Consider the following 128,098-nt stretch of genomic DNA (forward strand, 5'->3'; position numbering starts at 1 on the left):
CTGCCAGAGACGGGCCTAGTGTGAACCAAAAACGATTGATTCTTTCTCTAAAGCCGGCTGGTTCCTTGGTCACCTGTCACAGTTTAGGAATGAAACAAGAACTTGGAGAGGATTATGATACATTTACAGAGGTGATGGAAGTGAAGAGTACTGACAACTCTGTGTGGGCAACAATGCTTGTATCACAATGGCAGCTGCCTCTAGGGATATATGGCAGAAATGTATTCCCCTGTGTAGAAAGGCCTCTGCCATCCTTCCACAGGTCCGCTGCCTGTTAACATTCAAGTCAAGCTGGCTCCACTCCACTATCTCAGTTGGTAGAGCATGGCGCTTGTAACGCCAGGGTAGTGGGTTCGATCCCCGGGACCACCCATACGTAGAATGTATGCACACATGACTGTAAGTCGCTTTGGATAAAAGCGTCTGCTAAATGGCATATATTATTATTATTATTATTTCCTTATAGGAATACAGAGCTCTAAGGTAGTAGTCTAAATGGAGCCCAAGCTTGAAATACTGAATGAATCATTCACCTGTTCTGGTACACATTTTCTTGTTGTGTCAGTGAGAAATAGCTCACAAACTCAATGTGTCAACCATCTGTCTATTTTAGGATATCATGAATTTTTATATGATAAGAGCCCTGCTTGGTTTTTTAAAAGGGCGCAAGTGACACCCAGTGGACAAAGTGGTACTCGCATCTACTGATTACCACATGAAGGAAACTACAAAGAGCAAAAAAGCCCATGCGCCATGGAGCTTTATGATTTAGGTTTACAAGCCTTCAACAAAGTGACATGAAATCAGTAAGAAGACTAAACATGTACTTACTGTATGTAGAACATATAGTCATAATACGTCATATGTATAAAAGCTCTACAAAAACCTTGATTCTTAATCATTTTTGAGAAACCATTGAGAGACAACAAAGTGGGAATCATAACTACATATTTTATTATACTTTGACGGGCACCTTAGATGTGCAGTTTGACCGTCTCAGACTTTGGCAAGTCTGTTTAAGTACTCTTCCAGGGTGCCTTCCACCTCCTCCTCATTGTAGCATCGCACCCGGAACAGGGACCGGTCATCGGCCCCTCTGATCACACCGCTGGACATGAGGATAAAATACATATCATACAAGGTCAAATCAACATAAAGTTGTGACTGTTTCAAATGTGTGATTGTTTAACTGATTTACAGCTTGCCGTGATATTTATTATGTAATTAAATTACACATAATGATGCTCATTTTAAATCAATGATGCACCAAATACTAATCGTCACTGGTTACCAGGTATTTTTTCTCAATGTCAAACTTAATCTTACATTTTCCAGAAGGAGGGTCGGGCAAAGACAGAGGATCTTGTTGTGCATGTCCAGTGCCCTTCCCAGCTCGTACCAAACTCCAAGAGAGGGCTGTGTCACTCACATCAGAGAAGAGTGAACTTTAGCTTGCTTTGAACCATTTACTTGCAACAATGATAGAGCCAAACTTCGCCATTCTGAAAATCTCTTGAAATTATTACTGACAGAGTAGATCACTAATGCATGCACACTCAATAAAAAAAAGACGAAAATATTTCAATGTCTATTTTCGGCAAACTTATCCTCACCACCAGACATCACAAGCAATTACATATCTTGTTGTGGATCAACTTCTCTCTGTCCTACACAGCATCCTCAGTTAGGACAATCTGGGCGCAAGGTCAAACAAATGTTCACAAGATCATAACCACCACAGTTCACAGTTTAGTCATAATGCAATAAATTAGTCAAAAAATACTAAACTGTCCAGAAAACAACAAGCAAGTTGAGCTCAAGCTGGTAGCAAACTACACAAATTCTTACAGGAAAATAAAGAACACATTTCTGTCAGACATCTGTGACATAGATAATTAAGATGTCTTATCTACATAATATGCTTATATGATTGAACTATTGAACTCTTGTTGTTAGAATGTATCCCTTCGGATTCTGCCGTTGGCAGTTGCCCTTCATCCCTCATATGGGCCTAGGTCACCTGGGGCCCAGAGACGGGAGAAGTCAGGCTTGTCTTTCACATGTCCCTGGTGATATGCAGAATATCAGAAAGAGAAGAGGACAGGAGGGAACATTTTCTTCATATGTGAATGTGTCTTTACCTATTTTAAACCATGTGATTCATGGGGAACCAATTACTTGTCTCCACAATGTCTGTGCGCCATTCACTCCCTCCTTTGGACTTGGGGGAGATGTGGTGGTTGATTTCTTTACTATCAAAATAGGAGAGAGAAACTTATCACACAAGACAGAGTTAGCCCGAGACAAAAGTACAAAGGAATTTTATAGCCAAGATACACCCCTTTCAACCTACATGATGAACAACAGATGTATAGAATGGGTCACAAGGTTAAGATTTGTATGAAAGATACTTATAATTCACAGCAGACAGTATCTGCTGTGTCAACAGTTTTCTTTCATTGTTCAGACCAGGGTATGGCCCTGGGGTCATCTCTCCATGGTACCATAGAGAACAGAAACATTAACTCATGCTCTGGAATGCAGTCTCTTTAGGTTTTATCACCCACAAGACATTGTAAATCTTTTGTCAGTGTTATCTCCCAGAGGCCCATCCTCAGTAAAACACACACACAGATGAGCATTATAACAAACCCTTATTCTGTATCATAAAGCAACCATTTGATGCAATAAAAGTATTATAACATAATCTTGCAATTTTCCACCATAGAGATAAATTCTGAGACAAGATGTGTGGGGGAGTGTCTGGAACCATTGTACGTCATCTCAGATGTTGCACCTATCCTGGGATAGTGTATTTTTATCTCACCCATATATTTATATATTCTTATTCTATTCCTTTACTTAGATTAGTGTGTATTAGGGTTCTGTTGTGGAGTTGTTAGATTACTTGTTAGATACTGCTGCACTGTCGGAACTAGAAGCATTCTTCTTGCCAATGTCCAGTCTCTCAACAACAAGGTTGACGAAATCCGAGCAAGGGTGGCATTCCAGAGGGACATCAGAGACTGCAACGTTCTCTGCTTCACGGAAACATGGCTTACTGGGAAGACGCTATCCAGGGCGGTGCAGCCAACGGGTTTCACCACGCATCGCGCCGACAGAAACATACATCTCGCTGGTAAGAATAGTGGCGGGGGAGTATGCCTCATGACTAACGGGACATGGTGTGATGAAGGAAACATACAGGAACTCAAATCCTTCTGTTCACCTGATTTAGAATTCCTCACAATCAAATGTAGACCACATTATCTTCCAAGAGAATTCTCTTCGATTATAATCACAGCCGTATATATCCCCCCCAAGCAGACACATCGATGGCTCTGAACGAACTTTATTTAACTCTTTGCAAACTGGAAACCATTTATCCGGAGGCTGCATTCATTGTAGCTGGGGATTTTAACAAAACTAATCTGAAAACAAGACTCCCTAAATTTTATCAGCATATCGATTGCGCAACCAGGGGTGGTAAAACCTTGGATCATTGTTACTCTAACTTCCGCGACGCATATAAGGCCCTGCCCCGCCCCCCTTTCGGGAAAGCTGACCACGACTCCATTTTGCTGATCCCTGCCTACAGGCAGAAGCTAAAACAAGAGGCTCCCACGCTGAGGTCTGTCCAACGCTGGTCAGACCAAGCTGACTCTACACTCCAAGACTGCTTCCATCACGTGGACTGGGACATGTTTCGTATTGCGTCAGATGGAAATATTGACGAATACGCTGATTCGGTGTGCGAGTTCATTAGAACGTGCGTTGAAGATGTCGTTCCCATAGCAACGATAAAAACATTCCCAAACCAGAAACCGTGGATTGATGGCAGCATTCGCGTGAAACTGAAAGCGCGAACCACTGCTTTTAATCAGGGCAAGGTGTCTGGTAACATGTCCGAATATAAACAATGAAGCTATTCCCTCCGCAAGGCTATTAAACAAGCTAAGCGTCAGTACAGAGACAAAGTGGAATCTCAATTCAATGGCTCAGACACAAGAGGCATGTGGCAGGGTCTACAGTCAATCACGGACTACAAGAAGAAACCCAGCCCAGTCACGGACCAGGATGTCTTGCTCCCAGGCAGACTAAATAACTTTTTTGCCCGCTTTGAGGACAATACAGTGCCACTGACACGGCCTGCAACGAAAACATGCGGTCTCTGCTTGACTGCAGCCGAGGTGAATAAGACATTTAAACGTGTTAACCCTCGCAAGGCTGCAGGCCCAGACGGCATCCCCAGCCGCGCCCTCAGAGCATGCGCAGAGCAGCTGGCCGGTGTGTTTACGGACATATTCAATCAATCCCTATACCAGTCTGCTGTTCCCACATGCTTCAAGAGGGCCACCATTGTTCCTGTTCCCAAGAAAGCTAAGGTAACTGAGCTAAACGACTACCGCCCCGTAGCACTCACTTCCATCATCATGAAGTGCTTTGAGAGACTAGTCAAGGACCATATCACCTCCACCCTACCTGACACCCTAGACCCACTCCAATTTGCTTACCGCCCAAATAGGTCCACAGACGATGCAATCTCAACCACACTGCCCTAACCCACCTGGACAAGAGGAATACCTATGTGAGAATGCTGTTCATCGACTACAGCTCGGCATTCAAAACCATAGTACCCTCCAAGCTCGTCATCAAGCTCGAGACCCTGGGTCTCGACCCCGCCCTGTGCAACTGGGTACTGGACTTCCTGACGGGCCGCCCCCAGGTGGTGAGGGTAGGCAACAACATCTCCTCCCCGCTGATCCTCAACACGGGGGGCCCCACAAGGGTGCGTTCTGAGCCCTCTCCTGTACTCCCTGTTCACCCACGACTGCGTGGCCACGCACGCCTCCAACTCAATCATCAAGTTTGCGGACGACACAACAGTGGTAGGCTTGATTACCAACAACGACGAGACGGCCTACAGGGAGGAGGTGAGGGCCCTCGGAGTGTGGTGTCAGGAAAATAACATCACACTCAACGTCAACAAAACTAAGGAGATGATTGTGGACTTCAGGAAACAGCAGAGGGAACACCCCCCCTATCCACATCGATGGAACAGTAGTGGAGAGGATAGCTAGTTAAGTTCCTCGGCATACACATCACAGACAAACTGAATTGGTCCACTCACACTGACAGCGTCGTGAAGAAGGCGCAGCAGCGCCTCTTCAACCTCAGGAGGCTGAAGAAATTTGGCTTGTCACCAAAAGCACTCACAAACTTCTACAGATGCACAATCGAGAGCATCCTGGCGGGCTGTATCACCGCCTGGTACGGCAACTGCTCCGCCCTCAACCGTAAGGCTCTCCAGAGGGTAGTGAGGACTGCACAACGCATCACCGGGGGCAAACTACCTGCCCTCCAGGACACCTACACCACCCGATGTTACAGGAAGGCCATAAAGATCATCAAGGACATCAACCACCCGAACCACTGCCTGTTCACCTCGCTATCATCCAGAAGGCGAGGTCAGTACAGGTGCATCAAAGCTGGGACCGAGAGACTGAAAAACAACTTCTATCTCAAGGCCATCAGACTGTTAAACAGCCACCACTAACATTGAGTGGCTGCTGCCAACACACTGTCATTAACACTGACCCAACTCCAGCCACTTTAATAATGGGAATTGATGGGAAATGATGTAAATATATCACTAGCCACTTTAAACAATGCTACCTTATATAATGTTACTTACCCTACATTATTCATCTCATATGCATATGTATATACAGTACTCTACATCATCGACTGCATCCTTATGTAATACATGTATCACTAGCCACTTTAACTATGCCACTTTGTTTACTTTGTCTACACACTCATCTCATATGTATATACTGTACTCGATACCATCTACTGTATGCTGCTCTGTACCATCACTCATTCATATATCCTTATGTACATATTCCTTATCCCCTTACACTGTGTATAAGACAGTAGTTTTGGAATTGTTAGTTAGATTACTTGTTGGTTATCACTGCATTGTCGGAACTAGAAGCACAAGCATTTTGCTACACTCGCATTAACATCTGCTAACCATGTGTATGTGACAAATAAAATTTGATTTGATTTGATTTGAAGCATAATCATTTCGCTACACTCGCAATAACATCTGCTAACCATGTGTATGTGACCAATACAATTTCACGACTGCCTTGGTGTTTGGACCATGATAGTTTGTTGGTGATGTGGACAACAAGGAACTAGAAACTCTCAACCCGCTCCACTACAGCCCCGTCTATGTTAAATGGGGGCCTGTTCGGCCAGCCTTTTCCTGTAGTCCACGATCAGCTCCTTTGTCTTGCTCACATTGAGGGAGAGGTTGTTGTCCTTGCACCACTTGCCATGTCTCTGACCTACTCCCTATAGGCTGTCTCAATCTTTGTCGGTGATCAGGCCTACAACTGTTGTGTCGTCCGCAAACTTAATGATGGTGTTGGAGTCGTTTTTGGCCACGCTGTCGTGGGTGAACAGCGAGTACAGGAGGGGACTAAACACACACCCGAGGGGCCCCAGTGTTGCGGATCAGCGTGGCACACCCGTGTTGTTGCCTACTCTTACCACCTGGGGGGCAGCCCGTCAGGAAGTCCAGGATCCAGTTGCAGAGGGAGGTGTTTACTCCCAGGGTCCTTTGCTTAGGGATGAGCTTTGTGGGCATTATGGTGTTGAACGCTGAGCTGTAGTCAATGAACAGCATTCTCACATAGGTGTTCCTTTTGTCCAGGTGGGAAAGGGCAGTGTGGAGTACGATTGAGATTGCGTCATCTGTGGATCTGTTGGGGCGGTATGTGAATTGGAGTGGGTCTCGGGCATCCAGGATTATGCTGTTGATGTGAGCCATACCCAGCTTTTCAAAGCATTTCATGGCTACCGACGTGAGTGCTACGGGGTAATCATTTAGGCAGGTTATCTTCACCTCCTTGGGCACAGGGACTATGGTGGTCTGCTTGAAACATTACAGACTCAGTCAGGGAGAGGTTAAACATGACAGTGAAGACACTTGGTCTGCGCATGCTTTGAGTACACTTCCTGATAAACCCTTCTGGCACCACGGCTTTGTGAATGTTGACCTATTTAAAGGTCTAGATGACGTCGACTACCAAGAGCGTTATCACACAGTCGTCCGGAACAGTCGGTGGTCTCATGCTTGCTTCAGTGTTGCTTGCCTCGAAGCGAGCATGAAAGGTATTCAGCTCATCTGGTAGGCTCGCGTCCCTGGGCAGCTCGCAGCTGGGTTTCCCTTTGTAGTCTAATGGTTTGCAAGCCCTGCCACATCTGATGAGCATTAGAGCCGATGTAGTACGATTCAATCTTAGTCCTGTATTGACGCTTTGCCTGTTTGATTGTCCGTCGGAGGGCATAGCGGGATTTCTTATAATCTTCCGGGTTAGAGTCCCGCTCCTTGAAAGCGGCAGCTCTACCCTTTAGCTCAGTGCGTATGTTGCCTGTAATCCATGGGTTCTGATATGTACGTACGGTCACTGTGGGGATGACGTCCTCGATGCACTTATTGATGAAGCCAGTGACTGATGTGGTGTACTCCTCCATCAGAAGAATCCCGGAACATACTCCAGTCTGTGCTAGCAAAACAGTCCTGTTCTTAACATCTGCTTCACCTGACTACTTTCTTACTGACCGAGCCACTGGTGCTTCCTGCTTTAGTTGTTTGTTTGTAAGCATGAATCAGGAGGATAGAATTATGGTCAGATTTGCCGAATAGAGGGCGAGTGAGAGTAGTCTTGTGTGGAGTAGTTTTGTGTGGAGTAAAGATGGTCTAGAGTTGTTTTCCCTCTGGTTGCACAATTAACATGCTGGTAGAAATGAAGTAAAACAGATGAGTTTTCCTGCATTAAAGTTCCCATGCAATAGGAGCGCCACCTCTGGGTGAGCATTTTCCTGTTTACTTATGGCCATATACTGCTCATTGAGTGTGGTCTTAGTGCCAGCATCAGTTTGTGGTGACATGTAGACAGCTCAGAAAAATACAGATGAAAACTCTCATGATAAGCTGTAGACCACACTATTTACCATGAGATACTCTACCTCAGGCGAGCAAAACCTCGAGACTTCCTTAGATTTTGTGCACCAGCTGTTGTTTACAAATATACATAGACCGCCACCCCTAGTCTTAATAGAGGCCGCTGTTCTGTCCTGCCGAAAAAGCATAAAATCCGCTAGCCGTATGTATTTCTTGTTAACTTTATGCAAAGACTTGGTGACACATAAGATACCGTTTTTTAATGTCCTGTTGGTAGTATATACACACGTGATCATAGTTTGTCTATTTTATTATGGATTGATTGTACATTGGCTAATAGGACGGATGGTAAAGGTAGATTACCATCTCAGCGGCGGATACTAACAAGGCACCTGGGTCTTCGTCCACGATACTTCAGTCTCTTTCTCCTGCGAATTACGGGGATGAGGCCCTTGTGGGGTGTCTGAAGTAAATAGTTCCCTTCAGACTTGTTGAAGAAAAAGTATTCCTCCAGTATGGGGTGAGTAATCACTGTTTTGATATCTAGAAGCCCTTTTTGGTCATAACTGAAACACTATGTACAAAATAACCTTAAAAAGAATGTGAAAAAACATACACAACCACACAATTGGTTACGGGATCGTAAAACGGCAGCCATCTCCTTCGGCGTCATTTTTTGTCACAACTCTTGTGAATATTTACACTCTCTTTGGATAATTCATTCCAATCATTTAAAAGTTAACAGCAGGTATTTTGCATGTGAGTTTAAGTACCAATTTAGAACTGGACCGTAGAGGCCAACCCATCACTCCAGTCTGCCCAGGACATCATGGTCAACAGTGTCGAATGCGGCACTTAAATCCAAGAGTACAAAGACAGAGATTTGTTTGGCATCTGTGTTGGCTCTAAGATCATTTACCACTTTAACTAAGGCTGTCTCTGTGCTGGAGTGGGCCCGAAAATCATATTGGAATTTTTCAACAACAAAAAATTCAAATACAGTTGGCACTAAAATAATTTTGCTGTTCGTAAACAAATTTCTCCAGAATTTTGCTTAAGAATGTAAGGATGGAGATTGGCTGAAAATTGACAAGAGCTGAAGAATCTAGATTTCTTTTCTTCAGAAGGGGTATCACCATAGCAGTTTTTAGGAAGTGATTAACAAGGAAGTGATTAACAATAGCTTGCACTTCTTCAGGTATGCAATTAAAAACCGTTTTGGAGAAGGTGGTGGGGATAGGATTGAGAAGGCAGGTCAAAAGCTCAAGTTGTGATATCACTTTCCTGAGCATGTTCGTGTCAACCAGTGGTCGGCTAGGGCACATATCAAATTTCACATCAGGTCTTGCTTGACTGTTAACCCGCCTAATGTTGGTTATTTTATCTCTGAAATATGCCGCAAACTTAAAAGTTCACATAGGTTTGCGGGGGTAGGATTTATCAGGTCATTTACCAGGCTTTTTGGACCGTGAAGACCTCGATCAAGTCTGTTGTCCCCTGTAAAAATTGGACAGTTTGATGAGCTGAGCTGGTGATCCCTCTTCTCTGCATCTGGGGGCATAGTGTCCATAAACAGGGCACATATCATCAGCCTGAGTGAGGAAGGAGGAGAACTGGGAGTTACTGGGCGAAAAGGGGTTTCCCTAGCCAATTGTGTTAAAATATATTGGATGGGAATTATGACCAGACTACGCCATTGTAAGTCAAACACTTGTGCAACTAGAGAGATAGAACACATGCATACATTCACTATGTTTACCTTCTGAGGTGCCTTGTGGAGAGGGTTGACGGCTCACTTGTCTGTGGCATTCACACATTCGTTGAACTTGATCACGAGGCCATGTGCTGTCGAAGAGACAGAGAAGAGAGGACAGAAGAGACAGGATAGGAGTGACAGGGAGAAGAGGAGCGAGAGAGAGAGAGAGGACATGACAATCACGCCAATGAGAAAGTATGGTAAAAATCATCCCTTTTTGCAGTGCTTCCTCCTGGGCGGCATCCTACCATTGTCTCTGTTTCCTCCATTCTTATTGCAGATAAGATATCAACCAATTAAAGGCAACCAGGTGCGTAGGGATGACATGCTGCATCCGAGTAAGGTCACCTGCATATAACGAACTACATCAAAACACAGCACACCCAGTGGCACACAATAACATTAACAATGGAGCAGTATTCATAGTTCAATTCACACCGAATGTCCAATTACTACTCGTGTTGAATAGTTATGTTGCAGCTGCGACAGTCACACCATACAGTAAGTAGTCCAGCAGAAGGGAGAGGGAAAGGGCACACACACACACACACAGTTGGTTATCTGAGCATTTTAAAGAAATGATAAATGAATGGTCTGTCTTGGTTTGAAGCCCACTCACCACGTCAAGGTAAAGGCCATGAGTGGGTCGTTAGTAGACTAAATCAAAATGTTAGTTAAGAACCACAAGAGGTTGGTGAGGGGAGGACAGCTCAAAATAATGGCTGGAATGGAGTAATGGAATGGTATCGAACACATGGAAACCATGTGTGTGATGTGTTTGATTCCATTCATTTAACTCCAGCCATTACTAGGAGCCCATCCTCCCAATTAAAGGTGCCACCGACCTCTTGTGTTAAGAACATTGATGCGTTAAAGCGATTCATCAAATCAAATTTTTCCAGTTGGTCTCCGACTGACCTCAAGTTACACTTGAGTGTTCTGGGTGATTCCATCACAGTGTAGTTGTGTCCAGGAACATAAGGGGTGTCCTGAACGGCATAACCATGATCGATAGTCTGACACCACACTTTACTCACGTGTCCACCTTCACAGCTATATCATTGTGATGTAGGCCTACATCTGTATTTAATAGGCTAGAAAAGGAAGCAATCCTTTTTCTTATTGGTGGCATAGCCGTTTCAATTTATACTAAACATTTCACAAAGAAAGGCCAACCTCCCTGGTGACAAATTAAACAAACAGTGAACTGGTTACCAGTAGAAGTACCGTGTCTTCAGAAAGTATTCATAGCCCTTGATTTATTCCTCATTTTGTTGTGTTACAGCCTGAATTCAAAATTGATTCCATAGATTTTGTCTCACCCATTTACACACAATACCTCATAGTTAAAAGGTGAAGGTATGTTTTTAGAAATGTTTGCAAAAAAAACACGTCATTTACATAAGTATTCACACAAAATCAAATCAAATTGTATTGGTCACACACATTCAGCAGATGTTTTTGCAGGTGTAGCGAAATGCTTGTGTTCATAGCTCCAACAGTGAAGCAGTATCTAACAATTCACACAAATCTAAAAGTAAAAGAATAGAATTAAGAAATATATATTTCTCAATGTCAGAATGGCAGTAGAATACAGTAGAATTTAATACAGTATATACATATGAGATGACTAAAGCAGTATGTAAACATTATTCAAGTGACTAGTGTTCCATTATTAAAGTGGGCAGTGATTCTAATTATATGTATATAGGGCAGCAGCCTCTAATGTGCTAGTGATGGCTATTTAACAGTCTGATGGCCTTGAGATACAAGCTGTTTTTCAGTCTCTCGATCCCAGCTTTGATGCACCTGTACTGACCTCGCTGTCTGGATGATAGCGGGGTGAACAGGCCGTGGCTCAGGTGGTTGATGTCATTAATGATCCTTTTGGCCTTCCTGTGACATCAGATGCTGTAGGTGTCCTGGAGGGCAGGTAGTTTACCCCCTGTGATGCGTTTGGCAGACTGCACTACCCTCTGGTGAGCCCTGCGGTTGCGGGTGATGCAGTTGTTGTATCAGGCGGTGATACAGCCCCACAGAATGCTCTCAATTGTGCATTTGTAAAAGTTTGTGAGGGTTTTAGGGGCCACAAATTTCTTTAGCCTCCTAAGGTTGAAGAGGCGCTGTTGCACCTTCTTCACCTCACTGTCTGTGTGTGTGGACCCTTTTGGATCGTCAGTGATGTGTACACAGAGGAACTTAAGCTTTCCACCTTCTCCACTGCGGTCCCGTCGATGTGGATAGGGGCGTGCTCCCTCTGCTGTTTCCTGAAGTCCACGATCAGCTCCTTTTGCTTTGTTGACATTGGGTGAGAAGTTATTTTCCTTGCACCATACTCCCAGGGCCCTCAACTTCTCCCTGTAGTCCGTCTCGTCATTGTTGGTCATCAGGCCTACTACTGTTGTGTCGTCTGCACACTTGATGATTGAGTTGGAGGTGTGCTTGTCCACGCAGTCATGGGTGAACAGGGAGTCCTGGAGGGGGCTGAGCATGCACCCTTGTGGGGCTCCAGTGTTGAGGGTCAGCGAAGTGGAGATATTATTTCCTACTTTTACCACCAGCCCATCAGGAAGTCCAGGACCCAGTTGCACGGGGTGGGGTTCAGACCCAGGGCCCCAAGCTTAATGATGAGCTTGAAGGGTACTATGGTGTTGAATGCTGAGCTATAGTCAATGTACAACATTCTTACATAGGTATTCCTCTTGGATGGGATAGGGCAGTGTGCAGTGCGATGGCGATTGCATCGTCTGTGGATCTATTGGGGCGGAAAACAAATTGAACTGGGTCTAGGGTGACAGGTAAGCTAGAGGTGATATGATCCTTAACCAGCCTCTCAAAGCACTTCATAATGACAAAAGTGAGTGCTACAGGGCGATAGTCATTTAGTTCAGTTACCTTTGCTTTCATGGGGACAGGAACAATGATGGCCGTCTTGAAGCAAGTGGAGACAGCTGAGTGGGATAGGGAGAGATTGATTATGTAGGTAAACACTCCAGCCAGCTGGTCTGCACATGCTCTGAGGAAGCAACTAGGGATGCCGTCTGGGCCAGCAGCCTTGCGAGGGTTAACACGCTTAAACGTCTTACTTACATCAGCCACAGAGAAGGAGAGCCCACAGTTCTTGGTAGCAGGCCACGTTGGTGGCACTGTGTTATCCTCAAAGAAGGTGTTTAGCTTGTCCCGAAGCAAGACATCCGTGTCAGCGACGTGGCTGGTTTTCCCTTTGTATTCCGTGGTTGTCTGTAGACCCTGCCACATACGTCTCGTGTCTGACCTGTTGAATTGCGACTCTACTTTGTCTCTGTACTGATGCTTTGCCTTTTTGGTTGCCTTATGGGGGGGGAATAACTACACCGTTTGTATTCGGCCATATTCCCTGTCACCTTGTCCTGGTTAAATGCGGTGGTTCGCGCTTTCAGTTTTGCGCAAATGCTGCCATCTATCCACGGTTTCTGGTTTGAGTCAATACAATACGCCAGAGTCAATACATGTTAGCGATTTACAGCTGTGAGTCTGAGTAAGTCTCCAAGGGCTTTGTACACCTGGATTGTACAATATTTGCACATTCTTTTAAATATTCTTCCAGCTGATAGTTGATCATTGCTATACAACCATTTAAGCAGTCAAAACAGTAACTAGGCCAATCAGAAACATTCAATGTCTTGGAAAGCAACTCCAGTTTTAGGTTATTGTCCTGCTGAATTTGTCTCCCAGTCTCTTTTGGAAAGCAGACAGAACCAGGTTTTCCTCTAGGATTCTGTTCGTGCTTAGCTCTTTTTCATTTATTTTTATCCACCCCAAAAAATCTGTTGTTCTTGCCGTTGACAAGCATACCCATAACATGATGCAGCCATAACCATGCTTGAAAATACGAAGAGGGGTATTCAGTGATGTGTTGGATTTTCCCCAAACATAACGCTTTGTATTCAGGACATAAAATACTTTAGACATTTTTTTTTGCAGTTTTACTTTAGTGCCTTATTGCAAACAGGATGCATGTTTTAGAATAATTTTATTCTGTACAAGCTTCCTTCTTTCTCTGTCAATTAGGTTAGTAATTACAATGTTAATTTATCCCCAGTTTTTAAAGTCACCATTGGCCTCATGGTGAAATCCCTAAGCAGTATCCTTCTTCTCCGCAACAGATTTAGGAAGGACACCTGTATATTTTTACACCATCCAAAGTGTAATAATTTCACAATGCTCAAAGGGTTATTCAATGTCTGTTTTATTTACTTGTTTCCCCCGATCTACCAATAGTTGCCATTCTTTGCGAGGCATTGAAAAATCTACCTGGTCTTTGTGGTTGAATCTGTGTTTGAAATTCACTGCTCGACCTTATAAATAATTGTATGTCTGGGACACAGAGATGAAAATCATTTTTAACTCAATTATTGCACAGAGTGAGTCCATGCAACGTATTGTGACTTGTTAAGCAAATTATTACTCCTGAACTAATTTAGGCTTGCCATAACAAAGGGGTTGAATACTTATTCAAGCAAGACAATTCTAAAACAATTTCACTTTGAAATTAGGGGGTATTGTGTGTATGCCAGTAACAAAAAATCTTAATTTAAATCTATTTAAAATTCAGTCTAACTAGGGCTGAGCGATATATCGAATTAATTATAATTTATGTTTTTGTCCTATATTCCAAATGCCTGTATCGCAAGAGTCAAGGTTTTGTTATTTTTTGTTTATGCCAGGTTGCTTCTGTTGGGGCAGCAGGTATCCTAGTGGTTAGAGCGTTGGACTAGTAACCGAAAGGTTGCAAGATCAAATCCTCGAGCTGACAAGGTAAAAATCTGTCATTCTGCCCCTGAACAAGGCAGTTAACCCACTGTTCCTAGGCCATCATTGAAAATAAGAATTTGTTCTTAACTGACTTGCCTAGTTAAATAAAGGTTAAAAACACATATCTCCCTGGGATATTACATCATTTATGCAGCAGTATAAAATACATATTTTTACTCCCCGTTGTTGTGCTGTGCAAACTTTGTTATTAACCTGGCATTCTCTGGATTGATAGTGCTTTCAAGACAACTGGGAACTTGCTGGGCAAACTGTGATTAACCTGGCATTCTCTGGATTGATGGTGCTTTCAAGACAACTGGGAACTTGTGAAAAACAAGATTGAATCATACCATCAGTGATCTTCATGTCAGCGCTCTAGAAAAGAGGCCAGAGTTCCCGACCTGGAATTCAGAGATGGATGACCGTTCAGTACAAGCTTGTTTTTTTCCATGTTCCCAGTTGTCTTGAACTCACTAAAGTCTGAGATTTCCCAGTTCCCAGTTGTTTTGAACACAGCAGAAGTCATGCTGGATTGACAGCATGGCCAATGTATAAAATATTTTCTGGCCCAGGGTGTTGTGTGTAAATGTTTATACTTTTAAGCTTGGAAAAGAGACCCCTTTTAATAACTGTTTTAATAACTGAGACCTTAATTGCCTACAGTCTGTAAGCTGTTAGTGTCTTACCAACGGTTCAACAGGTGCATGTTCATTAATTGTTTGAACACGCATGTTCATTGATCATTGAACACGCATGGGAAACAGTGTTTGAACCATTTACAATAAAGATCTGTGAAGTTATTTGGATTTTTACGAATTATCTTTGAAAGACAGGGTCCTGAAAAAGGGACGTTTCATTCTTTGCTGAGTTTAAATATAATTTTCTGAAAAACAGGCCCTGAATGACAAAATGCTGATTTCTCTTAAATTGTGTGCACAAATTTGTTTACATCCCTGTTCAAGAACATTTCTCCTACGCCAAAATAATCCATCCACCCGACAGGTGTGGCATATCAGGAAGCTGATAAAACAGCATAATCATTACAGAGGTGCACCTTGTGCTGGGGACAATAAAAGGCCACTCTAAAATGTGTAGTTTTGTCACACACACACAATGCCACAGATGTCTCAAATTGAGGGAGTGTGCAAATGGCATGCTGACTGCAGGAATGTCCACCAGAGCTGTTGCCAGATTATTGAATGTTCATTTCTCTACCATAAGCCACCTTAAACATCATTTTAGAGAATTGGGCAGTATGTCAGACCATGTGTGTGACGTTGTGTCAGCGAGCGGTTTGCTGATGTCAATGCTGTGAACAAAGTGCCCCATGTTGGCGGTGGGGTTATGATATGGGCAGGCATAAGCTACAGACAATGAACACAATTGCATTTTATCCTTAGCAATTTGAATGCACAGAAATACCTTGAGTTCCTGATGCCGATGTATTTTAAGGTATCTGTGACCAACAGATGCATATCTGTATTCCCAGTCACATGAAATCCATAGATTAGGGCCTAATGAATTTATTTCAATTGACAGATATTCCTCATATGAACTGTAACTCAGTAGAGTCTTTGAAATTGTTGCATTTTGTGTTTATATATTTTTTCAGTATAGTTACATTTTGTAACAAAAAAGGGCATTTTCATAGACAGACTTGAAGTGATTATTGCAACAAAACAAAAAAGCAGGTTAAACTACATTGATACATTTAACATTTACATTTAAGTCATTTAGCAGACGCTCTTATCCAGAGCGACTTACATGTTAAAATAATTAGTGGGTCTTATGGTTGTGGGAGGCTTATATTTAGACTAGGTATAACTTCACAAGCCCTGAATTCATTAGATTATTGCTGACCGTTTTGAAATGCAGTGTATTTGACCTTTCATTATACAACACTTATTTTGAGAAAACATAACTGTATGATAGGCCTTATCGCCCAACAAAATGTGGAAAAAGTCAAGGGTTGTGAATACATTCTGAAGGCAGTGTCCAAACATAAAATAATGAAACAAGAGTGTGCATTGTTCAAGTGTAAGAGGTCCTTAATTGACACCAAAAAGCCTATACTAAAAGGCCTATTCTACACCCATTTGAAGAGGAAAAAAAGCCCCCCCACTACATAATTTGTGACCAAGTTTTCATCTGACTTGTCTCAAATAACTTTCCTGTCAAGCAATGTAGACACAATGATCAATGTAGCTAACGACACTCAGCCCAAGTGTCATTAATATTAACGAGCTAGCTACATAGGAAGATATTAATGGTGTTTGCATCGCAAGCTTGTGAAGGCTAACGATATTTAGATAATGCAAATTTGAAGTAGGCTACCAGCTAACGTTTTCTAGCTAGCCAGCTATCCTCAATGACATTGAATGTGGACTAACCCTCAGCCCCCCGAGTTATAGCAAATCACAAGGCAAACTGACAAGATGGCTATAACCAACTTCATATTCAAGATGAAGTAGCTAGATAATTAGTTATGTATTACTAAACTCATAACTACAAATCAATTACCAACTTACTTGAACTGTTAATGTAATGATATAATTGGAATCCATTCATTTCAGTCCGTCTTTGTCTGCATCCCAAACACTAAAAAGACAAAAAACAGATATACAAACAAGAGTACAAAAACCTAACAGACAGGGGAATTACATATCCAGATTCATTTTCAATTTGTTAAATACTTTTATGGTGCGTATTGCTTTTTTGTTTTTACATTTACTGATCATTTCAAAATAATATTTAAATATGTGAAAAGACACACCCTACACCCTCAGCCCTCAAATTCAGTACACTTCTGATGACGTTTCCATGACGTCTGACGCGTATACACTTGTAGCGAAAGGGAGGAATAATTTTTAAATCGACTGCCCTTGCCCCGAATTATAATTGCGTGTCTACTTATATTAACTATATAATTATTAATATACGCCGACTGTATGACAGCTAGCAAATTAATTAGTTAACTAACGTTAGCCTGCCGAACTCGAACTTCTGAAGAATGAATGTTTTATTTCTACAATTTCTAAAAGCTAAGCAAACAAAAACATAATTACTTTTACGACACGTGTTTGTGCATTAGAGGCACAATTTCTAACCGTTTTACTTACACTTGTATGTTGATTTATCCATACTGAGGTTGGGGTTCTAAGTGTCGGCATAATTTTCTTACCGGATGTAGAATTATTGCGAATTGAATTATGGGGCGTATCAGGCCCGAATTGGACATAATTATATACTCGCAAACTCGATCAAAAATGAAGGCTGAGGGGCTTACGTTGCAGACTTCCTTTGTTTGTCTAATCGTTTGGACAGACATCCAAGATGGTGACGGGGATACCCCCAAGGGCATAAGGCGAGGCTAAACTCAGTGGACAATGGACCTGATCGGACAGCTCAGAGTCTCTGCTCTTTTCTGTCCATAAAACGAGGGTGTCTTATGAGTTTGAAACGCAGCCAAGGTCACAGGATGACTAGACAATGTTAACTTCGGCTGTGAGTGCCTGGGTGGGGGAAATAAACATCTAAGACAGCTCATGGAAACATTCTATTGATATTTTTGGTATAATGGTGATAACGAAAGTGTCGTTTTGAGAAGAACATTTTAAAAATTCTCAAATGGGGACGTCAATTGGAATTGTCTTTCTGGGCCCGGCGTCAGTTAAACTGCAGTACCGCCAGTTTCCTATGGGTACATGGGATGGCGTACTTCCCAAACGGAACCCTGGCATCAAAACGCGATGACTTCAAATCCGCCTCGATTTCCGTTTCATTAACATACGGGAACAGGAACCACAACAGTAGCTGGCTGGTGGCCCAAAACATTGAGAACAATCTAACTTTCAAAGGTTAGTGAAATGGGGGTTTATAATAATCTCACCTGCATGTGGTGTCCCTCATCTGGCAGTCTGTCTGTCATCCTATATGAGCTAGCTAGCCGGTTAGCTTATGACGTCTAATAAAAGCTATCGTCTTTAGCTTGCAGTCGAGCTAAATCAATTTTACTTAGCTATTCGATAACAGCAGGTAGATGGAGATGAATTGACAGATAACTTAGATTAGTATCTGTATCCATGCTCGTGCATGATTCCCTTCGAGTCAATAGCCTCCGGTCCGGATTGAGTACTGTATATCACTGCTGTGCAGTGTCACAATGACGCTCTCTACCCCACCACATCCAGGGCTTGTGCCTGAGTCCGGCCTACGTGGATGGAAGTGGAGATTGCGTTCGAGATGGGTCCTGAGAGAATCTTACCGAACTCTGAGGAGGAGCTAGTCCAGGAGCGGCCGTCGGACGCTGGGGTGCCTGAGGTGGGTGGGGAGTGGAGTGGAGAGGAGGAGGATGATAATGGAGGTTACTATTACCAGCCACTAAACCAGGACCCTGATGGACTAAATGCTGCACCAGGGGACCATCCTGAGGATATGCCCCCAGTAGCAGAGCAACTGCAAGAAGTCCAGGAGAGAATAGAGGTATCGAACTCTATATTCTGAATATGATCAGTTTAGTTTTTCGATCAGTGTCATGTGTTTATCATCTCTATAAAGACAAGTCAGTGAAATGTTAGCTGTCATGTTGCTTGTTAAGACATTTATCAAACTTGATTGACTTCCCCACAGTTGATGGGCTTGCATCTTCCCCAGCCCCCTCCCCCAGATAGTGATGAAGACTCAGAAGGAGCACACAGCAGTGCAGCCTCCATCCCCATGGATGAAGGTGAGGACGCAGCCTTGCTTAGTTCATCCATAGTACCCCTACATACAGGGGTCAGGGGGATACTCATAATGCCTTAGGATTGACCATAGCTCTTAGAATCATGAAGTTTCAATCAAATGCTCTCTGAATGTAGTGCCTTGTACTGATGTCCATCCCTTCCTTCAGACCACGTGGAGCTGGTGAAGAGGACCATGGCAGCAGTGGCCCTGCCCTCTCTGGCCATCCCGGCCTGGGCTCAGGAGATCTCGGACGACCAGTGGAAGGACATGGTCCAACAGACGCTCCAGACTCGCCAAAGCTCAGAAGGCCTGAGGCTAGAGCACAAATAAGACTGAATTGCCTCCTTCCCTCAGTCTGTCTTTAACTCTGTCCTGCATTTCACCAACACACTTACCCCAGGGAAGTCTGCACTGAGGTCCTCTCTGAGCAGGTGTTAGGTGTCTCAATTCTCAAGAGATTGAACTCCTCTACGTCCAATTCTAATTAGATGATATTTCTGATGAATATTTGTTTTTCAAAGGAGGCTCTTGGTACCTACTACACCTAACCTGCTGCTTAAGGTCATTTGTAGGGTTTGTGAAGGAGTTCGAATGAGTATAGTATATTTTGTCTCTCAGATCAGGCAAACTCTTACCGTTTCTGCTTACCGTTCCCCCCCATATGCTTCCTGAGACATTCCAACCACCCTTTCCAACATCCGATCACCTTTGTTTGTTTTTAATGTGATACTTTCTATTGGTTGTGATTACCATATTATAATACTATTAAATCCGTTTTTGTTGAATGTAATATATAAGCTGTCCGCTTTATTAGGTACACCACCCATTCACAAAAATGGATAGTTTTTACAGACAGTGAGTCATGTGGCTTGCTATATAAAGCAGGCATTCGATTAAATGTTAGAATGGGCAAAACGAGTGACCTAAGTGACTTAGAGCGTGGTATGATCGTCAGTTCCAGTATCTCAAACTGCAGCCTTCATGGGCTTTTCACGCATAAGTGTTTAGGGCTTCCTGAGAATGGAGCGACAAACAAAAACATCCAGTCAGCGAAAACATCTCGGAACACACAAGGATCAACGAGTTGTCACGGATGGGCTATTGCAGCAGACGACCGCACCGGATTCCACTCATATCAGCTAAAAACAAGAGGTGGCTCCAGTTGGCATGTGATCACCATTACTGGACAATTGGTGACTGGTAGAATATTGCCTGCTCTGACAAAACCTGGTTCCCCATGCTAATAGCAGTCAGGATTTGGCGTAAGCATGAGACCATGGACCTATCCTGCCTGGTGTCAATGGTAAAGGCCGGTGGCGGTGGTGTGCCGCCGTCCAATCTGTAGCAATGGCATGTTGCTATAGTGTTAGCATGGACCAACATCCCTGTGGTACTTTTCCAACTCATAGAATCCACCCCCAGAATAATTTAGGCTGTTCTGGAGAGAAACGGGACACCGACCGGTACGAGATGTGTGTACCTAATAAACTGGCCAGTGAGTATATGGGCATAAATTAACAATGGAAATTTCAGTCTTTCTTGTACCATGAATTCTGCATAGGGTCATTAGCAAGTTCAATCAATGATGGATATTGTTTGTGAGGATAACAGATTCCCAAACTCAATGGATGTCCACAATTTTTTTACTTTATTTTGTTCTGTACATACATGAACATCTGTACAAAATATGACTTTCATACTATGTAATGCTCTACCTAATTAAAGTACAACATATGTACATATGACCTGGAAAGCAGCTTAAGATTAGTGTCAGACCTGGTGGGGGTGGGGTGGAGAGAGACCCTTTGTTTAAAAAGAATGTCCTCTTCAGTTTGTGTGTGGCTGCTGGACAAACTGAGCCATTTCATGTCATCAGTCACCACCCACCCAGCTATGGCATTGTAGTGCCCTGGTACAATGCCACCTATCTCTTGTAGTCTGGAATGTCTCAACAGCTACTTTCTGGAAGCATGGCCAATAGGAATGCATTTGCCTTGCTCAGTCAGGTGAGAACAGTAATACATTATTTTCTATTAAGAATTCATATTTAAAACTATATTGCGACTTATTGATATACTGTTTATAAATACAAATGTCTCATGCACAGGTAACATTTTCAAACCTCACCAGAAGACAATTTAGAGCATAGGTCTTCGGTGCAGACAAGACTTGGCAAATCCAATCTGAGCTGATGAGATTTTTGTTCCACCGAGGGAGAATGTAGAGGTTATCGCTACTGTGATTACAAAAAAAGTGTATTTTTATGTGTCAGGATAAACATGTTAGGAATCCAACGCAGATGATATAAAAAGCAGCTTGGATTTAGACTGCTCTAACGTTATGACTGTAAGGTCATGTTGAGGGAGGGAACTCTTTGGCAGCCAGCCTCTAAGTATGTGTGTGATGATGACTCACTTTGCCCAGCAGCCTTAGGAGTCAGTAAATCCCCACTGTTGCGTGTGATTGACAGACAACTCAATAGACGAGACCATACGACAAAGAAATGACCTCACGCAGCAAGTGGAAGAAAACAAACCAGAAACAAAAGGAGGGAGGAGTAGTAAGGGGGGTGAGTGGGATTAACCTACAGGACAAGGGGGTGGTAGGGGTGCACCCCTAAGCAATATACATTACAATATACAGTACACATTTGCAACAGTAACCACAGCCTTTCCTTTTTCCCATATGGGCTAGTAAAGCAATTCTATATTTTTTTATCTGTAGATAGTCCTATGAGGAGGATTGTTTTGCGCACTTCCATACACCATTCAAGTGCATGAGTTTGTTTCAACTAAAAATATTGCTTAGGTTAGGAAAGAGACCTATTGAATCAAGCCGGTTTAGAGGAGAAAGGGGAATATGATATTTTGTAGAGATTCCCTACACTTAAACCGAAAAAAATGTTTTCCTTTCCGCAACGAGGCTACCTCAACAGAGGTGCATTTTCATAAATCCACAAAGGCATAAGATAGAAAGGCCAGAAGATGGCTCCAGAGGAATAACTAAAGAGGCTGAGGAGATGTTACCCATTGGGCCAGAAACATTAATAAACACAAATATAATTATGAAGGAAGGAATGGATGTATAACAATCATGACAGTCAGAGTCTGGACAGAGCAGAGTGAGAAGGTTATCTTTAAGAAAACTGAGAAAAGGATGGACGGACACTGCAGCAGCTTATGGTTGCCTTTCCTAAAGAGCAACAACTTGAGGACAATATTACCCTGACATCCTATCTTATTCTTATTGTGTTAATTTAGATTTTAGCCTACTTGGTAAATATGGTCTTCTTGAACTGCACTGTTTGTTAAAAGCTTGTAAGTTAGCATTTCATGGTAAAGTCTACACTTGTTGTATTCAGCATTTCACGGTAAAGTCTACACTTGTTGTATTCAGCATTTCACGGTAAAGTCTACACTTGTTGTATTCAGCATTTCACGGTAAAGTCTACAGTTGTTGTATTCAGCATTTCACGGTAAAGTCTACAGTTGTTGTATTCAGCATTTCACGGTAAAGTCTACAGTTGTTGTATTCAGCATTTCACGGTAAAGTCTACAGTTGTTGTATTCAGCATTTCACGGTAAAGTCTACAGTTGTTGTATTCAGCATTGCACGGTAAAGTCTACACTTGTTGTATTCGGGGCATGTGGCAAATACAGTTTGATTTGATTGAAGTGAATTGGTTTCTGAGGTTTCTTTTTGACACAGCGACATGATTTTGTTTTTGAGCTACACCTCTAGTTATAAAAATACAACAAACATTTTTTCAACAGGAGCTCTATTACAAGTTCAGACATTTGTTAAAAACTTATTCTGTATCTTCAAGTGCTTTATAGTGGACTGGCCGGCTAGGAATTAACATATGAAAAGCCTCATCAGTTCTGTGAACAAGTCTCAAAAACCGACCAAAACAAAAACCACTTCTTAGAGCAAGCAGATGATTGTGATTGCTTTCTCACACCTTTTGGGGGAACTAGGCGAGATATTGGTAGGGGGTGGGTGGCAAAAATATTTTATAAGTCATTTCACTCTTTTTGCCGTGGGGCAGAGAGAAATGTGCAGTTTTACAGCTAAATTCCTGCAATTCTACACATGTTGCCATGACTTATGCCATGTTAATATGATATCTATAGTTAAATAAATATCTGAGTTAAGTGACTACCTGGAGATCAGGGCCCCTGGGCAAGTGCCCTTCATGCCTGGTCCGTAATTTGGCCATGATAACTACAAGTTTAGATAGCTGGGTAGACTAACTTACCAATCTAAAAAATGTTAGCGGACATGGGCTAATTGAGTGACTGTCAGTGACTGACAAGCGGGAAACTCTGACATTTTAATTTCAAACTACATTTTCAGACAAGATAGAACTGCCAAAGGGGGCGGTGTTGCAATCTACTGCAAAGATAGCCTGCAGAGTTCTGTCCTACTATCCAGGTCTGTACCCAAACAATTTGAACTTCTACTTTTAAAAATCCACCTCTCTAAAAACAAGTCTCTCACCGTTGCCGCCTGCTATAGACCACCCTCTGGCCCCAGCTGTGCTCTGGACATCATATGTGAACTGATTGCCCCCCATCTATCTTCAGAGCTCGTGCTGCTAGGCAACCTAAACTGGAACATGCTTAACACCCCAGCCATCCTACAATCTAAACTTGATGCCCTCAATCTCACACAAATTATCAATGAACCTACCAGGTACCTCCCCAAAGCCTTAAACTCGGGCACCCTCATAGATATCATCCTAACCAACTTCCCCTCTAAATACACCTCTGCTGTCTTCAACCAAGATCTCAGCGATCACTGCCTCATTGCCTGCATCCGTAATGGGTCAGCGGTCAAACGACCTCCACTCATCACTGTAAAACGCTCCCTGAAACACTTCAGCGAGCAGGCCTTTCTAATCGACCTGGCCGGGGTATCCTGGAAGGATATTGATCTCATCCCGTCAGTAGAGGATGCCTGGATATTTTTTTTAAATGCCTTCCTAACCATTTTAAATAAACATGCCCCATTCAAGATATTTAGAACCAGGAACAGATATAGCCCTTGGTTCTCCCTAGACCTGACTGCCCTTAACCAACACAAAAACATCCTATGGCATTCTGCATTAGCATCGAACAGCCCCCGTGATATGCAGCTGTTCAGGGAAGCTAGAAACCATTATACACAGGCAGTTAGAAAAGCCAAGACTAGCTTTTTCAAGCAGAAATTTGCTTCCTGCAACACTAACTCAAAAAAGTTCTGGGACACTGTAAAGTCCATGGAGAATAAGAACACCTCCTCCCAGCTGCCCACTGCACTGAAGATAGGAAACACTGTCACCACTGATAAATCCACCATAATTGAGAATTTCAATAAGCATTTTTCTACGGCTGGCCATGCTTTCCACCTGGCTACTCCTACCCCGGTCAACAGCACTGCACCCCCAACAGCAACTCGCCCAAGCCTTCCCCATTTCTCCTTCTCCCAAATCCGTTCAGCTGATGTTCTGAAAGAGCTGCAAAATCTGGACCCCTACAAATCACCCGGGCTAGACAATCTGGACCCTTTCTTTCTAAAATGATCTGCCGAAATTGTTGCCACCCCTATTTACTAGCCTGTTCAACCTCTCTTTCGTGTAGTCTGAGATTCCCAAAGATTGGAAAGCAGCTGCGGTCATCCCCCTCTTCAAAGGGGGGACACTCTTGACCCAAACTGCTACAGACCTATATCTATCCTACCATGCCTTTCTAAGGTCTTCGAAAGCCAAGTCAACAAACAGATTACCGACCATTTTGAATCTCACCATACCTTCTCTGCTATGCAATCTGGTTTCAGAGCTGGTCATGGGTGCACCTCAGCCACGCTCAAGGTCCTAAACGATATCTTAACCGCCATCGATAAGAAACATTACTGTGCAGCCGTATTCATTGATCTGGCCAAGGCTTTCGACTCTGTCAATCACCACATCCTCATCGGCAGACTCGACAGCCTTGGTTTCTCAAATGATTGCCTCGCCTGGTTCACCAACTACTTCTCTGATAGTGTTCAGTGTGTCAAATCGGAGGGTCTGCTGTCCGGACTTCTGGCAGTCTCTATGGGGGTGCCACAGGGTTCAATTCTTGGACCGACTCTCTTCTCTGTATACATCAATGAGGTCGCTCTTGCTGCTGGTGAGTCTCTGATCCACCTCTACGCAGACAACACCATTCTGTATACTGTTGGCCCTTATTTGGACACTGTGTTAACAACCCTCCAGGCAAGCTTAAATTCCATACAACTCTCCTTCCGTGGCCTCCAATTGCTCTTAAATACAAGTAAAACTAAATGCATGCTCTTCAACCGATCGCTACCTGCACCTACCCGCCTGTCCAACATCACTACTCTGGACGGCTCTGACTTAGAATACGTGGACAACTACAAATACTTAGGTGTCTGGTTAGACTGTAAACTCTCCTTCCAGACCCATATCAAACATTTCCAATCCAAAGTTAAATCTAGAATTGGCTTCCTATTTCGCAACAAAGCATCCTTCACTCATGCTACCAAACATACCCTTGTAAAACTGACCATCCTACCAATCCTCAACTTTGGCGATGTCATTTACAAAATAGCCTCCAATACCCTACTCAACAAATTGGATGCAGTCTACAAATTGGATGCAGTCTATCACAGTGCAATCCGTTTTGTCACCAAAGCCCCATATACTACCCACCATTGCGACCTGTACGCTCTCGTTGGCTGGCCCTCGCTTCATACTCGTCGCCAAACCCACTGGCTCCATGTCATCTACAAGACCCTGCTAGGTAAAGTCCCCCCTTATCTCAGCTCGCTGGTCACCATAGCATCTCCCACCTGTAGCACACGCTCCAGCAGGTATATCTCTCTAGTCACCCCGCCTCTCCTTCCAGGTCTCTGCTGCCAATGACTGGAACGAACTACAAAAATCTCTGAAACTGGAAACACTCATCTCCCTCACTAGCTTTAAGCACCAACTGTCAGAGCAGCTCACAGATTACTGCACCTGTACATAGCCCACCTATAATTTAGCCCAAACAACTAACTCTTTCCCAACTGTATTTAATTAATTTTGCTCCTTTGCACCCCATTATTTTTATTTCTACTTTGCACATTCTTCCATTGCAAAACTACCATTCCAGTGTTTTACTTGCTATATTGTATTTACTTTGCCACCATGGCCTTTTTTGCCTTTACCTCCCTTATCTCACCTCATTTGCTCACATCGTATATAGACTTGTTTATACTGTATTATTGACTGTATGTTTGTTTTACTCCATGTGTAACTCTGTGTCGTTGTATCTGTCGAACTGCCTTGCTTTATCTTGGCCAGGTCGCAATTGTAAATGAGAACTTGTTCTCAACTTGCCTACCTGGTTAAATAAAGGTGAAAAAAAAACGAAGAAAAAAAACTGCTGATGCACAACCAAATATCTCAATTCCACCTTGTGTATTCTACTATTCTAACACTCAACAGTAAATTGAGACCCGGACTGACGGCCCTGCATACACCAATTATCTAGGCTTACAATCATGCTATTAGCTTACGACTAATAAACAGGGAGAATGTAATTCAACAGATGCTGTAAGGCCATGATTTAAGGATGCAAAGAGGTGACTTCATGAAGCTACAACTAAAGAGTGAGAAAAACTGGTTTCATGGAAGAGACTGACATACATGAATTCAATTAAAGGCAGCCATCTTGATTCCTAGTCCTCTCATATCATTGCTTTGCCTTGTAAGCTTTGTGTCCCAGACTTGGCTTCCCCAAAATGTACTATGCTGCCTGGACATGAACTGACAGAAAGCTTCTTTTTTTTTTAAACAGAGCAGAATCACTACTTCCACTGGACATCCAGCTAGACTAGAGCATGGCCCTATTTTCCACCAAACCAATCAGATAACCCACACCCCCCTCACTCCAGACAAGCTAGCGGGACCGCCACTCACTCGACTGCCCTCTATAGGTAATGCTTTGGTCGTTCCCTTTCAGCACAGCAGATCACAGTAGGAGGGAGGAACATGAGGACAACCAAAACCAATCCGAAAGGAAACAGAAACAACAAAGAAACATGCTTCACGGATGCTTACACTTAATACTCCTGTTGTATAATGGTTGTCCTCGTGCAACCTAACAATCAGCCCACTGTAGTCAAGTATATGTGAGTATTTGGAAGTTGGAACAATTTGTACGTCTGTGTGTATGTTCTTATGTGTGCGTATAGGAGTGTGTGGTCTTGTCTAACTCTGATGGCCTTGGTTTTCTGCAGATGGGGATCTCCGGCAGAGATGGAGGGGTGGAGGGGGAGGAGAAGCGGAGGCGAAGAGGGGGCTATCAGGTGTACAGTAGGCGACTGTTTGGATGAGGGGAGTTAGGCATGGAGGGTGCCACTGCTCCCTGGTCAGAGGGCCTCCTCGTTGGCCGTCAGATACTCCTCTGCTCGCTTGTGTTGCTCCAGGGCTTTTATAGTGTACACGTCCTGCGGCAGCTCCGACTTCCGCCGCATCAACACCTTGTCTTTCTTGATGTCCTTCATCCCCTATGGAAGAATATACGTAGAGCAAAGTGAGACTGTTAGTTCAGGGCCATATCCAACACAGCAATGAAACTTTTCAAATGGACAGACGGGGACTGGTGAATTCTGAAACTGACATGAGTTGAAGAATTAGTTTACAACTTTAAAAAACGTAGAAAGACAAAAAGAAATGAACATGTGAAAGAAAAGTGTTGATTTTTCTTGATTCATTGATTGGCTGGTAGGTGTATTAATACTAGGCTGGGACAACAGCCTGCAGGGTGTACTGTATGTGGCTACGGGGGGGTGCGAGTACATACCTGTGATTCAACGAATTAAGGCCTTGACGATCAATTGATTAGTAAGTTACTAGGCTGGGGAAAAGGCCTGCAGGTGGGCGTATGTAGAGAGTGGTGTACCTCGACGTGTGCTGGTAGTTGTACCTGTGTGGCCTCTGTCTCGACAGTCTTCTTCAGCAGCTGAATGTCCTCAGCAGTGGGCGTCTCCGTCTCCATGGAGTACAAGGGCACCCCTCCCGGACTCTCATTGTACATCATGTACTGGAAAATTACAGATAGAAACAAATGAGTTGGATTTGGTCTGGATACCGACTGTGAAACACACCCACGAATGTACCAAGATCAACATCAGACAGCCCATTGAATTCAGTAAGAAAAGAAGCAGACCTCTTCTTGTGGGTGGAGACCAGGTCGGAGTTTGCTAACCTGCAGATAAAGCATAGGTTAAAAGACAGATATTTGCTCTCTCTCAGTCAGACACTAGGCAAGTTTCCATTTACCCAGGTTTAATTTGACAAACGCAGTGTTGCAACAACAAAGAAACGTGTTAGACGACGTGTAATGCAAACAGCTGCTATCGGAGAAATGTTCTATCCGTTTTTTTCTTTTGTCAAACTTTCTTGCGTAAAATTGATGGAAAGAGATTTATTTTTTTAAATGATGATTGCTGAATCATTTTTGAAGGGACGCAGGGCACGTCAGCACGTGACTATAAAACCCCACTCCACATTTATTTTCTAAACGCCTACTGCTTTCTAAATCTACATTTCAACTCTAAAAATGATGTTTCTATGCAGGACAACGATTGTCCTGACTTTCAAGAATGCCCAAATTGCTTTGCCTTGCTTTTCTGGTTGGCAGGATGCACGTTTCACCATTTAATTTTATCAGATGTACAGTAGTGCAAGTCTCACCATGCCACGGACCGATGCCATACGCTGGCACATTAGAACCATTACAATATGGAAAATATGAGTCAATTCTTGCTTTATATCCATGCTGGCTTTTGTGGACGACGTGACATGAACCAGAGAGGTGGGAGGGCAGACAGGCTGTTGACAATTTATTCATTGCCTAAATGGATAATAGAAACACTTCAACAATCATTTGATATTTGACAATCTGGGTTTTTGCAGATGTTGTTGTTGTTGTTGTTGTGACATCATTACATCCAGCTGTTTTTAATAAACACAAGACAGTTAAATGGAAACACACCGTTGCCGGCCATTGTGGCATCTATTTTCTATGTGAACTTTCTCAAATGTTAATGGAAACATAGCTACCGACACACACACACACACACATATCTAGGCTACATTCACTAAAGCATAATTCCTCTTAATTAAATCTTTAGCTCTTTGTTCCTGAGCTCATGGAGCTGGGAATCAGTCACGAGAGACGATCAATGGTGATAATTAGATGTGTCTGGAACAAAAGGACTTTATAAAGTCAAATTAATTCAAGCATAACCCTGTTTAAAACCCCCTCAAAAATCCCCTCTACCTCTTACTGTACGTACAATTTCACACACAACCATAGCAACATAATTACTGAGGACTGGAGTTTTTTCTCCCTTTCGGTTGCTCCTGGCGACAGTGATATTATGCAATGCATTTGGAAAATAATGAGACAGGAAGCGTGTTACTAGGGACCATTAATTTGATACTACATACAACACACTTAAAAAAAAAAAAAAAAAACTATTACGCAGTGTCCATCTACAAATGTCTAATGTGGAAATAAATAGCACAGTCTCGTTTCCTGAGCCTACTCCCTGGAACAGTGTGATGTGAATGTTCCATAATGCACGGGGATGGGGTTGTGGTGTTTTTTGGCATCCTGCAGTAGGGCTCACCTGAGGGTTATGCTTGGCCAGCTCCTCGATCTTGTGCCAGACCTCCTCACGCTCCTTCAGCTTGTACTTCTCTCTGAAAACACATCAGCAACAAAAACAACTTTGAGTTGGAGCCAACCAGGAAATTAGCTGGCTTGGCATTTTACTGTGCTTTGAGGGAGAGGATCAATAGTTCTACATGAGAAAGAGAAAAAAAAAAAAAAAAAGAGAAGTGGCTGATTTAATAGAGGACCATGCAGATCTCGGAGCCCAGTGGACTCACTTCTGTTTCTCAGCCTTGTACTGCTGGGTGCAGTCATCAAACAGCTTCTGGTTCATCTCCATGAAGAGCTTCAGGGCGTTGTAGATCAGCCCATGGATTGTCCTAGACCATAGGAAGGGCATTTAACACACTGCAATATGTGCAGGTTAACATACAATGAATCATTGAAATGCCTTTTTCAGCCAGTGCTGGACATCAATTGTTTTCTGGATTATATTCAAGAGGATCCAGTATCCCATTTTTTTTTTAGGGGAGAAAAATATTTCTCCACAAAGCGCATTATCTGTTCTTCCCTTACAACAATGAATTGATTTCTTCTCTCAAAATGCGAACCCAGCTATGACAAATAGTTGCCAGGCTTGTTTTGGAGGCACATCAGTTTAGCAGGAGCATTGATCTTTTAAATGGACTTGGATGCAGGGGTCATACTTGTTCCAGTGGCTCTTGGAGTTCTTGTAGAGAGCAGGGAACATGATGGGGAGGATCTTGGCAGCGTTGTCACTGATCAGACTCATGATGTACTCGTTGTTCCAGTAGTACAGCGCCCTCTCTGCCACCTTGAGCACCCAAAAAAGGAGGCCATCAGACCATACGCCCCTTGTAATCTACCAAGGCAGTCTTCGTCCATTGTGGATACGGTATAGTTCCTGTGCTTGTTCACTCTGTCCACGACAGAATGTCGCACATGATTCTAAGACAAATTACTTTCAATTGGCATGATGTTATTTTTTACTTATATTTTGTTATGTTTGGGCCAATGAAGCTGAATGAGTAAACACAGCAGTGTGAGTGAGCTTGAGGCAGGCGTAGTGTACCTGGAAGTGTGGACTGGAAACACACTTGGCCAGCTGTCTGAACAGCGGCTCCATGACCTTGACAAACTCAGAGGGCTCGATGACGTCCAGGATCTCCTCCAGCTCGTTGAGGAACATCACCTCTTTGGGGCTGTGGGTCTTAGGCCAGAACTTCAGCAAGCCCATGATCACCTGGGGGGGTCAAATCATTTACACAACATTAACTCTGTATAAAACCATATATTACCCAGCTAAGAACCTTTGGCTGACAATCTCCAGTTGAAGACATGCCAAACTCACTGGTTCAGTTAGACTACTGTCCTTCTCCAAGAACTGCACGACGCAATACGCCAGCTGTGGAGAGAGATGAACAAGTTGTGCGAGTGAGAGCATTTCAGCAGGAGCTGATATAGGAGAGTCATGTCTGACCCTCACACTGTGTAAGGGAGGGGGCCTTTCAGACCACTATGGTACCTGTGGGTGGTAGACGCTGAGTGACTTCACTTTGTGAAGCGGCAGCAGCACTCGAATCAAGAACATCTTGTGCTCCTCTTTCAATGGCAGGGCAAAGCCGTTGATTATGCTGGGGACGAGGGACAAGGGGAGACTTGTTTTAAATTCATCTTCTTTTTTTTAATTGTAAAAGAGATGATGTGTCGACGGGATAGCACACCGTGCACTCACCTTCCTAAGATCTCTAAGAGCTCGGCGATTCCATTGTGATGCTCGGTTTCATATATAAACCTGCAATATGAGAGCAGGCCAAGGTCAACTAAAAGGGCACAGACAACAGATATACTGACACACTTTCTACATGCAACCTCAACATTCGACAACCTTGCAGGTCTTCTGTGTTGCAGTTACATTATCTAGTCTCCACAAGAACTGACAGACTCTCTCGAACTCTGAATACATTTCAATGGCGAGACAGACACATAGAAATAGAGTATCTAAAAACAGGCATCCCCCCCCCCCCAAACAAGTCAACGTCCTGTGTCAGGTGGACCGCCAGCCACATGGAGTGCGCCTGTAATTCCATTTCTATAGACCGACTTACCTGGTGTGGAAGGGGGTATAAAAACCCATCTCTCTCACCTGTAGAATATGTTGTTGATCTGTCTGCGGATGTAGGCCCGAAGACCCAGGAACTTGCCGTAGATCCTGTGGAGGATGGTCTTCAGGAAGTCCCGCTCCCTGGGGTCTTCACTGTCAAACAGCTCCAGTAGCTGTGGGGAGGAATGGGGGGGGAGGGTTTGGCATGATCAGATATCTACTGTGTCAAACATCAATGCATATTCGAGAAACTAGCACCGCATTCAATACAAAAGATACAAATGGGATGCTTGCAATTGTAGGAGTAAAAAGACTTGGAAAATCAGGCAAAGTTCAAAAATACTCATCATCAGACAAAACACACACGACTTTCATTGACCAACACGCTGAAGTGTTCAAGACAACGTGGCACACAGTATCAGGTGGTGCGGTGAAAACAAAACTCAAATTTCTATGAGATGTCATAGCGGCTGGGTTTCCCCATAACATAATGCAAAGCAATGCGTGTCTGGAGCCCAGGCCAGCACTCACAGTGATTAGGCTGACTAAAGTCATTATTAATATTCATTCCCAGCAGCGGTGGATGGGAAGCATCATGTGGTCAGATGGAGAAGAGTGACCCCTGCTAATTCCCTCTCAGCTCTCATGTCTCGCTACAGTGTGGGAGGGAGACGGAAGCCGGCCAGGGTATGAGTAAACACGCATACACACACATCACTAGATGGCTACCACCCGGTTCCTCAACCCTGCACCTTTGAGGCTGCTGCCCTATATACATAGAATCACTGGTAACTGTAATAAATGGAACACTAGTCACTATAATAAATAATATAATACTACTTTACTCATTTCATGTGTATGCTGTATTATATTGTTCTGTATTTTAGTCAATGCCACTCCGACATTGCTCGTCCTAATATTTATACATTTCTTGTATCGTTGTGAATTATAAATACTACTGCACTGTTGGAGCGAGCCTTTCGCTACAAGCCTTTCACTACAAGCCTTTCGCCACACCCGCAATAACATCTGCTAAATATGTGTGACCACTAAAATGTGATTTGATTTCATACACACACGTAAACAGCATCATTGCTGACTGCCTGGGCGCTAGGATTGTACGCATATTGCCAAGTAGTGGCAGATTGAGGCTGTACAGTAACATGCTGGAAATGACGTCAGAGCTCAGGCTCTGCGCGTCACAGCGCGGTGTGTGCTTTGACTGACAGCCGTTCTGAACTGGAGCGCAGCGCGCGACAAGTAGTTCCCTCCCGTGAAATTGGACAACTTTTCCAAATCTTTCATTGTCGGAGTGAGGGAAATGCTGTACATTATGAGGAGACAGTGAAGATTACAAGAACTAGCGCTTTGATGTCATACAAGCAAGCCAAATGCAATTCACATTTCCATACCATAAAACTCATGTCGTAACGTTTTTGATCACCATGCTTTTGACGTACAGTTTACAAGATGACATGGCGTCATACCCTGAGTACTTCTGAACAGAATGAGCCCGTTTGTCTCTGGTGAGGAAAATTTGCCGCAGAACACACACCTGAATGCACTCATGACTTTTGCTTCTATTCGCACCAAAATTGCAATCTGTTTCTCTGAATCGTCTTTTGAAAGCCTGACACTGTAAGATCTAGTCATGTTGGCAACAGACCCAGATTGCCGTGTTTTGGATTACGTAAACAACAACAGTAATTGTGTGACGGCAGGGATGCAAGGTTGTGTTCCAAACAAAACAATGTAAGCGTACTTGCTTTAGTTCCTCAACGGCATCGCTAGGAGAGCCCCCCAAAAAAAACACCTTATAGTTGAAGACTCTTCTTTAAGTCATAACAGTGCATTGAAATTGCTTAGGAACTGTGCAGTTTGGAGAGGTGTGTGTGGCCACTTGGAGACACCAGTTAGTCCTCTCACTCAAAGCCTTGTCATTATTTTGTCTTATGTTGCACCTACCCAACATTTCCTAGGAATAGTCTTATATTACTGAATGTATCCAGAGTATTTTCAGTAAGTGCAGTAAATGTAAAATGCACATAAAATCAACAGTGTAATGTTTGGATTCCCTGTTGTGTTCTCAACTTTGGTCTAATAATTTCCCCATCATCTCCAAACTGTTCCCTTTCAATTGTTACCATGCATATGCATTTCATATTTATTTTGTAAAAAACATTTCAATTTATCCCTACCCATATAGGTCAAGTCTCAAGAGTGTAAAGGGCTAGATATTTCAACAGCTCAGCAGTTACAGGGAGCACAGTTTGTGTTGTAACCAGAGGGATACTTACAGACAGTACAAACTTTTGGTCAATGTATTTTTTGGCGACATTAGGCTGGAAATCGGGGGACTCCAGGAATCGTAAGAAGAATTCATACACCAGCTGGAGAGAAGAAGCAAAAGAGGACAAACGTTGGTGTGATTTAAGGCGGACAATACTGCATGGAAATAGCTTTTTTCTAGTCTTAAAATTCAATATTAAAGAAGATAAATAAAAAAACGTCACCTGTAGGTGTGGCCAAGCAGCCTCCAGTGTGGGCTCGTCCTCTTCTGGGTCAAACTCAGCCCCCGTGGGGTTGGAGGATGGTGGCAGGGTCCTGAACAGGTTGATTGAAAACTGAACAAGGCAGAGGAGAGTTGTCAGTCAACATGGCAACAAATCAACAACGCTAAAGCTATCCTCCGATTTGCACATTTAGGAAAACACAGCACAATCCATCCGATAGTCTTGTACCATACAAAAGGAAGGACATTCACTAAATTAGAGCACAAATCATTTGACAAACGGGTGGTGTCGAGAGAGGACCCAAGTGGGCCCTGGTAAAAGCCGTTTAGGTTAGCCCTGCTACAACGGCCACTGGGAGAGCTGCAGCTGACATAAAGCAACGCTTCCCCAGCACCTAGTTCCTGTCTGGGCCTGAGGCTGCCATCGCACAGAGCCCCTCTGGCACTGAGGAAAGAGAGATGCTGGAAATAGCCTGCATGGCTACACAGCTCCAGAGACGCACCTCAGCATCGTTACAGAACGCTCACAACGGGAGAGAGAGAGGGAGAGACGACAGCAGCAAGATGAAAGGGAGAAGGTGGTGGATAATTGATCACCCCCCCAGCGCACACTTATTACTCGTTGAGCACAGCGCAAAAATGTGTCACAAGTGGAGAGGGAGAGAGGGCCTCAGAGGTAGACAGGGCTCGAACTCCTCTAGCTCCACAATGAGATAGGGTGCAGGCCAGGCAGCAGGCCTCAGAGGTAGACAGGGCTCGAACTCCTCTAGCTCCACAATGAGATTGAGGCCTGCTGCCTGGCCTGCACCCTGAGGTAGACAGGGCTCTAACTCCTCTAGCTCCACAAAGAGATAGGGTGCAGGCCAGGCAGCAGGCTGTGACCCAAGTTTGCCCTCCCTGGAAGCCTGTGTTTCAGACATAAGGAAGTGGGTGGCGGCAAATGTTTTACTTTTAAACTGGGAGAAAACAGAGAGGCTAGTTCTAGGTCCCAAGAAAAAAAGCGATATCGTGTTGGATCTGACAATTCATCTTGATGGTTGTACAGTCGTCTCAAACGAAACCGTGAAGGACCTCGGCCTAACTCTGGACCCTGATCTCTCTTTTGACGAACATATCAAGATTGATTCAAGGACAGCATTTTTCCATCTACGTAACATTGCAAAAATCTGAAACTTTGTCCAAATAATTATGCAGGAAAATTCATCCATGCTTTTGTCACTTCTAGATTAGACTACTGCAATGCTCTACTATCCAGGCTAACTGGATAAAGCACTAAATAAACTTCAGTTTGTGCTAAACACAGCTGCTTGATTCTTGACTAGAACCAAAAATGGATCATATTACTCCAGTGCTAGCCTCTGGCTTCCTGTTAAGGCTACGGATGATTTCAATGTTTTATTGCTAAGCTACAAAGCATTACATGGGCTTGCTCCTACCCATCTTCCCAATTTGGTCCTGCCGTACATACCTACACATACGCTACGGTCACAAGACCCAGGCCTCAATGTCCCTAGAATTTCTAAGCAAACAGCTGGAGGCAGGGCTTTCTCCTATAGAGCTCCATTTCTATGGAATGGTCTGCCTATCCATGTGAGAGGTGCAGACTCTGTCTCGACCTTTAAGTCTTTATTGAAGACTCATCTCTTCAGTAGGTCCTATGATTGAGTGTCGTCTGGCCCAGGGTTGTGAAGGTGAACGGAAAGGCACTGGAGCGACGAACTGCCCTTGCTGTCTCTGCCTGGCCGGTTCCCCTCTCTCCACTGGGATTCTCTGCCTCTAACCCTATTACAGAGGCTGAGTCACTGGCTTACTGGTGCTCTTCCATGCCGTCCCTAGGAGGGGTGCGTCACTTGAGTGGGTTGAGTCACTGACGTGATCATCCTGTCCGGGTTGGCGCCCCCTCTCAGGTTCGTGCCATGGGGGAGATAGTTGTGGGCTATACTCGGTCTTGTTTCCTGATAGTAAGTGTGATTATTATTATTTGACCCTGCTGATCATCTATGAATGTTGAACATCTTGACCATGTATTGTTATAATCTCCACCCGGCACAGCCAGAAGAGGACTGGCCACCACTCATAGCCTGGTTCCTCTCTAGGTTGCTTCCTAGCTTCCGGCCGTACTAGGGAGTTTTTCCTAGCCACCGTGCTTCTACATCTGCATTGCTTGCTGTTAGGGGTTTTAGGCTGGGTTTCTGTATGGCACTTTGTGACATCTGCAGATGCAAAAATGGCTTTATAAATGCATTTGATTGACTGATTGAGGGGAGGAGAGAACTACAAGGGAAAGGAGGGATGTAGAAAATACCTAAGTAGGGAGGAGAGAGGGATAATACCCCAGGGGGCAGGAGAGAGGGAGAATAGCCCAGGAGGCAGGAGAGAGGGAGAATAGTCCAGGAGGCAGGAGAGAAGGAGAATACCCCAGGAGGGCAGGAGAGAGGGAGAATACCCCAGGAGGCAGGAGGGAGAATACCCCAGGAGGCAGGAGAATACCCCAGGAGGGCAGGAGAGAGGGAGAATACCCCAGGAGGCAGGAGAGAAGGAGAATACCCCAGGAGGGCAGGAGAGAGGGATAATACCCCAGGAGGCAGGAGAATACCCCAGGAGGGCAGGAGAGAGGGATAATACCCCAGGAGACAGGAGAGAGGGATAATACCCCAGGAGGGCAGGAGAGAGGGAGAATAGCCCAGGAGGCAGGAGAGAGGGAGAATACCCCAGGGGGCATGAGAGAGGGAGAATAGCCCAGGGGGCAGGAGAGAAGGAGAATACCCCAGGAGGGCAGGAGAGAGGGAGAATACCCCAGGAGGCAGGAGAGAGGGAGAATACCCCAAAGGCAGGAGAGAGGGAGAATACCCCAGGAGGCAGGAGAGAGGGAGAATAGCCCAGGAGGCAGGAGAGAGGGAGAATAACCCAGGAGGCAGGAGAGAGGGAGAATAACCCAGGAGGCAGGAGAGAAGGAGAATACCGCAGGAGGCAGGAGAGAGGGAGAAAACCCCAGGGGGCAGGAGAGAGGGAGAATAGCCCAGGAGGCAGGAGAGAGGGAGAATAGCCCAGGTGGCAGGAGAGAAGGAGAATACCCCAGGAGGGCAGGAGAGAGGGATAATAGCCCAGGAGGCAGGAGAGAAGGAGAATAGCCCAGGAGGCAGGAGAGAGGGAGAATAGCCCAGGAGGCAGGAGAGAGGGAGAATACCCCAGGGGGCAGGAGAGAGGGAGAATACCCCAGGGGGCAGGAGAGAGGGAGAATACCCCAGGAGGCAGGAGAGAGGGATAATAACCCAGGGGGCAGGAGAGAGGGAGAATAGCCCAGGAGGCAGGAGAGAAGGAGAATACCCCAGGAGGGCAGGAGAGAGGGAGAATACCCCAGGAGGCAGGAGAGAGGGAGAATACCCCAGGGGGCAGGAGAGAGGGAGAATACCCCAGGAGGCAGGAGAGAGGGATAATACCCCAGGAGGCAGGAGAGAGGGATAATACCACAGGAGGCAGGAGAGAGGGATAATACCCCAGGAGGCAGGAGAGAGGGATAATACCCCAGGAGGCAGGAGAGAGGGATAATACCCCAGGAGGCAGGAGAGAGGGAGAATACCCCAGGACGTAGGAGAGAGGGAGAATACCCCAGGACGTAGGAGAGAGGGAGAATACCCCAGGACGTAGGAGAGAGGGAGAATACCCCAGGAGGCAGGAGAGAGGGAGAATACCCCAGGAGGCAGGAGAGAGGGAGAATACCCCAGGAGGCAGGAAAGAAGGAGAATACCCCAGGAGGCAGGAGAGAGGGAGAATACCCCAGGAGGTAGGATTAAATACCCCAGCAGGGAGGAGGTAGGAAAGAATACCCCAGGAGGCAGGAGAGGGGGAGAATAACCCAGGAGAGGGGGATAAATACTTCCCAGGAGGCAGGAGAGAGGGAGAATACCCCAGGAGGTAGGATAAAATACCCCAGCAGGGAGGAGGTAGGAAAGAATACCCCAGGAGGCAGGAGAGGGGGAGAATACCCTAGGAGGCAGGAGAGGGGGAGAATACCCCAGGAGGCAGGAGAGGGGGAGAATACCCCAGGAGGCAGGAGAGAGGAAGAATACCCCAGGATGTAGGAGAGAGAGGGAATACCCCAGGAGGCAGGAGAGAAGGAGAATACCCCAGGAGGCAGGAGAGAAGGAGAATACCCCAGGAGGCAGGAGAGAGGGAGAATACCCCAGGAGGCAGGAGAGAGGGAGAATATCCCAGGAGACAGGAGAGAGGTAAAATACCCCAGGAGGCAATAGAGAGGAGAATACTCCAGGAGGCAGGAGAGAGGAGAATAGTCCAGGAGGCAGAAGAGAGGAGAATACTCCAGGAGGCAAGAGAGAGGGAGAATACCCCAGGAGGCAGGAGAGAGGAGAATACTCCAGGAGGCAAGAGAGATGGAGAATACACCAGGAGGCAGGAGAGAGGAGAATACTCCAGGAGGCAAGAGAGAGGGAGAATACCCCAGGAGGCAGGAGGGAGAATACCCCAGGAGGCAGGAGAGAGGGAGAATATCCCAGGAGGCAGGAGAGATATCCCAGGAGGCAGGAGAGAGGGAGAATACCCCAGGAGGCAGGAGGGAGAATACCCCAGGAGGCAGGAGAGAGAGAGAATATCCCAGGAGGTAGGATACAATATCCCAGCAGGGAGGAGGTAGGAAAGAATACTTCAGGAGGCAGGAGAGAGGGAGAATACCCCAGGAGGTAGGATACAATACTCCAAGATGCAGGAGAGATAGGGAGAATACCCCAGGAGGCTGGAGAGAGGGAGAATACCCCAGGAAGCAGGAGACAGGGAGAATACCCCCAGGAGGCAGAAAAATACACCCAGGAGGCAGGAGAGAGGGAGAATACCCCCAGGAGGCAGGAGAGAGGGAGAATACCCCCAGGAGGCAGGAGAGAGGGAGAATACCCCCAGGAGGCAGGAGAGAGGGAGAATACCCCCAGGAGGCAGGAGAGGGGGAGAATACCCCAGGAGGCAAGAGAGAGGAGAATACTCCAGGAGGCAGGAGAGAGGAGAATACTCCAGGAGGCAAGAGAGAGGGAGAATACCCCAGGAGACAGGAGAGAGGGAAAATACCCCAGGAGGCAAGAGAGAGGGAGAATACCCCAGGAGGCAATAGAGAGGAGAATACTCCAGGAGGCAGGAGAGAGGAGAATACTCCAGGAGGCAAGAGATAGGGAGAATACCCCAGGAGGCAGGAGAGAGGAGAATACTCCAGGAGGCAAGAGAGAGGGAGAATACACCAGGAGGCAGGAGAGAGGAGAATACTCCAGGAGGCAAGAGAGAGGGAGAATACCCCAGGAGGCAGGAGGGAGAATACCCCAGGAGGCAGGAGAGATATCCCAGGAGGCAGGAGAGAGGGAGAATACCCCAGGAGGTAGGATACAATATCCCAGCAGGGAGGAGGTAGGAAAGAATACTTCAGGAGGCAGGAGAGAGGGAGAATACCCCAGGAGGTAGGATACAATACTCCAAGATGCAGGAGAGAGGGAGAATACCCCAGGAGGCAGGAGAGAGGAAGAATACCCCCAGGAGGCAGGAAAATACCCCCAGGAGGCAGGAGAGAGGGAGAATACTCCATGAGGCAAGAGAGAGGGAGAATACCCCAGGAGGCAGGAGAGAGGGAGAATACCCCCAGGAGGCAGGAGAGAGGGAGAATACCCCAGGAGGCAAGAGAGAGGAGAATACTCCAGGAGGCAAGAGAGAGGGAGAATACCCCAGGAGACAGGAGAGAGGGAAAATACCCCAGGAGGCAAGAGAGAGGGAGAATACCCCAGGAGGCAATAGAGAGGAGAATACTCCAGGAGGCAGGAGAGAGGAGAATACTCCAGGAGGCAAGAGATAGGGAGAATACCCCAGGAGGCAGGAGAGAGGAGAATACTCCAGGAGGCAAGAGAGAGGGAGAATACACCAGGAGGCAGGAGAGAGGAGAATACTCCAGGAGGCAGGAGAGAGGAGAATACCCCAGGAGGCAGGAGATAGGGTAGGTGTAACTCAGAGGGGAGGAGAGAGGGAGAGATGCCGGGTTTAAAGGCTTCCGGAGGGATTTGGCTCGATCTGACTCATCACCAAAATAAATAATGGACTCTGGAAGCTCCTCAAGGGTTTGATGTTGATTCTCTCCCCCCACTGTGCTGGGTGGAATCCTGAGCTTGGCCAGGCAGAAGTCATTAGAGTCAGGATGTAGCATGGTGAAGTGACATGTTTACACCCACATGTAATTCAAATGTTGGCCCTTCCACATTGTGTCAAGAGATTACAGTGTATTTGGAAAGTATTCAAACCCCTTCCCCACATTTTGTTACGGTACAGCCTTATTTATAATGGATTAAATACATGTTTTCCCCTCATCAATTTACACACAATACCCCATAATGACAAAGCGAAAACAGGTTTTTAGACATTTTTGCTAATTAATACAAAATGTAAAAAACAGAAATATCACATGTACATAAGTATTAAGACTCTTTACTCAGCACTTCGTTGAAGCACCGTTACAGCCTAGAGTCTTTTTTATTTTATTTTATTATTTTACCTTTATTCAACTAGGCAAGTCAGTTAAGAACAAATTCTTATTTTCAATGACGGCCTAGGAACAGTGGGTTAACTGCCTGTTCAGGGGCAGAACGACAGATTTGTACCTTGTCAGCTCGGGGTTTTGAACTTGCAACCTTCCGGTTACTAGTCCAACGCTCTAAGCACTAGGCTACCCTGCCGTCTTCTCGGGTGTGACGCTACAAGCTTGGCACACCTGTATTTGGGAAGTTCTCATATTCTTCTCTGCAGATCAGGTTCCCCTTCCAACAGGACAACAACCCGAAGCACACAGCCAAGACAGCGTAGGAGTGGCTTCAGTACAAGTCTCTGAATGTCCTTGAGTGGCCCAGACAGAGCCCGGACTTGAACCCGATCAAACATCTCTGGACAGACCTGAAAATAGTTGTGCAGCGACCCTCCCCATCCAACCTGACATAGCTTGAGTGTTTGGGCTTTGTCATTATCCGGTATTGCATGTAGTCAATAAAAAAAAAAATCTGTTTTAGAATAAGGCTGTAACATAACAAAATGTGAAAGAAGCCAAGGGGTCCGAATGCTCTTGTGACTGTGGTGCGACTGCATGCATGTTCACTAGAGTTTGTGTGTGTGTTCTCCTCTTACCATGATGACACCCTCGGGATAGATGGACTCGGTGACCACTTCGCGGTTGTGCGTGATGTACTCCACCATCTCATTCAGACCGGCACGCTTCACCTCCTTGTACTTCAGGTCGCTTAGGGGGTCCGTGACAAAGTCAAAGAGTACGCAGCACTGGCGCAGCTTCTGCACAAACAGCTCTTCCCGGTCGATAAGAGGTGCATCTGAGGATGAGAGAGAAAGAGAGAAAGAGAAAGAGCAGGGGGTTAGATCAATGCTGCATGTCTGGGGGTTAGGCTCGATCAGGGCTCTCCAACCCTGTTCCTCGAGAGCTACCGTCGTGTAGGTTTTCGCTCCAACCCTAATTTAACACACCTGATTCTAATAATTAGCTGGTTGATAAGCTAATTCACGTTAGTCACAACTGGGGTTGGACCGAAAACCTACAGGAGGGTAGCGCTCCAGGAATGGGGTTGGGGAGCCCTGGGCTAGCTAGTGATTCTTAACCTTCAGAAAACATTATCCACTTGGTCTGTCATTTTGTGATCCCATCCTTTTGTTCATGTTCATTGAGGATAAAGTGTCAAGAGTCATACACCCCCCCCCCCCCCTAAATGAAGTTCGAGCTCAGGCTCTTGCGCTTCAAGGGTTTTGACTGACAGACGTTCTGAACTTGAGAACCGCACGCGACAGGAAGTTGCCCTTCACATTTCCATATCATGAAACTCATGTCATATACTGTGTCAACAGTAATGATCACTACGTTTGATGTACAGTTACAAGATGACATGGTATAATACCCTGGGTTGTTTTGAACAGAATGAGCCCGTTTAGCTATTGTGAAAAAAGTTTGCCGCGGAACACGCACACGAACACACTCAGGACTCCGACACACACCAAAATTATGATCAGTTTCTCTGAATTGCCTTGTGAAAGCCTAACACCGTAAGATCGTATTTTATAACTTAGCTAAGTCATGTTGGCAATAGAGCAAGCTTTCAAATGATGCCCACCTGACCCAAGTAGAAGGGTGCTTGCTCTGATTCCAAAAAAAGCACAACTAGGAGAGCTCAACAAAGCATTTTACAGTTAAATACTCTTCCCTGAGTCATAAAAGTGCACTGAAATTACTTATGAACTGTACACCAGTTGAATCCTCTCACACAAACCTGTGTCATTTCTTGTGTTGCACCTATCCCCCATTTTCCAGGAATAGTCTTATGTTACTGAATGTAATCCAGGGTATTTTCAGATTTCGTGATCAAGAAATGAGAGTACAGTAAATATAAAATGCACATAAAATCAACAGTGTAATGTTTAGATTCAGTCTTGTGTCAGGGGAACTGTTGTGTCTTCAACTTTGGTCTAATCATTTTCCCATAATCTCACTTGTAATTGCTACCATGCTTATGCGTTTCATACCGTATTTCTTCTGTAAGAAACATTTCAATTCAGCCCTAGCCATCTAGGCCAGCGTTTCCCAAACTAGGGGTTGTGGCCCCATGTGTGGTCACCTGCAGGGCCAGACAAAACATGTCTTCCCCATAATTACATTAAAAAAACAGATTACCATGCTTTGTAATGTTTCTAAAACAAGAAATGTATTAGTTAGAAGTAATGTGGCATATTTCTCAATTTCATCTAAATTTGTGACCGGAGTCTTTTAATCAAAATATCAGAGACAAAATGTTCAGCTGCCCATTTAAGGGTGGGAGGTTACCTTGGTAAAGGTGGTCCTGTCACCTGCGTCTGTGTGTGGGTGTGATATTTGGGATCTGACCATAGAGTTTCTAAACACAGAGATGCAACATCGTGACACTTCCGGGAACGCTTGAGAAGCAGACTAAGTAGGCCAGGCCGGGGTTTAGGGTTTGAGAAGTCAGTTGTTCATTTTCAAAATCTAAAGGCACAATCTAGATTTGAGCCAATGTCTGAAGTAGTTCAACATGTTAATACTCCTACCTCGTGAAAGACACATTTTAATTTACATCAAAAAAAGCTTTATGTCGAAGGCAGTAGTGGTGTGTTGGTAACAATAAATAAATAAATAAATCACTGGGGAACCCAAGTCCTGTTCTCGCCATGCCATTAATGACCCCTTAAGGAGACGCCCCAGAACCCTATTTATTTCCTATGCCTGATTACATGTCTGATGAAGACCATGATAATACAGAACGCCGAGGTGAAAACATTTAAATAAATGGTGCAGCATGTCCATAGGCCATACCCACGATGCAGGTTCTGTAAAATGGTGCTCCAAAGGTTGAGTTAAGGGCCATTGCCATCATGGTGACCCTTATCACTATGTGAAGGTTTGACACTCAATGACAACGGGTAATGTACTAAGTGTAAGACAATCTAACCCTTTTCCCTCATGTTAATGCTCGTTTGATGAAAATGCTTGGAAGTCATTTTCCTTTAGGTTGAAACGGGGAGGAGATGTGGTGGAAAATGACAAATTAGACAAGCTGTTTTTTACTCAGAGAACTGTCTCTTGTTATATGCTTATGTTTTTTTCTAACCAGATACAAACTTGTCTTTGTGTGACTTTAATCATAAGACTGGGCGCACAGCTAAGAGCCGTTTGGGTGCGACCGTACCATGTGACACATCCCCTGTTTTACTATCTGCTAACTGCCACGTATAGAAAGAGGTTGTACTTTTTCTATAAAAGCCGAGACCCAACTCTGTTCGTTGGGCTCTTAACTCTGCACCATTGAGTGATTGTTAACCGCTCCATTTTTGCAAATTGTATAATAAAGTTGTTGTTTGAAGAATATACAGTCTCTCTTCCACAACAATCCGCTCGTAAGACGCTACAGAGGGTAGTGCGTACGCCCAGTACATCACATGGGCCAAGCTTCCTGCCATCCAGGACCTATATACTAGGTGGTGTCAGAGGAAGGCCCCAAAACATTGTCAAAGACTCCAGTTACCCAAGTCATAGATTGTTCTCTCTGCTACAGCACCCCAAGTGGTACCGGAGCGCCAAGTCTAGGTCCAAAAGGATCTTTAATAGCTTCTTCCCCCAAGCTATAAGACTGCTTAACAAATTAATTTCACAAATTAATCAAATGGCCATCCAGACAAAATACGTTGACCCCCCCTTTTATTTTTACAGTCTTGCTACTCGCTGTTAATTATCTATGCATAGTCACTTTACCCCTACCTACATGTATAAATTACCTTGACTAACCTGTACCCCCGCACATTAACTCCCCGATACCCCCTGAATATAGCCTCGTTATTGTTAGTGTTACATTCTATTACATGTTTTACTTTAGTTTATTTAGTAAATATTTTCTTAACTATTTCTTGAACTGCATTGTTGGTTAAGGGCTATTAAGTAAGTAAGCATTTCACGGTAAGGTCTACACCTGTTGTATTCAGCACATGTGAAAAAATAAAATGTTATTTGATTTTAAGTAGAAAAACATGTTGATTCCCCCTACTTGTAGAGAAACGTCAACGCCATCCTCCTCTCTTTAATGTTGATGAAACGGTCTATCACTGTCATACCATACACACTTAAAGAATGTTGCTGTCCGATGTCTACCTGGCTAAAATGCTTGCTCGCTAGCCTAACTTCCATTCATGGGCAATGTTAGCAAGTTAACATTAGCCTTCTACATCAAGCTACATATGGAACTTCCATCCAGGCCAGGGGCACAACAATGTATGAATTCATGGTTGGATCTGGTTGGATCAGAATTGCCGTTATAATCATTGGCCAGTAAGGAGAATTAAGTAAAAACAAATCCCAAAAGGGCCAAATCCCTAAGGGCCCATTTTGGCTACCTGGTTAACTAGCCACCGGAGGACAACACAGCAAGATGCAACAACTCAAGTTTCTGTCAAATGACGAACGCTGTCAATGGGATTTGAAAGGAGTGACGCCAAATCTAAGCTGACTTCCTTTGACACTTTCTTCAGTTGAGCTCACTCAGTTTAGCTCAAAGCCGATACAAATAATTGCCTATACATGTTTTGACAAAGGACGCCAGATGTTCGCTGGCTTCACTTGCCTTAATAAATGCTACAGGCTGCAACAAATGTCAAACTCGTTTAGACTAGGCAGCATCAGATAGATGGCCTAAACGTAGAGAGACAGAGGGGCGCCGTTTTGCTCACTCTTGATTCTTTCTCCTGGGAGATACCGTGCATTCGGAATGTTTTTTAAATTGATTTCGCCTTTATTTAACCAGGTAGGCCAGTTGAGAACAAGTTCTCATATTCAACTGCAACCTGACCAAGATAAAGCAAAGCAGTTGCGACAAAAAACAACACCACAGAGTTACACATGGGATAAACAAAAGTACAGTCAACAACACAATAGAAAAATCTATATACAGTGTGTGCAAATGGAGTAAGGAGGTAAGGCCATAGTAGCGAAGTAATTACAATTTAGCAAATTAATTCAGACCCATTTACTTTTTCTACATTTTGTTACATTATAGCCTTCTTCTAAAAGTGATGAAAACACATTTTTACCTCATCAATCTACACAAATCCCCATAATGACAAAGGGAAAACAGCTTTTTAGAAATGCTCTCAATTGTATAAAAAAACAAAAACAGAAATGCCTTATTTACATAAGTATTCAGACACTTTGCTATGAGACTCACTTTACTATGAGCTCAGGTGCATCCTGTTTCCATTGTTCATCCTTGAGATGTTTCGACAACTTGATTGGAGGCCACCTGTGGTAAATTCAATTGGTTGGACATGATTTGGAAAGACATACGCCTGTCTATATAAGGTCCCTAAGTTGACAGTGCATGTCAGAACAAAAACCAAACCATGAGGTCGAAGGAATTGTCGGTAGAGCTCAGAGACAAGATTGTGTCGAGGCACAGATCTAGGGAAGGGTACCAAAACATTTCAGCAGCATTGAAGGTCCCCAAGAACACAGTGGCCTCCATCATTCTTAAATGAAAGAAGTTTGGAAACACCAAGACACTTCCTAGAGCCAAACTGAGCAATCAGTGGAGGACGGCCTTGGTCAGGGAGAAACTGATGGTCACTCTGACAGAGTTACAGAGTTCCTCTGTGGCAATGGGAGAACCTTCCAGAAGGACAACCATCTCTGCAGCACTCCAACAATCAGGCCTTTATGGTAGAGTGGCCCGACGGAAGCCAATCCCCTCAGAAAAAAGGTACATGACAGCCTGCATAGAATTTGCCAAAAGGAACCTAAAGGACTCTCAGACAATGAGAAACAAGATTCTCTGGTCTGATGAAACCAAGATTGATCTCTTTGGCCCGAATGCCAAGCATCACATCTGGAGGAAACCTGGCACCATCCCTATGGTGAAGCATGGTGGTGGCAGCATCATGCTGTGGGGATGTTTTTCAGCGGCAGGGACTGGGAAACCAGTCAGGATGGAAAGATGAACAGAGCAAAGTACAGAGAGAGATCCTTGATGAAAACCTGCTCCAAAGCGTTCAGGACCTCAGACTGGGGTGAAGGTTCACCTTCCAACAGGACAACAACCCTAAGCACACAGCCAAGACAGAGTCTCTGAATGTCCTTGAGTGGCCCATCCACAGCCTGGACTTGAACCCAAACGAACATCTCTGGAGAGACCTGAAAATAGCTGTGCAGCAACGCTCATCCAGCCAACCTGACAGAGCTTGAGAGGATCTGCAGAGAAGAATGGGAGAACAAATACAGGTCTGCCAAGCTTGTAGCGTCATATCCAAGAAGACTCGAGGCTGTAATCGCTGCCAAATATGCTTCAACAAAGTACTGAGTACAGGGTCTGAATACTTATGTGAACGTGATATTTAATTATTTTTTTTTTTAAACATTTGCAAACATTTCTAAAAACTTGTTTTTTCTTTGTCATTATGGGTTAGTGTGTATAGATTGATGAGGGGAATAAACAATTTAATCAATTTTAGAATACGGCTGTAACGTAACAAAATTATGTGGTCGACTCCAAAGTGGGGTCTTTTCCTGGCAGCCGGATGATGCAATCGAAGGAGGATGCAGTGAGTGAGTTGACTGTATAGGTACTGGCCTTGAATTTAGCCAAGCTTGCTTTGTATGGGATTGACGCTTCTAATTGCACATTTTAAATAAAACAATTATTCTGTAGATTATACGGTAAAATATAGTCTATGGCGGATTGAAATGTACTTTTTTTCAAAGCATTCATTTGATAGGCCTAACTTGAATGATTGTCCCTCTTTCTTCAAATTAATCTATGATAGGCCTATTTATATTTGTAGGAATATTTTGCTCTAGCCTATAGGCCAAGGATGATCAACTAGATTCAGCCGCAGGATGATTTTATCTTGAGAGGATGGTCATGGTGCCAGAAAATAATTATGAATAATTTGTAGACTGCAAATTGACAACAAGAAGCCCAAACAGAAATAACAGACCAAAACGTAATAATTTACATCCTTGCTTACATTTGTATACAATAACACGTCTCTTGATTATGCGTAGGAATACTTGAACAGATTTCTTTCATTAAAATCACTTGGAGCTGATTTCCTGGTGGTTTGTTTTACCGTTTTTGTTTTTGAAATAAATAGATTTATGGGGCTCAGGAACGCTTGTGGGGCCAAACATGGAAACCTTGCTATAGGCTATAGGATACAGTCAGGTAATGAACACATTATTACATACACATTTCATTTGATTGCAATTATTTGTCAATAATTATTGAATTAGAAAATCAAATATTCTACTTTATTGCCCTATATACACACACATCACATAAATTAAGTTTCACCCTGTAGATGATAGGGATTGGCTTGCACTTTTTCCAGTGCTGCATTCACTTGACAGACCTAACTTGAATGATTACATACAGTAGCCTATCAAGTGTGGTCTGTGATAGGCCTTTTCATGTTAGCTAATATTTTGTTAAAGCTTAGTTAAGGCAATACATTTCAGTAATTAACTGATTATACATTTTGTACTTGTTTTGTTAATAATGCTGTTATGTTTGTTTATCGGTAAAATGTTCAGAAAAAAAAACATGACAACATAGTACCCATGATTATAATAATTAACATTATCCACATTCTTTTTCAAAATTACACAGGAAGGATTTCCTAGCGTAGGTTTTCATTTGGATTAATATAACTCTTGAGGCACACATGAGGCCCAGAGCTTTGCACAGGTGCTTATTTATTCCTTCTTCACTATTTATGAAAAACCATCTCACTTGGTATCAATTTGGAGTCGATTCCGTTTGGGGGGGGTATTTGTCCATTTCTTTGATCACCTCACTTTTCTAGAAAATAAATAAATCAGTGAAACAGTAAATAAACTTTGTTCCGGCTTTAGCAATCTAGCTTAATGTTTTGAGTTCCCATTTCCTCAGGTGGTGAAAAATATAGCCAAAAGCCCAACATACACAAAGAGGTCGGCAAATTCTCCGAAGAGCCAAAAATAAATATGATAATTCTGGATCCTATTTTGACAGGTTGCACATCAAAATATAAAATCATGCATTCCCTGGATATGTTAGATGAAATCACATACTATTTTTGCATTGTATTTATTGTCCATATAGCAAAAAATTCTCAATTTATCACAATATGGATTTTTCCCATATCGCCCAGCTCTAACACAAAATACATACGCATGCACGGGCTCTGGGGAGGAATGTAGCATAACACACCAATGTGACCTCTGACCTATATGGGCTGAGATCTCAGGTGCTCTGAGAGATCAGCAGTATGGATCAGTTATTGTATCATAAGTAATCCTAGTTCACTCCCTATTCTTTCACAGAATTATCTCAAATGCATAATGCACTCCAAGTGGCTAGCTAAAACAACCAATAGGACCTATCATTTATTCTCTGCATCCATTTGCGTCCAAGCTTCAAATCCTCTGTGATCTTTGAAATACAACTGCAGACTTTAACATGCATGCCATGGGAAGCTGCGATCTACTCTTCCCTTAAACATATAATTAAAACATACAATTACAATCCGTCTTATCCTATAGCAGCACTTCAACACTTGGCAGCACACAGTTCATCCAATAGGGTTAATCCCACTTCACAGAATATTCAAATTTGAACATTCCCAGAAAAACCCGAGCTGCTGCCGAGGGTCGACGGGTCACATACCAGAGACATTCAACAGAATGTGCTGATCACGAGCCGAGGGGAATAGAGAGAGGGAGAGTCTATAGGGACGTGTGTAACACAGCCTCAGGCACTAGACAGACACACACAGTAGCACAGAGCCACTGGACAAAAATCACTGTCTGTTGGGGAAAAATAGTCCTAATGCAAAACCCATGGCTGAAATCGCCCTGGTGAGGAACAGCAAACAAACACGGACCTTTTCTCTGTGAGATTACTGTCACAACCCTGCAGTGGAAAGCAGATGTTTGGGATCAATAAAGAAAACCAATAGTGCTTATGAAGGGCTAAAGCAACACATAACGCTACAGAAATAAAGTCTCTACTGTTACATGCATTATCCCCATTTCTTTGACTCCAGCTATAAGTGAATTCATCACCAAGCCCGAGGCCGATGTTGACTGCACAGTGTGTATGGAACAGGGAAATGTCTGCAGTCACATCCAAATAACAAATCTTAGACTGAGAAACAAGCATCTACTACAGGGTTAAAACATAATAATACAAAAATAACAATGCATTTTTTTTCTCAGTTTAACTGTTGCGAGGTAGAATAGTAGAATACACAAGGTGCAATTTCAAAATGTGGTTTTGTAGTCACTGATAGCAGACAGGCTAATGGAGTGACTAACATTTTTTATATTGGTAAATTAGTCTAGCAGCCAGCTAATTTACCAATCTAAACTTGTAGTAATCAAGGTCAAATTACAGGAAATGAAGCCCCTCATGAGGAGTACAGATTTTTTGTGGCCCCAACCCCCACCAAAGTTTCCCATCCCTGATCTACTACAAACCACACTTACACATTTTAGTATTTGTTTTTGTTTTCTAAAAAGAGACACCATGGGCTTTTACTATAGCCTATGCACGTATTCTATTGGCTGGTTAAGAAATCATTTTCATATCAAATTCAATTGCGGTGGAATTTATCTTGAACTAAAATCACAATTCACCAAAATATGTAAATATTCAGGTATTTGTCAAAAAAGACTAAGTTGTAGAGTGAGAAGCGGCTCTGCCTAGTCTGCCAGCATTAGGGTTGAATGGCAGGAAACTCAGAGATTTACTGCCCAAAACCACTCCCTTTTCCCGGGATAAATAACTGCAAAAAAACAGTCAATTATTTATATGAACAGCATGGCGTGAAATGGAACTGTTAAATGATATAAAATGTTCAAATCTGCCTTCTCTACGGCCTTTGCATGACGATTCAAAGCTCAGCGTCAAGACAGACTCCCCATCTCAGTATGGAGCACAGTTCACCTATCATCTCATCATGGGAACTTCTTTCGTGACAGACAGACCTACATTTGCTGCAACATAGCCTATACTACAGTAACAAAGACCAAATGCTGGTCTAATTTACCCATCTCCAACCGGCCTTTGGGGGGGACACATTTTTTAAATTGCAGCTGCAGAGCACTCTCTCGCAGTTTCTCTCGCAGTTTCTCTCGCTCCCCATCAACTCCATTCAAATCGTATCCAAAACAGATAATCCTGTTCTAGATTTGATATATAGCCCTTATATATACAGTACCAGTCAAAAGTTTGGACATACCTACTCGTTCAAGGGTTTCTCTTTATTTTTACTATTTTAAACATTGTAGAATAATAGCGAAGATGCACTATAAAAATAACACATGGAATCATGTAGTAATCAAAAAAGTGTTAAACATCTGAAAATATATTTGATATGTTTTTAGATTCTTCTAAGTAACCACCCTTGGCCTTAACAGTATTGAACACTCTTGGCATTCTCTCAACCAGCTTCACCTGGTATGCTTTTCCAACATTCTTGAAGGAGTTCCCACATATGCAGAGTACTTGTTGGCTGCTTTTCCATCACTCTGCGATCCAACTCATCCCAAACCATCTCAATTGGGTTGAGGCCAGGTGATTGTGGAGGCCAGGTGATTGTGGAGGCCAGGTCATCTGAAGGTCATCTGAGTAGGTGTGTCCAAACGTTTTACTGGTACTGTGTGTCCTAACCTACCTTTCAGGTAATAGATTCAATGCAGTATTAGCCTTATATTTAGCTAATTAATGATGGGTTATGCATAATAAGCTTCTAACTTATAGCCTCTCTCTCTTGAGCAATATGCAAGCACCTGTGCTCCGCTGGCCTCTCCTTAAGAAAACGCCCCTAAGCTCTTGGAGTCTCATGCAGGAAATATCTTGCTAGACATAATTTTTTATAGAATTTCTTACACCAATAGACTATTCAAAGAGGGACGCAAGCTCTTTATTGCTGAATGTTAAATACAGCAGCCAATAGAACTCGGGTAGTCTGAAAGAAGAGCGAACGCACGATGTAGGTAGGCTATAGCAGTTATTTATTCAGACCCATAACCAATCAATCTTCGTGAAGAGAAGTGAAAGCTTTCTGCATCTAATTCTAGTCCAACATTATTCAAGGATGTCATTAGAATGATGAAGATAAGGACAACTACAAATATTCCATCTAACTGTGGAAAGCAAGGAAGGAAAGAAGCAACAAAGAAATAGAGGAGGTAGGCAAATAACATTAGGGGAACTATTATGAAAGGTATATATATGCATCAGCCTACTAAATTATACAAAGATGCACTATTATATTTAAAAATGTTAATCTAATTCACTTGCCTATACTTGTAACTTAGTAGGAGGAATGTGCTGCACTAGAATTGAATGTTCTTCTTCTGCTTTATCACAGTTTGAATGATGTGCATAATTCCAGGCCATAATATCAAATTTTATTTGTCAAATGCGCAAAATACAACAACCTTACAGCGAAATGCTTACTTTACAAGCCCTTAACCGACAATGCAGTTGAGAAAAAAAACACAAAAAATAAAGAGCAGCAGTAAAATAACAATAGAGAGGATATTAAAGAGCAGCAGTAAAATAACAAGAGAGAGGGTATTAAAGAGCAGCAGAAAAATAACAAGAGAGAGGGTATTAAAGAGCAGCAGTAAAATAACAAGAGAGAGGATATTAAAGAGCAGCAGTAAAATAACAAGAGAGGATATTAAAGAGCAGCAGTTAAATAACAATAGATTATATTAAAGAGCAGCAGTAAAATAACAATAGAAAGGATATTAAAGAGCAGCAGTAAAATAACAAGAGAGAGGGTATTAAAGAGCAGCAGAAAAATAACAAGAGAGAGGGTATTAAAGAGCAGCAGTAAAATAACAAGAGAGAGGATATTAAAGAGCAGCAGTAAAATAACAAGAGAGGATATTAAAGAGCAGCAGTTAAATAACAATAGATTATATTAAAGAGCAGCAGTAAAATAACAATAGAAAGGATATTAAAGAGCAGCAGTAAAATAACAAGAGAAACGATATTAAAGAGCAGCAGTAAAATAACAAGAGTGAGGATATTAAAGAGCAGCAGTAAAATAACAAGAGAGGGTATTAAAGAGCAGCAGTAAAATAACAATAGAGAGGATATACACATGGGATACCGGTACAGAGTCAATGTGCAGGTACACCGAGGTAATTGAGGTAATATGTACATGTAGGTAGAGCTATTAAAATGACCTTACATAGATACAAATAAATAGAGAGTAGCAGCAGCGTAAAAGGGGGGGGCAATTCAAATAGTCTGGGTAGCCATTTGATTAGATGTTCAGGGGTCTTATGGCTTGGGGGTAGAAGCTGTTTAGAAGCCTCTTGGACCTAGACTTGATGCTCCAGTACCGCTTGCCGTGTGGTAGCAGAGAGAACAGTCTATGGTTTTGGTGGCTGGAGTCTTTGACCATTTTTAGGGCCTTCCTGTGACATCACCTGGTATAGAGGTCCTGGATGACAGGAAGCTTGGCCCCAGGGATGTACTGGGCTGTACGCACTACCCTCTGTAGTGCCTTGTGGTTGGATTGGCCGAGCAGTTGCCATACCAGGCAGTGATGGTTCAGCTGTTGAACCTTTTGAGGATCTGAGGACCCACGCCAAATCTTTTCAGTCTTCTGCGGGGGAATAGGTTTTTTCGTGTCCTCTTCACAGCTGTCTTTGTGTGCTTGGACCATGTTAGTTTGTTAGTGATGTGGACACCAAGGAACTTGAAGCTCTCAACCTGTTCCACTACAGCACCATCGATGAGAATGGGGGCGTGCTCAGTCCTCCTTTTCCTGTAGTCCACAATCATCTCCTTTGTCTTGATCACATTGAGGGAGAGGTTGTTGTTCTGGCACTACAGAGCAAGATCTCTGACCTCCTCCCTATAGGCTGTCTCGTTGTCAACGGCTAACTTAATGATGGTGTTGGAGTCATGCCTGGCCATGCAGTCATGAGTAAACAGGGAGTACAGGAGGGGACTGAGCACGCACCGGAGGGGTCCCTGTGTTGGGGATCAGCGTAGCACATGTGTTGTTACCTACCCTTACCACCTGGGGGCGGGCCCATCAGGAAGTCCAGGATCCAGTCGCTTAGTGATAAGCTTTGAGGGCACTATGGTGTTGAACACTAAGCTGTAGTCAATGAATAGCATTCTCACATAGGTGTTCCTTTTGTCCAGATGTGAAAGGGCAGTGTGGAGTGCAATAGAGATTGCATCATCTGTGGATCTGTTGGGGCGGTATGGAAATTGGAGTGGGTCTAGGGTTTCTGGGATAATGGTGTTGATGTGAGCTATGACCAGCCTTTCAAAGCACTTAATGGCTACAGATGTTTAGGCTATGGGTAGGTAGTCATTTAGGCAGGTTATACCGTAGTGTTCTTGGACACAGGGACTATGGTGGTCTGCTTGAAACATGTTGGTACTACAAACTCTGACAGGGAGAGGGTGAAAATGTCAGTGAAGACACTTGCCAGTTGGTCAGCGCATGCTCGGAGTACACATCCTGGTAATCCGTCTGGCCCTGCGGCCTTGTGAACGTTAACCTGTTTAAAGGTCTTACTCACAAGGGGCTCCCAATTGGCGCAGTGGTGTAAGGCGCTGCATTGTAGTGCTAGCTATGGCACTAGAGATTCTGGGTTCATTCCAGGTTCTGTCACAGCCGGTCGCGACCGGGAGACCCATTGGGCGGCGAACAATTGGCTCAGAGTCGCCTGGGATAGGGGAGGGTTTGCCCGGCAGGGATGTCCTTGTCCCATCGCGCACAAGCGACTCCTGTGGCGGGCTGGGTGCAGTGCACGGTGCTTCCTCCGACCCATTGGTGCGGCTGGCGTCCGGGTTATGTGGGCATTGTGTCAAAAAACAGTGAGGCTTGGTTTGGGTTTCTGAGGACGCATGAGGCGGGGGAATAAAATAAGATAAAAATATATAAAATCATACACAATAAAAAGGTCTTACTCACATTGGCTACAGAGAGCATGATCAAACAGTCATCCGGAACAGCTGATGCTCTCGTGCATGTTTCAGTGTTACTTGCCTCGAAGTGAGCATAGAAGTCATTTAACTCGTCTGGTAGGTTTGTGTCACTGGGGAGCTCACGGTTGTGCTTCCGATTTGTATTATGTGGTTCGTCGGAGGGCATAGCAGGATCTCTTATAAGCTTCCGGGTTAGTCCCGCTCCTTGAAAGCGGCAGCTCTACCCTTCTACCCATCCATTTTTAGCTTTTAGCTCAGTGTGGATGTTGCCTGATAATGGGCTCTTATATACTAAGTGGAATGTTCCATTGTGGACTAAAATGGATGGGATGTTTTCTTCATGGCTTTTGGTTGGGGTTTGTACGTACAGTCACTGTGGGGACGTCACTGGCTTATTGATGAAGCCAGTGACTGATGTGGTGTACTCCTCAATGCCATCGGAAGAATCCCGGGAACATATTCCAGTCTGTGCTAGCAAAACAGTCCTGCAGCTTACCATCTGCTTCATCTGACCACTTTTTTATTGACCAAGTGGCTGGTGCTTCCTGCTTAAATTTTTTGCTTGTACGCAAGAATCAGGAGGATGGAATTGTGGTCCGATTTGTCAAATGGAGGGCGAGGGAGAGCTTTGTACACATCTCTGTGTGTGGAGTAAAGGTGGTCTAGAGTTATTTTCCCTCTGGTTTCACATTTAACATGCTTGTAGAAATTAGATTTTAAAAAATGTACATTTCCCAGCATTAAAGTCCCTGTCCACTAGGAGCGCTGCCTCTGGATGAGCGTTTTCCTGTTAGATTATGGCCGTATACAGGTCATTGAAAGCGGTCTTAGTGCCAGCATCGGTTTGTGGTGATAAATAGACAGCTACGAAACTCTTTTGGTAGATATGATGAGCTGTAGACTACACTGAAATACTCTACCTCAGGCAAGCAAAACCTTAGATATCGTGCACCAGCTGTTGTTTAAAAATATACATAGACTGCCATGTACTGTACAATACAATAATACAGTTCACACTCAAAAAGTTTAGCCTCTGGAGCTAGTTTCATTTATTTACACAAGAGAGCATAGGCTATAGCTAGCTACATCGATGGGCTTTTATGTCTTTCTGCCGTGCGTAATGTGCAGTAGCCTATATCATACTGTATATGCATTGGATAATGGCACAATCATTTGGGCTTTTTGGGTTCATTAAATGTGATTAATGTAGAGCTCATAAAATATATTTATATATATGGCTAATCAGGCTCAGGTAGCATCAAGTTAGAATGTTAATTACGCATAATTAGTTCAATAAAGTCCACATGTGTGCAATTTAAGTGTCACATGATCTCAGGATTATACACCTGTTCTGAAAGGACCCAGAGCCTGCAACACCACTAAGCAAGGGGCACCACCAAGCAAGCAGCACCATAAAGACCAAGGAGCTCTCCAAAAAGGTCAGGGACAAAGTTGTGGAGAAGAACAGATCAGGGTTGGGTTATAAAAAAATATCAGAAACTGAACATCCCACAGAGCACCATTAAATCCATTATTAAAATTGGAAAGAATATGGAACCACAACAAAGCTGCCAAGAGAGGGCTGCCCACTAAAACTCACAGACCAGGCAAGGAGGGCATTAATCAGAGAGGCAACAAAGAGACCAAAGTAAACCCTGAAGGAGCTGCAAAAATCCACTCCGGAGATTGGACTATCTGTCCATAGGACCACTTTAAGCCGTACACTCCAGAGCTGGTCTTTATGGAAGAGTGGCCAGAAAAAAAGCTATTGCTTTAAAACAAAATAAGCAAACCCATTTGGTGTTCGCTAAAAGGCATGTGGGAGACTCTCCAAACATATGGAAGAAGGTACTCTGGTTAGATTAAACTTTTTGGCCATCAAGGAAAACACTATGTCTGGCGTGAACTCAATACCTCTCATCACCCCAAGAACACCATCCCCACAGAGAAGCAATGGTGGTGGCAGGATCATGCTGTGGGTATGTTTTTCATTGGCAGGGAAAGTGGTCAGAATTGAAGGATGACACTAAATTCAGGGAAAATTTTGAGGGAAACCAGTTTCAGTCTTCCAGAGATTTGAGACAGGGACGGACGTTCACCTGCCAGCAGGAAAATGACCCTAAGCATACTGCTAAATCAACACTCGAGTGGTTTAAGGGGAAACATGTAAATGTCTTGGAATGGCCTAGTCAAGTCCCAGACCTCAATCCAATTGAGAATCTGTGGTATGACTTAAAGATTGCTGTACACCAGCGGAACCCATCAAACTTGAAGGAGCTGGAGCAGTTTCGCCTTGAAGAATGGGCAACAATCACAGTGGCTAGATGTGCCAAGCTTTTTGAGACATACCCCAAGAGACTTGCAGCTATAATTTCTGCAAAAGGTGGCTCTACAAAGTATTGACTTTGAGGGGGTGAATAGTTATGCACGCTCAAGTTTCCAGTTTTTTTGTATTGTTTATTTTTTGTTTCACCCCCCAAAATATTTAGCATCTTCAAAGTGGTAGGCATGTTGTTTAAATCAAATGATACAACCCCCCAAAAATCCATTTTAATTCCAGGTTGTAAGGCAAAAAAAATAGGAAAAATGCCAAAGGGGGGTGAATACTTTCGCAAGCCACTGTATATGCTTTATAATGCGAGAAACACCGGCTTACCCGGGAGAAAAGTGATTTATTCTCAAGATGGAACATTTGGAAATACCGGGAAAATATTAAATATAATATTAAATATTTGTAGTGACTTGGTGCATTGACACACCACCCAAAGTGTAATTAATAACTTCACCATGCTCAAATTCAATGTCTGCTTTTTTATTTTATTTAACCCATTTACCAATATGTACCCTTTGATAGGCATTGGATAACCTCCCTGGTCTTTGTGGTTGTATCTGCTCGACTGAGAAACCTTACAGATAATTGTATGTGTGGGGTATTATTTTACTCCTTAACTTATTTATACTTGCCATAGGAAAGGGGTTGAATACTTATTGACTCAAGACATTTCAGCTTTACATTTTTTATTCATTTGTTTTTTTTTAAATCTCAAAACATATTTACATTATGGGGCATTGTGTGTAGGACAGTGACCAAAATACCTCAATTTAATCCATTTTAAATTCAGTCTGTAACAACAAAATGTGGCCAAAGTTAAGGGATGTGAATACTTTGAGGCACTATCCGTGTGATTAATTCGAGGGAAGACATACAGTACTGGTATGAAAGGGCCTACATCCATGTACATCATCATACTCCATGACTGATGCAAGTGGTCAAGGATCTGACGAAAATATGCAGATAAAAGGTATTGCCAGTAAGTATTCATAGAGATGCTAAACGATCAACTTTGCTTATGTGTACCTCCCTGATCATCAAAGCCACCACAGGTGGAACAATAAGTTCTGGATGGAGTGAGGGGAGAGGATGTAGGATGTGTGGGTGTCTATGAATAGGACACAGTGATTGTGTCCCCAAGTTTGCACTTGTACACTTCCCATCATGAATTTAAAAATGGTGGAAACCTCCTCCAGCCAATGTTTAGACCAAGCCGACGCTTTTAAATCTGTAAAGTGAACAGCACAATTGAGGAGAAAGGTGGAGAATCAGGATGCAGCTAGAGAAGCTGACGGGTTAGTTGGTGATACCTTTGAGGGCAGGAAGTTTCTGCAGCTCGCGGTTCTTGGCGAGGTTGAATCGTGATGAACTCTGGCGACGCTCCTTCTTGACGATCTGGGGCCCGCTAGAGTACTTGATCTTGTTGAGCTGAGTGGGTGGAGGGGTGCTATTGCTGGGACGCTTGCTGGCAGTCTGCTGCTGCGCCGCCTGTGGACAAGAGACAGAAAAATCATAATGAGCTCGTTGAAGTATGTTGAGGCTTGGAAAAGTTTAAACCACTGAAAATGAAATGAAAGATGGAGGTTTATGCCAACTAAATACATAATATTGTCCTCCTGAAACGGAGTAAACATCACCGCAGTTTCTTTGGAGTGACATTTACTATCAAAGTAGCTCAAACTAGTAGATTATTTTTTTTAAATACATTCAATCTGGTATAGTGGTTCTCACTAGATGCTTGCCCATATTACAGTCACCATGCAGAGAACAGTAAATGACTCCACAGAGACTCATTGGCTTGGTCTAATGATGCCATTATCCTGGAGTTCTAAAGCGAGCACACAGAGAGACGACTCGAACATGTGACTAGTCATGCTGTTGAGAATGAGAGAGTGATGAACTAGTGTCAAATAAGACTCATGTAGTATAGTAGTTTCTCTACAGCTGTCTTCTAGGACATTATTGATTAGAAGGAATACAGTAGTACAGTCAATGATGTCCAGATTTAATTCAATCAAATTTGAAATGCTTTCTTTATGTCCATGATTCCATGAATAGAAGTTTGTCACAAACCTCAAGGGCACTGCAGAAACTCCCCTGACATAACTGCAGTCTTCCTCAAGGTTGAATTGAATTGACAAAAATCTTAATTTGACCAGTATTATCACAAAAAAAGAATCCTGCAGCAACAGAACATTTAATCCAGACTTTTCCAACATTGAAATTATGCTTTATATGTGGTTAGGCTATTAGCTGGCCAAAATTAGGCTTCATAAAAAGTACAATACTGCATCTTAGTGCAGGGTTCAGCGAATTTATGTAATTCCTGTAATTCCCAGGTCATAAAATGTACTTTTTGGTCCACCAGCCACTGTGGCATGTAGATAAAAAACCAGCCACTCAGATTTATTCCCCTGGTAAAATTTCACAAACAAATCACACAAGAAAACAATAAATGTATTACTAGTAGAAGTAATGTGGTATATTGTTTAACCCTTGTGTGGTGTTCAGGTCTGTGGGAGCCATTTTCAATATTTACTAAAAGAAAAATAATACAATATAAAAATAAACCTGAGACTCATTAGCCTTGGCTCATTTTCTGTGAAGAACATGTAAAATAACACATTTCATTAGGTTCTCTCTGTGCACCCCCTACACATTTATATTACATACAGTAGGGCAAAAAAGTATTTAGTCAGCCACCAATTGTGCAAGTTCTCCCACTTAAAAAGATGAGGCCTGTAATTTTTATCATAGGTACACTTCAACTATGACAGACAAAATGAGGGAGAGAAAAATCTTGAAAATCACATTGTAGGATTTTTAAATACATTTATTTGCAAATTATGGTGGAAAATAAACTTTTGTTATTGACCAAATACTTATTTTCCACCATAATTTGCAAATAAATTCATTAAAAATCCTACAATGTGATTTTCTGGATTTTTTTTCTCATTTTGTCTGTCATAGTTGAAGTGTACCTATGGTGAAAATTATAGGCCTCTCATCTTTTTAAGTGGGAGAACTTGCACAATTGGTGGCTGACTAAATACTTTTTTGCCCCACTATGTGTGGGGTTCGGTTCCACTGGACGCGAGAGTAATAAAAGTTTGGAAAAGTGTGTGTGTAGGTGAAAACAAGTAAAAAAATGTAACAAAAAGGTTTGCTTTGTGCCTTCACTATGACTTCCTCCTCCCTGGGCCTGCTGTATATATATATATAAGTATTTTCCCACACTCTACCCCAGCCAAGTGCAAATTGGGGGAGGGACACAAATAAATAGCTTTGCATGTGTGGCTCTTTACCACAATCAATCAGTATGGCAAAATAATCTCTGCTCAGAGGGCCTTATAAATATTTTTTGCAGAGAGAGAAGCTAGTGTGGAAGGAGTTTTCCAAACATGAGGATCATGTCTCTGTCAATTCAGAGTCTGACAGTGAGTTGGAAGAAGAGAATGAGATTAACCCTCAGCCAGCCCCAGGACCAGCCAGTCAGCAACCAGCTCATCAGCAGCCTAGAGGAGGAGAAATATGGATGCCCAAAACAATGTGAATTTGAAATGGTCTTCTTGCCCAAGAAATGAGCCACCCCGCATGGCTGCCAATGTGATAAGGATGCAACCAGAGCTGACGCGGGTGGTGGTTACTCATGTGCAGGACATAGTCTTCATTTGAACTGTTTATTCCAAGCACCATCCAGAAAATCATTCTGGACTGCACTAATTTGGATGCAAGGCATGTTTTTGGAGAGAGATGGACCAAACTCATTTACATGCATACTTTGGGGTTCTTATCCTTGCTGGTGTTTTCAGGTCCTTGCTGGGAATCCACAGAATACCTGTGGGATGCAGAAACTGTCAGAGACCTTTCTGTGCAACAATGTTTCTGGAAAACTTCCACTATATTTCCAGGATTATCCTCTTCGATAACAGAGACACCAGACCAACTTGGCGGCAGCGAGACAACCTAGCTGCTATCAGGTCAGTGTGGGACCAGTGGGTGGACCACCTTCTCCTGTTTTACAACCTTGGGTCCAACGTTACTGTTGATGAACAGCTTATGCTATTTAGGGGCTGCTGCCCCTTCAGGCAGTAGATACCGTCTAAACCCACAAAATATGGGATCAAGATCTGGGCTGCCTGTGATGCTGCTTCATCATATGCGTGGAACTTGCAAGTCTATACAGGGAAGCCAGATGGAGGAGCCCCTGAGAAGAACCAAGGGATGCGTGTTGTCTTGGACGTGACACAGGGACTCTGTGGCCATAACATCACATGCAATTTAAAAAAAAAACATTTTTTACTTTGCGCAAGCTGGGAGAGGAGCTCCTCAAAAGGAAGCTGATGATGGAAGAAACAGAACTAAAAAACAAGCCAGAGCTGTTGAATACACGGAACAGGCTTATTAATTACTCTAAGTTTCTGTTCACGGCCGAACACGTCCCTAGTGTCCTACGTGCCAAAGAAAGGCAAAAATGTGGTACTCATGAGTACGCTATATATAGATGGGAGAATCTGTAGCCAGGAACATCAAAAACCAGATATCATAATGGATTACAATGCCACAAAAGGAAGGGTGGACAATTTAGACAAGCTGGTGACTGGCTACAGCTACAAAAGAAGAACCGTACTCTGGCCACTTGTTATATTCTTCAACATCTCGGTGTACAATGTGTTTGTCATCTGGATGGCGTTGAAACCAGATTGGGACAGAGGGAAGCTCCGGAGGAGACGGCTCTTTCTCGAGAAGCTGGGCAAGGCTTCGGTAAGACCTCACATACAAAGGAGGTAACATATCCCAAGGACCTCAGCTTCTGCAGCCATTGTGAGGAGGATTCAGGAGGATGCTGGTGTCCCATCTGCCTGACCCACAGAACCAACAACTCCAATTTAGGAAGTGATGTTGTTACATGTGTGTCTGAGTCTCCTACCTTGGCCTGCTGTAACTATGCATGTGAGTGAGTAGGATATGAGTAAAATCCCTGAACAAAATGTTTTCATCGTTCTAGATTGAGCCGCTAGCAGCAGGAAGAAGCGCTGGGATGTGTGTGGACCCAAGGACAGGAAGACACAGTACACACGCATCAAGTGCATGAAATACATTTGCAACACACCCACAGTAAAAAAAAATAGTTTAAAAAAATGTGTGTAGAACAGCCTTAATGTGTGTTTAATGGGGCTCATTGACCATTTCCATAAAATACTGTATGTAAAATGTGTTATTCCAATGTTCAGTTCAAAGCAATAAACATCAATAGTGATGAAAACCTTGTATCATTTATATTTTTTCAAGATAAACATGATTTATTCCACCCATGTCTTGATTTTAATTGATTTGTTTACAAAAATCACAGAGCTTTTATTGATAAATGTGATCTAGCAGAGGTAAACACAAATATTAACCATGTATGCTGTCTGTATTGCTTGTAATTGATATGTCAACATGAAGTATTTTAGGGGAAATTGTATTGGCTGTAGTTTTAAAAACTCAATAATGTTGTGGGTCCATCACATGGGGTGACCCTGAGTCGTTTAACCTAAACGTCACAGACGAGACAAAAACATTAACCTGTCCCTTTAAAGGGCGGGAGGTAACCATGGTAGCGCGAATGGAGTCATGTGTGTGCCTGCACTATTGAGTCTGACATTGACATCTGCATTGTCTTCTCTTCCCTATCAGTTGAAACTCAAACATAGAAAACCAACCTAGCTTGTGAACAAAACAATGCCAAGAAACACAAGGACAAAGTCACATTTCAGTAGACTTTCGTTTTAAGTAAATTAAACAATTTTTTATGCCTGTGGAGTGGGCAGCGCTACTAAAAATGAATATTTCACTCTCAGCCTCCCCAGGCAGGCAGTGTTGCAGCGCGAAGTGGAATAGGCTATATAGGATTCGTAGTTTTGACTTTGTGCGATTAATTTACCAGCTATGAAGGGAAGTGGCAAAATACTTTGAAAACAGCAACTGCCGCATTTATTTTACTATGACATGTATTCATACTTGATTTTTTTTAAATTAACAAATGCAAGTGAAATGCTCACGCTGTGGATCCCTGACCACCCGCCAACGTGGCTGGTAAAAATAGACATCTTACCCACAAATATACCCGCATTTGGCTGGTAACAGGTGTTACTTTTAACCCTGATTTTAACACAATCTTGGGATTTTAGGCCCTGATAATGAGTCTTAAAAATTGTATTTCTATGCTAACCTAAAATTCTCTATTCGCATATCATTCCTAGACAAGCTTGCCTTTGGATATGCAGGTGCTCTTGTAAAGGGCTCCATTCAGGAGTAACATCAGTAGCTCATTTGTAATATTAAAACAGGTATGTGGAGTAGAGGTCAATGGCCGATTAATTAGGGCCGATTTCAAGTTTTCATAACAATCGGAAATCGGTATTTTTGGACACCGATTTGGCAGATACATTTTTTAAATATGAGTATAATTTATTTATTTTACACCTTTATTTAATCTTTATAACTAGGCAAGTCAGTTAAGAACACATTCTTATTTTCAATGACGGCCTAGGAAAAGTGGGTTAACTGCCTCGTCCAGGGGCAGAACGACAGATTTTTACCTTGTCAGCTCAGGGGACTCACTCTTGAAACCTTACAGTTAACTAGTCCAACGCTCTAACCACCTGATTACATTACACTCCACGAGGAGACTGCCTGTTACGCGAATGCAGTAAGCAAAGGTAAGTAGCTAGCTAGCATTAAACGTATCTTATAAAAAACAATCATAATCACTAGTTAACTACACATGGTTGATGATATTACTAGTTTATCTAGCGTGTCCTGCGTTACATATAATCGTTGTGGTGTGTATCGTTGCTCCAATGTGTACCTAACCATAAATATCAATGCCTTTCTTAAAATCAATACACAGAAGTACATATTTTTAAACCTGCATATTTAGCTAAAAGAAATCCAGGTTAACAGGCAATATTAACCAGTTGAAATTGTGTCACTTCTCTTGCGTTCATTGCACGCAGAGTCAGTGTATATGCAACAGTTTGGGCACCCTAATTTGCCAGAATTGTACGTAATTATGACATAACATTGAAGGTTGTGCAATGTAAAAGGAATATTTAGAATTATGGATGCCACCCGTTAGATAAAATTGTAATGGTTCCGTATTTCACTGACAGAATAAACGTCTCGTTTTCGAGATAGGCTTGAAGTCATAAACAGCGCATTAATGACCTATCAACTTCCGAGATTAGGCTGGTTTAACCGATGTGAAAAGGCTAGCTAGTTAGCGGGATGTGCGCTAATAGAGTTTCAAACGTCACTCGCTCTGAGACTTGGAGTGGTAGTTCCCCTTGCTCTGCATGGGTAATGCTGCTTCGAGGGTGGATGTTGTCGATGTGTTTCTGGTTCGATCTCAGGTAGGAGCGAGGAGAGGGACAGAAGCTATACTGTTACACTGGCAATACTAAAGTGCCTACAAGAACATCTAATAGTCAAAGGTTCATGAAATACAAATGGTATAGAGAGAAATAGTACTATAATTCCTATAATAACTACAACCTAAAACTTCTTACCTGGGAATATTGAAGATTCATGTTAAAAGGAACCACCAGCTTTTATATGTTCTGAACAAGGAATTTAAACGTGAGCTTTCTTACATGGCACATATTGCACTTTTACTTTCTTCTCCAACACTTGGTTTTTGCATGATTTAAACCAAATTGAACATGTTTCATTATTTATTTGAGGCTAAATTGATTTTATTGATATATTATATTAAGTTAAAATAAGTGTTCATTCAGTATTGTTGTAATTGTCATGATTACAAATAAATAAAATATATATATTAAAAAAAAAATTTAATCGGCATGAGCTTTTTTTTTAGTCCTCCAATAAATCGGTATCGGCGTTGAAAAATCATTAAATCGGTCGACCTCTAATGTGGAGGTTAAACTGTAAGTCTCTTGGCTTTACAAACCACTTGCAAGGCCCCTGTTCTCATAAAGGCCAGTTCTCCATCCCTTACATCCTTGCTAAGCCTGCCCAGTGGTCGTGCCATGAGCGTTAAACACTCTCCCTCTGCCTTCAGGCTCAGACTAACAGGGGCATTTCCTGTCTAGTTGAGACCAGGAGGGACTCCTGAGGAAGTTACCTCTACGCTTAAAAAGGTCATTCCATTGAATAAATTCACTGTAGTATCCTGTTGAAATAGAAAGACATTCAGTTTCAAAAAGGTCCCATGTTGAAGGTAAAAGCGGTCTCAATAGTGGAGTCAAATGACACTCCATTCGATAGGTCTGGGTAAAAAAAAAAAAAAAAGTTAATGTACTATAAAAAGGTGCAGGTAACATTACTCAAGCAACTGCAGTACTCTCATTGAAGTACAGTAAAGGGATCTGTACTATTGAGTAGCTTCTGAAACGGCTTCCCCCTTCTTACGAGACCAAGGGAACGGATCAATCCAGAAGTGAATAATAACAACCATCAAAGGGGAGTTTTTCCATACTCAAGACAGTGTAAAATACCTATCCAACTGAGCAACACGTTATATATTGGCCTGCCAACATCAAGTATGGTAATTGAGCTGGATTTATACATTTTAAATTACAACTGTGCATGGTTTCATTTAGGCCTACATCTATTGATTTATCTCTATCATGACCAGACAGACATGTAGACAAATTCTAAACAGCAAATACAACAATAATGGTATCTGGGTCTGTCTTCCAATACTCCAACATGGCATCCTGGGTAGTGATTGTTGTATGTTATGGACCATTCCCATCAGACACAGGTTGGCGCTTGCCCAAGGCATGCCATAGATGGCCTGAATAGGCGGGTTTGCATGACTGAGCCGATCTCAAAATAGACCCAATCAATAGCCTTTCACCCCACGCAAAGTCAAGCCCTAAGCGCCCTGAGTTTCCTGTCATCAATACCGTTCTCTGGACTGTGGGATGTTTTGAAAGCACAAACACTATCGTTTGTTAAGGTACACACGCTTATACGAGAGGTTAACAAACCACAGCAACTAATGGAGTGTATCCAGTGTCTAGCCAATGTTAATGAGGTGTAAAGTTCCAGGACATGGTGATACAATACTTGTTTATAGTATACAGCCGTGTTTTTCAACCCTTTTCCTGCGGACCCAAGTTAGTGCTCGTTTAGAAGAAAAATGTGAGCTCAAACACATGATTCAACTTATCAACTAATTACAAAGCCCTGGATTTGTTGAATGAGGAAATTGAATAGTTCAATTGGGTGTGGGTCATCCTATATGATTGCAATCACTTTCTGACTGCACCCCTTTTGATTTGAACGAAAGCTTTCATACATGTTTTCCCATTGTGGAAGTGGTCAGAAGGTGACTTTTTGGAATTGAATGACAAAACATTCAGGAGATAAGTGATCAATGTTTACCCATATTGTATACCGCATCCTACCATGAGACGCCCATGTCTTAAAATCACTGAAAAAGATAAATGGTTGTTTGATATAATTTGAAATCTTACAAAACAGGTTTGTCAAACTATTCTATGATTTCTTGAGAATGTTTATTTTAATGTCATTTTTAAAGCTTTAACATCAACTATCTAAACATCTCAATTGGGTTGAGGTAGGGTGATTGTGGAGGCCAGGTCATCTGATGCAGCACTCCATCACTCTCCTTCTTGGTAACACAGCCTGGAGGTGTGTTTTAGGTCATTGTCCTATTGAAAAACAAATGATAGTCCCACTAAGCCCAAACCAGATGGAATGGCGTATCGCTGCAGAATGCTGTGGTAGCCATGCTAGTAAGGGTGCTCAAATTTGGACTCATCAGACCAAAGGACAAGTTTCCTCCGGTCTAATGTCCATTGCTCGTGTTTCTTGGCCCAAGTAAGTTTCTTCTTCTTATTGGTGTCCTTTAGTAGTGGTTTCTTTGCCGCAATCCAACCGTGAAGGCCTGATTCACAGTCTCCTCTGAACAGTTGAGGTTGAGATGTGTCTGTTTCTTGAACTCTGTGAAGCACTTATTTGGGCTGCAATCTGAGGCTGGTATCTCTAATTAACTTATCCTCTGCAGCAGAGGTAACTCTGGGTCTTCCTTTCCTGTAGCGGTCCTCATGAGAGCCAGTTTCATCATAGCGGTTCATGGTTTTTGCGACTGCAATTGAAGAAACGTTAAAAGTGGACTGATCTTCATGTCTTAAAGTATTGATGGACTATCGTTTCTCTTTGCTTATTTGAGCTGTTCATGCCATAATATGGACTTGGGTCTTTTACCAAATAGGGCTATCTTCTGCATACCACCCATACCTTGTTACAACACAACTGACTGGCTCAAATGCATTTGTTAATTGAAATGCATTCCAGGTGACTACCTCATGAAGCTTGTTCAGAGAATGCCAAGAGTGTGCAAAGCGGTCATCAAGGCAAAGGGTGGCTACTTTGAAGAATCTCAAATATAGTTTGATTAGTTTAACACTTTTGGTTACTACATAACTGTGTGTTATTTGATAGTTTTGATGTCTTCACTATTATTCTACAATGCAGAAATGTTTTTTTTTTTTATAAAGTAAACCCTGGAATAAGTAGGTGTCCAAACTTTTGACTGATACTGTATGTGACCTGTTTAATTTGAATGTTTTTCTTTTTTTAAATCAAAATGTGCTTTTAGCAGAAATGCCTTCTGGAAAATGTTGACTTTCATGTGCCTTAATAACAAACTTGTATGCCATCTGAAAATACAAATACAAATTGTTAAATTACGGGTCCAGTAGGTTTAGCCACAGAAAAATACACGGAGGGGTTGGACATGCTGACAGATTAATTTCAGACTGCCTTGTAACATGCTTCTGTGTATAACATGAGCTGCTCAGTATTCAGTGGGGCAAAAAAGTATTTAGTCAGCCACCAATTGTGCAAGTTCTCCCCCTTAAAAAGATGAGAGGCCTGTAATTGTCATCATAGGTACACTTCAACTATGACAGACAAAATGACAAAAAAATCCAGAAAATCACATTGTAGGATTTTTTATGAATTTATTTGCAAATTATGGTGGAAATAATAATAATATTTGGCCAATAACAAAAGTTTCTCTCAATACTTTGTTATATACCCTTTGTTGGCAATGACAGGGGTCAAACGTTTTCTGTAAGTCTTCACAAGGTTTTCACACACTGTTGCTGGTATTTTGGCCCATTCCTCCATGCAGATCTCCTCTAGAGCAGTGATGTTTTGGGGCTGTTGCTGGGCAACACCGACTTTCAACTCCCTCCAAATATTTTCTATGGGGTTGAGATCTGGAGACTGGCTAGGACACTCCAGGACCTTGAAATGCTTCTTACGAAGCCACTCCTTCGTTTCCCGGGCGGTGTGTTTGGGATCATTGTCATGCTGAAAGACCAAGCCATGTTTCATCTTCAATGCCCTTGCTGATGGAAGGAGGTTTTCACTCAAAATCTCACGATACATGGCCCCATTCATTCTTTCCTTTACACGGATCATTTGTCCTGGTCCCTTTGCAGAAAAACAGCCCCAAAGCATGATGTTTCCACCCCCATGCTTCACAGTAGGTATGGTGTTCTTTGGATGCAACTCGGCATTCTTTGTCCTCCAAACACGACGAGTTGAGTTTTTACCAAAAAGTTATATTTTGGTTTCATCTGACCATATGACATTCTACCAATCTTCTTCTAGATCATCCAAATGCTCTCCAGAAAACTTCAGACGGGCCTGGACACATCTGGCACTGCAGGATTTGAGTCCCTGGCGGCGTAGTGGGTTACTGATGGTAGGCTTTGTTACTTTGGTCCCAGCTCTTTGCAGGTCATTCACTAGATCCCCCCCGTGTGGTTCTGGGATTTTTGCTCACCGTTCTTGTGATCATTTTGACCCCACGGGGTGAGATCTTGTGTGGAGCCCCAGATCGAGGGAGATTATCAGTGGTCTTGTATGTCTTCCATTTCCTAATAATTGCTCCCACAGTTGATTTCTTCAGACCAAGCTGCTTACCTATTGCAGATTCAGTCTTCCCAGCCTGGTGCAGGTCTACAATTTTGTTTCTGGTGTCCTTTGACAGCTCTTTGGTCTTGGCCATAGTGGAGTTTGGAGTGTGACTGTTTGAGGTTGTGGACAGGTGTCTTTTATACTAATAACAAGTTCAAACAGGTGCCATTAATACAGGTAACGAGTGGAGGACAGAGTAGCCTCTTAAAGAAGAAGTTACAGGTCTGAGAGCCAGAAATCTTGCTTGTTTGTAGGTGACCAAATACTTATTTTCCACCATAATTTGCAAATAAATTCATTAAAGATCCTACAATGTGATTTTCTGGATTTTTTCCCCTCATTTTGTCTGTCATAGTTGAAGTGTACCTATGATGAAAATTACAGGCCTCATCTTTTTAAGTGGGAGAACTTGCACAATTGGTGGCCCACGAAATACTTTTTTTGCCCCACTGTATGTGCATAATCCTGTCTACCGCAGATTTTCTATTTATTTAAGATATCATGATGACCTGAAAAAAGTTTTGCTACTGCTCTCAACATTGCTGCCTTAATAGCACTTCGACAAAGCTCATTCGGAAAAAGTTGTGATGGACTACTTTCTGGAGGATGATTGTGCCATGCTGACTTTGAAAATGAAATCAGGCAATTAAAAAAATCCTTGATTTAGGGAAATACTTTTTAATTGAACCAGACATTGTAGAGTCTTCTGATGACAATGGTGGGGAAGAAATGGTGTCGTTGTCACGGAAGAAGTTGACCGAGGTTTGAAAATCAGTGGAATCCTGGTGGAAGCAGAGAGATGACTGCCAAATGCAGAGTCCAAAAAGAGAACACATAAATAAGGATGTTGTAATCCAGAGACAGGTGTTTCATACATCTTCAAACTAAGGGAAACCATGGCATCCAGGTCAGAGGGAGAGAAACATTCATCCACGGGTAAGAGTCTCGCTACATTTGCAGATATAGATTTCTAATTTAGTCAATCACTTTCATTGAAAACAAAAGTGCACTATTATTGAGCTCGCTAACTTTACGTGTATGATCTGTGTAGTAATATTATTTGCATCTCAGAAAGCCCTTTTCATTACTAGTTATAGCCTAATGTTAGCTTGCAAGCTAACATTGAAACTAGTTGGTTAGCTTTAGCTACCTGCAGATTTATGCATGGTAGTTTTGCCGCGTTCAAAACCACTGGGAACTCTGAAATATACGAGGTCAAATCATGAAGTCAGAATTCTTCAGGTCGGAAAGTCGGAGCTCTAGAAAGAGGTCCGAGATCCCAAAGTTGGAATTCCGAGTTGGATGACCGTTCAAAGCGATTTTCCCCAGTTGGAGCTAGTTTTTTTTCTAATTCCCAGTTGTTTTGACTCAGCATTAGAGTTGGGATTATGGCTCATTATCAGCTAGCTAGCTACAGTTGAAGTCGGAAGTTTACATACACCTTAGCCAAATACATTTGAACTCAGTTTTTCACAATTGCTGGCATTTAATCTGAGTAAAAATTCAGTTTTAGGTCAGTTAGGATCACCATTTTATTTTAAGAATGTGAAATGTCAGAATAATAGTAGAGAGAATGATTTATTTAAGCTTGTATTTCTTTCATCACATTCCCAGTGGGTCAGAAGTTTTGCATACACTCAATTTGTATTTGGTAGAATTGGCTTTAAACGCACCAACGTACGTTCATCTCTAAGAGATGGAATGAGTCTCCTTCCTGAACAGTATGACGGCTGCGTGGTCCCATGGTGTTTATACTTGCGTACTATTATTTGTACAGATGAACGTGGTACTTTGAGGCATTTGAAAATTGCTCTCAAGGATGAACAAGACTTGTGGAGGTCTACAATTTTTTTTCTGAAGTCTTGGCTGATTTCTTTTGATTTCCCCATGTTGTCAAGGAAAGAGGCACAAAGTTTGAAGGTAGGCCTTGAAATACATCCACAAATACACCTCCAATTGACTCAAATGATGGCTTTAGAAGCTTCTGATAAGCTAATTGACATGACATAATTTTCTGGAATTTTCCAAGCTGTTTAAAGTCCCAGTCAATTTAGTAGATGTAAACTTCTGACCCACTGGAATTTTGATACAGTGAATTAGAAATTAAATAATCTGTAAACAAGTCTGTAAACAATTGTTGGGAAAATTACCTGTGTCATGCACAAAGTAGATGTCCAAACCGACTTGCCAAAACTATAGATTGTTAACAAGAAATTTGTGGAGTGGATGAAAAACGAGATTTAATGACTCCAACCTGAGTGTATGTAAATTCCGACTTCAACTGTACATATCCTAACAAAAGACTCCACTATGCAAGTAACCATTTCACTGTACCGTTTACACCTTCTGTATCCTGCACATGTGACAAATAAACCTAGATTTTATTTGATGTTGCATGTGTTTACGAGAGACGGTAATGTGAAGAACAAAATTACCTGCACCAAAGTCAGATTAGGATAACGGCCAAGGACTAGACAAAGTGTATTTTTACTACAACTTTCAGTCTTGAAATCTTTGGTTGTTTACTACACTGTGAATCCACAAAGTGATGGGTGGGGCTAAGGCTTAAGCGGGTGTGAACGATGCTGAATGGGTAGAGCATGAACCTGCAGGAGCGGGTCACTGCTTTGACGTTTGCAGAGAATGTCAGGGTGTTGTCCAAGGTCACGCAAAGATTATTTGCGCTCTGGGAGGGAGACACTGTGGAGTTGTCAACCGTGCTGGAGAGGCCTTTGAGCGGGCAGGCCTTCCCCAGGAGGAAGAGCAGTTCAGTCTTGTCGAGGTTGAGCTTGGGGTGGTGGGCCGACATCCACGTTGCGATATCTGCCAGGCGCGCAGAGATGCGTATTTCCACCTGGGTGTCAGAAGGGGGGGAAGGAGAAAAGTAGTTGAGTGTCATCCGCATAGCATGATAATAGAGACCATGTGAGGATAAGACGGAGCCGAGAGACCTGGTGTATAGAGAGAAGATGAGAGGGCCTAGAACCGAGCCCTGGGGGACACCTGTAGTGAGTATGTTGTGCAGACACAGATCCTCTCCACGTCACCTGGTAGGAGCGGCCTGCCAGGTAGGATGCAATCCAAGAGTGTGCAGAGCCTGAGACGCCCAGCCCTGAGAGGGTGGAGAGGAAGATCTGACGGGTCACGGTGTCGAAGGCAGCAGATAGATCTAGGAGGATGAGAACAGAGGAGAGACAGTCAGCTTTGGCAGCGCTGAGAGCCTCCGTGACACAGAAAAGAGCAGTCTCGGTTGAGTGACCCGTCTTGAAGCCTGACTGGTTAGGGTCATGAAGTTTGTTTTGAGGGAGACGATAAGAAAGTGAAGAGACAGCAATCTCATGTGTTTTGGAAAGAAAAGAAAGAAGGGATACACATCTATCGTTTTTGATGTCAGATGAATCGAGTGCTGGTTTCTTGAAGAGGGAAGCAACTCAGGCCATCTTGAAGTCAGAAGGGAAGCAGACAGTGGCCAGGGAGGAGTTGATGGAAGTGAGGAATGGGACAAGGTCTCCCGAGATGGTCCGGAGAAGGCAGGAGGAGATGGGTTCAAGTGGGCAGCTTTTCGGGCGGCCGAACTTCACTAGTCGTAAGATGTCATCTGGAGAGAGAGGGGAGAAAGAGGTCAAGGCGTAGGGGAGTTCTGTGTGAGTGAGACCAGTACTCAGTAGGCTGAGTGAATGAGTAGCACATAGCCTATAGAAATGTTGTGCAACATAAGCTCCTGGGCTCTCATGAAGTGTATGATTAGATTTTTGAATACATTTACATTGATGTCAGGGTGATTAGAGGGACAATAGAGTGCTGAGTGCTGAGTACCAGGCAGTTAGCAAGCCCACACTTCTGTAGCTCAGTTTGTAGAGCATGGCGCTTGTAACGCCAGGGTAGTGGGTTCGATCCCCGGGACCACCCATACGTAGAATGTATGCACACATGACTGTAAGTCGCTTTGGATAAAAGCGTCTGCTAAATGGCATATATATATATATTTGGTAGGCTACTAATGACCAGCAGCAGCAGCAGAGCTTGGAGAAGCCGACTTACCATGACTAAACGGTCACAGGGAATTTGACTGCCGTCATGACTTGTGACCACCTGTGTGGCGGTAATATGGTCCCCATAACAGTCCTAGCTGGAACTGTCAGTGAAAAGTAGAGCGGCCCAGTCAGGCATATCGCAATATTTCTAATTTAAGTTGCTGGAAGAGAATAGTTTGGAAAGCAAATGGCTATTGTAAAGGGAAGACAACGAAAATACGAAGCCGTCTTTTAGTTGTCAAAATTCTCAACTTAAAAATTGGGCTTATAGCCCCATCTTACTGGTACCAGCGGAAAGCATTGGCCATATCCCCGGTGAGTGCGCACATTCACTCTTTATCTTTGAGTCAGTGCCACATAAAAGTTTGTTTTGGGACAATAATTTCTTCCTCCAGTTGTCATTCTATTTTGGGGTCCCCTTCTAGTAGACCTATTATATGGACAGCATTGTTTTTATAGCTCTCTTTGTCAGTGTCAACAGAGTAGGCTAACTTGTAATTTGTCGTACTCAAAAGTATTATGCCTCCAGTCACATAGTGTAGTAGAATTGCACAAAATATGTTTTTCCAGGCAAAGAAAGAAACGTATCGGATATAGCCTACAGCCCAGGACACTACACCCGCTCAGCAATGAAGACCTTTTTACGATTAGTCTAATCGTATAACTCAAATTATGACCATCCAATCTACTCATCACATTACGAGTAGTAGGCTATCTTACATAAGTCTGCAAATCCAATGAGGCATGGAAAGTTTTATTATAAAGGTGCATTTTCATGGTGAAAATGTGCTTCTCCTAACTTGAAACTCACGCGCCACCTATGCGTAGGTTAGGAATTGTGCTGCTCGTTACTCATCTTGTTGGCTGAGGAAAATTTATCGTGGACAATTATTCTAACAACTTCAAAGTGCATGGTAAGGACACACTTCATTGCATTCTCGACTTGCATGTTCTGTTAAGATTAATTACCATAATCTAAATGTGATATCTGTCATTCTGAGCACTGTGGGGGACACCCTAATCAGGTTACACACCCAACACATATGGGTCCGGTACATTTTTTAAATGTCTGGTAAATTATAATGCTGCCAGTGAAATGTCCAGTGCCATATTTTCATAATGGAAACCCTGGTCTCATGGTAGGGTGGGGTATGCAAAATGGGTCAACTTTGAGCACCTCTATGTCCTGAATGTTGTCATTCAGGTCACTTTTTGACCACTTCTACCATGGGCAAACATGTATGGAAGGTTTCATTCTAATCAAAAGGGGTGCCTTTAGTGATTTAAATTATATGGTGTGTTAGGACTGCACTGAGAAAGAATTATATAATAAAAAACACTGCAAGATCAAAGTAATACACAGTGCCTTCGGAAAGTATTCAGACCCCTTAACTTTTCCATATTTTGTTACGTTAAATTCATGAAATTATTTTTTTTAAATCCTAAACACAATGACAAAGCAAAAAGTTGTATTTTATTTGAGCAAATACCTTATTTACATAAGTTTAAAAATTGAGCTCAGGTGCATCCTGTTTCCATTGATCATCCTTGAGATGTTTCTACAACTTCATTGGAGTCCACCTGCGGTAAATGCAATTGATTGGACATGATTTGGAAAGGCACACACCTGTCTATAAGGTCCCACAGTTGACAGTGCATGACTGAGCAAAAACCAAGCCATGAGGTCAAAGGAATTGTCAGTAGAGCTCCGAGACAGGATTGTGTTGAGGCACAGATCTAGGGAAGGATTCCAAAAATGTTCTGCGGCAATGAAGGTCCCCAAGAACACAGTGGCCTCCATCATTCTTAAAATGGAAGAAGTTTGGAACCAATAAAGACTTTTCCCAGAGATGGCCGCCCGGCCCAACTGAGCAATTCGTGGAGTAGGGCCTTGGTCAGAGAGGTGACCAAGACAGCGCTCTAGAGTTCCTCTGTGGATGGGAGAAACTTCCAGAAGGACAACCATCTCTGCAACACTCCACCAATCAGGCCTTTATGGTAGTGGCCAGACGGAGTGGCCACTCCACAGTAAAAGGCACGACAGCCCGCTTAGAGTTTGCCAAAAGGCACCTAAAGACTCTCAGACCATGAGAAACAAGATTCTCTGGTCTGATAAAAGCAAGATGAAACTATTTGGCCTGAATGACAAGCGTCACGTCTGGAAGAAATCTGGCACCATCCCCATGGTGAAGCAAAGTGGTGGCAGATGTGCCAAGCTTGTAGCATCATACCCAAGAAGACGCTGTAGTCGCTGCTAAAGATGAGTTAAGGGTCTGAATATTTATGTAAATGTCATTTCTGTTTATGTAATAAAAGTGCAACATTTTCTATAAACCTGTTTTTGCTTAGTCATTATGGGGTATTGAATGTAAATTGAGGGGGGAAACTATTTAAATACATTTTAGAATAAGGCTGTAATGTAACAAAATGTAGAAAAAGTCAAGGTGTCCGAATACTTTCCGAAGGCACTGTATCTGGCTGAAACTAAAAGCTACATTTGTTTCTGTAGGGACCCAGGTGGCCATAAAGCATGTGCCTACATTGTTATCTAGGAGTTATCTGTGGGCACTATATCCTAGAAACCTTCTGTCACAACAGTGATCGTTTGCACACTGAGTGCAAGGCCTTTTGAAACACTTAGAGGCAAACAGGTCAGTGTTTGTCTACAAAGATGAATGATCTTATTTATCTGGCTATACCAAATCAGATATAAACAGTCAGATCAATTATATTCTGAGGTAGCCTCTCCTGTACAGTTTTTCCATCTCAGAACATGTTGGCTAACCACAACAACACAAGAGTTAATATTAGAGGTTGGCCGATTAATCGGAATGGCTGATTAATTAGGGACGATTTCAAGTTCTCACAATCGGTAATCGGCATTTTTGGACGCCGATTATATAGCAATCCACGAGGAGACTGCTTGGCAAGCTAACCACCTGTTACACGAATGCCGGCAGCAAGGAGCCATGGTAAGTTACTAGCTAGCATCCGTATTACATTTACATTTACATACATTTAAGTCATTTAGCAGACGCTCTTATCCAGAGCGACTTACAAATTGGTGCATTCACCTTATGACATCCAGTGGAACAGCCACTTTACAATAGTGCATCTAAATATTTTAAGGGGGGCGGGGGGGTGAGAAGGATTACTTTATCCTATCCTAGGTATTCCTTAAAGAGGTGGGGTTTCAGGTGTCTCCGGAAGGTGGTGATTGACTCCGCTGTCCTGGCGTCGTGAGGGAGTTTGTTCCACCATTGGGGAGCCAGAGCAGCGAACAGTTTTGACTGGGCTGAGCGGGAACTGTACTTCCTCAGTGGTAGGGAGGCGAGCAGGCCAGAGGTGGATGAACGCAGTGCCCTTATTTGGGTGTAGGGCCTGATCAGAGCCTGGAGGTACTGAGGTGCCGTTCCCCTCACAGCTCCGTAGGCAAGCACCATGGTCTTGTAGCGGATGCGAGCTTCAACTGGAAGCCAGTGGAGAGAGTGGAGGAGCGGGGTGACGTGAGAGAACTTGGGAAGGTTGAACACTAGACGGGCTGCGGCGTTCTGGATGAGTTGTAGGGGTTTAATGGCACAGGCAGGGAGCCCAGCCAACAGCGAGTTGCAGTAATCCAGACGGGAGATGACAAGTGCCTGGATTAGGACCTGCGCCGCTTCCTGTGTGAGGCAGGGTCGTACTCTGCAGATGTTGTAGAGCATGAACCTACAGGAACGGGCCACTGCCTTGATGTTAGTTGAGAACGACAGGGTGTTGTCCAGGATCACGCCAAGGTTCTTAGCGCTCTGGGAGGAGGACACAATGGAGTTGTCAACCGTGATGGCGAGATCATGAAACGGGCAGTCCTTCCCCGGGAGGAAGAGCAGCTCCGTCTTGCCGAAGTTCAGCTTGAGGTGGTGATCCGTCATCCACACTGATATGTCTGCCAGACATGCAGAGATGAGATTCGCCACCTGGTCATCAGAAGGGGGAAAGGAGAAGATTAATTGTGTGTCGTCTGCATAGCAATGATAGGAGAGACCATGTGAGGTTATGACAGAGCCAAGTGACTTGGTGTATAGCGAGAATAGGAGAGGGCCTAGAACAGAGCCCTGGGGGACACCAGTGGTGAGAGCGCGTGGTGAGGAGACAGATTCTCGCCACGCCACCTGGTAGGAGCGACCTGTCAGGTAGGACGCAATCCAAGCGTGGGCCGCGCCGGAGATGCCCAACTCGGAGAGGGTGGAGAGGAGGATCTGATGGTTCACAGTATCGAAGGCAGCCGATAGGTCTAGAAGGATGAGAGCAGAGGAGAGAGAGTTAGCTTTAGCGGTGCGGAGCGCCTCCGTGATACAGAGAAGAGCAGTCTCAGTTGAATGACTAGTCTTGAAACCTGACTGATTTGGATCAAGAAGGTCATTCTGAGAGAGATAGCGGGAGAGCTGAACAAGGACGGCACGTTCAAGAGTTTTGGAGAGAAAAGAAAGAAGGGATACTGGTCTGTAGTTATTGACATCGGAGGGATCGAGTGTAGGTTTTTTCAGAAGGGGTGCAACTCTCGCTCTCTTGAAGACGGAAGGGACGTAGCCAGCGGTCAGGGATAAGTTGATGAGCGAGGTGAGGTAAGGGAGAAGGTCTCCGGAAATGGTCTGGAGAAGAGAGGAGGGGATAGGGTCGAGCGGGCAGGTTGTTGGGCGGCCAGCCGTCACAAGACGCGAGATTTCATCTGGAGAGAGAGGGGAGAAAGAGGTCAGAGAGAGGGTGAGGTCAAAAGAGGAGAGGAGTGGAAAGAAGGAGGCAGAGAGGAATGAGTCAAAGGTAGACGTGGGGAGGTTAAAGTCACCCAGAACTGTGAGAGGTGAGCCGTCCTCAGGAAAGGAGCTTATCAAGACATCAAGCTCATTGATGAACTCTCAGAGGGGACCTGGAGGGCGATAAATGATAAGGATGTTAAGCTTGAAAGGGCTGGTAACTGTGACAGCATGAAATTCAAAGGAGGCGATAGACAGATGGGTAAGGGGAGAAAGAGAGAATGACCACTTGGGAGAGATAAGGATCCCGATGCCACCACCCCGCTGACCAGAAGCTCTTGGGGTGTGCGAGAACACGTGGGCGGACGAAGAGAGAGCAGTAGGAGTAGCAGTGTTATCTGTGGTGATCCATGTTTCTGTCAGTGCCAAGAAGTCAAGGGACTGGAGGGAGGCATAGGCTGAGATGAACTCTGCCTTGTTGGCTGCAGATCGCCAGTTCCAGAGGCTATCGGAGATCTCCACGTGGGTCGTGCGCGCTGGGACCACCAGATTAGGGTGGCAGCGGCCACACGGTGTGGAGCGTTTGTATGGTCTGTGCAGAGAGGAGAGAACAGGGATAGACAGACACATAGTTGACAGGCTACAGAAGAGGCTACGCTAATGCAAGGAGATTAGAATGACAAGTGGACTACACGTCTCGAATGTTCAGAAAGTTAAGCTTACGTAGCAAGAATCTTATTGACTAAAATGATTCAAATGATACAGTACTGCTGAAGTAGGCTAGCTGGCAGTGGCTGCGTTGTTGACTTTGTAGGCTAGCTGGCAGTGGCTGCGTTGTTGACACTACACTAATCAAGTCGTTCCGTTGAGTGTAATAGTTTCTACAGTGCTGCTATTCGGGGGCTAGCTAGCAGTGTTGATTACGTTACGTTGCGTTAAAAGAACGACAATACCTGGCTAGCTAACCTAGAAAATCGCTCTAGACTACACAATTATCTTTGATACACAGACGGCTATGTAGCTAGCTATGTAGCTAGCTACGATCAAACAAATCAAACCGTTGTGCTGTAATGAAATGAAAAATCTGATACTACCTGTGGAGCGAATTATTACACTGAAAGAATAAACGTTTTGTTTTCGAAAGGATAGGATTTGAACATGTTAATGACCTAAGACTCGTATTTCCGTGTGTTTATTATAATTAAGTCTATGATTTGATATTTGATAGAGCAGTCATTCAAACCAAACTTTTCTCCGTTTGCCAGCAGCTCTTCGCAATACTTGAAGCACAGTGCTGTTTATGACATCAAGCCTATCAACTCCAGGGATTAGGCTGGCAATACTATAGTGCCTATAAGAACATCCAATCGTCAAAGGTATATGCAATACAAATGGTAGAGAGAGAAATATTCCTATAATAACTACAACCTAAAACTTCTTAACTGGGAATATTGAAGACTCATGTTAAAAAGGAACCACTAGCTTTCCTAGGTTCTCATGTTCTGAGCAAGGAACTTAAACGTTAGCCTTTTTACATGGCACATATTGCACTTTTACCTTCTTCTCCAACACTGAGTTTTTGCATTATTTAAACCAAATTGAACACGTTTCATTATTAATTTGAGACTAAATTGATTTTATTTGTATTATATTAAGTTAAAATAAGTGTTCATTGTTCATTCAGTATTGTTGTAGTCGCCATTATTACAAATACATATATGAATACATATTATTATTTATAAAATCGGCCAATTAATTGATATCAGCTTTTTTTTGTGGTGCTCCAATAATCGGTATCGGCATTGAAAAACCATAATCGGTCAACCTTTAGTTGAGATTCAAGGATGTTTATTTAGATTTATCAAACAAAATGTAAAATAGGAAGGTCTAATTTATACTTTGATAGGACACTTTATTGGGCCGTAAACAATGGACAAGTCACAGCCTCTATGGCGTTCTATGCAAAGAGCTCAGCTGCATACACAGAGGACAGTCGCTCCCTTCCTGATAAAACAGCTGGATTCTGGATCCAACACAAGTGCCATAATAAATAGCCCCCCTTAACAATGTTCCAAAGGAACTCAACTGTGAGCTCAACCAGCAGGCCTATATGGCTGAACAGACATCGGCCACGTGCCATTATGCAAAGGCCTAACATTATGTTTAGCTCCTCTATGGTATGTTGGCCAAACCAAGATGAAGGAAAAATATGGAAACTGATGCAATATTATCTATGTAGCATTGACGAAAATAAACACGACTAAGAAACAGGCAATAGCGTGTCAAATAAAATTACGTTGGGAGCATGCATAGGCCCCTGATCCAAATAGACAGTTTATAATACCTCAAAATAAACCCTAATTATAAGTTGATAGAAATGAATAAATCTGAAAAATCCATCTTCACAAATAAACTGCAGGCTACAAATGAAAAAAATAAATACTGTCAAACAACCATTTGGATCTGTCATGTTAATCAAAGATATCTTACCTCATCTGCATTTTCAGTTCCTGTGTCTTTCCCACTGGTGGCATTACTGTTTTTCGTGCTGCTTTTGGCAGATTTGGTTGGTTCCTGTGAATGACAACAAGCCATAGTCATCTTACCATATTCACAACAAACACAATTGTCGTAGGACCATACTCAACTCACATCCTCTGTTCAATGGGAGTTATTGTACACTACACATACATGTAATTTCCGTGGTTAAACAGGTCCCGTTGGTACGATGCCTACAATTACCGTAATTGCGCTACCTTAAACTGTTGGAATGCATTCTTGCGGCCTTGACTGCCGCATTTGTAAGACACACTGTATGGAACGAGACTTAAATGCCCCCTTAGTGGAAAAAGACAGAAATTACAGTCTGGTCAGGCAACGATTAAGCACAAGCGAGAGACGACCTTAAAACATTGCAGCAAGCTATTTGACAAGAGTGTAGTAGTATCTTATGAAGAACGAGGCTAAATTTAACTTGTAACTACCAACTTGATAATCGTACGTTTATTAATTAACGAATGTAGTTAACTCACTATCAGTGAGAACCGCCTAGGCTCACGCTCGTGCATGTTTGCAGTTCATATTTTCACAACACATTCATTATTTTAAACAATACGCCATTTCTAAAAATCAACATTATTTTACGACATCAACAGATTTGAGAATATAAATAATGTAAAAGTTCAAAAGCATTGTTGCTGTATAAGGCTAGTCTATCGGTAGCTCTCAAGAACCCAAGTAGGGTATACCCAGTTTACAGGCGGCCCTCATTGTGTTCTCAGCCGATGGTAGGCTTCTTCTGATCACAGCTGGCTCCCTCATGAATAGCTACATATTGTATGCCACATATGTGATAACCATTTTTGCATTACTGGTCGTTACAGGTTAGCTTATACAAAAAGCTGCCATGGATGTTTCAATTTACCTGCTCTTGGCGAGTTTTCGTACTCGATTCGGGAAAAAAAATGTATCTTAGAAAATGTCCGCGTCAAGTTGCAGGTGGTTCTACAAAAACCAGACAAAACTCAACGGTAGGACACCCCTTTGATCACACTGTGTGATGCACTGTCATCTACAAGTGGCCGCGTCGCATATAAATATTAGTTCCTGCAAAGATGGAAAATCCTAAATGTGCGGTAGCTAAAATGGCAAGAAACATTGAGTTTTGTCTGTTTTTTTGTAGAACCACCTGCAACTGGACACATTTCAGATACATTTCCACCGAATCGAGAACCAAGACAGTATCGCCATGAGCAGGTTAGTTGAAACATCTATTGCGCCGTTTTCTATAAACTAACCTGTAACGGAAACAGTTATCACATTTGTTTTACAATCACAACCCTGTTTAATCCCGACACTTTGTCTGAATTTAAATTAAATTACACCTCACATCCGATACGGGTTGGGAAATCTTTGGAATTTAACATTCATAAGTGAGAAAGAAGCTTTAAAATACTAAAAAGATACACATATTGTGTGCAGTTTAGCAAAGTTGCACCTGACTTTTTTCTCCACTTACCACCTCGGCTATGACATCCCCTTACCTTGCGCTCTCAATTCCATTGCGACCATTCCACATGCCCTGTGTCACTCAACATACATCTGGGTGCAACTTTCCTAAACTGTGTATACAGTAAGTGGATCTTTTGTATTTGAACTGTGTCGGGTATTTGAGTTTAGACAGAGCATGTGGGCAGCGTCGAAACATCCGCGAAATCCCCTCAGGCGGCAAACAGCTTTGTCAATAGACGGTATAAACGTTAAGATTTACAGTCTATGTTAATGGGTTTGTCTATCGTTATTAAATCAATTTAAGAATTTAATATACAGGGTAATGTAAACAATGATACGATCACATATGTTATGTTGTTGGCTGCTGATGTCTTTGCATAGTCTGAAAATGCATCTGCTCTGCTAGGCCTTACGATAATAGTACATCTAGTTGGCGTATTAGAATACAATTACGAGATACGGTCTACTTCCTCTGAATATTTGCATTGTTGCGATCAGTACGTTACCTTTTCCTTTTTAGTTTTATTCGGCATGTTGTGGCTGTTGATCTTTTTCACGGTGACTCCGTGACAGATTTCCCCGGGACTCGATCGCTGCCACTCGGTTAGCTTCAGCTCCCTGCACCCTTCTAGGCCAAGAAAAAGATAATTGGCCAGCCACACGTTATACTGCCTAGTGACGGGCCACTGTAATTATTTCATTGGGTGGTTATAGGATGGGCGGATTGCACTCCTCGTTTAGGCTGGAGGCGTTGAATGATGCACTTTCGCCCTAGCAACAATTCATGAATGAAGCTCTTCTTCTTCTTCAGTATCATGGTGGTCCGCAAACAAATGTTATAGGTTAATGCCGCCACCTACTGTACAATCCATTATACTTGGTGATACAAAAAAGGGAAAATTGATTGCCTAGTACCACACGTTATGTAGCACTATATTGGATCATTGAATCAAACATTTCTGCAGCATTTAAGGTCCCCAAGAACACAGTGGCCTCCATCATTCTTAAATGGAAGCATTTTGGAACCACCAAGACTCTTCCTAGAGCTGACCGCCCAGCCAAACTGAGCAATCAGGGGAGAAGGGGCTTTGTCAGGGAGGTGACCAAGAACCTGATGGTCACTCTGACCGAGCTACAGAGTTCCTCTGTGGAGATGCTTGTCCTTCTGGAAGGCAGACTCCATCAATCAGGCCTTTATGGTAGAGTGGCCAGACGGAAGCCACTCCTCAGTAAAAGGCACACGACAGCCCGCTTGGAGTTTGTCAAAAGGCACCTAAAGGACTCTTAGATCATGAGAAACAATATTATCTGGTCTGATGAAACCAAGATTGAAGTCTTTGGCCTGAATGCCAAGCGCCATGTCTGGAGGAAACCTGACTACGGTGAAGCATGGAGGTGGCAGCATAATTCTGTGTAGATGTTTTTCAGCAGCAGGGACTAGTCAGGATCAAGGCAAAGATGAACAGAGCAAAGTACATACATACAGATCCTTGATGAAAACCTGCTCTAGAGCGCTCAGGACCTCAGACTGGGGCAAAGGTTCACCTTCCAACAGGACAATGACCCTATGCACACAGCCAAGAAAACACAGAAATAGCTTCGGGACAAGTCTCTGAATTTCCTTGAATGGCCCAGCCAGAGCCCGGACCCAATCGAACATCTCTGGCGAGACCTGAAAATAGCTGTGCAGCAACACTCCCCATCCAACCTGGCAGAGCTTGAGAGGATCTGCAGAGAAGAATGGGAGAAACTCCCCAAATACAGGTGTGCCAAGCTTGTAGTGTCATACACAAGAAGACTCAAGACTGTAATTGCTGCCAAAGGTGGTTCAAGGAAGTACTGATTAAAGGGTCTGAATACTTATGTAAATGTGACATTTCATTTTCTCTCTCTCTCTTTCTCTCTCTCTCTCTCTGTATATATAATGAAACAGGCAGGAGCAGGTCTCGAGCCCCGGGTCCGGAGCACTATCGACTGTGCTGCAAAAGCATGCTCGTGCGGCATAGTTACACTACTCCCTCCTTTCAAAGACTGTGCTTGGCTCACCGGCCAAGCACACTCACTCTCGTGGATGCAAGGTCCAATCACTTCTGATCTTTGTGTAGATCAGGATTTTTAAAATCAATTTTACAAGAAGGCTCTAACGTAACAAAATGTTGAAAAACTGAAGGGGTCTGAATACTTTCCGGATGCACTGTAAGTATATCATATTGTGTGGCAATTTCCAGACCTAGCAGTTAAGGTTATGTAACCTTATTTAATCCTACCTGCTATGGTGGGTATTCACTTTTGTTTTTCGGTAGAATTACTGTCATGGGCATCCTGAGTGGCGCAGCGAACTAAGGAACTGTATCGCAGGGGCTCGATCCCAGGCTTTGATCGGGAGTACCATAGGGCAGTGCACAATTGGCCCAGCATCGTCTGGGTAAGGGGAGGGTTTGGCCGGGGGGGGGGACCTTACTTGGCTCATCGCACTCTAGCGACTCCTTGTGGCGGGCCAGGCGCCTGCAGGCTGACTTCGCCTCTCCCGAGCCCGTTGGGGAGTTGCAGCAATGAGACAAGATCGTAATCACGAAAAAGGGGGTAAAAATTGCAACAAAATAAATCATTACTGTTATTGATGCCAAATTGCAAACCTTATTTGCACCGTCTGTATTCCAAAACCAATGGGTGTGCCTGAGTCTTATCACCTCTCAACTTGGTAAATTATTTCAACCTCGAACACTATTCTTTGGTCTGGTTCAGTCATTGCAGGAAGTCCTGAAGAGCCGGAGTTTGAAGGCTTTTGTCTCAGCCCAGCTCTAACACTTGATCAACATAGTCCATTGACCATAATGTCAGTGGGATGAGGGCCATTCATTTTGATGGTATTGATATATTTACATTTACATTTACATTTAAGTCATTTAGCAGACGCTCTTATCCAGAGCGACTTACAAATTGGTGCATTCACCTTATGACATCAAGTGGAACAGCCACTTTACAATAGTGCATCTAAATATTTTAAGGGGGGGGGGTGAGAAGGATTACTTTATCCTATCCTAGGTATTCCTTAAAGAGGTGGGGTTTCAGGTGTCTCCGGAAGGTGGTGATTGACTCCGCTGTCCTGGCGTCGTGAGGGAGTTTGTTCCACCATTGGGGAGCCAGAGCAGCGAACAGTTTTGACTGGGCTGAGCGGGAACTGTACTTCCTCAGTGGTAGGGAGGCGAGCAGGCCAGAGGTGGATGAACGCAGTGCCCTTATTTGGGTGTAGGGCCTGATCAGAGCCTGGAGGTACTGAGGTGCCGTTCCCCTCACAGCTCCGTAGGCAAGCACCATGGTCTTGTAGCGGATGCGAGCTTCAACTGGAAGCCATTGGAGAGAGTGGAGGAGCGGGGTGACGTGAGAGAACTTGGGAAGGTTGAACACTAGACGGGCTGCGGCGTTCTGGATGAGTTGTAGGGGTTTAATGGCACAGGCAGGGAGCCCAGCCAACAGCGAGTTGCAGTAATCCAGACGGGAGATGACAAGTGCCTGGATTAGGACCTGCGCCGCTTCCTGTGTGAGGCAGGGTCGTACTCTGCGGATGTTGTAGAGCATGAACCTACAGGAACGGGCCACCGCCTTGATGTTAGTTGAGAACGACAGGGTGTTGTCCAGGATCACGCCAAGGTTCTTAGCGCTCTGGGATGAGGACACAATGGAGTTGTCAACCGTGATGGCGAGATCATGGAACGGGCAGTCCTTCCCCGGGAGGAAGAGCAGCTCCGTCTTGCCGAAGTTCAGCTTGAGGTGGTGATCCGTCATCCACACTGATATGTCTGCCAGACATGCAGAGATGCGATTCGCCACCTGGTCATCAGAAGGGGGAAAGGAGAAGATTAATTGCGTGTCGTCTGCATAGCAATGATAGGAGAGACCATGTGAGGTTATGACAGAGCCAAGTGACTTGGTGTATAGCGAGAATAGGAGAGGGCCTAGAACAGAGCCCTGGGGGACACCAGTGGTGAGAGCGCGTGGTGAGGAGACAGATTCTCGCCACGCCACCTGGTAGGAGCGACCTGTCAGGTAGGACACAATCCAAGCGTGGGCCGCGCAGGAGATGCCCAACTCGGAGAGGGTGGAGAGGAGGATCTGATGGTTCACAGTATCGAAGGCAGCCGATAGGTCTAGAAGGATGAGAGCAGAGGAGAGAGAGTTAGCTTTAGCGGTGCGGAGCGCCTCCGTGATACAGAGAAGAGCAGTCTCAGTTGAATGACTAGTCTTGAAACCTGACTGATTTGGATCAAGAAGGTCATTCTGAGAGAGATAGCGGGAGAGCTGACCAAGGACGGCACGTTCAAGAGTTTTGGAGAGAAAAGAAAGAAGGGATACTGGTCTGTAGTTGTTGACATCGGAGGGATCGAGTGTAGGTTTTTTCAGAAGGGGTGCAACTCTCGCTCTCTTGAAGACTGAAGGGACGTAGCCAGCGGTCAGGGATAATGGTTCACACCTGCCTTGTCTGTCGGGTGAGTAGTATTGGTTGGTACTGTATGTGCCTTTTCCTCTCCATGTGTAGGGTATTGTTCCGGCCTGTGTGGTACAGTTTTTCATATGTGTAGTAGTTTGTTGCATCGTATTATTTAGTTTATTATTTGTGTCAACTTTGAATTCAATTCTAAGCCACAGATTTCCTCCATTTTGTACTTAACCTTTATAGATGCAGACCCGAAGACATTCAAGCAGCACTTTGAGAGCAAGCATCCCATGTCTCCAATGGTCCCAGTACCGGTTGATGTGCAGACATAAGTGACCTCACACACTCAAATGGACCTATAGCTGGGGTAGATTCTTCCATCATTCACACAGAGTAGATATTGTGTAAAGCACCATGTTGTCAACAAAAAGCAGTGCTTAAGTTGTATTGTCTATGGCTTAACTTGTGGAAATGCTGTGATCACTCATCGCCTTTAATGTTGTGATTCACAGACACACGGTGACCACGATTTGAATGCTTACAGCTGAAATGGAATGACGTGACCCCGAGAATGACTGGACATGGGCTGGATATTTGTGACAACAACCTAAAAGGGGTGCAGACGCACACTAGCACCCCATTTTATGTTTATTCCATAGCCAATCATATCTCAAGCTAACCCCTTATTCCACACTATGCCTTTTATGCCCTGTGGTCCCTCAACTGCTGACACTTTGTAACTCTCCATCTTATAAACCCACACTACCTTGACCCATTTTCCCTTTGCTGCTTATTAACATATTATTCTCCTGATTTGATAACATTTAGACTCAATAACATGTTTCAAGGTGCTTACACATGAGCGGTGGTAAGCGGCAATTGAACCACGAGAAAATCCGCCTACCATGTGTAGAGACCAGTGATCCAGGTTGTTGTCAGCTTGAAAGTTGTCATTAAAACATTGTTTGATTGGTTGACAAGATGAACTCTGCTCATTGGTCAGCCATGCGCGGCAGCAGCTCAGGACTTCAGCTAATGACATCTTTTGGTGCCTCGGGCTCCGAGTCAGCTTCACCTCTCATGGGAGCGAGCACCACGAACAGGGCCGCTTGCAAAACTGCTTGCATTTTGTCGCCAGCCGCTCTACTCCAATTGAAGTCTGTAAACGCTTACCACGGCCTGTTACCTTTTTGTGGTGTACTGTTTTTGCTACCTTCAGACTGAATGCTGTGGTAAATGTGTTGCTCACAATTGACAGCCGCAACATGGACCTGTTAAATTGACAAGGGTGTTGATATAGTTGAGTTTAGGCATGGCTTTCTTGTTTTGAGTCTGTTAAGTTTGTTTCTCATTGAAATGTATTTATTTATAAAGCCCTTCTTACATCAGCTGATATCTCAAAGTGCTGTACAGAAATCCAGCCTAAAACCCCAAACAGCAAGTGTAACAGTATAATTTTAAACCGTCCCCTCGCCCATACCCGGGCGCGAACCAGGGACCTTCTGCACACAACGACAACAGTCACCCTCGAAGCATCGTTACCCATCGCTCCACAAAAGCCGCGGCCCTTGCAGAGCAAGGGGAAACACTACTTCAAGGTCTCAGAGCAAGTGACGTAATCGATTGAAACGCTATTTAGCGCACACCGCTAACTAAGCTAGCCGTTTCACATCCGTTACACAAGCAATGCAGGTGTAGAAGCACGGTGGCTAGGAAAAACTCCCTAGAAAGGCCAAAACCTAGGAAGAAACCTAGAGAGGAACCAGGCTATGTGGGGTGGCCAGTCCTCTTCTGGCTGTGCCGGGTGGAGATTATAACAGAACATGGCCAAGATGTGGTCCTTCTGTAGCTCAGTTGGTAGAGCATGGCGCTTGTAACGCCAGGGTAGTGGGTTTGATTCCCGGGACCACCCATACGTAGAATGTATGCACACATGACTGTAAGTCGCTTTGGATAAAAGCGTCTGCTAAATGGCATATTATTTTATTATTATTTATGTTCAAATGTTCATAAATGACCATCATGGTCAAATAATAGTAAGGCAGAACAGTTGAAACTGGAGCAGCAGCATGGCCAGGTGGACTGGGGACAGCAAGGAATCATCATGTCAGGTAGTCCTGGGGCATGGTCCTAGGGCTCAGGTCCTCCGAGAGAGAGAAAGAAAGAAGGAGAGAATTAGAGAACGCACACTTAGATTCACACAGGACACCGAATAGGACAGGAGAAGTACTCCAGATATAACAAACTGACCCTAGCCCCCCGACACAAACTACTGCAGCATAAATACTGGAGGCTGAGACAGGAGGGGTCAGGAGACACTGTGGCCCCATCCGAGGACACCCCCGGACAGGGCCAAACAGGAAGGATATAACCCCACCCACTTTGCCAAAGCACAGCCCCCACACCACTAGAGGGATATCTTCAACCACCAACTTACCATCCTGAGACAAGGCTGAGTATAGCCCACAAAGATCTCCGCCACGGCACAACCCAAGGGGGGCGCGAACCCAGACAGGATTTTTTTATTTTTTATTTTTTTATTTTACCTTTATTTAACCAGGCAAGTCAGTTAAGAACACATTCTTATTTTCAATGACGGCCTGGGAACAGTGGGTTAACTGCCTGTTCAGGGGCAGAACGACAGATTTGTACCTTGTCAGCTCGGGGGTTTGAACTCGCAACCTTCCGGTTACTAGTCCAACGCTCTAACCACTAGGCTACGCTGCCGCCCCAGTGAGCGCACCACAACAGTGAATCAACCCACTCAGGTGACGCACCCCCTGCAGGGACGGCATAAGAGAGCCCCAGTAAGCCAGTGACTCAGCCCCTGTAATAGGGTTAGAGGCAGAGAATCCCAGTGGCACTTCCGGGTTGGAGCGAGCGGTCGCATCGTCACTTCGCTCCGCAGGTAGTATAACTTTTTCATTACATTTCATTATAGCACAACGGTTTGTTTTGTCTAATCTTAGCAATTTCTTCTTAGCTAGCTACATAGCCGTCTTTGTATCAAAGATAATTGCGTAATTATCGTATTTCGCCGTCCTAACGTAGTCTTCACTAGCCAGCTAGCTAACGTCCACCGATTAGCTGCACTGTAGAACTATTACACTCAACTGAATGACTTGATTAGTGTAGTGTTAGCTAGCTACATAGCTGTCTTTGCTGTCTTCGTATCCAAGATAATTGTGTAGTTTAGAGTGTGTGGTCTTAGAGTGATTATCTTAATTTACCGAGGTTAGCTAGCCAGCTATTTGTCGTCCTTAACGTAGGAGACTCTGCTAGCTAGCCAACAGCTAGCCAACAGCTAGCCAACAGCTAGCCGACAGCTAGCCAACAGCTAGCCAACGTCTACCGAATAGACTCACAACCGGTTCGCATTCACAGATAGTATCACATTTTCATCTCATTTCATTACAGTACAACGGTTTGATTTGTTTGATCGTAGCTAGCTACAGAGCTAGCTACATAGCCGTCTTTGTATCAAAGATAATTGTGTAGTCTAGAGCGATTTTCTAGGTTAGCTAGCCAGCTATTGTCGTTCTTTTAACGCAACGTAACGTAAACAACACTGCTAGCTAGCCAGCTAGCCCCCGAATAGCAGCACTGTCGAAACTATTACACTCAACGGAACAACTTGATTAGTGTAGTGTCAACAACGCACCCACTGCCAGCTAGCCTACTTCAGCAGTACTGTATCATTTTAATCATTTTAGTCAATAAGATTCTTGTTACGTAAGCTTAACTTTCTGAACATTCGAGACGTGTAGTCCACTTGTCATTCCAATCTCCTTTGCATTAGCGTAGCCTCTTCTGTAGCCTGTCAACTATGTGTCTGTCTATCCCTGTTCTCTCCTCTCTGCACAGACCATACAAACGCTCCACACCGCGTGGCCGCGGCCACCCTAATCTGGTGGTCCCAGCGCGCACGACCCACGTGGAGTTCCAGGTCTCCGGTAGCCTCTGGAACTGCCGATCTGCGGCCAACAAGACAGAGTTCATCTCAGCCTATGCCTCCCTCCAGTCCCTCGACTTCTTGGCACTGACGGAAACATGGATCACCACAGACAACACTGCTACTCCTACTGCTCTCTCTTCGTCCGCCCATGTGTTCTCGCACACCCCGAGAGCTTCTGGTCAGCGGGGTGGTGGCACCGGGATCCTCATCTCTCCCAAGTGGTCATTCTCTCTTTCTCCCCTTACCCATCTGTCTATCACCTCCTTTGAATTCCATGCTGTCACAGTTACCAGCCCTTTCAAGCTTAACATCCTTATCATTTATCGCCCTCCAGGTTCCCTCGGAGAGTTCATCAATGAGCTTGATGCCTTGATAAGCTCCTTTCCTGAGGACGGCTCACCTCTCACAGTTCTGGGCGACTTTAACCTCCCCACGTCTACCTTTGACTCATTCCTCTCTGCCTCCTTCTTTCCACTCCTCTCCTCTTTTGACCTCACCCTCTCACCTTCCCCCTACTCACAAGGCAGGCAATACGCTCGACCTCATCTTTACTAGATGCTGTTCTTCCACTAACCTCATTGCAACTCCCCTCCAAGTCTCCGACCACTACCTTGTATCCTTTTCCCTCTCGCTCTCATCCAACACCTCCCACACTGCCCCTACTCGGATGGTATCGCGCCGTCCCAACCTTCGCTCTCTCTCCCCCGCTACTCTCTCCTCTTCCATCCTATCATCTCTTCCCTCTGCTCAAACCTTCTCCAACCTATCTCCTGATTCTGCCTCCTCAACCCTCCTCTCCTCCCTCTCTGCATCCTTTGACTCTCTATGTCCCCTATCCTCCAGGCCGGCTCGGTCCTCCCCTCCCGCTCCGTGGCTCGATGACTCATTGCGAGCTCACAGAACAGGGCTCCGGGCAGCCGAGCGGAAATGGAGGAAAACTCGCCTCCCTGCGGACCTGGCATCCTTTCACTCCCTCCTCTCTACATTTTCCTCCTCTGTCTCTGCTGCTAAAGCCACTTTCTACCACTCTAAATTCCAAGCATCTGCCTCTAACCCTAGGAAGCTCTTTGCCACCTTCTCCTCCCTCCTGAATCCTCCTCCCCCTCCCCCTCCTCCCTCTCTGCAGATGACTTCGTCAACCATTTTGAAAAGAAGGTCGACGACATCCGATCCTTGTTTGCTAAGTCAAACGACACCGCTGGTTCTGCTCACACTGCCCTACCCTGTGCTCTGACCTCTTTCTCCCCTCTCTCTCCAGATGAAATCTCGCGTCTTGTGACGGCCGGCCGCCCAACAACCTGCCCGCTTGACCCTATCCCCTCCTCTCTTCTCCAGACCATTTCCGGAGACCTTCTCCCTTACCTCACCTCGCTCATCAACTCATCCCTGACCGCTGGCTACGTCCCTTCCGTCTTCAAGAGAGCGAGAGTTGCACCCCTTCTGAAAAAACCTACACTCGATCCCTCCGATGTCAACAATTACAGACCAGTATCTCTTCTTTCTTTTCTCTCCAAAACTCTTGAACGTGCCGTCCTTGGCCAGCTCTCCCGCTATCTCTCTCTGAATGACCTTCTTGATCCAAATCAGTCAGGTTTCAAGACTAGTCATTCAACTGAGACTGCTCTCCTCTGTATCACGGAGGCGCTCCGCACTGCTAAAGCTAACTCTCTCTCCTCTGCTCTCATCCTTCTAGATCTATCGGCTGCCTTCGATACTGTGAACCATCAGATCCTCCTCTCTACCCTCTCCGAGTTGGGCATCTCCGGCGCGGCCCACGCTTGGATTGCGTCCTACCTGACAGGTCGCTCCTACCAGGTGGCGTGGCGAGAATCTGTCTCCTCACCACGCGCTCTCACCACTGGTGTCCCCCAGGGCTCTGTTCTAGGCCCTCTCCTATTCTCGCTATACACCAAGTCACTTGGCTCTGTCATAACCTCACATGGTCTCTCCTATCATTGCTATGCAGACGACACACAATTAATCTTCTCCTTTCCCCCTTCTGATGACCAGGTGGCGAATCGCATCTCTGCATGTCTGGCAGACATATCAGTGTGGATGACGGATCACCACCTCAAGCTGAACCTCGGCAAGACGGAGCTGCTCTTCCGCCCGGGGAAGGACTGCCCGTTCCATGATCTCGCCATCACGGTTGACAACTCCATTGTGTCCTCCTCCCAGAGCGCTAAGAACCTTGGCGTGATCCTGGACAACACCCTGTCGTTCTCAACTAACATCAAGGCGGTGGCCCGTTCCTGTAGGTTCATGCTCTACAACATCCGCAGAGTACGACCCTGCCTCACACAGGAAGCGGCGCAGGTCCTAATCCAGGCACTTGTCATCTCCCGTCTGGATTACTGCAACTCGCTGTTGGCTGGGCTCCCTGCCTGTGCCATTAAACCCCTTCAACTCATCCAGAACGCCGCAGCCCGTCTGGTGTTCAACCTTCCCAAGTTCTCTCACGTCACCCCGCTCCTCCGTTCTCTCCACTGGCTTCCAGTTGAAGCTCGCATCCGCTACAAGACCATGGTGCTTGCCTACGGAGCTGTGAGGGGAACGGCACCTCAGTACCTCCATGCTCTGATCAGGCCCTACACCCAAACAAGGGCACTGCGTTCATCCACCTCTGGCCTGCTCGCCTCCCTACCACTGAGGAAGTACAGCTCCCGCTCAGCCCAGTCAAAACTGTTCGCTGCTCTGGCCCCCCCAATGGTGGAACAAACTCCCTCACGACGCCAGGACAGCGGAGTCAATCACCACCTTCCGGAGACACCTGAAACCCCACCTCTTTAAGGAATACCTAGGATAGGATAAGTATTCCCCCCCCCCCCCCTTTAAGATTTAGATGCACTATTGTAAAGTGACTGTTCCACTGGATGTCATAAGGTGAATGCACCAATTTGTAAGTCGCTCTGGATAAGAGCGTCTGCTAAATGACTTAAATGTAATGTAAATGTAAGCGGGGAACTGGCCAGGCAGAGACAGCAAGGGCGGTTCGTTGCTCCAGAGCCTTTCCGTTCACCTTCCCACTCCTGGGCCAGACTACACTCAATCATATGACCCACTGAAGAGATGAGTCTTCAGTAAAGACTTAAAGGTTGAGACCGAGTTTGCGTCTCTGACATGGGTAGGCAGACCGTTCCATAAAAATGGAGCTCTATAGGAGAAAGCCCTGCCTCCAGCTGTTTGCTTAGAAATTCTAGGGACAATTAGGAGGCCTGCGTCTTGTGACCGTAGCGTACGTGTAGGTATGTACGGCAGGACCAAATCAGAGAGATAGGTAGGAGCAAGCCCATGTAATGCTTTGTAGGTTAGCAGTAAAACCTTGAAATCAGCCCTTGCTTTGACAGGAAGCCAGTGTAGAGAGGCTAGCACTGGAGTAATATGATCACATTTTTTGTTTCTAGTCAGGATTCTAGCAGCCGTATTTAGCACTAACTGAAGTTTATTTAGTGCTTTATCCGGGTAGCCGGAAAGTAGAGCATTGCAGTAGTCTAACCTAGAAGTGACAAAAGCATGGATGAATTTTTCTGCATAATTTTTGGACAGAAGTTTCTGATTTTTGCAATATTACGTAGATGGGAAAAAGCTGTCCTCGAAATGGTCTTGATATGTTCTTCAAAAGAGAGATCAGGGTCCAGAGTAATGCCGAGGTCCTTCACAGTTTTATTTGAGACGACTGTACAACCATTAAGATTAATTGTCAGATTCAACAGAAGATCTCTTTGTTTCTTGGGACCTAGAACAAGCATCTCTGTTTTGTCTGAGTTTAATAGTAGAAAGTTTGCAGCCATCCACTTCCTTATGTCTGAAACACATGCTTCTAGCGAGGGCAATTTTGGGGCTTCACCATGTTTCATTGAAATGTACAGCTGTGTGTCATCCGCATAGCAGTGAAAGTTAACATTATGTTTTCGAATAACATCCCAAAGAGGTAAAATGTATAGTGAAAACAATAGTGGTCCTAAAACAGAACCTTGAGGAACACCGAAATTTACAGTTGATTTGTCAGAGGACAAACCATTCACAGAGACAAACTGATATCTTTCCGACAGATAAGATCTAAACCAGGCCAGAACATGTCCGTGTAGACCAATTTGGGTTTCCAATCTCTCCAAAAGAATGTGGTGATCGATGGTATCAAAAGCAGCACTAAGGTCTAGGAGCACGAGGACAGATGCAGAGCCTCGGTCCGACGCCATTAAAATGTCATTTACCACCTTCACAAGTGCCGTCTCAGTGCTATGATGGGGTCTAAAACCAGACTGAAGCATTTCATATACATTGTTTGTCTTCAGGAAGGCAGTGAGCTGCTGCACAACAGCCTTTTCTAAATTTTTTGAGAGGAATGGAAGATTCGATATAGGCCGATAGTTTTTTATATTTTCTGGGTCAAGGTTTGGCTTTTTCAAGAGAGGCTTTATTACTGCCACTTTTAGTGAGTTTGGTACACATCCAGTGGATAGAGAGCCGTTTATTATGTTCAACATAGGAGGGCCAAGCACAGGAAGCAGCTCTTTCGGTAGTTTAGTTGAAATAGGGTCCAGTATGCAGCTTGAAGGTTTAGAGGCCATGATTATTTTCATCATTGTGTCAAGAGATATAGTACTAAAACACTTGAGCGTCTCTCTTGATCCTAGGTCCTGGCAGAGTTGTGCAGACTCAGGACAACTGAGGTTTGGAGGAATACGCAGGTTTAAAGAGGAGTCCGTAATTTGCTTTCTAATAATCATAATCTTTTCCTCAAAGAAGTTCATGAATTTATCACTGCTAAAGTGAAAGTCATCCTCTCTTGGGGAATGCTGCTTTTTAGTTAGCTTTGCGACAGTATCAAAAAGGAATTTCGGATTGTTCTTATTTTCCTCAATTACGTTACAAAAATAGGATGATCGAGCAGCAGTAAGGGCTCTTCGGTACTGCACGGTACTGTCTTTCCAAGCTAGTCGGAAGACTTCCAGTTTGGTGTGGCGCCATTTCCGTTCCAATTTTCTGGAAGCCTGCTTCAGAGCTCGGGTATTTTCTGTGTACCAGGGAGCTAGTTTCTTATGAGAAATGTTTTTAGTTTTTAGGGGTGCAACTGCATCTAGGGTATTGCGCAAGGTTAAATCGAGATCCTCAGTTAGGTGGTTAACTGATTTTTGTCCTCTGGCGTCCTTGGGTAGGCAGAGGGAGTCTGGAAGGGCATCAAGGAATCTTTGTGTTGTCTGTGAATTTATAGCACGACTTTTGATGGTCCTTGGTTGGGGTCTGAGAAGATTATTTGTTGCAATTGCAAACGTAATAAAATGGTGGTCCGATAGTCCAGGATTATGAGGAAAAACATTAAGATCGACAACATTTATTCCATGGGACAAAACTAGGTCCAGCGTATGACTGTGACAGTGAGTGGGTCCAGAGACATGTTGGACAAAACCCACTGAGTCGATGATGGCTCCGAAAGCCTTTTGGAGTGGGTCTGTGGACATTTCCATGTGAATATTAAAGTCACCAAAGATTAGAATATTATCTTCTATGACTACAAGGTCCGATAGGAATTCAGGGAACTCAGTGAGAAACGCTGTATATGGCCCAGGAGGCCTGTAAACAGTAGCTATAAAAAGTGATTGAGTCGGCTGCATAGATTTCATGACTAGAAGCTCAAAAAACGAAAACGTCATTTTTTTTTTTGTAAATTGAAATTTGCTATCGTAAATGTTAGCAACACCTCCGCCTTTGCGGGATGCACGGGGGATATGGTCACTAGTGTAGCCAGGAGGCGAGGCCTCATTTAAAACAGTAAATTCATCAGGCTTAAGCCATGTTTCAGTCAGGCCAATCACATCAAGATTATGATCAGTGATTAGTTAATTGACTATAATTGCCTTTGAAGTAAGGGATCTAACATTAAGTAGCCCTATTTTGAGATGTGAGGTATCATGATCTCTTTCAGTAATGACTGGAATGGAGGTGGTCTTTATCCTAGTGAGATTGCTAAGGCGAACACCGCCATGTTTAGTTTTGCCCAACCTAGGTCGAGGCACAGACACGGACTCAATGGTGATAGCTGAGCTGACTACACTGACTGTGCTAGTGGCAGACTCCACTATGCTAGCAGGCTGGCTAACAGCCTGCTGCCTGGCCTGCACCCTATTTCATTGTGGAGCTAGAGGAGTTAGAGCCCTGTCTATGTTGGTAGATAAGATGAGAGCACCCCTCCAGCTAGGATGGAGTCCGTCACTCCTCAGCAGGTCAGGCTTGGTCCTGTTTGTGGGGGCGAGTCCCAGAAAGAGGGCCAGTTATCTACAAATTCTATCTTTTGGGAGGGGCAGAAAACAGTTTTCAACCAGCGATTGAGTTGTGAGAGTCTGCTTTAGAGCTCATCACTCCCCCTAACTGGGAGTAATAATAGGTAATATGGTGCCCTTCGATGTCCCAGGTTTGTGGCATTGATGAATAAATAATTTAATATTTACCGATGTTTACAGTTGTGACCTGTCATTCAGGGCAGGTGGGTTTTGAGACCCATCTGTTTAGCTAAAAAAAATACATAAAAATCATTGAGTTAATAAAGCCGCATACGAACATGATCTTTTTTGCTTTCTTTAGTAAGGCAGCACCAAAATGGAGGTGTTTCAGGCTAGCTCAGTGCTTTCTGTGGTGGTGGGGCAAATACGTGGAAAATACGGAGTGTAGAGGTTGGTAATGTTCTCTAGTTGCGCTGTGATTGGCTCAGTGTTCTGTCACTCATGGGGACACTACGTCACCACAAAGCCTACAGGGAGAGCTTGAAAATTGAAGACCGCTGGGTGCTGCCATAGAGTTACATTATAAGTGCCCATCCGATGAGACACGTGATGCCGCGGAGCTGAGCAGACGTTGACAAACCGAGCTCTTCAAAGTTATTCTATTTTTACCTAAATAACAACGTTGAAACAATATTCTAACATCGGCTGATAAATTGTCAAGTACTTACCTTCCCAAAGAGCCATGGACCTCCGACCGAGAGGCAAGAAGGACGACCAAAACATTGTTGATTCCCAAGATAACGATAACGCTACAGCTATCAAGATTAGCATTCGCCCTCATAACTCAGACGACAGTTCGACTGTTGCTCTTGCGCGCCTGCTGACATGCTGGCTACTCTCCTCCGGGAAATTCAGGATGGTAACAGAGGTCTTTCTCTGAAAATCGATAAGAAATCGGCTGAACTCCATTCTTCCATTGACGACCTGAAATCCTCCATGAATGATCTCCTTTTGAGAACGACTGAGGCAGAGCTGCGCATTAGCACAGTTGAAGATACCATCGCTAGACATGAGCAGGTCTTGACACAACTGCAAAAGGACAATGCCTACCTCAAAAACAAAGTAGATCAGATGGAGAACCAGAGTAGACGTATTAATATCCGTGTGGTGGGATTGAAAGAGGACAGCGAGGGCCGTGACCCGGTCCGTTTCTTCACTCAATGGATCCCGGAGGTCCTAGGCATAACCAACTTCACCAAGCCGCTGGAAATCGAACGCGCCCACAGAACATCAGCGCCGAAACCCCAGCCAGATGAGCCCCCACGAGCCGTCCTGATCAGGTTCCTCCATTTCCAAGACAGAGAGAAGATACTGCAACTCGCAAGAGCCAAAGGGGACATCGCCATCGATGGGAAGAGGGTCAGCCTTTTCCCAGATATGAGCGCGGACCTCACCAGACACCGCAAGCAGTTCAGACCTGCCGCCAAAGCACTGAAGGAGAAGAACATCACCGGCTACCTCATCCACCCTGCGCGGATGAAAGTTCAGTACAAAGGCCGACGCCATCTCTTCAACACACCGGGAGAAGTGCACACTTTTCTCAAAGAACTGAGCAACGTCTGGGTCTGAGCCAGGACGGTCTCTCTGGGGGATAAAATGCAGTTTGTTTTTCTCTTATCCTGATTGAACTGCTGGTATCTCCCGGTCACTTTAATTGATTTGTACATTTTCAACTAACCGTATCTTCCCGGGATGAGTTATATTACATTTACAGGAGAGTATATTTTGGTTTAGTCCATATCTACTGGGCGAAGGAATAAGTGGGTTTAGGTCCACTGCTTTCCCCCTCATTTATGTTAATATTTTGTAAAGAGACTCAGCCCTTACCGTGGGCAGTAAATATTCAGCCATAAATATCTATTCACAACGTTTGTTTTCAATTTAGAGAGCTCGCAGGTTTTAGTTTACGCCAAGGTTTAGCTAGTAAGAGCAAGATGGAAAGCGAGCAGCAACATATCTCTACAAGTGTATTCATGTTTGATTGTTGGGACTGTTGTTCTAGTCTGACAATCGGGGTGGGTGGGATTTTAATGATTTTTTTCTCCCTTTTTTTCTATGTTTATTGTTTCCTTCCTAAAGAGACACACAGGTCACTTTTGTGCTCAAACCAAAGTTGAAACATTTCCTAATTATCTGCATATGATAGATTTCTATTCAGTTACATATTTGAAACCCAACCTATTCTTAATCCACTAAAATATGTCACATTCAACGTAAAAGGTCTTAACAGCCCGATTAAAAGGAAAAGAGTCTATACATACCTTAAGCAATTAAAGGCTGACATTGTGTTTTTACAAGAAACACATCTTACAGCCAGTGAACACAAGAAATTGAAGAGGGAATGGGTAGGACAAGTTTTTGCATCCTCTTTTAACTCCAAAGCAAGAGGAACTGCAATTTTGATAAGTAGACACATCCCCTTCTGCGTCAACAACACCATCTCTGATCCCTCTGGCAGGTTTGTTTTGGTGCAGGAGCATATGTTTTCAGAGTCTTGGACCCTATTGAATATTTATGCTCCTAACTTCGATGACCATATGTTTATTCAGAATGTCTTCCTTCAGGTTGCTCAAGCACCACCAGGATGGCTACTGGTTGGAGGAGATTTTAATTTTTGCTTAGATACAGTTCTTGATAGGTCTTCTGATAAACCCTCACTTCTTACCAAAGCCGGCAAGCTCACCATGTCATTCATGAAAGATCTCAATTTACTAGACATCTGGAGACAGTTGCACCCACAGGATAGGGACTACTCTTTTTATTCACACCCACACAAGACACACGCATAGATAACTTTTTACTTTCGACACAACTGTTTCATAGAGTTAGATGCCGAGTATCTCCCCAGATTGCTTAGTGACCATTCTCCTCTGGTATTATCAATCTCCATACCTACCAAGGTAAATGGAGCATATAGATGGAGACTAAATTCTACACTTCTAAAGCAATCTGAATTCTGTGCATTCATCAAAGAGCAGATCAATATTTTTACTTTAACAAACAAACCCTCTGCTCCTGACAGCTTCATTCTTTGGGACACATTGAAGGCCTACCTGAGGGGACAGATTATTTCCTATACTAAAGGGCTGAAGAAAAAACACGGTGTGGAACTGAGTGCTCTTGAATCTGAAATCTCAGAGCTAGAGAACCTACCAAAGAGGCCCGACTAAAGATCTATACAGGCTTTTGGTAAATAAAAAACTTAAATATAATATTCTGAACACATATCAAGCTGAGAGGGCCATCACTAAATCAAAACAGCGTTATTATGAGCTTGGAGAGAAAGCTCACAAAGTATTGGCATGGCAACTGAAAGCAGAGGAAAGTAAGAGGACAATTAATGCCATAGAAACTCTCACTAAAGAGATATCTTTCGACCCTACTGAAATTAATAATACTTTTAAGAAATACTATGAAGACCTCTACACTTCCCAATCAAGCGATGATCTATCAGAGATAGACTCCTTTCTCTCCTCTCTCAACCTACCATGCCTGTCAGGGGAAGACAGCGAGCGCCCGAGTGAACACTTCTCAGTCCCTGAATTGTTGGAGGCCATTAAATCCTTACCTTCTAATAAATCTCCTGGGGAGGATGGCTTCCCTCCAGAGTTCTATAAAGAATTTAGGGAGCTGTTGGTCCCCTACCTTATGGAGGTACTTAAAAAAGCCAGAGAAGACAACTGCTTTCCAGAGTCCTTCTCTCAAGCAGTGATTACTGTAATCCACAAGAAAGGGGAAAACCCGCTAAAGTGCGCCTCCTATAGACCAATCTCTCTCCTTAACACAGATTGTAAACTGGTCACCAAGATGCTATCTAAGAGACTGGAGTCATGTCTTCCCCTGTTGGTCAACCCAGATCAGACTGGCTTCATAATTAATAGATTGTCCTCCAATAATCTCAGAAGGTTCTTTGATATAATTCACCTTGCTAACAAAAACAAAATACCTGGTGTCGCAGTCTCCCTCGACGCTGAAAAGGCCTTTGATCGGGTTGAATGGCCATACCTCTTTCGCGTCTTGGAAAAGTTCGGTTTAGGCACCGTGTTTGTAAATTTGATAAAATCACTCTACAAATCTCCTAAAGCTAGGATTGCTACCAATGGGATTACTTCCTCCTCTTTCCCACTTTATAGGGGGAACAGACAAGGTTGCCCAATTAGCCCCCACCTCTTTGCCCTCGCCATCGAACCGTTGGCTGAGGCTATTAGAACGTGCCCTGACATACATGGCTTTGAGGTGGGCCCCCATAACCATAAATTATCACTCTTTGCGGACAACCTTATCTTATTCCTAACAAACCCAGAACACTCCCTCTCTCACTTGCAGATCCTACTACAGTGTTATAGTTCTTTCTCTGGATATAAGGTCAACCTTGATAAAAGCAAAATCTTACCGTTGTCTGTCTTTGACCATCATACCATCAAGCACAAGTTTCCTTTTAGATGGTCGCCTATGGGCTTCACATATTTGGGCAGAATCAATATAATTAAAATGAATGTCCTGCCCACGTTTCTATATCTGTTTCAATCTCTCCCTATCCCTGTTCCCGCAGCATTTTCTTCCTCTCTCGACAAGCTGACCAGACGGTTTATCTTGCACGGCAAAACCCCTAGGGTTGGCCTGGATAAACTGACTCTTGATTACAGTCAAGGGGGCTTAAACCTCCCCAATTTTAGAATGTACTACTGGGCTGCACAGTCTAGGTTTCTGGCTCAGAGGTTTGACAATGGTCCCTCTCCCTCATGGTTGAACATTGAAAAGCTTGAGGTAAATGATGACACTGGGGCAGATTTGTTTTACAAATGGGACAGAAAATCTATAAAAACCATCACAGACAACCCTTTAATCATACAGTCTGTCCTGGCATGGTGCAAACTGCATGAGCTGTTCGGACGAGGGGGATTCCTTTCCCCTAAAACCCCTTTATGGAACAATTGATCCCTATGTTTTTCCAGAATAGTAACTTTAGACCATGGTCTGATAAGGGGATCACTCTTCTGGAACATTGTTACGAGGAGGGAGTTCTTATGTCTCTTGATCAGCTGAAACAGAAATACCACTTGCCTAACAGGGACTTCTTTAGCTACCTACAACTACGAAACTTTATTAGGGTGACTCTCAAGGGACAATGGAACCTACCTAAGATGTCACCTATTGAACAACTCTGCCACGCAGACCAACCACTGTTCAAGACCATTTCCCGTGTTTACAATGCTCTTATGTCAGGACTAACACTGCCTGGGCTAGATAAACCCCAACTTAGATGGGAGAGAGATCTGGGTATTGATCTTGATGAGGATCTATGGAGTGACCTATGCAGGGATGGGGTTACATCCACATTGAACTCCAGATACAGACTGATCCAGTTTAATTTCCTCCATCAGCTCTATATCACCCCATCTAGACTGCACAGGTTCAACCCAGATATCTCCTCCCTATGTTTTAGATGTGGCTCAGATGAAGGAACATTCCTCCATTCCACTTGGCAGTGTTCAAAACTACACAGTTTCTGGCAGGGGGTATGTGATACCATATCCTCAATTCACGGGGTTGCATTTCCTTTAGACCCGGAGGTCTGCCTACTGGGTAACTTTACTAACACCAATCTTAGGCAAAGCCATACTATAAAGCTAACAGAAATATTGCTAGCGATTGCCAAGAAATGTATTGCCTTGAAATGGAAATTGGATTACTCCCTGCCAGTTGCAATGTGGCTTTCGGAAGTTAATAGTCGTATCCCTTTGGAGAAAATCACTTACTGCTTGAGGAATAAGTTAAAGACATTTTACAGAATTTGGCAACCTTTTATTGACTATATGGAGAATCTCCCCCCACATCTCATTGATTGAATCTATATATAATCCTCACAATGTTTCACACGTAATGTATATTATGTAGCCTACGGCAGGTGATCCAATGTCTCATTTTTGTATTCTTTTTATTTATTTTTTATTATTGTATGTTTGTTTATATAACTATAATTATAATTTATTTTTGTTACGTTCGTCTGTTACTGTCACTTTGTCATATCGTTGTCTAATATCTTTTCAATTTTGTTTTGAATGTTTTTAATTGGAAAATGCAATAATAAAATATTTCTTTTTTAAAGAATGAAAAAAAAAAGAAGTGCCCATCCAAGAAGGCTCAAGGTCATTGGCCACAGATAAAATTACGTAAAGTAATGTTATATCTACAGTGGCTTTGATTTGACTGATCATGTCACCATCATACTTTCAAAATCTTAGCTAGCGAACTAGCAGTCATCATCATGAATCAAGTCGACAATCTACTGGCAAATCCTTTTCAATCCTTCTCATGAAGAGAAATGATAGATCAAATGTATCGGTGCTCATCGGCCATTGGACATGAACATTACACAAGTTGGAAATCCGCAAATTCAACAATGAGTGGTTTTGAAGGAATCAGTGGCTAACCGCAAGCATTGCAAAGCAATCACAAGCCTTCTATTCAGGGGAGTGGATGTCCAAGTCTGGGCTTAATGGTCTCTTTTCCAAGCTTAAAATGATAAACATTCAACATTGGCCATGTTGTCAATCCAGCATGACTTCTACCACTTTCAAAACAACTGGAAACTCGGAACTGGGAAATCTCAGACTTCAGTGAGTTCAAGACAACTGGGAACTCTGGGGGGAAAAAGAGCTCAGATTGGGAAAATACGTTTTGAATGGTCATCCAACTCGGAATTCCATGTCGGGAACTCTGCCTCTTTCTAGAGCTCCGACCTGAAGATCACTAACATCATGATTCCACCCTGTTTTTTTCTGAGTTCCTTAGAGGAAAACCTGGTTGTCTGCTTTTCACCAGACACTGGGAGATACATTCACCTTTCAGCAGGACAATAACCTAAAACACAAGGCAGTAGCGATTTTAGCATTTAAATCTTGGTGGGGCAAAATCCCCAAAAATGTTTTAGATGCATGCCAGCAAAGCCATTACACAACACAACACAACACTAAACAATACATTAATTGCACTATAAAATTGAAAATCCACAAACTGTTTGGGCCGACATAAAGCTGTCTCAAGAGCAGAGTTCCAACAACACCTTACCACTGCTACACCTGGCTATCAGCGGACCCTAGTCTGGCAGCGAAACAGTTAACTCAGCCTCATTTACTGCCTTTCTAAAAAACATAGCTGATATGGCTGACTTTTTAAAACAAATGTAGTTTCTACTGACAATTGAGATGTACAAACTATGGCATAAGGGGACAACAAGCAGATGAGGCAATCCGTAATTTCGATTAAGACATTAATGATCGAGCTAGGATGGACGTCGTCAATTTAACTACTTGTTCAGCACTTTGAAATGTACAATGACATAATTCAGATCATGGGACGTTTTTACAGTATTCTCCCTGTACACCAAGTCAGAACAGTAGGATAAATAAAGGGGGCATATAAGGAGACAATGAAAACTCTTTCTCTAAAACATGCTATAGGCTACATGTGCGCTACCAAGTCAGAACAGTAGGCTAAATTGAGGACACCAAATTATTAGGGTGGTGCACATGGGCTACTAACAGCTTACTACACAACATACTTAGTATTACTTTCTTAGCTACAGAATACATCCCCATGGCATATTACATAATTTATGCAGCAGCATACAAGACATTTTTAGACTCACCTTGTTGTACTCATTTGAACAGGAAGGTGGCGTGGTGACTTTGTGGGCAAATTTTGTCAACAAACTTTGTCATCAAAGTCTGGCATTCTCTGGATTTATGGTGCTTTCAAGACAACTAGGAACAAAAAAAAACAAGGTTGAATCATGACGTCAGTGATCTTCCGGTCGGAGCTCTAGAAAGCGGCCTGAGTTTCCAACTTGGAATTCTGAGTTGGATGACCGTTCAAGACGTATTTTCCCAGTCGGAGCTCATTTTTTTCAGAGTTCCCGGTTATCTGAGATTTCCCAGTTCCGAGTTGTTTTGAACACGTAAGAAGTCATGCTGGATTGACAGCATGGCCAATGTTGAATGGTTATCCTTTTAAGCTAGGACAAAATACCCTTACACCCAGACTTGGACAACACACCCACTCTGCTGAGTAGAAGGCTAGTGATTACTTTGCAATGCCTAGCCACTGATTCCTTCCAAACCACTCATTGTTGAATTTGTGATATCCAACTTGTTGTGTAATGTCCATTGGCCGATGAGCACCGATACATTTCATCTATAAATTCCCTTTATATGACGGATTGAAAAGGATTTTCCAGTAGATTGTCAACTTGATTCATGATGATGACTGCTAGCTTGCTAGCTAAGGTTGAGAAAGTATGATGTTGACATGATCAGTCAAATCAAAGCCACTGTAGATATAACATTACTTTACGTAATTTTATCTGTGGCCAATGACCTTGAGCCTTCTTGGATGGGCACTTCTAATGTAACTTTATGGCAGTACCCAAGGGTCTTCAATTTTCTAGCTCTCCTTGTAGATTTTACAGAGACGTAGTGTCCCCATGAATGACAGAACACTGAGCCAATCACTGCGCAACTAGAGAACATTACCAACCCCTACGCTCTGTATTTTCCACTGGTTGCCTCACCACCACAGAAAGGACTGAGCTAGGCTGAAACACTTGTATTTTGGAGCTGCCTTAATCAAGAAACCTAAAAAGAGACCATGTTGCATGCAGCTTTATAAACTCAATGATTATTGATTTTTTTACATCGTTTGCAAACTGATTTGACACGTGACACGTGTTAATGCCAAAATAACATGCAAAACAGGAAATAACAAATATGGAATCATGTAGTACCCAAAAAAGTGTTAAACAAATCAAAATATATTTTATATTTAAGAATCTTCAAAGTAGCCACTCTTTGCCTTGATGACAGCTTTGCACACTCTTGGCATTCTCTCAACCAGCTTCATGAGGTAGTCACCTGGAATGCATTTCAATTAACATGTGCCTTGTTAAAAGTTCAATTGTGGCATTATTTCCTTCTTAATGCATTTGAGCCAATCAGTTGTGTTGTGACAAGGTAGGGGGTGGTATACAGAAGATAGCCATATTTGGTAAAAGACCAAGTCCATGTTATGGCAAGAACAGCTCAAATAAGCAAAGAGAAACGACAGTCCGTCATTACTTTCAGACATGAAGGTCACTCGATACGGAAAGTGTCAAGAACTTTGAAAGTTTCTTCAAGTGCAGTCGCAAAAACCATCAAGTGCTATGATGAAACGGGCTCTCATGAGGACCGCCACAGGAAAGGGAGACCCAGAGTTGCCTCTGCTGCAGAGGATAAGTTAATTAGAGTTACCAGCCTCAGAAATCGCAGGTCAAATAAGTACTTCATTGAGTTCAAGTAACAAGACTCATCTCAACATCAACTAACTGTTCAGAGGAGACTACTAAAGGACACCAGTAACAAGACAAGACTTGCTTGAGCAAAGAAACACAAGCAATGGACATTAGACTGGTGGAAATCAGTCCTTTGGTCTGATGAGTCCACATTTGAGATTTTGTCTTTTTGAGATGCAGAGTAGGTGAATGGATGATCTCCGCATGTGTGGTTCCCACCGTGAAGCATGGAGGAGATGGTGTGATGGTGCTTTGCTGGTGATACTGTTAGTGATTTATTTCGAATTCAAGGCACACTTAACTAGCATGGCTACCACAGCATTCTGCAGTGATACACCATCCCAGCTGGTTTGGGCTTAGTGGGACTAACATTTGTTTTTCAACAGGTCAATGACCCAAAACACAACTCCAGGCTGTGTAAGGGCTATTTGACCTAGAAGAAGAGTAAAGAGTGCTGCATCAGATGACCTGGCCTCCACAATCACCCGACCTCAAACCAATTGAGATGGTTTGGGATGAGTTGGACCACAGAGTGAAGGAAAAGCAGCCAACAAGTGCTCAGCATATGTGGGAACTCCTTCAAGATTATTAGAAAAGCATTCCAGGTGAAGTTAGTTGAGAGAATGCCAAGATTGTACAAAGCTGTCATCAAATGTATTTTGATTTGTTTAACACTTTCTTGGTTACTACATGATTCCATATGTGTTATTTCATAGTTTTGATGTCTTCACTATTATTCTACAATGTAGAAATTTGTAAAAAAAATAAAAAAATAAAAAACTCTAATGAGTAGGTGTGCCCAAACTTTTGACTGGTACTGAATATTTAATGCATTTTTAATTTAGGATGTAACACAAGATAATGTGGAATAAGTCAAACGGTATGAATACTTAGAGAAGGCACTGTATTTGATGGGAACATTCATCATGACAATTTATTTAAGATGTGTTGTTCGTGACATACAAATACTATGACTTTGCAAAGCATTGGAAGCCATTTGTGCGGAGATACTCAAGGGGAAGGGGAATTTCAAGGGGAATTTAGCCACCCTAAAGTCTGTCATGATAAAAGCACTTCATCCAAGACAAATCTGTTATTCTGTCAAATAAAATAGTTTTGTCATATTCTGTCAAATAAAATAGTTTTGTCATATTCTGAATCAAAAGTCCTACTGAGAAAAGCTGGATGCTTTAAACCACCTCACATTCTGTAGCGTTCTTTTGAACACAACAAACTTTACTTACTGACAATGTGTTACACATCATACAACTATAGTCAAGTTAGAGATTTCAACAAGTTAATGAGACATTAACAAATTCACCAAATGCTTTAGAAAGTATGTGTATGTGTGTCATAAGAAACATGAATCATCTTCCATAAACTGTCATCGTGGATTCAGAGTATACATACTGTATGCAGGCAGCTCTGGAATGGAAAATAATCCATAGTAGCTGCAGTTCATAATCTCTAGAATAGTATGTTGTTCTGAAATGGAGGATTAAAGTTATGACTATCCATTACCTTTATTATAAATAATATTGGGTCTATAGGAAGATTTAGGGTTTACCAGAGTAATCCAGTACTGTATATGAGGAAAGTTTGGCATGCATGTTGGACATTTGTGCATGTCTGTGCAGCATACCACTGGAAATAAGGCACAAACAAGGTTTCAGACCGTGGCCTGTTATGCAGCCTACAAAACTATAGCCACAATTTATGTAACCACTTACTACAATGTACTTTTACTTGTCAGAAAACCTACTGGTAAAAGGCTAAGTGATCTCAGGGTCTGTAGCCTCAATGCACTTGACCAGCACCACCTACGGGACATGTTCCATACTTCCTTCGGGGCTAAAGAGGAATCACATGTCTGTGCTTGGGAAAGGATGTCAAAATGTGCCTAATTTGTAAAAGGTTCGTAAGCATGTTATTGGCATTGATCAGTATCCTTTTTTCACACGTGACATTATCAATATGACAATGGGTTTGCCTTCAAAATATTTTATTTGGCAAATGAAATGACATTGGTTTGTGCAAGGTTTAAATCAAATACATACAGGTAAATAAACCAAACATTTGAGGCCATGTTTCCGTAGACCAGACAATGAGCAATTATTCACATATGGTATCATTGGCGATAGAGTGAAACACAGTCAGTGTAATAAATGAATAGAAATGGGCATTTCAGTACAGCTGAATAATTCAGTGACATTGTAGACCGTATTATGAGACAGAACAGCAACATCCTCTGATATCCTGTCCCTGGATTAGCATAGCAAGTACATCAATTCACTTTATGTATAGGTTGTATTGCCATAAATTCTATCCACCTTCCACAGCACATTTACAGGAACATCATATATTCATTGTTTTGATGCAAGTGGCCTTACCTTTTCTGAAGTGAAGACTGATGTCCCAGCAGGCTTTGTTGAAAATTACATTTAGTAGAAACTTTAGATGTTTTTTGACAGACATCTTATCAAGGCCAATCACTGGCACTCAGAATTATATAATTCTTAAAATAGCATACAGCATAACTAGACTGCTCTCACCTTTGCTATGTTACCTATATAGGTTCTGCAGAAGAAAAAAAACTAAGAAAAATAAAGAAATCGCTGTCAGGTCAGACTAATTGGACACAATGACGTCCATCATTAATTTAGTGCCTTTGCAAATTATTCAGACCCCTTGACTTTTCACATTTTGTTAGGTTAAAGCCTTATTCTAAAATTGCTAAAACAAATAATATTTCATCAATCTACACAATAGCCCGTAACGACAAAGCGAAAACAGGTTTACATATTTTTACAAATGTATATATAAAATAAAAACCTTATTTATGTAAGTATTCAGACCCTTTGCTATGATACGAAATTGAGCTCAGGTGCATCCCGTTTCCATTTATCATCCTTGGAGTGTTGCTACAACTTGGAGTCCACTTGGGGTAAATGCAATTGATTGGACATAATTTGTAAAGGTACACACTTGTCTATTTAAAAAGGTCCCACAGTTGACACTGCATGTCCAAGCAAAAACTAAGCCATGAGGTCAAAGGAAATGTCCGTATAGTTCTGAGACAGGCTTGTGTCGAGACCCAGATTTGGGGATGGGTATCAAAACATTTCTGCAGCATTAAAGGTCCCCAAGAACACAGTGGACTCCATATTTCTTAAATGGAAGACGTTTGGAACCACCAAGACTCTTTATAGAGCTGGCTGCCTGGTCAAACTGAGCAATCGGGGGAGAAGGGCCTTGGTCAGGTAGGTGACCAAGAACCCGATGGTCACTGACAGAGCTCTAGAGTTCCTCTGTGTAGATGGGAGAACCTTCCAGAAGGACAACCATCTCTGCAGCAACCAATGAGGCATTAATGGTAGAGTGGCCAGACGGAAGCCACATGACAGCCTGCTTGGAGTTTGCCAAAAGGCACCTAAAGGAATCTCAGACCATGAGAAACAAGATTCTCTGGTCTGATGAAACCACGATTGAACTCTTTGGCCCGAATGCCAAGCTTCACGACTTGAGGAAACCTGGCACCATCCCTACAGTGTAGCATGGTACTGGCAGCATCATGCTGTGGGGATGTTTTTCAGCATCAGGGACTTGGGAGACCAGTCAGGATCGAGGGAGCGATGAACAGAGCAAAGTACAGAGAGATCTTTGATGAAAACCTCCTCCAGAGCACTCAGGACCTCAGACTGGGGTGAAGGTTCACCTTCCAACAGGACAACGATCCTAAGCACACAGCCAAGACAACGCAGGAGTGGCTTCGGGACAAGTCTCTGAATGTCCTTGAGTGGCCCAGCCAGTCTTGACTTGAACCCGATCGAGAGAGACCTGAAAATAGCTGTGCAGCAACACTCCCCATCCAACCTGACAGAGCTTGAGGGGATCTGTAGAGAAGAATGGGAGAAACTGTGCCAAGCTTGTCAAAGGAGAGGGTCTGAATACTTTTTTATTTTTCTAAATTAGCAAAAATGTCTAATAACCTGTTTTTGCTTTGTCATTATGGGGTAGTGTGTGTAGATTGAGAAAAAAAAATATTGAATAAATTTTCAAACAAGGCAAAATGTAGAAAAAGTCAAAGGGTCTGAATACTTTCCTAAGCCACTGTATATTAACATTGTCCTGTTCATTTCAGAGTTGCCCGTTGCAGACACTCATAGTGAGGTTTTTCTTCAGAATTCCTTTCGACTGCAAGGGGCATACCATAGTGATGCTATATGGTTACAGGGTCCGACTACAAGGTCTGAGAAATAAGAGAAAATGTTGTGGTCACTGACATTTATTTGAATTCTACTTTAGCAACAACAGTTAAAAGGGACAACCAGTTTGATTATTTTCACTAACTAACACAGAATAGCATTGCGCATAGTACAGTCAGTGAACCAATGGAAAGTTTAAAAAAAATGTAAAAAAGGAGCAACAATTCCAAGGTTATGTTCATGAGTGTATATATATATATATATATCCACATCTTCTTTTCTGGAGGGTGCTGTAAAGAGTGACAGATATTACATGGCACAATTGTAAAAGAAAACATTGTTCAGATATTTTGGTCCATGCTGCACTACCTTACCAAATTCTGTTTTCTTTGAACTTTTTCTCTTGTTCCTGTATTAAAATACCATTCAATCATTTAAAGAGAAAATAACTACTTGCTTAAGAGGCTGAACATGGATACACACAAAACTATAGTAATCAATAAGCATGGTACTGTACGTTACCTTAAGTAAAGAAAAGTTGAGATGAATGAAGAAATTATTCAACACAAAAAGAACTGCAGCACAAGCCTCAACATTTCTGAAGATTCATCACTTAAGAATGTGGAAGTTTCATTTCCTTATTCATTCAAGTTCGAGCTGCCTGCTAGGGCCACTAAATTACGCAGGTTGGCATTTATTGGGATGATTTATGTACTGGAAGCAACTCTGCAGTGGTCACTAGGTGGCACAGCCACAAAGTCATAATATATAACCTTAAAGTTTTACGATATAGCCAATTATGACTTTGCAGTTGGCCCATCTAACGGAAATCACTCAGTTCTGCCTCCAGGACAAGATTCATGACAATAAACATCAACCTGCCCAAGGCAACAGGGCTTAGTTTTCTAATCAGAGGGATGTGTTGGTTACTATTTGTTCCCCTCGAATGTACACCCTAATCCCATCAACTACCTAAAATACCCACCCTCCAATGGCCTGCGTTCTAGTGGGATCTGTTAATCAAAATGTAAATCAAACAGATCTAAACCCAGCACTTCTGTTGGGAGATCCAGGGTCTCTGTTGAGATACCCAGAGTATCTGATGGGTTATCCAATTGTATGGGGGCATTCTCAGGCACATCTTCCTTGGGCTGTGGGTCAGACCCACGTTCAGTCTCCATTGACTCCTTTGTGTCAGTTTCAATGGTGTGACTGTTGTCAAGAGCTGGGAGCTCAGGTTGGATTTGCTCTGTTTGTGGGGCCGTAGCCTCCAAGGTTTCGCTGTTCTTTAAGTAATTCGGAGCAGCTTTGGACTCTATGACTGCTTTAGTGGACATGGCAGTGCTGGATGTGGTACTGCTGCTATAAAATATGTCAAATAAATCTTGTGCTTTTGCAGCAGCTAGGCTAGACTTAGGTTTTTCTGATTTCTTCATCACCTCACTTGGGGGTCTCTGCATGAATGGAGGGGGTATGACCATCACTGGGACATTCTGCTCACTCTCAGGGACTCCTGGTGCAGATACATCTGACTCCATGGTCATCATTATCAGGACAGGCGGGGGAGGCAGGGGAGTCTTGAACTCCGACATCACTGCTGAAGGAGTGGACGTGGGGGCTTGACTAACAGACTCCATTGTGGAAGCTTTCTTTTTGTCTGGTGTAAAATCGGGACCTGGCTTCCAGGTGCCATCTGCTGACTCCAATTCCTCACCACATAACGCCTGGGAAATGAATTCTGCTGCCATTACAGGGTCCTTTATAGGCTGGTTCTGTATGACAGGCAGAGGCGTCTCTCCACTGGCACCGGGTGGTTTGATAGAGGGGAAGGTGTTGAGAGGGGCCGGTTTAGCATAGACCCAGGGCCCAAGTCCGGAGGACTTTCTCAGGACCACGGAGGGAGCAGGAAGGTTTGGGCGTATTTTCCCAGAGTTGAAGGGTACCCATGTGTTAGTTGGGGGGATGACTGTCTTCCCTGACAGCTTGATAGCAATGCTCTTGGCTGCGGCCACAGACTTTGAAAACGCATCCGGGTCGTCATCCTCTTCAGCATCTGCCTCATCTTCCTTCAGGAACTCAGCAGCCACTCTCTCGGCCTCCTTCGCAAGCTCATTTTCTATTTTTTTCTTCCAACTGAACTTCCCAAAAGCAGACGGAGCCTTTGGCTCTACTTTGGTTGTTTCCTCACTTTTCTTGCGCAGCTTTGCTCTCAATGCTGGATTAGGCCCACAGAACACTTTGGGAGGCTCACCGGGTTTCTCAGGCTCAGACTGCTTTCTAGATCCTGACTTCTCATCTTCCCTTTGATGCTCACCCTGGTCTTTCCTTGATTGTCTTTCCTCCTTTTCATTCTTAGGTTTCCCATCCTCCCTCTCTGATCTACACCTCTCCTCCTCTTTCTTGCTATATTTGGGGTTGGGTTCTTTCCCCTTACCATATCTGGACCGGTCTTCCTCCTCCTCATTATGCCTCCAACTAAACTTGGGTCTCTCCTCTACCCTGCTAGACCTAGGCCTCTCTTCCTCCTCCCTGCGATGTTTTAACCACTCCTCCTCCTTGTTATGCTTGTACCTCTCTTCATCCTTCTTACTGTATTTGGGCCACTCTTCCCCCTCCTTGCTATGTTTATATCTCTCCTCTTTCTTGCTGTACAAAGACTTCTCGTCTTCCTCCTTTTTGCTATACTTGGCCCTCTCTTCCTCCTCCCTCTTGTAATATTTGTACTTCTCCTCCTTTTTGCTGTGCTTCGCCTTCCCCTCTTTCTCCATGTGTTTGAACTTCTCATTGTCCTTTCCCTTGTCCTTTTTGCTGCGTTTATGTTTCCCTTCCTCCTTCTCTTTGCTCTTTTTGGATTCTTCCTCTTCGTGTTTGCGTTTGAACTCAGAGTGCTTCTTGTCACCAACTTCCAACGTGAGTCCAGCCTGACGATCCAGGTTCCTTCTCTGTTCGTAGAGTGGATACTCATACATTTGTTTCTAGCAGAAGGACCAAACACATATGTAAATCATTAAAGTTAATACAAAATAAAAACTGTCCCTAAAATTAGACTTAAAGGGACAGTTCATCCAAGTGTTCTTACCTTGTTGGCAGTGTATGGACAAGGACAGAGTGCAATCCACAATGAGTTTGTTTACCTAGCCACCAACACTAACAGAATTTTCTAACCAAAAACCAACGTTAATCAATGTACCCAATATTAGCATGTATGAAATTTCATGCCCAAATCATCTCATAAATTCAAACCAAGTCATTGAACTTTAGACTTTAAATTATTTTAGAAAATGCTTAAATTAGCAGTTGGTGACAGTGGCTAAGTGAACATACTTAAACTTGTGTTGCAACCTCTACTGTAGGAAGACATAGTTCACCTAAATTACACAATGATACATGTCTATGCTATCCAAAGTAGCAGACCAGGGTTCAAATAGTATTTTAAATACTTTGCTTGAGCCTGCCTGGGGTGTCAAATGAGGTACTATTTTATGATTTCTATTGCACCAGGCAAGCTCCTTTTAAACATTTCAGATACGATTTGATCACAGGCCTGCAAAGTAGACAAAAGACTACTGTGTGCACAAAGCAATAACAAAACGCAGCAGGAAACCGAACCAGGTTTCCGAATTTCAAATTTGTAAACATCCTTAATGTAGCCCTAGTGAAATAATATCCTACTCCCAACTAATAATGGCCTACCTTGTATTTCTCATTGTGAGTATGACTCGTGGCATGATCTTCAGCACAAATTGCATCCCCGTAAAACTCCTCGCACAGCTGGCAATAATATCCCCTCACAGGCACCAAAAACTCAGATCCTATGAGAAAAAGAGAGAGAGGTTTTTAAAAATACCTAATGGTCACAGGAAACAATCATTGATTATTACCTTTAATGTGCTCTCCATGGAAGAACCTGTTATAAAAGTAGATTGTTATAAAATGTAGGTCCGTTACTTGGAGAGTATAAGTACATTCAGTAAACATGGACATATAAACATCAACATTTGTAATTGACTAACGGTTGCCCAAAATGACCCCCTTTACATTGCATATAGAAATCAATGTTTATTTCTTACTTCTTATGCATAGTTTTGTATTCAGTGACTGCAAACTGTGGCAGTGATCCAGCACAAAGAGCCTAAAAGTAAAAGATTGCTAACAACATTTAACAGTACATTACAAATATTTAGAAAAAGAGAAATGTATAAAAACAGAAATTCAAGTTTGTACCTTTAGCAGGTTTAGTCATTTTCTCCCCTGAAGAGTAAATCTTATTAATCTCATTGTTGGAGGAACTTGACGTCCATGGTCGATTGTAAGGATCCTGAGTCTGCACAGTGCCAATGAAAAAAGAATGCATAAACAATTTGCTGTAAAAATACAAGACTGCACAATTCAAAAAACAAAAATTGCCACGTTTGAAAGGTAAAGGAAATTCAACCAGATATGGGGACAAAGAACAAAAACAGGAGACCTCAATTTCATGATAGTAAACAAAAGCTCTTCAAGTCACTGACTGAACGACCAAGAAGGGTCCAGCTGCAGCCAATAAGTCCTTAGCAGAGAGCACAAGAATCCTTGCTGAGAGCAGCCAATAGGCTTTCCACATCACATTCAGGAGTCTGCTGCGTTCATTTCAAGGTAGCTAACTAGCGGACTTCATAGCTAACAGGGCCTGTAAAGAGATGTGTCCATCCAAGTGTTTAATAGATAGCAATTGAATTATTAAGTTAAATGTAAACTTCACTATCTAGCTAGCTAGACAGGATGAACTGAAGTGACACAATGCTAGGTCATAATTCATTATTAAATATTAGTTCCGGCCATGCAATTTAATTGATTATCTTGAGCTCCAGCTGTGCTGGTAAAGGCATGAACAGCACGGCTACCTGACCACTCAATCGCAAATGTATTATTAAAGACTTGTACATTAAGCAACACTGTCTAGCTAACACATTTCTTTATTGCGTAGCCTTTTGGTTGTTCTCTGTAGTCTGTACGTTATGTGACAAGTTCCACAGCAAAACTCTGGAACTGCTGGAGCTGGAGTCTTATTGGAACATTCTATAAATGGTACACAAACCTTTCGGTGCGATTTGCTGTGCAAGTGTGTGAAAAAATCGAACATGGAACCACAAGTGACATTGCAGCTTTTGCACCAGTGGTTCCCAGCGTCATAGTATTCAAACAGGTCTGCTGGATGCTCAGGAGGCTGGGTACTGGCTGGGGATTTCTTAGTAGAGGCTCTTAAGGACAATGATGCTGCCTAATGAAGAACAGAAGTTACACAAGTCAGCAAAAGAGCTAAATAAGCCTAGAGGAAGCAGGCAAAAAAAATACTGAAACACGGTATTAAAACGACAAAACACAGAGAATTTTACGATGTTCCCCAAACATTGAAATGTCAAAAACGCTCACCTTGACAACATAGGAGATCTGTGTTCCAGCCTTGAGGGAGTTACTCAGGTTGTCAGAGAATCCTGTTTTTAATGGCTAATATTTGACTCGCATTGTCATATTCTTGTACGCTTATCTCCTCCAATTAATGGTCAAAATTACATTTTAAATACTGATCTGTGAGTTGAGCAAAAAAGTTGTGAGAAATGAGTGCTCGATGAGTGGAAAAACATCAAATAGGAGATTTCAGGAGATTTACTCCTCGCAACAAAACAGCTACAATTCAGAGTTGAGTTTCCAATGAGATCCATTTGACTTTCGTGTATTCTCATCTTCAAATGTTACATATTTTCCATATCCAATAACAATTATTTTAATTGAATACCCATGTTTAAGTGTTCTAATAAATTAGAGATCCACCATCACCCTATTAACAAATTAGAAATAATTTGATCCAGTGGAAAAGATTAAAACAGTCCACATTATTGGGATCCCTCTCTGTATGCAAAGTATTCATCCCAACTAATCGCTGATCTCCTAGCTAGCCTACATGTTGATGGTGAAAATGCTCTTATGAAATGACAGTTAAATTACAAGGAATGATGTTAATCTTTCAATCCATGAAAGTAAATACCCTATATCCAAGCTTCTAACAAACATCTTACCTGACTGTGGCATCTCCAGAAACTCTTTCAGAGAAAAAGTTTGACATGGTGGTGGTCTTTCATAAACAAATACTGTGAGCTCTGAAAAATATTGTAAATTGTAAGGTGAGACATCAGAGAAGATGTAACCCTTTGCTTAATCACAACTGTTTGCCATATGAAACTGAACAGGTTTCCACATAAGTTGCAGGTTTAAAACACGATCATTTGTAAACATGCATGCATTTGTAGACCAGTTTTGAGATTAGTTGGGTCAGACATTGGCATACAAAGAGGGAACTTTTAAACCGAGGAGTTAAAACTCTGCCCCTTGGACAACACCAACAGATGACATAGCACACGGTCTGTCCTGGTAAGCCTGAGCAGTATGTGCACCACACGTTGTTTAACCCCATATATGATGTATAAGCGAAAGGCTGAATGCCAGGTATTCAAAGTACACTTTATATACAAAAGTATGTGGACACCCTTCAAATTAGCGGATTCGGCTATTTCAGCCACACCCGTTCCTAGCAGGTGTAGAAAATTGAGCACACAGACATGACATTGCCATAGACAAACATTGGCAGTCGAATGGACAAACTGAAGAGCTCAATGACTTTCAACGTGGCACTGTCATAGGATGCCACCTTTCCAACTAGTCAGTTCATAAAACTTCTGCCCTGCTAGAGTTACCCCTACCAACTGTATGTGCTGCTATTGTGAAGTGGAAAAGTCGAGGAGCAACAACGGCTCAGCCGCAAAGTGGTAGGCCACACAAGCTCTGTCCTTAGTTGCAACACTCACTACTGAGGTCCAAACTGCCTCTGGAAGCAACGTCAGCAAAAATAAAAATGTAAACCGTTATTTTACCAGGTAAATTGATTGAGAACACGTTCTCATTTGCAGCAACGACCTGGGGAATAGTTACAGGGGAGAGGAGGAGGATGAATGAGTCGATTGTAAACTGGGGATTATTAGGTGACCGTGATGGTTTGAGGGCCAGATTGTGAATTTAGCCAGGACATAAGTGCCATGGGATCTTAAATGACCTCAGAGAGTCAGGACACCCGTTTAACATCCCAGCCGAAAGACTGCACCCTACACAGGGCAATGTCCCCAATCACTGCCCTGGGGCATTGGGATATTTTTTTAGACCAGAGGAAAGAGTGCCTCCTACTGGCCCTCCAACACCACTTCCAGCAGCATCTGGTCTCCCATCCAGGAACTGACCAGAACCAACCCTGCTTAGCTTCAGAAGCAAGCCAGCAGTGGTATGCAGGGTGGTATGCTGCTGGTTAAATAACTGTTCGTCAGCAGCTTCATGAAATGGGTTTTCATGGCCTAAGATCACCATGCACAATGCCAAGCGTCAGCTGGAGTGGTGTAAAGCTCGACACCATTGGACTCGGGAGCAGTGGAAACTCGTTCTCTGGAGTGATGAATCACGCTTCACCATCTGGCAGTTCGACAGACAAATATGGGTTTGGCAGATGCCAGGAGAAGGCAACCTGCCTCAATGTATAGTGCCCACTATAAAGTTTGGTGGAGGAGGAATAATGGTCTGAGGCTGTTAATGATTTGGTCTAGGCCCCTTAGTTCCAGTGAAATCTTAATCTTAGCATACAATGACATTCTAGATGACTCTGTGCTTCCAACTTTGGGCCAACAGTTTGGGGAAGGCCCTTTCCTGTTTCAGCATGATAATGCCCCCATGCACAAAGCGAGGTCCATACAGAAATGGTTTGTCAAGATCGGTGTGGATGAACTTGACTGGCCTGCAGAGCCCTGACCTCAACCCCATCGAATATATTTGTGATGAATTGGAACACCAACTGCGAGTCAGGCCTAATCGACCATCATCAGTGACGAACCTCACTAATGCTTGTGGCTGAATACTGAATGCTTGTGGCTGTCCACATACTTTTGGTCATGTAGCAAAATTACTGCTTACTGGTATTTAATGAATCAGACAAGGGCAAGTATACATTTAAATCAAAACCGTACCTTTTGAATAGTTACTCATGTCATTTAGACTCATATCATGAAATAAAGCAACGTTGACCTGTCAATTTCTGCAGAATAATTACATTTCTGCAGCAATAATGTACATGTTTTTCTAAGGTTTTATCAGTACTTCAGCTCTCTGGCTTGTGCCTGGAGCAGCTTACGGAATTATACCTTGACAGAGGCCTGGACCCCAGGTGATACCTCTCGGCTGCGAGCGCGCTCCTGTTTCTTCTCCTTGTCTGGAGGTGGTGGGTGTGTTGGATGCTCAAGGTCTCCAGAAGCCCTACCCTCTCGCCGGGGCTTGTCAGTTGGTTGTAGACCGAGAATAAGAGCCACTTTGTCAAGCTCGCATCGTTTCTTCTCTGCTACCTCGTGCTCGTTGCGGAGCACAGCAATCTGAGACATGACCTCTTCCTGGAGCCGACTGATCTCTGACAGTAACGGGTCCTTATGGCCATCCTTTTCACGCCGCTTTTTGCGCAGCAGTTCCCCTACAAAGTCAACAATGAAAAATGTATCCAACTGTGCAACAACCTTCTGAATAAATTTGTATTTTTAAATGTAATTAACAAATATAGAAAAGGCTTTGAGATGATTGAAGTACCTTGCTGTTTTCGCAATCTCTCCAGTTCCTTCATGAGATAATCTTTCTTCTTCATGCGGATGTCTCGGTCTCTTCTCAGTTTTTCACGTTCTTCAAGAACCTACAGAATGCAGGAGAATCATTAGAGAACTAGAGTATGCCAAAACAGCATCAAATGACAATACTGTAGGCTTCATTTGGATTTAAGTGGATAGCTGAATACTCCACCTTTTGTTTTTGGCTTTCATTATTTCTCTCTTCTAAAACCCTCCTGTCCTTGCCATTATCCTGAGCGGCCATCTTTGATGATGCTATACAGGAATAATGTACAAAATTAGGCAAGAGTTACATGATTAAAACTACAGCTTACAGTATTTTCAGAAAGTATTCAGACCACTTGACTTTTCACATTGTTACATTACAGCCCTATTCTAAGATTACTTTTTTTCTCATCAATCGACAAATTCCCCCATTATGACAAAGCAAAAACAGGTTTAGAACTTTTTGCAAATGTATTAAAATAAATGTAAATTAAATATCACGTTCACATAAGTATTCAGACCCTGTACTCAGTACTTTGTTGAAGCATATTTGGCAGCGATTACAGCCTTGAGTCTTCTTGGATATGACGCTACAAGCTTGGCACACCTGTATTTGGGGAGTTTCTCCCATTCTTCTCTGCAGATCCTCTCAAGCTCTGTCAGGTTGGATGGGGAGTGTTGCTGCAAAGTTATTTTCAAGATGTCAAATCAAATCAAAATTTATTTGTCACATACACATGGTTAGCAGATGTTAATGCGAGTGTAGTGAAATGCTTGTGTTCGATCAGGTTCAAGTCTGGGCTTTGGCTGGGCCACTCAAGATTTGTCCCGAAGCCACTCCTGCATTGTCTTGGCTGTGTGCTTAGGATCGTTGTCCTGTTGGAAGGTGACCCTTCACCCCAGTCTGAGGTACTGAGCACTCTGGAGCAGGTTTCCATCAAGGATCTCTCTATTCTTTGCTCCGTTCATCTTTCCCTTGATCCTGACTAGTCTCCCAGTCCCTGCAGTTGAAAAACATCCCCCACAGCATGTTTCTGCCACCACCATGCTTTACAGTAGGGATGGTTCCAGGTTTCCTCCAGACGTGACACTTAATATTCAGGCTAAAGAGTTCAATCTTCATCAGATCAAAGAATCGTGTTTCTCATGGTCTGCGTAGCAGTAACTCGTCCTGTCGTATCGTCTCTGTAAATATAGTCTCTTTTTCATTTTAGATATTTTAGATATTTTTTTCTTCGCATATCTTTAAAAACATTTGGCTAAACCTAAGCTTCCAAATACTCTTCTGCAACCCGCCAATGTTGCTACTTTTCCTAAAGTAGTTATATTTACTTCGAAACCGAAACCCTTCAACTGAAGCTAGCCAGCTATGCTAGCGGTCTTCAGCTAACCTTTAGCTCGGAAAGCTCTCGCCAGTTCGAACAACGCAACGCTAACCAGAGCATAACGGACCTATTTATTTTTTACCCCCGGATTCCCACCACAAACGGAACATTCTTCAGCTGGATCTTCACAACTAGCTATCGAGCTAAACAGCAACCCTGGTTGATTACTCCTGGCTAGCGTTTCCACCCACGTAGCTTGAAGCTAGCCCGGCCAGAGTTCCTAGCATACTCCTGGGCTACAGTCCCTTGACTACGACCGGTCTATCGATGTCACCGCATGAAGAGGAATAAACAGACTCACCCCATCGCAACGTCCTCCAAAGGCTAACTCTCTAGCCCTCGCTATCTCCTTGCTTGCTAACTCTGCATGCTAACTGCTAGCTTGTTTAGCCCAGAACACACCCAAGAACCTCCAGAAGCTAACCAGCTAGCTACAAGCTATTTAGCTACCAGATAGCTAGCTACAAGCTATTTAGCTACCAGCTAGCTAGCTACAAGCTACTTAGTCATTGTTAGTTTTCTTAACCTGGATAACACTAGCCAGCCCCCCTGCCCCTGGACTCTGATCACTTGGCTACATAGCTGATGCACGCCGGACTGTCCATTAATCACGGTACTCGATTCTGCTTGTTTGTTTTATCTGTCGGCCCCGTTGCCTAGTCAATGCCATTTTACCTGCTGTTGTTATGCTAGCCGATTAGCTGTTGTCTCACCCACTGTTTTAGCTAGCTTTCCCAATTCAACACCTGTGATTACTGCATGCCTCGCTGTATGTCTCTCCCAAATATCAATATGCCTTGTATACTGTTGCTCAGGTTAGTTATCATTGTTTTAGTTCACTATGGAGCCCCTAGCCCCACTCCTCATACCCCTGATACCTCCTTTGTCCCTCCTCCAACATATGTGGTGACCTCACCCATTACCACCAGCATGTCCAGAGATAAAACCTCTCTCATCATCACCCAGTGCCTGGGCTTACCTCCGCCATACCCGCACCCCACCATACCCCTGTCTGCGCATTATGCCCTGAATATATTCTACCATGCCCAGAAACCTGCTCCTCTAATTCTCTGTCCCCAACGCTCTAGGCGACCAGTTTTGATAGCCCTTAGCCGCACCCTCATACTACTCCTTCTCTGTTCCGCGGGTGATGTGGAGGTAAACCCTGGCCCTGCATGTCCCCAGGCACCCTCATTTGTTGACTTCTGTGATCGTAAAAGCCTTGGTTTCATGCATGTCAACATCAGAAGCCTCCTCCCTAAGTTTGTTTTACTCACTGCTTTAGCACACTCTGCTAACCCTGATGTCCTTGCCGTGTCTGAATCCTGGCTCAGGAAGGCCACCAAAAATTCAGAGATTTCCATACCCAACTATAACATCTTCCGTCAAGATAGAACTGCTAAAGGGGGAGGAGTTGCAGTCTACTGCAGAGATAGCCTGCAAAGTAATGTCATACTTTCCAGGTCCATACCCAAACAGTTCGAACTACTAATTCTGAAAATCACTCTCTCCAGAAATAAGTCTCTCACTGTTGCCGCCTGCTACCGACCCCCCCTCAGCTCCCAGCTGTGCCCTGGACACCATTTGTGAATTGATTGCCCCCCCATCTAGCTTCAGAGTTTGTTCTGCTAGGTGACCTAAACTGGGATATGCTTAACACCCCGGCAGTCCTACAATCTAAGCTAGATGCCCTCAATCTCACACAAATCAAAGAACCCACCAGGTACAACCCTAACTCTGTAAGCAAGGGCACCCTCATAGACGTCATCCTGACCAACTTGCCCTCCAAATACACCTCCGCTGTCTTCAACCAGGATCTCAGCGACCACTGCCTCATTGCCTGTATCCGCTACGGTGCCGCAGTCAAACGACCACCCCTCATCACTGTCAAACGCTCCCTAAAACACTTCTGTGAGCAGGCCTTTCTAATCGACCTGGCCCGGGTATCCTGGAAGGACATTGACCTCATCCCGTCAGTTGAGGATGCCTGGTCATTCTTTAAAAGTAACTTCCTCACCATTTTAGATAAGCATGCTCCGTTCAAAAAATGCAGAACTAAGAACAGATACAGCCCTTGGTTCACGCCAGACCTGACTGCCCTCGACCAGCACAAAAACATCCTGTGGCGGACTGCAATAGCATCGAACAGTCCCCGCGATATGCAACTGTTCAGGGCAGTCAGGAACCAATACACGCAGTCAGAAAAGCTAAGGCCAGCTTCTTCAGGCAGAAGTTTGCATCCTGTAGCTCCAACTCCAAAAAGTTCTGGGACACTGTGAAGTCCATGGAGAACAAGAGCACCTCCTCCCAGCTGCCCACTGCACTGAGGCTAGGGAACACGGTCACCACCGACAAATCCATGATTATCGAAAACTTCAACAAGCATTTCTCAACGGCTGGCCATGCCTTCCGCCTGGCTACTCCTACCTCGGCCAACAGCCCTGGCCCCCCCGCAGCTCCTCGCCCAAGCCTCTCCAGGTTCTCCTTTACCCAAATCCAGATAGCAGATGTTCTGAAAGAGCTGCAAAACCTGGACCCGTATAAATCAGCTGGGCTTGACAATCTGGACCCTCTATTTCTGAAACTATCCGCCGCCATTGTCGCAACCCCTATTACCAGCCTGTTCAACCTCTCTTTCATATCGTTTGAGATCCCCAAGGACTGGAAAGCTGCCGCAGTCATCCCCCTCTTCAAAGGGGGTGACACCCTGGACCCAAACTGTTACAGGTGACTGACCATCTCGAATCCCACCGTACCTTCTCCGCTATGCAATCCGGTTTCCGAGCCGGTCACGGGTGCACCTCAGCCACACTCAAGGTACTAAACGACATCATAACCGCCATCGATAACAGACAGTACTGTGCAGCAGTCTTCATCGACCTTGCCAAGGCTTTCGACTCTGTCAATCACCATATTCTTATCGGCAGACTCAGTAGCCTCGGTTTTTCGGATGACTGCCTTGCCTGGTTCACCAATTACTTTGCAGACAGAGTTCAGTGTGTCAAATCGGAGGGCATGTTGTCCGGTCCTCTGGCAGTCTCTATGGGGGTGCCACAGGGTTCAATTCTCGGGCCTACTCTTTTCTCTGTATATATCAATGATGTTGATCTTGCTGCGGGCGATTCCCTGATCCACCTCTACGCAGACGACACCATTGTATACACTTTCGGCCCGTCATTGGACACTGTGCTATCTAACCTCCAATCGAGCTTCAATGCCATACAACACTCCTTCCGTGGCCTCCAACTGCTCTTAAACGCTAGTAAAACCAAATGCATGCTTTTCAACCGATCGCTGCCTGCACCCGCATGCCCGACTAGCATCACCACACTGGATGGCTCCGACCTTGAATATGTGGACACCTATAAGTACCTAGGCGTCTGGCTAGACTGCAAACTCTCCTTCCAGACCCATATCAAACATCTCCAATCGAAAATCAAATCAAGAATCGGCTTTCTATTCCGCAACAAAGCCTCCTTCACTCACGCTGCCAAGCTTACCCTAGTAAAACTGACTATCCTACCGATCCTCGACTTCGGCGACGTCATCTACAAAATTGCTTCCAACACTCTACTCAGCAAACTGGATGCTGTTTATCACAGTGCCATCCGTTTTGTCACTAAAGCACCTTATACTACCCACCACTGCAACTTGTATGCTCTAGTCGGCTGGCCCTCGCTACATATTCGTCGCCAGACCCACTGGCTTCAGGTCATCTACAAGGCCATGCTAGGCAAAGCTCCGCCTTATCTCAGTTCACTGGTCACGATGGCAACACCCATCCGTAGCACGCGCTCCAGCAGGTGTATCTCATTGATCATCCCTAAAGCCAACACCTCATTCGGCCGCCTTTCGTTCCAGTACTCTGCTGCCTGTGACTGGAACGAATTGCAAAAATCGCTGAAGTTGGAGACTTTTATCTCCCTCACCAACTTCAGACATCAGCTAGCTGAGCAGCTAACCGATCGCTGCAGCTGTACATAATCTATTGGTAAATAGCACACCCATTTTCACCTACCTCATCCCCACAGTTTTTATTTATTTACTTTTCTGCTCTTTTGCACACCAATATCTCTACCTGTACATGATCATTTATCACTCCAGTGTTAATCTGCAATATTGTAATTATTCGACTACCTCCTCATGCCTTTTGCACACATTGTATATAGACTCCCCTTTTTTCTCTGTGTTATTGACTTGTTAATTGTTTACTCCATGTGTAACTGTGTTGTCTGTTCACACTGCTATGCTTTATCTTGGCCAGGTCGCAGTTGCAAATGAGAACCTGTTCTCAACTAGCCTACCTGGTCCTTCTGTAGCTCAGTTGGTAGAGCATGGCGCTTGTAACGCCAGGGTAGTGGGTTCGATCCCCGGGACCACCCATATGTAGAATGTATGCACACATGACTGTAAGTCGCTTTGGATAAAAGCGTCTGCTAAATGGCATATATTAAATAAAGGTGAAATAAAAAAATAAAAATAAGGTGCCATTTGGCAAACTCCAAGCGGGCTCTCATGTGCCACTACCATAAAGGCCTGATTGGTGGAATGCTGCAGAGATGGTTGTCCTTTTGGAAGGTTCTCCTATCTCCACAGAGGAACTCTGGAGCTTGGTCAGAGTAACCATCGGGTTCTTGGTCACCTCCCTGACCAAGACCCTTCTTCCTCGATTGCCCAGTTTGGCCAGCTCTAGGAAGAGTCTTGGTGGTTCCAAACTTCTTCCATTTATGAATGATGGAGGCCACTTGGGGACCTTCAATGCTGCAGAAATGTTTTGGTACCCTTCCCCAGATCTGTGCCTCGACACAATCCTGTCTAGGAGCTCTACGGACAATTTCTTCGACCTCGTGGCTTGGTTTTTGCTCTGACATGCACTGTCAACTATGGGATCTTATCTGGACAGGTGTGTACCTTTCCAAATCATGTCCAATCAATTAAATTTACCACAGGTGGACTCAATGGACACAAAGTCTTGTATCAAAGGGTCTGAATAGTTATGACAATAAGGTAGTTCTGTTTTTATTTTCAATACATCTGTCTAAAAAGGGGCCTCCCGAGTGGCACAGAGGTTCTAAGGCACTGCATCACAGTGCTAGCTGTGCCACTAGAGATCCTGGTTCGAGTCCAGGCTCTGTCGCAGCCGGCTGCGACTGGGTGACCCATGGGGTGTTGCACAAATGGCCTAGCGTCGTCCGGGTTAGGGGAGGGTTTGGCCAGCAGGGATGTTCTTGTCCCATCAACTAGCGACACCTGTGGCGGGCCGGGAGCAATGCACACTGACACGGTCACCAGGTGTACAGTGTTTCCTCTGACACAATGGTGTGGCTGGCTTTCGGATTAAGAAGACATTGTGTCAAGAAGCAGTGCGACTTGGTTGGGTTGTGTTTCAGAGGATGCAAGGCTCTAGACCTTCGCCTCTCCCGAGTCCGTACGGGAGTTTCAGCAATAAGACAACACTAACTACCAATTGGTTACCACAAAATTGGAGAGAATGAAAACATGTTAAAAAAACTGTTTTCGCTTTGTTATTATGGTGTATTGTGTGTAGATTGATGAGGAACATGCTTTGATTTAATCCATTTTAGAATAAGGCTGTAACATAACAAAGCATAAATGTGGGGAAAGAGAAGGAGTCTGAATACTTTCCGAAAGCACTGCACGTGCTGCAGTTTCATTGATCACCAACCAAATGTATTTATTGAAGAGGAATGAACAAGTAATTAAACATCCACTTATTCAATGGTTTGTTCTCACCTTTTCTTTCACCCCCCTGGTGTAACTCTGGCTGGATGACATTCAAGTATGGTCTGTCAAACGGCGGGGCTTTCGGGAAATCTTCAATGGGAGATTGAGGAAGCATGCCCATAGATGGAGGTGGGTACATCGGCCACTGTTGGGGCATGTACGGCCAGTTCCCATACTGCCCAAAGCCATGAGGTGGATAGTTGGGTGGTACCAGACCATGTGACTGGGCTTGGGCGTAGGCAGGAATCGAGATAGAAGGGTGGGTGGGTGTCACTGGAGTAGTTTCAGTCTTCACCTCTCCGCCGCCTCGAGTCTTCCCATGGGTGCTGCGTCTGTCAGATGGGGGTGACTTCTTCTGGCTCCTTCTGTTATCAAGGCTGCTGCTTAGGCTCCTGCTACGACTTGGGCTGTTGCTTTCGCTACGACTGCTACCACTGCTGGAGCTGCTTCCACTGTGGCTATTATGCATGCCCCTGCTCCTGCCTGAGCTTCTTGAAGAGTCACGGTGACTCCGCCTCCTCCCAGGACAAGGGGAAGGGGGTTTCGGAGGGGGCCTCTTTCCATGCAAACGCTCCTGAGTCCTGGCAGCCATCTTGCTGATCTCCGTCACCCCCAGATCCAGCCCAATGGTTTTGAGGAGGTCCTGGATCTTCTCGTACTCCTCCACATCTCGCTTCTCCTTCCCTTCCAGTGGTCCTGTTCCTAGTGGGTAGTCATTAGGCTCTTCAACCTTGATATTATGGTCAGGGGTGGCAGAGGACCTGCTTTGATGCTGATACCTCATGTCCACCTGTTGCTGACGAGAGCTTCTCTGATCGACAATACCAGGATGGGCCTCAAGAGGCTGTGAGGCGCCATAGCTTGCCGGCTCACTCATAATATCACCATAGAGCTCTGACAGACTGTGTTGTTGACGGGGAACTCCTGCTGGAGTCTGAGACCTGCCCTTCTCTAGATCATCTTCATCGCCATAAAGGAACTTCTCCTCATCATCAATGTCTGGTACCCTCTTCTTTTTCTCCTCATGCGGTGCAGATGCATCTCCCAACAAGCCAAGGATCCCTGCAATCCCACTGGGATCAAGTCTGCCCTGGGCCATGCGTGGGTCATCTCTCAGTTCTCCCAGCATGGTGGCCAACATGTTAGGGTCCATGCCTTTCATAGCTGAGAGGAAACGCTCTGCCTCAGCACCAGGGGTAACTCTTGGAGAATCACTGTTCTGCAAAACAAAAAACAAAAGAACAATATATGTTGAACAAATTAATCATGATAATCATTTAGATAAAAGAAAAAAGGTAATTGTGGGATGACAGGGTTAGAATGAGTATGAAGATCGGTAATACACGACACAGCTATATACTACATCATTAATTTAACACAGTAATAAAATGGCATATGTCCCCTACCTGCACAAATGGGGGGGAGTCAGTCTCCGAGTCCATGCGCCTCTTCAGGATGGACTTTGTGGGCATGTTCATGTCTTCCATCTCTTTGTGGCGACGGGCCAACTCCAGCTCCTTGAACCTGCTCATCTTCTTTATCTTATTAGCGTCTCCCTTGCTGCTCCTGCTACTGCTGCTACTGCTACTACTGCTGGTACTGACACTGCGGCTCCTACTCTTGTGTGGACCAACACTCTTTGCTCTGCTTATACTGCGGGCCTGTCCATAGCTCTCGCCACGACTCCCGCTCCTGCTTCGGGACCTGCTTGGCGGACGGCTCTTGCTCCGTCCCCCCATTTCAGGGCTGCGGCTTCGGGCCCGGCTTTTACTCTGTCCCCCCAATTCAGGGCTGCGGCTTTGAGTAAGGCTTTTGCCCTGTCCCCTCAATTCAGGGCTGCGGCTTTGAGTAAGGCTTTTGCTCTGTCCTACCATTGCAGGGCTGCGACTTCGGGCACGGCTTTTACTCCGTCCCCCCAATGCAGGGCTGCGAC

At 43.8% G+C, this 128,098-nt stretch overlaps 3 protein-coding genes and 2 long non-coding RNA genes across 11 annotated transcripts in view; 2 read left to right on the top strand and 3 right to left on the bottom strand.

Annotated features, from left to right (window-relative positions):
• Positions 1-768: 768 nt before the first annotated feature.
• On the bottom strand, positions 769-18,764 carry LOC124038184. 6 transcript variants are annotated; one of them, XR_006839324.1, is made up of 7 exons: positions 18,418-18,764; positions 17,057-17,126; positions 9,738-9,823; positions 9,432-9,570; positions 1,614-2,252; positions 1,327-1,416; positions 769-1,108 (listed from the first exon to the last, which is right to left on the bottom strand). It is a non-coding gene; the product is annotated as an uncharacterized LOC124038184 (long non-coding RNA). The 6 variants fall into 6 exon arrangements; XR_006839322.1 differs by lacking the exon at positions 18,418-18,764 and adding exons at positions 9,983-10,082; positions 17,302-17,328 and having other exon boundaries at positions 770-1,108; positions 1,327-2,252; XR_006839320.1 differs by lacking the exon at positions 18,418-18,764 and adding exons at positions 9,983-10,082; positions 17,648-17,779 and having other exon boundaries at positions 771-1,108; positions 1,327-2,252.
• Positions 17,724-20,043, top strand: LOC124038183 (male-enhanced antigen 1-like). 2 transcript variants are annotated; one of them, XM_046353723.1, is made up of 4 exons: positions 17,724-18,385; positions 18,719-19,010; positions 19,182-19,254; positions 19,420-20,043. In XM_046353723.1, exons 2-4 carry the CDS (start codon positions 18,747-18,749, stop codon positions 19,581-19,583), a joined length of 501 nt encoding a protein of 166 aa, XP_046209679.1. In that variant the 5' UTR covers positions 17,724-18,385; positions 18,719-18,746; the 3' UTR covers positions 19,584-20,043. The 2 variants fall into 2 exon arrangements, with proteins under 2 accessions (XP_046209679.1, XP_046209678.1); XM_046353722.1 differs by having other exon boundaries at positions 17,749-18,385; positions 19,158-19,254.
• Positions 20,044-26,610: 6,567 nt separating this feature from the next.
• Positions 26,611-82,915, bottom strand: LOC124038185 (serine/threonine-protein phosphatase 2A 56 kDa regulatory subunit delta isoform). The gene is made up of 17 exons (XM_046353725.1): positions 82,666-82,915; positions 80,639-80,722; positions 58,722-58,899; positions 41,698-41,897; positions 34,544-34,654; positions 34,328-34,420; positions 32,073-32,203; positions 31,662-31,721; positions 31,452-31,560; positions 31,278-31,331; positions 30,999-31,169; positions 30,613-30,740; positions 30,184-30,285; positions 29,922-29,994; positions 28,454-28,492; positions 28,211-28,327; positions 26,611-27,791 (listed from the first exon to the last, which is right to left on the bottom strand). The coding sequence occupies exons 1-17, from the start codon at positions 82,690-82,692 to the stop codon at positions 27,654-27,656; spliced, it is 1,815 nt and encodes a 604-aa protein (XP_046209681.1). The 5' UTR covers positions 82,693-82,915; the 3' UTR covers positions 26,611-27,653.
• LOC124038186 lies at positions 81,715-87,761 on the top strand. The gene is made up of 3 exons (XR_006839325.1): positions 81,715-81,904; positions 86,838-86,961; positions 87,107-87,761. It is a non-coding gene; the product is annotated as an uncharacterized LOC124038186 (long non-coding RNA).
• A 22,669-nt stretch (positions 87,762-110,430) lies between these two features.
• LOC124038187 (zinc finger protein 318-like) overlaps positions 110,431-128,098 on the bottom strand; it is an 18,975-nt gene continuing 1,307 nt past the window's right edge. The window contains exons 2-10 of the mRNA XM_046353726.1: positions 127,572-128,098; positions 126,175-127,384; positions 119,223-119,305; positions 119,016-119,115; positions 118,583-118,902; positions 115,444-115,626; positions 114,591-114,690; positions 114,060-114,178; positions 110,431-113,341 (exon numbers count right to left, since the gene is read on the bottom strand). The exon at positions 127,572-128,098 is cut by the window's right edge and continues 340 nt beyond it. Coding sequence (XP_046209682.1) covers positions 111,383-113,341; positions 114,060-114,178; positions 114,591-114,690; positions 115,444-115,626; positions 118,583-118,902; positions 119,016-119,115; positions 119,223-119,305; positions 126,175-127,384; positions 127,572-128,098 — 4,601 coding nt within the window. The 3' untranslated portion in view covers positions 110,431-111,382. The remainder of the gene's footprint in view (positions 113,342-114,059; positions 114,179-114,590; positions 114,691-115,443; positions 115,627-118,582; positions 118,903-119,015; positions 119,116-119,222; positions 119,306-126,174; positions 127,385-127,571) is intronic.

The sequence above is a fragment of the Oncorhynchus gorbuscha genome, linkage group LG06, assembly GCF_021184085.1.
Source record: "Oncorhynchus gorbuscha isolate QuinsamMale2020 ecotype Even-year linkage group LG06, OgorEven_v1.0, whole genome shotgun sequence".
NCBI classification, from domain to species: domain Eukaryota; kingdom Metazoa; phylum Chordata; class Actinopteri; order Salmoniformes; family Salmonidae; genus Oncorhynchus; species Oncorhynchus gorbuscha.

Excerpts from the sequence above, each read along its gene's own strand:
- LOC124038183 (XM_046353722.1), top strand. The coding sequence starts at position 18,747 with ATGGAAGTGGAGATTGCGTTCGAGATGGGTCCTGAGAGAATCTTACCG. Across the intron at positions 19,011-19,157 it reads AAGTCCAGGAGAGAATAGAG|TTGATGGGCTTGCATCTTCC; the intron begins GTATCGAACTCT and ends ACTTCCCCACAG. Across the intron at positions 19,255-19,419 it reads CTCCATCCCCATGGATGAAG|ACCACGTGGAGCTGGTGAAG; the intron begins GTGAGGACGCAG and ends CCCTTCCTTCAG.
- LOC124038185 (XM_046353725.1), bottom strand. The coding sequence starts at position 82,692 with ATGCCGAATAAAACTAAAAAGGAAAAG. Across the intron at positions 58,900-80,638 it reads GAACTGAAAATGCAGATGAG|GCGGCGCAGCAGCAGACTGC; the intron begins GTAAGATATCTT and ends TCTTGTCCACAG. Across the intron at positions 31,170-31,277 it reads ACAGTAGTCTAACTGAACCA|GTGATCATGGGCTTGCTGAA; the intron begins GTGAGTTTGGCA and ends TGACCCCCCCAG.